The 125889-nt window shown below is 33.0% G+C and overlaps 11 protein-coding genes, 2 long non-coding RNA genes and 1 pseudogene across 19 annotated transcripts; 8 read left to right on the forward strand and 6 right to left on the reverse strand.

Annotated features, from left to right (window-relative positions):
- The first annotated feature begins 7822 nt into the window (after positions 1-7822).
- Positions 7823-12608, forward strand: LOC106449786 (agamous-like MADS-box protein AGL17). Its single transcript, XM_013891482.3, has 8 exons — positions 7823-8519; positions 9847-9925; positions 10103-10164; positions 10566-10665; positions 10787-10828; positions 11115-11198; positions 11312-11467; positions 11560-12608. The coding sequence occupies exons 1-7, from the start codon at positions 8338-8340 to the stop codon at positions 11444-11446; spliced, it is 684 nt and encodes a 227-aa protein (XP_013746936.2). The 5' UTR covers positions 7823-8337; the 3' UTR covers positions 11447-11467; positions 11560-12608.
- Positions 12609-12768: 160 nt separating this feature from the next.
- On the forward strand, positions 12769-13652 carry LOC106394566 (protein BRICK 1). Its single transcript, XM_013835134.3, has 2 exons — positions 12769-13074; positions 13336-13652. The coding sequence occupies exons 1-2, from the start codon at positions 12939-12941 to the stop codon at positions 13458-13460; spliced, it is 261 nt and encodes an 86-aa protein (XP_013690588.1). The 5' UTR covers positions 12769-12938; the 3' UTR covers positions 13461-13652.
- Positions 13653-14180: 528 nt separating this feature from the next.
- Positions 14181-17732, forward strand: LOC125607989 (glycine-rich domain-containing protein 1-like). 2 transcript variants are annotated; one of them, XM_048777634.1, is made up of 9 exons: positions 14181-14362; positions 14432-14604; positions 14669-14777; positions 14863-15105; positions 15192-15638; positions 15706-16250; positions 16325-16508; positions 16599-16754; positions 16835-17732. In XM_048777634.1, the coding sequence occupies exons 2-9, from the start codon at positions 14453-14455 to the stop codon at positions 17558-17560; spliced, it is 2562 nt and encodes an 853-aa protein (XP_048633591.1). In that variant the 5' UTR covers positions 14181-14362; positions 14432-14452; the 3' UTR covers positions 17561-17732. The 2 variants fall into 2 exon arrangements, with proteins under 2 accessions (XP_048633591.1, XP_048633590.1); XM_048777633.1 differs by having other exon boundaries at positions 14215-14362; positions 14441-14604.
- A 2385-nt stretch (positions 17733-20117) lies between these two features.
- LOC106446437 (auxin-responsive protein IAA8) lies at positions 20118-21807 on the forward strand. Its single transcript, XM_013888165.3, has 6 exons — positions 20118-20303; positions 20459-20810; positions 20886-21103; positions 21185-21326; positions 21410-21471; positions 21551-21807. The coding sequence occupies exons 2-6, from the start codon at positions 20470-20472 to the stop codon at positions 21586-21588; spliced, it is 801 nt and encodes a 266-aa protein (XP_013743619.2). The 5' UTR covers positions 20118-20303; positions 20459-20469; the 3' UTR covers positions 21589-21807.
- An 11736-nt stretch (positions 21808-33543) lies between these two features.
- LOC106446438 (E3 ubiquitin-protein ligase WAVH1) lies at positions 33544-35831 on the forward strand. The gene has a single exon (XM_048777636.1). The coding sequence runs from the start codon at positions 33684-33686 to the stop codon at positions 35700-35702; it is 2019 nt and encodes a 672-aa protein (XP_048633593.1). The 5' UTR covers positions 33544-33683; the 3' UTR covers positions 35703-35831.
- Positions 35832-40012: 4181 nt separating this feature from the next.
- On the reverse strand, positions 40013-43672 carry LOC106449799 (cytochrome P450 71B2-like). 2 transcript variants are annotated; one of them, XM_013891495.3, is made up of 3 exons: positions 43181-43257; positions 42642-43107; positions 40013-42411 (listed from the first exon to the last, which is right to left on the reverse strand). In XM_013891495.3, exons 1-3 carry the CDS (start codon positions 43255-43257, stop codon positions 41800-41802), a joined length of 1155 nt encoding a protein of 384 aa, XP_013746949.2. In that variant the 3' UTR covers positions 40013-41799. The 2 variants fall into 2 exon arrangements, with proteins under 2 accessions (XP_013746949.2, XP_013746948.2); XM_013891494.3 differs by having other exon boundaries at positions 42642-43672.
- A 2036-nt stretch (positions 43673-45708) lies between these two features.
- LOC106446439 (cytochrome P450 71B2-like) lies at positions 45709-47578 on the reverse strand. 2 transcript variants are annotated; one of them, XM_013888170.2, is made up of 3 exons: positions 47187-47263; positions 46648-47113; positions 45709-46546 (listed from the first exon to the last, which is right to left on the reverse strand). In XM_013888170.2, exons 1-3 carry the CDS (start codon positions 47261-47263, stop codon positions 45935-45937), a joined length of 1155 nt encoding a protein of 384 aa, XP_013743624.2. In that variant the 3' UTR covers positions 45709-45934. The 2 variants fall into 2 exon arrangements, with proteins under 2 accessions (XP_013743624.2, XP_013743623.2); XM_013888169.3 differs by having other exon boundaries at positions 46648-47578.
- Positions 47579-56498: 8920 nt separating this feature from the next.
- Positions 56499-57702, reverse strand: LOC125607990. The gene is made up of 2 exons (XR_007339030.1): positions 57562-57702; positions 56499-57278 (listed from the first exon to the last, which is right to left on the reverse strand). It is a non-coding gene; the product is annotated as an uncharacterized LOC125607990 (long non-coding RNA).
- Positions 57703-57712: 10 nt separating this feature from the next.
- LOC106446442 (protein SPT2 homolog) lies at positions 57713-60801 on the forward strand. 2 transcript variants are annotated; one of them, XM_013888172.3, is made up of 9 exons: positions 57713-58002; positions 58393-58446; positions 58520-58743; positions 58838-58940; positions 59040-59241; positions 59343-60049; positions 60115-60245; positions 60338-60421; positions 60511-60801. In XM_013888172.3, the coding sequence occupies exons 2-9, from the start codon at positions 58429-58431 to the stop codon at positions 60608-60610; spliced, it is 1569 nt and encodes a 522-aa protein (XP_013743626.2). In that variant the 5' UTR covers positions 57713-58002; positions 58393-58428; the 3' UTR covers positions 60611-60801. The 2 variants fall into 2 exon arrangements, with proteins under 2 accessions (XP_013743626.2, XP_048633595.1); XM_048777638.1 differs by having other exon boundaries at positions 57768-58002; positions 58520-58750.
- Positions 60802-60944: 143 nt separating this feature from the next.
- LOC106446441 (probable sphingolipid transporter spinster homolog 3) lies at positions 60945-63947 on the forward strand. 2 transcript variants are annotated; one of them, XM_013888171.3, is made up of 14 exons: positions 60945-61171; positions 61381-61512; positions 61597-61698; positions 61792-61896; positions 61983-62058; positions 62143-62217; positions 62292-62394; positions 62479-62523; positions 62608-62793; positions 62866-62942; positions 63027-63260; positions 63340-63468; positions 63549-63627; positions 63705-63947. In XM_013888171.3, the coding sequence occupies exons 1-14, from the start codon at positions 61029-61031 to the stop codon at positions 63800-63802; spliced, it is 1584 nt and encodes a 527-aa protein (XP_013743625.2). In that variant the 5' UTR covers positions 60945-61028; the 3' UTR covers positions 63803-63947. The 2 variants fall into 2 exon arrangements, with proteins under 2 accessions (XP_013743625.2, XP_048633594.1); XM_048777637.1 differs by having other exon boundaries at positions 63321-63468; positions 63705-63735.
- A 609-nt stretch (positions 63948-64556) lies between these two features.
- LOC106448492 lies at positions 64557-71380 on the reverse strand (annotated as a pseudogene).
- Positions 71381-71883: 503 nt separating this feature from the next.
- Positions 71884-77461, reverse strand: LOC106446445 (histone-lysine N-methyltransferase, H3 lysine-9 specific SUVH6-like). Of its 2 annotated transcripts, none has more exons than XM_022718143.2 (2): positions 74663-77175; positions 71884-72123 (listed from the first exon to the last, which is right to left on the reverse strand). In XM_022718143.2, exons 1-2 carry the CDS (start codon positions 76913-76915, stop codon positions 72112-72114), a joined length of 2265 nt encoding a protein of 754 aa, XP_022573864.2. In that variant the 5' UTR covers positions 76916-77175; the 3' UTR covers positions 71884-72111. The 2 variants fall into 2 exon arrangements, with proteins under 2 accessions (XP_022573864.2, XP_013743630.2); XM_013888176.3 differs by lacking the exon at positions 71884-72123 and adding an exon at positions 77230-77461 and having other exon boundaries at positions 74422-76977.
- Positions 77462-99893: 22432 nt separating this feature from the next.
- Positions 99894-102257, forward strand: LOC106449801 (transcription factor bHLH18-like). The gene is made up of 4 exons (XM_048778163.1): positions 99894-99941; positions 100084-100560; positions 100882-101259; positions 102192-102257. Exons 1-4 carry the CDS (start codon positions 99894-99896, stop codon positions 102255-102257), a joined length of 969 nt encoding a protein of 322 aa, XP_048634120.1.
- A 15928-nt stretch (positions 102258-118185) lies between these two features.
- LOC106366100 lies at positions 118186-119661 on the reverse strand. Its single transcript, XR_002654368.2, has 2 exons — positions 118571-119661; positions 118186-118479 (listed from the first exon to the last, which is right to left on the reverse strand). It is a non-coding gene; the product is annotated as an uncharacterized LOC106366100 (long non-coding RNA).
- Between the last annotated feature and the right edge of the window lie 6228 nt (positions 119662-125889).

Consider the following 125889-nt stretch of genomic DNA (forward strand, 5'->3'; position numbering starts at 1 on the left):
TAATTACAATTTTAATATTAGTTAATATATGTTAGTCATAAAATAATAAATATTTTACTAAAATATTAAAAACAAAGAATCTTTTTAATAATTTAATAATAGAGAATATTTTTTTTAGTGTAAGATTTGGTGTTATGGTTGGAGAGCCAAAAATATATAGTGCTAAAACTACACCAAAATAGTATAATTTTGACACTAAAATAATATTATGGGTTAATGATGCCCTTAGTACTAACTACTTTTTAGGCTTTAAAATTTGACAAAAATTACAATCAAAACGATAGAATAAGCTTCTATTGCAATATAGGAGAAAAGAAAATTCTTCGAAAGCAATAGCAACCAGCGACAAAATTCAAATCCAGATTTGTCTTTGTCTTTCTCCTTCTCCACATGAAACACCAATTCTGACGCTAAGCACAGCAGTTCTGTATTGATGCCTCATCGCAAACACACGACAAATTAAGAACTTCAATGCCCCCAATACGACAAGTAACCGGTACAAGCAGTCCAATCTAGCTTTGTTAAAGTTGCTTCTAAGCATTTCTCGTGTGTAACCTTATCCATAAGTGAAACGAGCACTCCACTTTTTCCTTTAAAATGGAGTAACATAAAATACGGAATAAAAATATTTCAATCATATTTCATTTTTTACTTCATAATGAGATTTATTTCATAAATGAAATAATTTATATTTTATTTGTTCATTACTTATGAAATAAAAAGAAATTGAGTAAGACTAGGGCAGTTTTATTGGATTCCATATTCTATTTTACTTCATTTTTAAAAAAAAAAAAAAATTTTACATTGGAGATGCTCTAAACAGTCGGGTGCTCATCAATTTCATCCTTTTTGGTGCTTCCCTTATAAAGAACTCAAGCTGTTCAACATAAGTGTTCAACATAAGCAAACGCTTCATCCGCACCAACCAAGAAATATTGTGGAACCAACCGAAATGCAGTTATATTCCTAGTACTCTTGGAAACCACAGCCTCAAGTCTAGACTTCTCTATATTTAACCGCAGCTATCTCCACTGAGAAAAAAGCCCTATTCCGACTCTCTGGAGGCTGCTGCTTTTTTAGAGCATCTGTAGTGTTTGATTTCTCCCCCATCGTCTCCCTGTATATTTGTATTTTCAGAAAAAATAGTTATGTATTAAAATTAAATGCTTTTTTAAAAAATAAAACCATTCACAATAAGACATTTGGTATAAAAGTTTCTCAGTGTTTTCTGAATATTTTTTCTTTGGCGATCGATTCTTAACTTTTCTTTCTCTTTCTACTATTGTTTTTTTTAAATTAATTTATTTGACAAAACACTGATGTATAACGTGACTGATGCGGATGGTCATAGAAGCTTAGGACGTCTCCAACCATGACACCAAATCTGGGGTTGAAATTACACCAAATTTGGTGTTTTAGTGTCATACATTTTTTACCATCTCCAACCATAACACCAAATATTACACCAAAAGTACTATTATATATTATTTACTATTTTTAGTTTTAATTATTTTTATATTTTTATTATTTTTAATTGATAAATAATTATTTTACCACACTTAGATATTATGTTTGTTAAATTTTGTGATTTTATGCTTATAAAATTTATTTACATTTATATTTTTGGTTTAACAATATTATATGTTTTATGTATTTGTTTTATATAAAATATTATATTAAAAATTACTAACTATTAATTATGAAAAGCACATAACAAAGTAATATATTTATTTTATCTTTGAGTGTTTATTTCAAATTTAATATGCATTTTAATCTTATCAACTTATATTATTTATTTCTATATTTTATAAAATACAAATACATTTTTTATTTTTAAAATTAAAATATAAATTTCGATGATATTTTATTTTATTTTTTCAGAATATAAAGTATTTAGTGATTTCTTACTTGAAAATAAATAAAAAATATTTTAATTAAGGCTAAATAATTAAAAAATACAAAGTGTACAAGATATTTATGTTTAGTTGCAAAATTTGAACTAATTTATAATAATAACTGAACTATATTATTAAATGAAACATAATAAAATACATATATATATATACATATTAAATATTTGGTGTGATGAATAGTGTTGGTGTAACACTATTCACTCTACACCAAATTTGATAGATTGTGTAATTTTTTAGTGTTCCATTAGAAATGAAATTACACCAAATTTGGTGTCTTGGTGTCATATTGGAATTGGCCTTTGTGAAAACAAAACATAAGAATTTTTTTAGCCCATCAACAATGAGAACAGTTTAAAACAAAATAGTCTATGTGTTGATATTATTAGAGAAAACAAGTGGATTCAATCGAGTTGAAATTCTTTTGATGGGTATTTTTTACCATGTGGAAAAATTTGATTGGCGAAAATGTTGGACCCGTGTCTACACGCAAAAACTATATCTGGATATGATGCATATAATTCATTTTCAACGGTTGTCCAGTTTTTTATGATTTTTATCTCCACCAAACAATTTGAATTCATTTATTTTATAATACAAATTAAAAATAAAATAAAAATTATATCAAAATTCATGATTTGATGATCTTCGAATAGAGACTAGTCTCATTTCATTTGGATGTAATAAAAACATCATTTTTACTATAAATTTTATTAGCTTTTAAACAACTGTTTAGTGTTTTAAATCTAAATTACATGATTCAAACATTAGAAAGTTTTGGGGCTTAACATAATTTATTATATATTGTTGCATTAGTTTATAAATGATGTCAAAAAATTTACATCACTTAATAAATGATTCTGAAAGTAGTGATGTAAATTATTTGTATCATTTTATTTATAATCGATGTAAAAATATTAAATATTTTCATCAGTTATGATAACTGATATAACTATATATTAGTTGTAAGAAATGATACTAACATTTACATCAAGGTTTTTAACTGATGCTAATATTAACATCAATTAAAAAAATTCATTTCAATAATTTAGATTATGTATTATTAATTAATATTAAAATTTAAAAGGATTTTACTAGTTATATTATATATAGTTATTGATTTAAAAATATTAGATAAATTTGTACGAATGGAATAATAAAATTAAGTATTTTTTATTAACATTTTGTTTTTATTTCCACTGAAAACATAATCCAACGTAGAAGAAAGAAGAAAACAAAATACAGATAAAAGCTTCCAAAAGTATTCATCTTTTTTTTTTTAGTTCTATGTCTATTTACTTCAGTTGATTCATCGTAAAATTCTTCACTAGTTGATATTCTGAGACTTCTACTCTTTTTCCAAATTTGGAATCAATCTCATCTTCTTATATACTCTTTTCGTTTCTAAAAGTAAGATTTTCTAGATTTTCTTCTTGTTTCATAAAGATAGATTTTCTATATTTTTAAAATACTTTTTTATACTTTTGAAAAACATTAATTACAAATATTTGAATTGATTAGATTTAATTGGTAGAAAGTAATTGGAAAGTGTATAAAAAATAAAAAATAAATTAAATTGTAAACATTTATTATATTGTTAAAATCTCTATAAAATCTTACTTTCGGGAACGGAGATATTACCTTCAAAGCTCTTGAGCTTAGCAGAGAAAGATTTTTAAGCCATAAGTACATAGCACATACTCTATTACAAAAGAGGCAAGTGCCTCTGGCACCACAAAATTTTATCAAATTTAAGGGTCCCCTTTTCCCAAATATACTGAGCTTAATTAATTTGGTTGCTTAACAATTTGGTTGTGAAAGCACCGTAGCCTATTGGTTAAAGTTTAAAGGCTTCTATACCCAGGTCTGGGGTTCGAATCCCAGACTATGCAATTTATTGCAGATTACAGGAAATCCAGATTTCAAGTTTCGGAGGGAACGGTTTATTAAACAATTATGCAAACTACAGAAGAAAGACTTACAAGAGATCTTCAACATGGTGCAAGTAAAATCTGGCCAGACGTGGATTTTCATAGGACATCTAAGGTGATGCAGTTAGGTATAGGTCTTCATAAGACATGTAGTATTGTCGGTTGTTGATCGTCTATGTAATCTTTCTCATATCATAATTGTAAGATCATAATAAGTCAGCGTTAAAAAAAAAACAATTTGGTTAAATACTTGCTACTTTGTTTCAGAATTAGTAAGTCTTCTGAGCCATACTAATTAACTTTCCATAAACTTATAAAGAGTTTTTGGGTTAGTATTTTTCATGATTTGTTTCTTTTGATTATTTTATTTCTGTTTTATATTTTAGGTTTTGCTCATTTTTTTTTAGTTTTAGTGTACCTAAATTGGTTTTGATTATTTTACAGATTTCTAAATTTTTAGTTTGGATTAAATTAATTTATTGAAAAAATATTCAACATACTAAATGTTGAATAGTTTATTAGTTTAGTAACGTGTGGTTTCCGAATAAATAAAATTATATCTATTTTTTTAGAATACTAATAATACTCATATATAGTGTATACAACTATTCACATTCTAAAGCTAAAAAAACTAATCACATTTATTTATCAATATTATGAGTTGTATAAACTTTATCATAACTATTTCAGATTTTGTATAATATTCCATGTGATAAATATTATTTTTTTGTTAGTTTTGCCTTAGACCCCTTGATAGCTGAGCACGGCACTGCATAAATACAAAGTCTTAAACACTTGTAATATTCTTTTTTTTTTAACTAGGAGAAGAGGATGGTATAAAATTAGTTGTTTTTTGGACTGAAAAGATTAGTTGTTTTAATGAATTAAAATTAATGAAATCATGGCCAACAACTGTGGAATTGGATTCTCCAATAACCAATGTTCAAGTTCCAAGGAATCAAATTTCAAGTTATAAAACCTAGAAAGTAAAATGTACTTTTAATTATACTAGTAATTAGATTCAAAAGCATCAAATTGAGTAACGTAACGTTCAAAATTTGTTTTGAGTAATGATGTAAATTAGGTAGTTAATTACTGTTTATTATTATCTGCACTAATCACTATCAGTTTAATACTATTCTCTTTCTCGTGTACTTCATAAATCTCAAGTGTTTGATTAAAAAAAAAAATTCTCAACTGTATCTATGGTTCTGGATAGATCATGTTAATGCAATGCTTAAAAAGCGAATTAAAAAACTTGATAAATTTTATTTGTTTATAAAACCTGTAAATACGGTGAACATTTTGAAGCCCGATATTAGGCCTACCCGATATATATACTTTGGTAGGTTTAACACATATCTAATCCACATATATTATAGGTTTCTTAAATCTATACTATTAAAGCAAAATCCCTACTAGGATTTTGTCCTTAGTTTTTCAAATTATTTACATTTCAATGCCACTGTCATTTTTTATTATTTTTAATAAATTTCTGCAACAATAAATACAACCAATCAGATTTATTTTATGATTAATCAAATATTTTAAAGATACTTTAGTATCCACTATATATGGAAAATAACAATACTAACTATATTTTGAAATACAATATCTAGAAAGTTACGATTAAATATGATGCATGTGTTTTCCTAAAACTGAATACCCTATTTTTACTGGTCTCACCAAACGCTTTATTGACAAACCATAACACACAAAAAAAAAATTACCCAATGGCTGTTAATATGTTGGTCGATTACTCACGTCAGCTATTCCATAATCTCAAATTGATACCTGTTTTTATATGATTAAGGATTGCGTATTAGATTTAGGGATTTTAAAAAAAAATATAATAATTTTTTTAATAACAAATAAATTATGTAAAAGTTACTACATAATAAAATTTATATTATTAAACTCTTAAAAACTAATTTCTATGAGTATAAATATGCAACTTCTTATATTATGTATTTAGGCCTAACACATATGAATGTACAAACAACACAATTTGTAAATAAGATTAGATTATGTTATATAAAAATTATTTAATCTTATAACTAACAAATATTTATAAAAAAAATTAAAAGGAACAAATCCCGCGCTTTTAAAGCGCGGGTAAAAATCTAGTATAAAGGTTAAAGCAACTATTTATTTTCTAGGAAAAACAAACACTTTTCCTATAAAAGGATCAGAACACTGACGGCTGATGATTGACACTTGGCAAGTAGCCCTTTTAATATAACCTTTAATTAGAAAATAAATATAAAGAAGAAAATAAAAACATTTGAAGATGTGTGTTGTAGAATCGAGATCTGATTGGTCGAGACAAAAATAAGTGATGCCCACGTTGGTCACTGGCTCTTCACCATATTGTCCCCTTTTGGGTCTAACCAAAAACTCTTCAAAAGCTTTGACAAAGTGAATCTAGTGATACTTACTTTTCTAAAGTAAAAGCCTGAAGATAATTAAAAGCTAGACTCATCATATATTGGAAAACTATACTTTCTATTTTAAAATAGTTGTTACATATCTGAAATCTGATGCTATATGTAGTTTAGAGACTGAACTATCTGCAGAAAAGTAAAAAAAAATGATATATTTTATTCTTCACAGATAATGAATAATCGTATATTTAATAAAGTTATGATCCAAAACACAAAATTGAATAACTATTTTTTCTTATAGATAAACAATGAAATATATACATATATATATAGATCTTTAATATTCCTTACTGATTGAAACATACAAAAAAAAATTGGTCACAAAGGATTCTATAAAAACTAAAAAGAAAACTTTTATAACTGAATTTAAGTAGAGGAAAGAAATATGAACCTACATTTTATGGTAGGTTTGGGGCATGTTACTCATGGAAATAAGAATCATTGGTACGATCTAAGAGCTGTAACATATTATTAGTAAATTCAGGATTATCCTTACGTAGAAATGATGAATTTTTTGAAATAGCTAATCAATCGTGTGACGTATAACGACAATGTCGAGAGATTCTCATAGTCATAAATTTGCAAATAGCTAAGTTGTGTTTGCAATTGAATGTTGGTAATGGAGATAGTTCAAGGTCCATAGAAATGGCAAACGCGTGTACTTTGAAACCATGTCTCCACATCCATCAATAATCCAAGTTAGTATTTTTCTCCCTTCAATCTAAGTGTAGTCCTTTACAAACAATTAGTTGTAAGACTAATTATATATAATCTCTGTAATTTATATAGCAAAAGATTTGTATTAAAGAATTGGATCAGGTGTAAGGAATCTGTGCTGAGGAACGTGCGAAAGCATCTCTGAATTGGCAATCTCAGGTGCTGTTTCTGCTATCCCTACGTCTACGAGTGTTACACATTTGTATACACCCTCTTTATCATATTTACTTGCACAAGTGGCTATTATTTTAGTTGTTACTTCCTCCTTTTACAAATAGTGTCATTTTGATATTTTTCCTGTTAAACAAAGAATATCATTTTACAATCAAATGTATTTTATACTTATTTTAAGCTTAGTATTAATTACAAAATAAACTATTCTTATAAATAGTTCCATTTAGTTTTAAATATTACTTCTTTTTTTTTTGATGAAAGTTTTAAATATTACTTATTAAATAAATGTAATTGTTGACAAAAAAATAAGTGTAATTAATAAGAACATAAATGGATTTTAATCATTTTTAATGTGTGAAAATGTCAGTGTGAAATTTTTATGAAACAGATAAAGTAATGTTTGTTGAAACTCCAGGGTAGTTGTTATAAAATGAAATGAAATATAAATTCATATAAATTATTTTTTAAAACATGTAAGATATTCTTTGGTTTATATGTTATTAATTACATACGGATAATGGTAACTTAGCTGAAAAGCTGAGTTGTAAGACATCTATATATATATATATATATATATATAACCAGATATGTACCATATATCATTTGGTTAAGTTTGATATGATTTGGGCTTCACTTCATACTTAGGTTTATTCAAATATACTTTTAATTCCAAAAAGTTTATAAAACCCCTTTCTGAATTATGTTCGGTGTGATTGGATATAAATAAAGACGTTTAATTGGTTTATCTGAGTTCCAGATTGGTTCTTAGAAGAGTTTTAGATATTCCTAGTGGAGATACGACATAAGTAGTGCCCATTAAATATATCTAAATGAAAACAGCTTAAATTCATTTGAGCTGTAAGTACTTTCTGAGGTATTTCTCATGTCTGTTCTATCATCTATGGGTCTTAACTTGGTACTTTACTAAATAGCCCTCGGGTTGTATCTACCAATACGACTCAAAATAGACTAATACCTATTTGTTTATTCCTCGAAGAGATTATTGACCCTTACTTCCTTTTTTTTCTTTTCTCTCTCTTCTCTTTCTCCTGATTCCTTCTTCTTCATCGACCTTTTGTGTTGCAAAGATCTAGAAAAACCCTAGAACGGGGAAGATCACCAAGGTCGAGAGGAAGACCGAAAAAGGGTTAACTTAAATTGATGGGGAGAGGGAAGATTGTGATCAAAAGGATCGATGATTCGACCAGTAGGCAAGTCACTTTCTCCAAAAGAAGAAAGGGTCTCATAAAGAAAGCTAAAGAACTCGCCATTCTCTGCGATGCCGAGGTTGGTCTCATCATTTTCTCCAATACGGACAAGCTCTATGACTTTTCCAGCTCCAGGTTTCTCTTTTACTTTAGTAACTCACTCGATCTTTAAACATCTTAAACTAAATACATAATATCTATGTGTATATGTATTAGTAGATGGAAGTATACATGTGCGTACTTATATAATATCAAGTATGTGTTTGCTTGGAATGGTTGGATTTATTCAGTGAGATTTGTTTAGCTGTGTGATCTGCTCATTTGTTGTGAACACTTTTATGCATCTTACTCATTTTAGTTTATATTTAAAAACGTGGTTAATATATCGCTCCTAAAACTAATCTTTGGAAAGGAAACTTACTTTGAACGGAGGATGATGCCAAAGCAAAAAAAAACTAATTAAGGAAGTTACTGGTTTAAAGAATCATTCTGGCTTATTGTGTGTGTCTGTGTGTGTGTGTGGACATGTGCCATTGTGTCTACGTATAATCTTATATCAGGTATATATGTTTGTGTTAACAATATCTGTAAATTGTGTATCCAGAGTGGAAGTATGACTTTTCCAAATTTAGAAACACTTGGGAAGTAGAGGACGTTGTATACTCAAAGCTAAGACAAGTACAACGTTCACATACTAAAAGATGATAAAATGAGTGTATAAGATGATCACCATAAACACATTTGGAGATGATATATTGATATGTAATATGCTGTTTTTCACTTGCAACTTTGTATGTATAAAATAAATCTAATTTTTTGTGTGTATATAGTACTATGATATATAGAATGACTAGAAATTTAATTTGTATTTTAACTATATATTAGTGTAACAGTTTTTTATTTGGGGAAACTTATTTAAAAATATTACTCGAAATATGTGGATTCTAAAGTATAGAAGTTTAAGGGATATCGATCATCATTGATGTGTATATATCTCAGTATTTTTATATGGATACTGAATAGCTCAATAAAAATACCACTGCAGATATATATTTATAGTATGCACCAATATGTGTACTTGATACCTAGAAACTAGCAGCAAAGTTTTGAAAATATATTACTTCCAAATGTGGTATATATATATATGTTATCTTTGTTTTGACGATCAATCTTTCTCATAGTTTGAAAATTAAATTGTTTAATATTGACACTGAAATCATCGTGAATATATACTATCAGTGAGTATATATGCCTACCCTATAATCTTTTATGTGACAACAATTAATCTTAAACCTTGTATTATAAACAATAAAATTGTTTTAACAAAAGAAAATATAATAATAAGATTGTTCCGTATAAGTACTGAAGTTTTCTGTCATTAGCAGTGGAAATGGAAATGTTGTTTGCTACAAGGGAATAAACACTATGAACTAATTATAGGTTAAAATCTCAAAATGAACAGTATGAAATCGGCTATTGAACGATTTAACAAGACCAAGATGGAGCAGCAACAACTATTGAACCCTGCATCAGAAGTTATGGTACGTATATCTATACAAAACTTACACAACATACAACTGTACAAGAGGAGAGAAAGTTATCGTAACAAAGATCTTAGTCATGTTTTTTTTTTTTTTTTTTTTTTGAATATATCTTAGTCATGTTTGTGTACACTTGAATTTGAGAGTTGATGAGTTAAATTTTGTTGCGTGTTATAGTTTTGGCAGAGAGAGGCCGCAACTCTAAGGCAAGAACTGCACTCGTTACAGGAAAATCATCGGTACGTACTTGCTTAAAATTGAAAATAATCACGAGTTTTCAATTCAAATCTAAATGGTAGTTTTTGCATAAATTCATGTTTTTTATTTATTGGTTTTTGCCTTTACTCACTTGCGATATGTGCTTCCTAATAAAAACTTCTCTCTTTTTCTAGTAGTAACTACTTTTTTGGAGATATTGTTATGATTATGAGTTGTGAAAAAGCTCCCAAAATGGATATTATGTCCTTAATAAGTACCTTTCTAGATACACACGCATATATATATATAGCCATCTGTTGCGCAGCAAGATATATACTCATGTTCATGAATATATGTGTCTTTGTGTCTTTGTGTTATCATGTAATTAGGGCAATAAAATATGTGTATTTATCACATGCAATAAACTTTTGTAATGAAGCAGACAGCTAATGGGGGAGCAGTTAAATGGTTTGAGCGTTAATGAATTGCACAATATAGAGAGCACACTTGAAATGAGTTTACGTGGAATTCGTATGAAAAAGGTAATATTTTTATATATATGTTTACTCTAGCTCGTCTGTCTTGGAGTATGATGATGTTGTAATTGACCATATATAGAAAACAGAAATTCGAACTAATATTCAATTTTTCCGAACCTTACAGGAACAAATGTTGACAGATGAAATCAAAGAACTAACCAAAAAGGTCAGTACTGTTTGATATATATCAATTACGATTCTAAGTACATTCAGAATGTTAAATAATTTCCTTTTATCCCAAAATTATTTTCGAATCCTAAACGCAAATGTGAAATGCAATTGATTTTCTTATAAACTCGCTTTTGAGTTTAAAATTACGACAATATTTTGTTTGAAAAGAAAAGTTAAATTTGTGTGTTTAACAAGGAAAGTAAATAAGATATACTTGCACATAATCTATGTTCTGATTTCTAGTTTTTTTCAGATTCGTATAACTAGTTCATCTTTTGCAGAGGAATCTAATTCACCATGAGAACCTCGAATTGTCAAGAAAAGTACAAAGGATTCATCAAGAAAACGTCGAACTACACAAGAAAGTAATATAAAAACGCTATATTCATTACAAGTTTTAGTTTGCAACTTCATCCTTTGAATCAAAATCTCCTAGTTGAAGCTAGACATACAAAAGTTGTACTTAATGGTCTTGCAGGCTTATGCAACGTCAAACACAAATGTATTGGGACTTGGTGAGCTTGAAGATGCAGCCGATGAATCACATGCACAAGTTAGGCTGCAGCTAAGTCAGCCTGAACAGTCCTGTTATGATTCCCCACCAAAGAGCTAAGATCATAATCAAAAGATACTTGTGTGTTCCTGATTCTCAAAACCCTTCAAAAGTACATACATGCATATAATAGTGAAATCTCGTTTAAAATGTGTCAATATGTTTTCATGTAGGGCAAAGTGCAAGTATGATCAGAGAACAAACCGAAGGTTCAACTATGTACAATATAAATATGATCAAGCAATGAAGCTGCATGTCGTTTATATTTGTTCTAGCTTTCTCATTTGGTTTTAAGTATATACTTAACCAATATTAAGGAAACGCATATAGTTTATAGTTAAGTAGGGTGTTCAAATTGAAATTCGGGTTGATTGCAGTTTGTTTCTCGGTTTTCCGTGAATAGTAATTAAAATATGAGAGTGTTATTCTGGTTCATACTTTGGTCGACTTTATTTTACCTTTTGGTTTAGAGTGGTGATGATGACGGAGAAGCCTTTGTTATTAGGAGAAAAAATATTTTGGTTTTTCTTAGTTTTTTTGGAAAACTAAGAAATATTTATATATATATATATATGAATTCAACATTTTTGAAAAATGAAGATGAATTCAACATTTTCATTCATTCATGTCATCCTTTTTAGAACCTAAGCTTTAAAAGATATAAATATGATTTTTTTTATATATAATTTACAAGTTAAAAATTTAGAAAATATCCTAAAATAGCATTAAAATATGCTCATGTTTCAAAATATCAGATAAGGAAAAAAAATCATAAAATAGTCATTATTAAAAAGTAAGAAAAAAACACATAAACCCATCAATTTCAAGAGTTAAGATGGAGATTTTGGATATGAGTTTAACGATTTGGGGTTAGAATTTATAATCGAAGATTTAGTGGTTATAATATAAAATTACTTTTATTTTTATAAAGTTAAATAACATTTTAAAATATATTTAAAATAATTTTTATGCTAAAAGTATTATCATAAAAAATAGGCTGGTCGAATACTATATTGGTTATTTTTCTTTGTGTATTACTTGTGTGACAAAAATTATTTAGGAGATTTGCCCTACAATCTAAGTAGATTAATATTTTCTTAGTTTACCAAATTATTCACTTAACTTGCGACATATCTTGAATCCAAAGACTAAAGATTAGTTGTAATAGTGTTTTTTTTCCTTATCTTTTGGTTGGAATAGTATACCTCAATGTACAAGAACCAAGAATTGGTAATCGTTGACATTACGAAAAAGATTGGATACTAACTACGCATTCTACAATGATATTTACCAAAAAACGAAACGGCCCACCAAATGTAACAAAATTTCATATAAACGAATAATCACAACTCAGCCCCCTCAGTTTCTCTTTCTTTCATCAAACGCCCGTTTCTTCTTTCTTCTTCAATCATAAGACAAACCTGCGATGAAAAAGGAAGATAGAAATTGACAACTTTTTCTGAGAGAGAACTCGAGAAAAAAAGGAGGTGACCCTAATCGATTGCTCAATCATTCACTCACCAGCTGAATTGAGTATTGTGGAAGAAGAGTAATGGCGAAAGCAGGAGGAGGAATCACGAACGCAGTGAACGTAGGAATCGCTGTTCAAGCAGATTGGGAGAATCGTGAGTTCATCTCCCACATCTCCCTCAATGTTCGTCGCCTCTTCGAGTTCCTCGTCCAATTCGGTAACTTTCTCGCTTTTCTCCGTGTTGGGTTTTGAGTCTGGTTGCTAAATTTAGAAACTTTTTTAGTGTTTAGATGAAAAGTTTGTAGCTTTTTTATGTTTGAGATCTAATTTGCATTTGGTTCGACTCTATGTTGATGTCGTTATCTTCTTAGATCCAACCTCTTTGGTTGTGTGTTGATGAAACTTTCTGTTGAGCTAAACTGATGAGAAGCTTTCCATTAATAGTAACCTATGAGTTGCTGTGTGTTTGTTTGTTCAGAGTCGACGACAAAGAGCAAATTGGCATCATTGAATGAGAAGTTGGATCTTCTGGAACGTCGCTTGGAGATGCTTGAGGTCCAAGTGAGTACCGCTACAGCTAATCCTTCTCTGTTTGCTACCTGAAGCCAGAGTCTGAACCTTTGGCCTAATCAGAAGAAGAAGAACCATCTTTTCGTTTTTGAATCATTCTTTCTTTCTGCCAAAGATGTAGTAAACTATTAATATGAATCCACCACACACATGAACTGTGTATCTTTGTCTATCCCAGTGTTGATGTAACTTTTAAGATCTTCTGAATGCTAAATCGTTTCATTATGTCACTTGCTTCATTTTGATCTCTGTGGAAATATGGATCATTTGTCTTAGGATACAAACATTACACTACACACTGTTTGTGTTGCTGCTAAAGGAGTCACAAAAGGTTTATTATAACCAACATAGTTTGTCGATCTCTAATCAAACCAGTCCAGAAACAGAAGTATGATTTATACAAAAGCTGCAGAAGAACTGAGATCTGTCTTAAGTCTTGTGGAGATTCCTTAAGCTTCCTCTATTTTCATCTAGACAGTCTTTGCAGAGCAGAAGCTGAATACAAAGAACCCACCGGTTTTGAAAAAGTGAAAGGAGTTATAACCGGTTTAGATTTCACATTGTACAAATAAATAAGTAGTGGATTTTGAAGGGAAGAAGAGACTGTTTAGACCGACCGGTATACTTTTGATCGCACTAGAAGCCTAGAACGCATAAGATAACCGGTATGACTTAAACCGGTTTAGGCCTTTTCTCTCCAATTATTGGTGGTGAGTCAAACGAATATTACTGATAGGGGCAGTTTAGTCATTTGATAATCATCTTCCTTGGGATGATCGTACAACGGTACAAGTCTCAAGTCTCTTCCTTGTGATTATCGTCTCTCAATTCGTCGTTATATAGATAGCCACCAGCCTTTTATTCTCAGTCACAGGCCTCTCTCTCATCGGAAAAAAAAATCTCCGGCGGAGAAGTTAAGTTCCCGGCGATCGGAGGTATAGTTTCCGTTGTCTTCCGGTGGTTTTTTTTTTCTTTAAATTTGGGATTTTGATTGTTTCTTGAAGGTGAAAAAGTGATTGGAATCGATGGATCATGAAGTGGAGTGGCTTGAAGCTCAGAAGATAGAGACGAGCGTTGACTTGCTTGCTGCAGCTAAGCAACAGCTTCTCTTCCTCGCTGCTGTTGATCGTAACCGTTGTCTCTACGACGGGCCTGCTCTTGAAAGAGCCATCTACAGGTACAATCCCCCAAGTCATTAGATTCTCTACTTTGTGATCAGACCATTGATGGGGATGTTTCAGGTACAATGCTTGTTGGCTTCCTTTGCTTGCCAAACACTCACTTAGTGAAGGGCCTTTGGTCCCTCCTCTTGACTGTGAATGGATTTGGCATTGTCACAGGCTTAATCCTGTAAGCTAGCTAACACATAGTTTTGTCTTTTTAAGAGAAAATATTATCGTTGTTGGGTGTTTTTGATATGCTCTTGAATCGATAGGTGAGATATAAGTCTGACTGTGAGCAGTTCTACGGGAGGTTACTCGACGTATCTGGCGTTGTCTCTTCCGTGAATGGGAACTGCAAACTTAGAACTGAAGATTTGTGGAAAGGATTGTATCCTGAGGAGCCTTATCACCTTGACTTGGATAAGGTAGTCTCTGATAAGTCTGCAGATCTTGAGAAATGCACCAAGTATGATTTGGTTTCAGCTGTGAAAAGGCAAAGCCCGTTTTACTACCAGGTAACTTTGAACGATTTGTTGTTAATATCATCATGATTACAGTTATGATGATGTTTCTGATCTGTTTATTGTGGTACTTGCGACAGGTTTCGAGATCCTTTGTAAGCAACGACGTTTTTCTACAAGAAGCTGTTGCTAGATATAAGGGGTTCCTCTATCTGATTAAGAAGAACAGAGAAAGGTCTTTGAAACGTTTTTGCGTTCCGACTTATGATGTTGACCTTATCTGGCACACCCACCAGCTCCACCCGGTAGCTTACTGTAATGATTTGGAGAAGCTCATTGGTAAGGTGTTGGAGCATGACGACACGGATTCTGACCGTGGCAAAGGTAAGAAACTCGACACCGGGTTTTCTAACACTACTGCTCAGTGGGAGGAGACGTTTGGTAGAAGATACTGGAAAGCCGGTGCGATGTATAGAGGCAGTACACCTGCACCTGTCACAACTTCTCCTTATGCTTTTGATGTTTTGGCTAAAGAACCAACTCCAGAAGACGATTTAATCCGAGTTCCAGAGGTGGAAGTTGTTGAGGTAGTTTCCTCAGCTCTTCCTATTGTTTATAATTTTGCAGTCTTGTGATACTTTTGAAAACATGCAGGTTCTCTTGGAGATTATCGAAGTTAGGAACATACCAGATGGACATAAAGGAAAGCTCTCCGTTGTGTTTAGCAAGACTCAGCCTGATTCTCTTTTCGATGCTGAGCGTAGGCTCACCATTTTATCTGAGGCTGGGGAAAAGCAAGTTGCTTTTTTCCAGTGTGAACCAACAGGAGAGCTTCGTTTCCAGCTTGTCTCCACTTCACCTTCTAAGATACCAGTTTCCAGGGAGCCTAAAAGCTTAGGCTTTGCGTCTTTGTCACTAGAAGAGTTTTTCTCACCAGCTATCACTCAACTCTCTGTTGAGAAGTGGCTGGAGTTGATACCCAGTAAAGGTAGCAGAACAGATCCGAAACCCATAAGCCTGAGAGTCGCAGTGTCGTTCACTCCGCCGACACGCTGCCCGTCTGTTTTACACATGGTTCAGTCGAGGCCGTCGTGGAAAGGCTATTGTTTCTTTCCAATCATCAGAAAGTCCCGTCATTCCAAGAGTTCAACATATGTTGTTGATGAAGCCCAAACAGAGGTGATCTCGCTCCAAATGAGGTATGACATTATAGAAACAACATTCTCTCTTGCAAAATGAATGCATTTATGATAACGCATACCGCTTTATATAGTGATGGAGCAACACTTAAAGGTGATCACACTGCTCAAAGACAAGTGATTGGTGAGATGGGCTCTGGTGAAACTCGTGTGCTAGCAGAGTATACTGGCACTTTCTGGTCTTTGTTGGACTCGAAATGGTCACTCAAGCAAACTAATGTCGATAATCAGCTGTTTGAGCTTCTGGGAACTAGAGTGGTATGTTCTGCCGTTTCACTCCAAAATATTCTTCTTGTTTTGACTGTGTAACGCATTTCAATGATTAAATGCCTTTGATTGGTTTTACAGGTGAAAATCTTCTCTGGGAGAAAGCTAGATTATGAACCAAAACACTGTGCAAAACGTAGAAGCGATGAGGATTTCATGACCCTTGTAGAATTCTCTAAGCAACATCCATATGGAAAAGCTGTGGCGTTGTTGGATTTGAAGTTTGGTTCCATTGAGGCAAGTGTAAACTATTTGATTTTTTTCTTTCCTTCTTGTGCCTTTGCCATGATCATTTGACTCTATTATTTGATATGCAGGCCGAGGAGAATTGGTTGGTTTTGCCTGGGATCTTATCTGCTTTCATACTCAATACTCTTTTGAAGAAAGGAGGATCTAATGGGTTTGATGCCACAACCAAAGTGGCGCAACAGGAAAGCCTTAAAAGTAATGGACTAAAAGAGGAAAGCAAGGACACTGAACTTGTAGCTACGGTGGAAAATAAAGTGAAGGCAAACAGTACAAATGGGCAGACTGCAGGTGCTGTCATAGCTCCTGAGAAAGGAAGTGGTTGTGGCGGTGGTGGATGTAGCGGTGAATGTGGAAACATGGTGAAAGCAGCTATGGCTAGTGGTTGCGGTAGTGGTTGTAGTGGTGAATGTGGAGACATGATGAAAGCAACAAACGCCAGTGGTTGCGGTAGTGGTTGTAGTGGTGAATGCGGAGAAATGATGAAAGCAGCAAACGCCAGCGGTTGCGGTAGTGGTTGCAGTGGAGAATGCGGAGAAATGATGAAAGCAACAAAGGCCAGCGGCTGTGGTGGTGGTTGCAGTGGTGAATGTGGAGACATGGTGAAAGCAGCAAAGGCCAGCGGCTGCGGAGGTGGTTGTAGTGGAGAATGTGGAGACATGGTGAAAGCATCAAAGGCCAGCGGCTGCGGCGGTGGTTGTAGTGGAGAATGCGGAGACATGGTCAAAGCATCAAAGGCTAGCGGTTGCGGCGGTGGTTGTAGCGGTGAATGCGGAGACATGGTGAAGGCAGCATAATCTGGTGTTTGTTGGGGTGACAACCGTTGTGGCTTGAAAATCAATAGCAAACCGGTCAAGTTTGTATAATAAATAAAAGCTTATCTTTGTGTTTTCTTTCACTTAAGTTTGTTTTTCTTTTGTTTGTAAAAATGGAAAGCTTGTTATATATTAATATGTTGCATGGACACTAGTGGAGAGATACTCAATGCTGATGTCCTAAAGTACTCTAACTGAAGCTTAAGTATGTTGATGGTTGCTAGTTCTATGTCTTCCACCAAAACCTCGAATAAGCAAAATCTAGTTACACTGTAGGAAAAGAAAGTTTCATTGTAGCATTGAAGGCCGCTTGCAGTTTACCTTGTACTTGATGAAGTTATCTCTAACACATATAAACAGAACATTATGTTTTGGAGGGTCAATGTTAACATAATAATAAGTTGATACAAAGGACATTGAAGTGAGTATCAGGTTCATCCTTGTAAGTTTGTAACTGAAGTCCCCATTAGACTCAACAGCAAAGTCAGCTACAGCCTCACGGCTTTAAGTTTCCTATTGCTTCCTTTACACCTTAAATTACAATCCATGAGAAATAGAATCCACAAACATATAGTTGAGAGTAACTTGAGTTTTGTATAAAGTTCGATGTTTTGTTGTATGCCTGCTCTTCCATTAAAAGAAAAAAAAATTAGATAAAATAGTCATATCAACTTTGTGCGGGGTGATGATGGAGTTACGTCACAGGCATGTTAACTTTGAAGCTGCAAAGCCTGATTTGTTTGTTTCCCTTCTCCCTAAACGTGTCCTTTTGATCATGATGACTATAATAAGAACACTTCACTTCTTTTTTCTTATAAATAGTATTTTATTATTATTATTATTTGCTCTTATTTTCACTTTCACGTTGATTTTGTTATTAGAATTTTGTTCATGCTTGTAATTACCTCACTACTTCTCTAAATAATTAGATTTTTGTTATATTTTCTTAAAGTACTCCTGTTGGAATTTCATAACTACCGCTATTTTTGAGAAAGGATAAAACTGATGATCCACATGTGGAATTGAGTGACCACACATATTTAAAGCATTTCTAATGTTTTAATTTATTTTTAAAAATCGACTAACTCGAATATAAATTGTATGATGAATATAATTATTATATTTTAATATTATTCTTTAAAAGTATATGTTAAGAAACTATGCACTTTAAAAGTAAAAATATGGTAAAATTGTTCATTTTGAGCAGTAATTGTAAATGTTCTCAGGTTATATAATATACAAAAACAAAACGACTAATGATAAATATACAAATAGCTGCATTTACATATTTCAAATGTATTTGTTAGTTCAAAAGCACTGATATTTAAGCACATATATCCTATTTTGATATATATGAAACAAATAAATTGTGTATATATGATAAATTATAAACTTAAATAATTAAATTTATTGAATTGCTAGTTTTAAAGTTATTAGAAATTTATTCACATCGTTAAAATGGTTGATTTTTTTTAAAAAAGGGTATAAAATTAAAAACATATATTATTATAATTGTATTTTGAGTTAGTTGAATCTGTCTATGATGTTGATGTTAAAAAGTAATATTTTTGAATAACTTAAAAGTCAAACAAAACTGGTATTTGGTATACAGATAATTTTCTTGCTTTCGTAACTCTTGAAGATAAAACGGAATGGTGAATATAATAAACAGTTTAGTTAATTAGTAACTAAAAATCGGATTATGTATAAGATATCCAGCAGGCAAAACCAAGTTCAGTTGCTGCTTTATTGTCCCTCGCTATGTTTCCTCTGACTCCTTTTATAATTTCACAGTCCATTAATTAATTAATAGTAACTTTTCTTTCTTTTTACACTATCTAATTGTTTCGTAATCTCCCAATTTTACCCCTTAGTTTATTGGTCTGTCTTACCTTTTTCTTTACTAATTTTTCGTTGGGAAATATTGCCAAATTTCAGGCAGACAAAACATCAACCGATATGTGGTCCCATAACTATTAAAACTAAGATTATATGAAAATATCAAAATTATAGGTATTTTAGACCACTCAGACTCTTTAAGTATTAGGATGGTCCTATTTCTATTTAAATAATTGTCTTAGCTTCATATAAGAAAATAATCTGATATATATATATCTTGAACGTTTTTTTTTTGAACCACTATTATCTTGAACGTTATGTTGATGAAACATAAAACATGTAGTAATAATACAAATGATATAGTTGCAAAAAAAAAAAATAATACAAATGATATATTATGAAAACAATAAAAAACACACGCACGTTATTTGTGGACCAACAAAAGGAAAGCAAGGACAAAATGGTCATTGCCACATACTTTAATTTAAAAAAAAAAAAAAAATATATATATATATATATATATATATATATATATTTATATGCTTCGTTCCAAACAAGAAACCTGAATCCATGTTACCTGTAACAACGACATGTATTTATTATTATACTCTTCCACGGATCCAACGTCTCAAACTCTTTCTCATCTACTCATTCTCAACCGTCGGATCTCTATCTTTTTTTAAAAGCCCATGCTTTTGTATTTTATTACCAAAACTGCCACTCCTTCCATGTTTTGTTCTCTTCTCTCTTGTTCTTGAATGTTGCGCTTTTGTTAAGCTTTCCATGGATGGACCTTGACCTTTGCTTCCCTTCTCTCTCCTAAACTCGTGCACTTTCTCTCTCTTCGTTAGTTTGATCTTCTACCGTGTTCGTCTTCTCTCTCCAGGTACTACTAACTTCACTTAGGTCAAGATTTGTTTTAACATTCAAGAACATTAAGTTTCAATGTAGTTCGTTTCTGCTTGAACTGTTTTGAGTTTGAGAATGTTCTTACATGCAATCTTGTTTTGGTTTTGGGGTTGTTCTTGTGATGCTAAGCAGATAAAGATCTCATGTCTTATCAATTGCTAAGTGTGGACAAGGAGGGTTTGGCTACATCACCTGGTCTGAAGGAACGAAACTACATGGGTTTGTCTGATTGCTCCTCTGTTGACAGCTCAACCATTCCCAATGTTGACAAGAAGAGCAGTCTCAACTTCAAAGCTACAGAGCTAAGGCTAGGTCTTCCAGAATCATCTCAATCTCCCCAGAGAGAAACTGACTTCGGTTTGCTGAGTCCAAGAACTCCTGATGAGAAACTTCTCTTCCCGCTGCTCCCTTGCAAAGACCATGCTTCAGGCAACAAAAGAGGATATCTTGCTAAGAGTGGCTCCAACAATGCACCTGCTTCCAAGTCTGTAACTAATGTGAACCTGTCTATGAGTTTGTTTATGAGTAAATGAAACATAATGTGTTGTTGGTTTTGTAGGGCACAGGTTGTTGGTTGGCCTCCAATCAGATCCTACAGGAAGAACACAATGGCTTCTTCTACTTCCAAGAACACTAATGAGGTTGGTCTTGGTCCTCTGTTTGTGAAGGTGAGCATGGATGGTGCTCCCTATCTGAGGAAAGTTGATTTGAGAACCTACACTTGCTATCAACACTTGTCTTCTGCACTTGAGAAAATGTTCAGCTGCTTCACTCTTGGTGAGTTCAAAAGCAAAACCCTTTATTACAAAGAAATGAAACAAGAACAGTTATTTTTCTTTGTCTGGTTTGTGGTCTCAGGTCAATGTGGACTTCATGGAGCTCATGGGAGGGAAAGAATGAGTGAGGTGAAGTTGAAGGATCTTCTTCATGGATCGGAGTTTGTGCTTACTTATGAAGATAAAGACGGTGACTGGATGCTCGTTGGAGATGTCCCTTGGGAGTAAGCTTCTCTTGAACTCAATTTCAATAAGCTTATCAGTTAAAAAGATGGTTCATTTATGAGTTGTTTGTTACTACTTGCAGGATATTTACTGAATCATGTAGGAAACTGAAGATCATGAAGGGCTCTGATTCTATTGGTTTAGGTAAGAGCCATTTTTGTTTTGCCAAGCATCTTCCTTTGATATCTGAATACTAATGGCTGTTTGGTTTGTTTTGTTTCAGCTCCAAGTGCAGTGGAGAAATCTAAGAACAAAGATTGAGTCCCCTGCTCAAGACAAAACATTATGCACAGTTCCTCCAAATGTTTCAGTCTCTTCTTAAACTGATGTGTGTTGAAAACTCTTATCATCTAGTCTTTTACTAAGTCTGTGTTTGTAAGACCCTGGAATCTCTTTATTTTGTATGTGCTTGTTCAGAACAAATGACACTCTCTCTTCTTGTGTGTGTTCAATTTTAATCTTCAAGACTTACTTTTCATATGTTTCAAAATATCTATTGCTTGATATTCTATTTTTAAAATAAATATAAAATTAGTTCAACCAAAAATACTCTTTCATTCTATATTTAAAAAAAGAAAACTCAGCTCTCATTGAGGGTCAAGAATTCATTTCCACTCCGATATAAAGAATGAGTCCTTCAGTGTGGTAAATTAGAACCAAATGCTTTTGTACCATTCATTAGCTGTTCACTTGTTTGTGCTGCAATAATGTTCATTCATATGGTTTTTGAGTTAAATTTCGATTTAATATATATACTGTATCTCTTATTTGCTTGCAACTTTAATTTTCTCACGAAGTTTGAAGGCCATCTTTTTCTTGTCTCTAATTATATGCAAAGCTTGATTTGTTTACTGTTAGTACAAAAGTCTCTTAAGTGATAATTAGGATAAAAGTTGGTTGTTGGTGGGTAATCCTGTATATGTAAAGACTACTAAAGAGCCTTTTTCACACAAAGTGGAATACCAAATCATGATATTTTAGTTTATCCAAGAAGAATCCTGGATTAACTTTAGACTAATCCCCCAATAATTCACCTTCTAGATTTAGGCATACCTCTTCTTTATGGCTTGAGTGCCCCAACGTTTATCCATACCATTCTCTTGTATTTTTGCATTTGTAATTTTGTAGTATTTGTTTTTTATTTAAAAAAAATCCGTGCAAATTTGGTTCAACATGTAAAAATTTTTGTTTTGCCAGTTAGTAAATTTTTGACTTTCCCTTCCTGCGGTGTTGACACATATGACATAAGCTTACAGATTTTTTTCTTTTAAGCAAAATAGACATCAATGTCAATTAGTCTTATCAAAGGAGGAGGAAAGTGGCTAAGCACAAATATATCACTTCTAAGTGAGTTTGTGGTTAGTGCACTTCATCATTGACTTTGTTTTCGAATTTGATTGTTTTCCTATTCGTTAGGAACAATTATGTGAAGAACACTTATACATGTCTTGTTAGTGCTTTCTTCCTTCATACCAACCAAATAATTTTTTTATTAGATCGAAATCATTTTAGATGCTTATCATATTTGACTTTCGTTGTAATGTTACAGTGTTAAGATCAGAAATTGTTCTTTAAATTAATTAAACTTGACCAAAACATCTAACTTAAGGGGATTTGCAAAAGTAACCTGTATGACCCCCATAATTTGGATTGATGATTTATGGTTCGATGATTCTTTCATGCGTTATTAATAGTTTGACAAAATAAATCATCAATGGACATACAATATATGTGTTTAGGGATATCATATAGATAATTTTCTTGGTTAATATTCGTTACACTTTTGTAATTAAATATAAACAATATAACCATGTTAAGACTGCAGAAATTTGATTTTTCTTACAAATATATATAATGAGAAACAAATATAAAAACCCAAATTGAATGCAATAAAATATAATAATTATAACAAACATATAAACTATAGAAATATATACTCAATGGAAAATAGTAAATATCAAAATACGAAGCTAAATTTATTTGAGTCGAAGAATGTAAAATAAATAACTATAAAATAGAATGATAAATATAAAGTTGAAGAATTCGTTTTTTTTTTACAAAAAAAAAACAAACGAATATAGAAAATACTGAAAAATAAATTTAATGAAATAAATTATGGTAACAAAAAAAAAACATATATATAACGACAGAAATTAATAGGAACTTTTTGAAAACTTTACTCACTAACATGGGGTACTATAACTATTTTTTTTAAGTAACTATAAACATTTTTAAATATCACTGTTTATCTTCTCAACTTGTATTTTAAAATCTTTTTCCTACAACTTAATAATTCATGTTAATGCTAGTCTACTGACACTGTTATCACTATGTTACTATAAAAGTCATAAAAACACGATATTAACCCCCCAAAAAAGAGTAGATAAACAAGACTTATAAGGTGTTTCAGAAAAAAACAAGACTTATAAAGCTGGCTGAGGCAGGAGATCGATTTATTGAGAAAGATGAGAGCGATTCACATAGCCGGAAGGCATTTTCCCAATATTTCCCGACAAAAATCAGTTCATCGTTTCTCCTGAACTTGAAGAGAATGATTAACACCAATGAATATCCGCCATCGAAAAGAAAAACTAGTATTAAGGCGGTTCAACATACATATTGTGGAGAGAGACCATTATTAATTTAAGCCGAGACTTCCTTGAAGTTCTTTTGCATTGGGTCGTTGATCTTTCTTTATATTTTAAGTAAATTATATTTTATAACAAAATAACTTGATAAATTTCAATGTGTTAATAAGACTGTCTCAAGCCATGGTTGAATGAGCACCACTAAGCTATCATATCTTTTTTTAAAAAATATTTAACTACGTTCTTGTTAAGAGATCTTTTAAGACATTTGTTTAACAAAAAATTAAGGGTCCAAGCGAATATTTATGGTATAAATGTAGGAGCGTTGTATATCTCTAGTTTGTAGTCAATAGATTCAGTAGAATATTGGTCCCAGTGTAACGGAGGCTAGTGGCTAATATCTCTTTTTGTTCTAAGGGTCGAAAGAAAATTAAGATTCATAGTTGAGGTCCCAATCTCTGCAAAATGACCAATAAATATTGCACCCAGTGAGAAAAACATAAACCTTCAAAAATAACGATAAGAAAATCATTTATCATTGACCTGCTTTATCCAACTATTCTTTACATTTGGCCATTTGGTTTACAAAGATTTGATTTGTTAGCTTGCAACTTAAGTATCTATGGATAGATGTAGTTTTAGACTGTTTTTTTTACTTAGTTAAAGACTGGTCTTTCCTATCAAGATTTTTGTTATTTGTTTTGTTTCCGAACAAAATGAGAGAGCCATGAAGCTCAAAATAACATAAAATATGATGTTTGTATGTTTCTGGTATAAAATTATATATGGATACGACATTGTATGCCATTATTAGTTACAAATGTTTAGTTGTTTTAGTACCAATATGATTAATATGTCTTACCGATTAGTGATGTCCTATACCGTTCTGATTTTTTTGTGTGGTGAAATTTGGTTAGATTAGTATGTGTTGTTATTTTATTTTTGGTTTTAGAAATATTTAGATATGGATCGAAATATAAAGGTGTGGAGAAATTTGATGGATATTGTTTAACGTAAACTATATTTATAAAGTTAACACGGAGTTAAATTTGGCCAACAAAATATATATATATATATATATATTATTTTGCGAATTAATTTTCATTCTTTTCATAAATTCATCATTTTATTTCATAAATGATTTTGTTTTTAGTAAACATATGCTGCATTTCTACATACATAACAAACACTAGTGAGAGTTTTTTCAAATAAAAAAACTAGTAAGAGTCAATTTTAAAGTTTAGCCAACTTAAAAAAATTATGCATACGTAATTCGTAAATATCACTAACTAACTCATATTTAAATTCATTGTTAATTGATTACTATAATTCATAATTTATGGACCACGTCTTATATCTAATACTTGGCTTAAAAGAAAACTTATAATGGATCAGTCCACAGATCATGGTGTGTCTCACAAAACATTTCTTCTAAGCTGTGTATTTAGTCAAATTATTCTTATTATATACACTCTAACGAGCCACTGTCTTCTAATCATTGCAATCAATTCTTTTAAGCGTACCCACAAAAATACATATTTTATATTATTTATGTTTGTTTCGCGTACGTAATTCATATGATATATTTTATATGTTTTGGACATACATTATTTTTGTAACAAGAGACATACATTATTGTTGAAGACAAAATAATATATTGAAGAGAGAAGAGCATACAATACTGGTTAGATATGAGGCTATAAACTATATTATCCAAATTTTGGTTTGACTAGTCGTCTATGATTTTATCAATTCATCTGTTTTCTTTTGTACAAGTCTAAATAGAATTTGAATTTTGTTGGTGACGCCATATAGAAATTTATTCACACTGCTAATACAAATTTTATTCATATATTGAAATCTAGAGATACAGAATGTAGCTTCAGACAGTTATGGAATTTACACATGTTGATTTTTACAAAAGAAAAAACTATTTTTAATAATAATATATTAAATTCATTCCCAATAAAAGGGATCGGAAGTACTGGAAAAAAAAAACTTCTTTTTATGTGTGATATTTTAAAAATGGACTTCACTAAAAAGTCATAAATTACATAACATTGCATTTATTATACATTATTAACGTCTAAGCTATTATCATCCGAGTTTATGTAGGAATATTTCTTTCTCTTAAACAAACAGACTGTAATTAAATAAATCATTCACCACCTAAAATCAAACCAAACCGGTTCACTCTATCATAGGAATATATGCCAATGTGGCTCATTTTTCATACCAACAATAACTAATACTAAATGTCCTAATAATCAAACGCAAATCTACCGACATAAATATATAAGATAAAAAGCTACAAATATAAGTGATGGTTTGAAAAAATTAATGAGATAATAAATAAGTAAACTAACATTATTGTCAACCTGTGAATACACATTTGAAAATGTTTATATTATAATATATACTACAGCTTGATTGTTTTTTTATTGTTTTTTATGAATTATTTGATGACGGTTTTAAACATGTGGGTTATTTGAATATTTTAGGTTCATACAAAGCTATTTGTATCCGGAAAGATCCGACTCGAACCCCGTCTAAAAATTTTAAATATCTGAATGGAGTTTAATTTTAAAACAAAAAGACCTCGATATAAAAAAAATTGATTCGTATTCGAGTGGGTTATCGGATGCATATATCTAACTGATTCTTTAAACAAATAAAAAAAGTTACTTATTAACCAGTTTGAATTGTTGTCACAAATGAAGCAATTACTTTAAAGTGGTGAAATTATTATGGTTAACATTTAAAATAAATCGTGCTGAATTATTATAATAAATACAATTAATAAATTTGTTAAAAAGAGTGAAAAAAGAAAGATAATAAAACATTTAAAATAGGTAAGTTTTATTTTATACTTTGTAATAAATGTTGTCTAATTAATTAGAAAATATTTTTACACAAAATGGTTAGAATTAGTTAAAAAGAAGGAAAATCCGTAAGAACCCACTTAAAATAGATAAATATTATTTTGTATATCTATTTAATAGAATATATAACTAATAATGTAAAAACTAAATGTTTTTTACATATAAATGAAAACAAATACCTGCATAGTCGCGAAGGTCAAGTTCTAGTTTTGAATTAAAAGAGCTTTTGGAACCTTATCACATCAGACTCAATTGTTTAGATTACTTTTCTGTAAAATCTTTCTATATACTTAGTTGTAAACATAAGAGAAGTTTAAAAAAATAATATTCTCCTTCTTTACTCTCTCTCTCTTTACTTTCTGGATTAAACTCATCTCTCTCACTTATTTTTGAGTTTGTTCTTCACATTTTTTACATGGTACCAGAGTTCCCAAGCTCTTGAACACCAAATTACTTCTGCAAATTTACTCTATTCACTTTATTCTTTCTCTTGTTCGGTTTACTTTCTTCAAAATCTCTTTCATTTTCCTTTACCCAGTGAGTAATACAAACTGTTCCTGATAATCTTTTTTCTTCTCAAAAATTTGGAAGTGCTCACTATGTTCTATCCATCTTACTTCATTTCTAAAGAGCATATCTTGGTTATCCTTGATTTCTCTCATGTCCAGCCTCAGAAATTCAAATTTCTTCATGAGCGCATCTTTTTACCTGCTGGACAATAGCAATCAAAGATGAAACAACACAAACAAGTGATGATTCCAATCACCCTGAAAGGTCCTAAGGGCATCATTATTGGTGTCCCTTAGCTTGAGGCCCTTAAGCGTAGGGTCCCTTAACTTTTAACTAAAAACGCTAAGGGATTTCTCTCAAGTCCCTTATTTAAGGGTCGTTCCTTAGCGTTTTTAGTTAAAAGTTAAGGGACCCTACGCTTAAGGGCCTCAAGCTAAGGGACACCAATAATGATGCCCTAACTACATCCTCACCTTAGACCAGCCATAGCAAACAAATACAACCAGGCCAGAGCACATGAAACAAGAGCTCAAGAGACCACAACACCAAGCTCCATGCGCATAGGAGAACATAGAAGAGTTATGATCTCAAAAATCAAAATACTTTATTAAGAATTTTAGTAAGAACTTTTAAAATATTTTTAAAGAAATTTTTTACTAAGAACTTTTTATACAGTAAATTTTTGATTTATTTATTTAAAACCATCATACTTATCATTAGTATGTCAAAAATATTACCGTAAACAATGTTATCGATATTGATATTGGCCAATAAAAAAAACAATGATATTGATTTGTTAAAAAATGTATAGAACATTTTTGAGCTTTTAGTTAATTTTCTAAAATAATTAAAAAAATTCTTACTACAGTATTTTTAGTTTATTTTTAAATATTATTTATTAATAATATAATTTAAAAAAATATTTTTAAAACAAAAATTTTGAAAATTAAAATTAATAAGTAATTTAAAACAAATTTATGAATAGATATGATCAAAAGTAGCATTCACGTAACTTTTAGAAAATTTTAGATTTTTTTTTACTTAAAAAATAAAAAGTGAAAAGAAGTTAATTTTAGAAAAAAATAAAATCCTATTTTTTAAGAAAATATTTTGACTTCTAAAAATAATTGATTTTCTGATTTTTTTTTAAATATCTTTCTATTTATTTATTGTTAATTTCTTAATTTATGATTTATGATTTAGATTGGTTATGAATAAATATAATTAAATATTAATAAAATTTAAAAAAGAGCAAATTAGCTCAATATACTTAAAAGGGTGAGATACCATACAAATGAGGGAAAATAGTAATGATGGGGGGAAGAAAATTAGAGGAATATAGGGTATGGAGTGCAAATAGGGGATATTTGGTGTGTAGGGAGTACAAATTCTCTTTTAAAAACTTACATGTCACCATTTTAACAGGTTAAAAAGTCACATTTTTTGTTTGATTAACAAGCAAACTACGTCGAAGGTTTTTAGTGATACAAAAGACAACTTGAATGTTCAATATGGTAGTTAAATAATTTCAGAGTTTAAAGTGTCAATAAATCCCAATCTAAAAGAAAATTATACGATTTTCCCGTTAATCATTACCAGAAAAACAGCAATTGTCTTTATAAAAAACCCCGGCAATTGTCTATTAAAAATCACTATAAGCTCGTATGCACAACAACCGTAGTGTTATAGACTCTTTGGAGGTGATTGGTTGGGCTTTATCTCCCTATTTTAGTTTTATTTATTTTTAAATCACTAAATTTTACCAATCATACTGTAGCTTTACTTTTAAAAATTAAAGTCTACATCAAGTTTTTATTTAGTTTTACGAATCATGCTTTATCTTTATTTTTAAAGCTACAACAAAAAAAAATAAAGCAAAATTTTTTTTTATGTATTTTAGGCAAAAATGCTACATCATCTTTTTATAGGCTGTAGAATCTGTAAAATAAAAAAAAAATATTTATAATATCAAATAAATTATATAATCATAATAAAAACTTTTATAAATATTTTAATTTTGAATTTAAGTGTTTTTAGTTATTAAGATATTTAAATAATATAAATATTTTTACATATCACATTTTAAATTACAATAAATTTTGATAATTTATAAAAAATATTAATATAAATTATTTTAATTCATATAAAGTAATAATTTTATATATACAACACATATTTCATATATTTTATTTTAAAATATCTACAACCTATAACTTACAGCTACAACAAATTTATCTACAGCAAAAGTCTCTGCAGAAAAAATCTACAGTAACAACTTTACAGCTACAACCAATTTATCTACAGCTAAACATCTACAGCTAAATTTTTAAAGCAACAGTCGAACCAATCATCACCTTTGTTTTTTCAATGAAATTCTGCCAAAAATTGTCAATATGTTCATTTCTTTGTATTTTTCATATTTTCTGAACGGTTTTCATATTTTTTTCAAAAAAATCATCTCGAATTGTGCCATGTTTTATTTGTCCAATCAATATCTTCGCATGCAAATGCCTCCAAATCTTGGAGACTACAGTTATTTATAATTAGGATCATATATGTAAATTTCTTATAATTTTTTATTTTATATATAATTAGATAAATGTCGGTCAAGAAACGCCAAAATAATGTTGGGACATAAAACTATATAGTATAGTTTTTTCTTGAAACTAGATATAGTATAGTTTTATATTAGGAAATGATTTAAAAATGGAAAAGACAAGAATAATTTAAAGTTAAGATTATTATTATTTCAGCGGCATTGTTTTGTAAATAACTTGTAAATTTAAAGAGTGTTTTTATTTTGTACTCTTTTTTTAATAGATTAGATGACATTCAGTCGTCTTCTGTTTAGGTTTTCAACAATAGAATTTACAAATTTTCAACATAACTACTAATTAAAATATATTCTTTAATTTTTATATATGAGAATATAATTAATTTCAAATATCTTTTTGTCATCAACTTAATTCATATTTTTGGGTAATATATATCAGTATCTTCATATCCTTTAATTAACTATTTGCATTGTAGCTGCTGCGTACACCTGTATAAGTGTGTTCATTTTCATTCACAACTCCTTTCAATTGCTTTGCGTACACATGAATTATGACAATAATATGTTTGGCATATCATTAACGCAAGAAACACTTGTTAGTGCTTAAACTGTGACTGCATTACTCTGTTTATGTACTTATCTTAAGACTACTCCTACGCGTATATATATGTCTGGTCCTGGAACATGCAAAATAGCCAAACACGTAGGTTTGGCATGCAAATGTACGTTAAAAGCTGTAACAAAACAGACAAAAAAACAAGAAAGATTAGGAGGAAAAAGTGATTCGTAGCAATAAATAATTGACATGGATAGAGAAAATAAAAAATGGACCGACCCATTACAACAACTTTAAAATGTACAGAGTACACAGACTAAAACAGTAGCTATGGTTTCTTTGGCGTATCTGTAATAAATTGTTCTGGGGATCTTCGTCCTATCTCCATGCCATTCACTATCACTACATTCATTTATTGATGCTTCATTATCTTCTTTTGTTTTTTCGCCGATCCCTTATTTAATCCGTTCCATATTCTATATAACATTGATTTTTTATAGTAGTAGGTCTACTTTTTTTTGGTTTTTAATGTGACAATAACACTTTTATTATTATGTCCTTGGAGATATTTATTAAAAAGTGCATTTTGATTTATTTGATGTGTACCATTATATCCTCAGTGTTTACTTTGGAAATATGATCGTTATTACTTACTCTCTCCGTTCCTTAAAGTTACATATTCTAGAGAAAAAAAATTATTTTAAAAAGATCTATTTTTTACTTTTTCAATATATATTTTATTAACTAATTACAAACTTCAAAAAACTTATTTGCAATAATTAATTTTTTATTGGCTTAAAGTTATTGGAAAAAAATAAACACAAAAATTATACAAATTTAATGTATTTTATTAAAATGTGTGAAAAATATAAAATATAGATTTTTTAGGAATAGAGGGAGTATTACTTTTTTTTGAACAAAGTTATTACTTATTACTTGTATTTAGTATTTACCATTAAAACTCCCATTTGTTGAAATTTTCCATTGAAAACAAAATGTACATACAAATTTTATGATAACTCTCCACTATTAAACAATGTATCTATAAACAAAACCAATATGAGTTTAGGCCAGATCAAATAGTGTAAATAGTTTAGATTAATACAATTTGGGATATACTCCCTCCGTTCCTTAATGATAGACTTTTTAGAAAAAGAAATTTGTTCAGAAAAATGTATTTTTTATGTTTTTTTATGAAAAAATTATAAACTTCAAAAAAATTAATTGATTTTATTGAATTACTATTGGTTAAAAGTTAGTCACTCTGTTCTAAAATGTAATATGTTTTGAGTAGTACACACTTATTAAGAAAATTACTTTTTACCTAGAAAGTATCATTAAAATTATAAACTAAAAACTACTCAACCAATTACAAAATAGAACTATTAAATTTGATTGGCTACACAGTTTTTAATAAACTTAAAGTTATCTAGAAAGATGAAAACATTTTATATATTAGAACATCAAAATTATTCTAAACCTCTTACATTTCAGAATAAAGGAAATATTGAAAATTAAAAATTACAGAAAATGATATATTTATTATGTCAGTTTAATTTGTTTTCTTAATATGTGTGAAAATAGTAAAAAATCTATCTTTATGGAGTGGAGAGAATATGTTTTAGCAAAAAAAACTTGGGATATATGCACTAACTAACCTTACATTGTTTTATTAATTAGGTGAATGACCTTGACTTTTGTGTACAAATTTTGGCGGTTGATTATAATCTAACCCTCAAATTATTAAATTAGTATATAAGCTAACACGATAATTTACTACAACTTTGTTTCAATATTAATCATCCTTAATGATCAATTTTTCTTTTGAGAAAATCCTAAATTATCATGATCACTAATAGCTAAATTTTGGTATGAATAAATTATTTTTACGTGATAAAATACTAAATTCTTTACCACCCATAATTTTGTTTACTTTCCTACCGTTACTCATTATGGAACCTCGTGAGTTTCAGCAATATAGTTAAACCATAAATGCCTGAACAAATGTAGTTGGTATCATCACATTGGCAACATGTTTATTTTCTATTCATCAGGGGATGGCTTATCGGATCAAGTCTCGATTCGAACATTAAATGTGTTGCATGGATCGATATATAAACAATTTTAATGGCGCACATCCATAGATTGAATAATCGAGTATCAATGCAATAATGCATTTACACTTTCACTGAACTGTATCAACCCAATCATATTTTCTCATCTACTGCATTCAATTCCGTCAAAGATCCAATAGTGTTATTCAAAGAAAATACTCAATTAGCATATGCTCTTCTAACTGGTAATGTAACTATTTCTACATTTTAAATCCCAAGTTTTACCATGTGAAAATTTTAATGATGCACCAACTACGAGAATACATATTTTTGTTGTTGTTGTTGTTGTTGCTAAAGACTCCGAGACTAGATCACATTCACACTTATTAGGAGTTATATATATATATTAAGATATATAATGTTATGTGGTAAATAAGTTTAATATTTTCACCGTCATACAAAAATGTTTAATTCTTATTTTACAAAAAATGTCATTTTACAATATATCTTGAAGCAATTTTTGATTTATTTCCTCAGCCGGCCAAACCTCATTTTATTTGAATGGAAACCATTATCATCTAATTAATAATATAGTAAGTTAGGATATATTTCTACAATAGTGTTTTTTAATTTGTATGTAAAATATGTCATATGATACTTTTATGAAATATGTAGTGCCAGTTTTTTTTTTAAGTTAGTATCAGTCGGTTTAATAAGCTTAATAATCTATAGCCCATAAGTTTAAAATTCTTGTACATTTTTATGTTATGATCAACCATGCAAGAGATTATGTGTTTCACGTTCAAATTAGCTGGTAAAGATTATTTCCTCATAATCATCAGCATGGCTATGATATAGCCTGTAGCGCATAAGTTATACTACCATATTTATAAAGATTCATCCCAAAAGCAATGATTTCATTATAATTAACCATGTAGAAAGAAAATCAATTAAAAATTCAGTAATTTATATAAACTCACAACTTTAGCCTTTAGGATGGTCAGTTATTCTTTAATCTCTATAAAATAAAATAAAATGAAAAAGATTATAAAATCCACTAAACCAATCCTCATTCTTCCACTATTATTGACAAAAAGGACTCCTTTTTAAATTCAACCCTCCCACCATCTCTCTTTCCCTTCATCTCAGAGAAAAAAACAACTCTCTCTCTCTGTCTGTCACTAACAAGAACGCACGACTCACAAGGCAAAAATGATAAGCGGCTGGAGAAGAGCCTTTTGCACTTCCATACCCAAAGAGAGACACGACGAAGACGACAGCAACTGTGTTCTTGATTCACCGGAGGACCAACGTTTCCGACACAAACCCTCTTCCAAGTTCGGTTTTTTCTCAACTCCATCCACCCCTCGTTCTGTTTCCGGCACCTACAGCCTCCGTTGCCGGACTTCTGCAGCCACCGCCGTCGCCACCGCCACACCTTCTGCGTCTCTTCCCTCAACTCCAAAACTAACGTGCAGAACAACCACCGCCGAATCAACTCCAGCCACAACTCCGACGAGAAACAGTAGCCTCGTTTCTTCTCCGGCGAGCTTCTCCCTCCTCAAATCAAAACTCCGATTCAACAAGGCGAAGAGTAGCAACAAATGTGGAATCTGCTCACAGAGCGTGAAACCAGGTCAAGGCACGGCGATTTTCACGGCGGAGTGCTCACACACGTTTCATTTCCCCTGCGTGACGTCACGTGCCGCAGCGGATCATAACCGGCTCGTCACGTGTCCGGTTTGCGGATCTTCGCTGTTGCCTGAAACTCGAAATTACGGTAAACCGGGTTCTCAAACCGGACAAGAGACCAGCCGGTTAAAAGTTTACAACGACGACGAGCCTTTAATCTCATCTCCTATGTCTCCCGCTGGTTTCCACACGATACTCGAATCCGACGAAAACGAAGACGGCGAGTTCACTGGATTCTCCGTTAATACGCCGTCACCTTTAACGGCGAAGCTATTAACGGATGATTCTTTAAGAAACGTGGAGGTTAAGCTCTCGCCGGAATCTGCGATCGTTGCGGCGGTGAAAGGTTACGAGACTTACTCCGTCGTTATGAAGGTGAAATCTCCGCCCCTTACGACGGCGCGTAGGTTACCGGTGGATTTGGTTATCGTTTTAGACGTGGCCGGGAGGTTAGAATCGCTGAAGCGAACGATGAAGCTCCTGATTTCGAATCTTAAGGAGACGGATCGTTTATCCATCGTCGCGTTTTCGTCGAGCTCGAAACGGTTGTTGCCGTTACGGAGGATGACGGCGAACGGGAGGAGATCAGCAAGAAGAATCGTGGATATCATCTCCGTCTCCGGCGCCGGAGTCGCTTGTAACGGCGGAGGAATAACCGCGAACGACGCGTTGAAGAAGGCGGTGAAGGTGTTGGAGGATCGCCGGCAGAAAAACCCTTTCGCCACCGTCTTCGTTTTAACGGACCGTCAGGCCCATCAGGCCCAATTAGCGTATTCTAAAATTCCCGTCGTGTGGCTCGGCGCGTGGGATCACGCGGTTTCAGAGGACGCCTTTGCGAGAAGTATCAACGGTTATTTGAGTTTGTCTGTTCAGGATCTCGGTTTAAGCCTCGGGTTGGTGTCTGGGTCGGGTCAGGGAGAGATTACTGCCGTCTACTCTCTTTCGGGTCGACCCGCCTGGCTTGGAACCGGTTCGGTCCGGTTAGGTGATATGTACGCTGGAGAAGAGAGAGCGTTGCTCGTGGAAATCAAAGCGCCGGTTAGCTCTTCCACTACGAGTAGGTCCCACAGAATCCTGACCGTTCGATCTCGTTACGTGGACCCCACAACTCAAGAAATAAGAAACCCGGAAGATCGGGCGCTTCTGATTCCTTATCCTGTAACCGTACGATCATCATCCAATCCGAACATCGGAAGGCTCAGAAACCTCCACGTCAGCACTCGAGCCGTTGCGGAGTCTCGGCGGCTCATAGAGCGCAACAATTACTCTGGAGCTGAAAGATTGCTGACGTCGGCTCGAGCCTTGCTGGTGCAGTACGGCTTGAGCTCGAGTGATACGTGCTTACGTGGCTTAGACGCTGAGCTTGCGGATCTTAACGGTGTGAGAGGAAGACAGTTGACGTCATCATTGGAGAGTTTGGAGCCGCTTACTCCAACGTCGGCTTGGAAAGCGGCGGAGAGATTGGCGAAAGTGGCGAAGATGAGGAAACATATGAACAGAGTCAGTGACTTGCATGGGTTCGAAAACGCTAGATTTTAGTTTTACTTTATTTTCCTGTTTTATATAATGTTTCCTTAATCATGCTTTAGAACTTGTGTGATGATCTGATACGAAACAAACAGAATGGTGCATAATGAACATATATACAATCAAGCTATGATGTCAATATGTCATATTGTCATTCACTTGTCACCCTAAAAGTTGATGTACATTTAAGTTTTGTTTGTGAAAATGTTCTTTTAGGACATTTTATCTGGAGTGGATATTATGAACTATAACCGACAGAAAACAGTGGATCGGATTTGGTCTTATTGGGTTATACATTTCAGATGTGGGTGTATTAGTTCGGGTCTAGTTTTTAACCAATGGATCAGGTATTCTTTTTTTTTCTCAACCAATGGTTCAGGTATTCAAATGACCTAGAAGTTATATTTTGAGTATTGTGAACATATTTTTGGTAATTCATATATTCTTTGTTTTACATTTTGAATATATTTTTAGATTTTCAAATATATTTTGGGTATTCAAATATATTTTTTTTATTTTATTTTCTCAGAATTTCTCAGATTTTCAGATAAATTTAGATATTTTTGGCAATAAATACCTGAATCGAACTATATTTGTAAAAATCAGATAGTAAACCGTTTTAACAACTAAGACCAAAAATGACCCGAAGTCGATACATAACCGAAACACTTGCAAATCTTAAATTGATCTATAGTTTTTCTACTCAACAAATACTAAATCGAACCGTTTTTTATCTGAAACCAATCCAAGTGCCCATAATCTAATCGAACATGTCAATATGTCATCAATTTCCAAGAATCAAAAACACTATGAATGATATTAACAAAAAGAAACTATAATCATTTAAGTGTATGCAAACTTAAAAGATAAAATAGATGAATACATAAATTAATACCGTTGATCCGTTATCAATATTAGTCTTAAGTTTACAAGCTTGAGAATAAGCTTATGCATAATAGTTTATGGTTGTGAGTCATGTGACACACATGCTTATGATACCAGCTTAGGGTCGTGAGTCTTGTAACACACGTATTTTAAATGAAGAAAGCAATAATGCGAAATGAATGGATGGTATTTCAATGAGAATCATACCAAAGCTCTTGCATTTTTCTTGTTGTAACTTGTATGTTTTTTAAATGTTTAACATATACTAATCATGAATCTGAAATGATTTTTCATTGCTTTTTGTTGTACTTTTCTATAAGAACTTTGGTTTGCTTTATAATTATTTAAAGTAAAACTTTAGCTAGAGCATATATTCTATGTGTACTTCTTCATTATGGGTGTTACATTATAAATCTAAAACAATCGTAATGTAGCCTTTTTGCGGCTACAACACTAATTAAATTCGTTGTATCCCAATGATTCAAACTCCATAGTCAACAAAATACATCCATAACAGAACAATCATTAGCATAAACAAGGGTTATTAATATCATTTTAGCGGAATTTGTCTCTTTTCTGTTTGTCTCGTACGCTTTTTACAGTGCTACACCCTTTTTTTTTAGTAAACATGTTTTTTTTTTTTTGATAACTCTGGTATTTGAGCAGTCATATTCTCAACTATCCCCCGAAAGGGGTCCAGCGCCCCAACGGAAGAAATGTTAAATCCGTTGTGGCCAAGACTCGAACCCGGGTGGCGGGCAGTACAGTTGTACCTCCTTTACCATCAAGCTACGAGCGCTTTAAGAACATCTAATAATTCAATACACCTTTCTTTTCCCTACAAAGATTCCTTTTATTCAATGTCCCTAGTGTTACGCACAAGATGCATCACATTTTCATACTTATCTCCAAAATATTCGGAAAGACGTGTGTTTCAGAAATATCAGTAGGTAAAAGAATTAAGATCTTAAGTCCTTTGATATAATGTTATAGATAATTTTATTCTATTAAAATAGAAGTCACAACTTCATTTCATGTGTGATATTTTAAGCTGTACCATTATTTAGAAAATTTATTAAATGTACATAACTTAATTATAATATCTTTTAAAATCTTTATTTTTATTTAATAAAGTTAATGTACAGTTAAGTTTTGTGTTGTGAAAATGGCGCTAGGTCGAACATGTCATCAATTTCCAATAGTAAAAGTCACCATAATGAAACGTCCTAACAGTAATATATATATAAAAATAGATTTTATATACTAGTAAAACTTGAAAGATAAACATTCATGTGTATAGAAACTAATACCGTAATCAAAATAAACCCTAAATTTACAAGCTTTAGATTAAGCTTATGCATAATATTTTAGGGTTGTGAGTCATGTGTCACACGTTTTTTAAAATCCATTTGCATTAAGTTGTATTTAGAAATGATATGCTGCATATGCACTTCAAATAGGCTATTTGTTATTCATAGACGGCTAAATCGTCATATTTTTCATATGTATTTTAGATGGTTAATGTTTATATTAGTGTTTTGTAAGAAGTCATATAAGAAATGCTAAGAAAACACTTGTGCGAGTTATTGTTATCTGACCATATTTGAATGAGTATCAGGAATGGATGGTATTTTAAAAAGCTTTGCATGCATTAATTAACCTTGAACCTGAAATGATTTTTCATTGCTTTTGTTTTACTTAATTATCTTTCTGTAAGAACTTTGATTTGATTTATTGTTATTTAAATTAAAACTTTTTAGCCAGTATTTAGCAAAAAAAAAAAAAAACTTTTTACCCAGAACATATAATATATATATTCTGTGTACTACTTCGTTATGGGTGTTACATTTATAAATCTATAATGTAGTACTAATTAACTATCGAAATGTAGTACGTACCACACTAGTTAGATTCGGCGTATTCCAATGATTCAAACTCAATAATCAACAAAATGTTTTCTTAGCAATACAATAATAAATTAGTATAAAGAAACCTTGTTAATATGATTGCAATGAGAATAATTGCGATTTGAGGATATCATTTTCACGGCGGAATTTGTCTCTTTTTGCGTTTATCTCGTATGCTTTTTACACCAATACTATGAACTTTAGACTTCTCTTTGTACCTCTTTCCGAGTTTCCATAGTGCATCACATATATATATAGCAATCATCTTAAATTGTTTATAATCATCACATTTCACATGTCTCTAATGACACGAGGAAAGCTTTTAAACCTGATTCTTTATTTTTAATTATCTGATACCTGTAAGAAGTTTATTATCTCAACTCAGGCTCAAAACAATAGTAACACCAAATATGAAAAATGCTTTTTCTTTAAATTTTAACATTAAATTCAAATAAATCAGCATAAGTATTATACACTTCTTTATTTATTTTTATTTGCCTGACTAACATATATTAAGTTCTAGTATGTTGAAAACCTGATACCATCGGTGATCGGTCAAACGATAAAAGATAGGCTTAAAGTATTTGCAAGTATATGTTTTCAGTACGTTTAATCGAGAGAGCGATGGTGCGTTCCACTAAAGAGACGTAATAATGGTACACACGGCTACTATATGTAAGAGCTCATTTCATATACAAACAAACAAGTCCAAGATTTCATCTCATCTTAAAGTATCAAAAGATCTTTAATTTTATAGTTATCTTATACTACTAGTTTTTGGGTTTAGTATAAACACGGACAGGTGCAGATTAGGTAGACCTAAAAGCCAATTTAGCAGAAAAAATTTATTTACAAATTAAAGTTAGTGGAAAGAGTTTTCAAATCAACATGACAATATGTCTATAAAATATTTTTAATTGATAACTTTCTATTTTTATACTTTAATCATGAGAATATCAAAAAGCTCTCGACAAGGAGCTTTGGGCCTATGGGTGTGTACGTATTATTTATTAGACTGATTGTGTTTCAAAAAAAAAAAAAATTATTACATTGATTAGTTATGCTCTACATTCATTTCAAGGAAGCAAACACATATTATGGTGAATAACAGACGAAAACCTAACGTTTACATAATATATATATTCTCTTATATTCTATTCCCTTATAATAGTTTACAAATCAATAAGACAATAGCAGAGAGTATGACATAGTTATGTGTTTAGGTTGACATTGTTTTAAGGGCAAATCTCCAAAATAACACCTTTCTAAGTTTATATCATAAAAATAGCACTCAAAAACTAAAATGACCAAAATAGTATTTTATCTTTTGAAAAATTTAATTTTTTTTTTATTTTTCAAAATTTGAAATCTTATCCCCAAAACCTCACTTCTCAACTCTAAACCCTAAAACCTAAACTCTAAATCCTAAACCCTAAATTCTAAACCCTAAACTCCACCCTTTGAGTGCTATTTTGTGACTTTTGGCCTTGAGTGCTAGTTTGGGAACAAAAACTTGATTTAGTGCTATTTTGGTCTTTTTCTCTTGTTTTAATATTTAAATGAATATTTGTTTTATGTGAACTTTTGTTTCAGTGGATAGTATCTTATATAGGATGTTACGGATTTAGGCGCCCTCGTTGCGGTTGTTCAAATTGTAAAATATGGTTTTTGTGATTGTTTGAATAGGGCAATGTTTTGTATTTATATAGACCTGAGATTTGTTTTAATATAATTTTTTAATTTTATGTCGTCTACTAATCAACTTTGCTCTTATGTGGTGGACGTTAGCAGGTTTCTCTGTGTCCGTCCGGACTATACAACTCTTGACTTTAATTTTTATTTTGGAAAATGCTTGACGGTAATTTTTTCTTTACATTTTTGAACTCATCTTTTATTTCTTTAAAACGAGAAATCCACATTTATTTAAAAAATGTAATCAACATCTCTTGCTTAAATCATGAAAACAAACTCTTTCATTTAATTGTAGTAGTAGCATGTGTCATATTTGTTTGTGATGTTGCGGTAGCATGTAACCATAGCTTTTGTATTGCTTTAAATTGCGAAGTAAGATAGTAGCTGGTAACCCTGAGTCTCTGCCCCATGGAGCGATTCTTTAATGTGCTTTTAGCTTCTTCTGTAACCTCTTTAGAGCAGGCCGAGAATAGTAGAGAGGGTTTGATTCATTCCACACTCAGCTACAACTTCAAGAAATCTTGGATGGGTGGCAGTATGATTAAAGAACTTGAATGGTTTCATGTTGCACTGGAAACAGCCCTAAGCAAAATATGTATACGCAGGTGATCTGACACACCACCATACTTTAACGTTGCAAAGACTGCATATAAGCATTTAATCAACAACTGTTTACCATAATTCGATCAAGCTTTTACTGGTTGGGTTATCATCTTGACAGTTTGACGAGGTGAAACAAGGGGCAACCTGTTGTAAATCCACCATATCACAGAATAAAACCACATTATGGAAATCCCTAGTCGAGCTCGATCAAGCCTTTGTCTTCATCATGAACCTGGAGTATTCTTACCAGCCACTGACCCCCAAATCAGTTTCACTTTTCTGCATATTTTTCTTCATTCAATAGCGCAGTTTGACGCATGAATAAAGGAGCAGAAAAAGTGTCACCATTTTACAATCGGTAGATATTTTTACTATCTATCTATATTCCGTATAGCTAAGTGGAACTCGTAAATTAAATTTATAAATTATATTATATCATAGGTATAGTATAGATTTATATGTATTTTACATTTACATTTAATTTGTAAATATAACATTACAAAACAAAATTTAGTCAAAAAACATCACAAAACGAAATGTATATATTATTAGTATATGTCAAATGTGTACATAGTCACTTTTACATTTGTATATCGTTTGTATATGGTAATATAGACCATGTATAATATAAATGTAAATTTAAACTTTCGTAAGTAAGTAAACGTACTATATAAATATAATACAGTCTATATATAACTGTATCCAACGAAGTTTCAGTATATGAAAAAGGATGTACCAATTCAAATGTTTTTTAACTCGATCCAGATCTACAGTCGAACCTGATAACTCAATATGTAATTTGGTTTGAGTTTTTCTTAAAATCTATTATTTAAAAACTCGTTAAAATACAAAACCTTGTAAAAACTCAATAAAACCAGTAACCCGACTACCAGTTGAATCAATAGAAAAAAAGTTTTATTTATTCTGTTCAAATATTAATTCTTACATAACCAACAATACCTGAAAAATCATGCGTTCATGCTCGTGAACTTTCCATGGTATCAAGCTTTTTGGTCTCCATATCAATAACATTGAAGGGGCACAAGTTGAAGGGGTACTTTTTTAACAATGGAGATACTACCAGTTTCTTCCATATCCATGTCTCCAAAGTTCATTCCATCTGGCAATGCCCAATCGAAAAAGTAAAGCAAATTCATCAACCCTAGCTCCACGGTAGCAACACCCATTGGAAACGCTGGACACATCCTCCGACCAGAACCAAACGGTAACAGCTCAAAATGTTGTCCTCTGAAATCTACAGAACTATCAGTAAACCGTTCAGGGACGAAATCTTCAGGGTCGGTCCAATGCTCGGTGTCACGTCCGATTGTCCATACGTTAATTTGAATTTGCGTTTTCGGGGGAATATCGTAGCCTTGGATCTTGATGTGAGACATTGTTTCTCTTGGAAGTATAAATGGAAGTGGTGGATGTAGTCTGAATGTTTCCTTGATTATGAGCTTCAAGTAATCAACTTTTCCTAGGTCATCTTCAGTGATTATTTCCCTTTTGTCCCCAAGGGCGGTTCGAATCTTTTCCCGAGCTTTCTTCATTACTCTAGGGTTTCTAACGAGTTCTGACATCGCCCAAATCATTGTTACAGCGCTTGTATCTATCCCTGCTAGAAATACATTCTGAAAATCACATAACAACACACACTTAAAATCTAGTTTGATATATATTTTGTTGGAGATAAGATCCGACATCAGAAATATAAAAGAGACTTAAGTAATATATACGGAATTTGACCAATCCACTTATTACTAATTAGTTTTAACTTGGAATCCCATAATAAACCCGAATTTATCTAGTTGTTAAGCTAATCATGTGGTTGAACACAAAACCAAGATTTTGAGGGTTTTACCATGAGGATAGCCTTGACATTATCAATATTGAGTTTGAAAGAATCTTCGTTTCCTTGTTTATCGATCATATCCAACATCAAGGAAACAATATCCGGGTCTTTCCTTCCTTCTAGTGTCAAGTGGTCATCAATCACATGTTGGTAAAAAGCATCAAGCTCTTCAAAGACTTTGTTGATCTTCTTGTGACGTTGAAACAACCAATCTAGGAATCTTCCAAGTGCACCAGGGAAGAAGTCATAGAAAGTGAAAGTCCCTATAGCTTCTGTTGCTTCGGTAATAAGTTCTTGGATCCTTTCTTGATTGATAACAAAGCCATCCTCGTTGAAGTTCTGTCCTAAAGCTACTCTACAAATGATGCTTGCGGTGAGTGAGAAAAAGGTTTTGCTTAAATCTACAGGAGATTGTCTCAAAGCAGATTCAGACACTTTCTTCACCACAAGTCCAACCTCTTCCTCTCTGATATACCTAAACGATTGAACCCTTTTGAGGCTAAAAAGCTCTATCACTGCGAGTTTCCGCATTTTCCGCCAATACTCACCGTATTGAGAAAGAGCGATGTCTTTGAAACCGTAAGAGAATTTTCCTGTCCCTAACGTCTTTGGTCGGCTGCAACATTCCAAGTCATGAGCTTTGAGAACTGCTTCAGCTGCTTCACTCGATGAGATAACAACCACCGGAACCGACCCGAGACGGAGAAGCATCACTGGTCCGTATTTCTTAGAGAGGTTATGAAAACATCTGTGAGGCAATCCTGCAAGATGGTGTAAGTTTCCAATGACTGGAAGACTTGAAGGGCTTGGAGGAAGATTAAACTTTGAGTTTGTATTCTTTTTAAGAAAGTTTGATGATGCGAGAGTAAGAAGCAAAACCAAGAAGAAACAGAGCAAGATCCCCATTTTTAAAAAACTTTGTTTCTTAGAGTGATGACCGACGATTCCGATGAGCCTTGTATATAATAAAGGACTCAATACTTTACCAAAATAATAATAATAGAGGACTCGATAGTAGGCATACTCTATATCATTTATTAAACTAACTGTACAATTTGATTAGTAGTGTACAAAAAAATATTATTTCTTTTCTTAAATAAAAGTTAAGGAATTATCTAATATGATTAATATATATTTTCATATAAATGATTATGAATAATACATATTTGATAAAACAAATTGTATCCTCTCTCTTTCTTTTGTTTAATTTTATATTATAAGAAAAATAAACAATCACATTAATCATATAATAAAAAAACTTAGATTTTTTCTTATATGTTATATTTTTGATTTTTTAAAATGATTATAAATTACTAATATGGTAAAAGTTCCACACTAAAAGTTTTTTGATAAATGGTTTAATTTATCTTGTTCAAGCAAGATACAAATGATCATAAATCGTATGAGTATGAAATCTCATAATACATATTCATATTATATATATTAATATCATTTAAATTAAATTATATACTATATAAAAATATATAAATACGTTAATTTCAAAATTTATCTTAGTTTTTTAATTTTGAAATTTGCATTGAAAAATTTCACATTAATAGTTTTGTGATTACGGTTTAAATTTTTGTTACAAAAAATATACAAATGTTACTAAAATCATATAATAGGAAGTGTCAATAATATATATTTATATTAAAATATACTATATATATATATATATATATATATGTCAATATCACTAAAGTTTAATTATATATCATATAAAGTAAATAAAATTATTCTTTTGATTTATTTACCAAAAAAGATGATTGTAAATTAAAAAAAAAATAATGTTTTAATTTATGTGCTTACTCTAATTTATATACTTACCTATACTTTATATGGTTTCTAAATATGTGGTTTCTAATATGTTATTTGATCATGACAATCCCAGAAATACACTTTTTCAAATCAAAGTGATTTATAATATTGTAAGCACTATATATATATTATTTCATTTAAATTAAATAATCTAATCTCTATTTTAATAAAAAGCTTTTAATGAAATGTCATGACAAAATTTCATTTAACTCATTTTGAATTTGTTCAAAGAATGAGAGATTTGATCATTCATCTAATATTTGTTTCTCTCTTATACCATATCTAGCTATTATAATTGTAAAATTGAGAAATTTTAATTATTTATTATAAGTTTTCTGATTTATCATTTAATAAATCAAACATTTTTTAGTTTATACATAGCTTACAGTCAAACATATGTATCTCACATGGTCGTGCAATAATGACAAAGTCAAACCAAAAACTAACTTGCAGGCAGTATAAATTTCGCAAAAAATATATGACTAATTGAACGATATATTTTGATATGTGCACTGAATTTAATTATGTAAACAGTTACACTAAGATGATATAGACATAAACAATGAAATATGTAATCGTCTCATATCTATATATACTATAAATTATAAACAGATTGGCAATAAGGCATAATGCATGAACTTACAAGTTACAACGTATGTTTTCGTAAAATAAAATAGTTCATACCAAAACCAACTAAACCAAGCAATATCAAATTATTGGTCACTGTTAATTTAATTAGATCAATCAAAGAAAGAAAAATCATGTAACAGCGATAGTTCAATCAAACATATTTTTTTCTCTCTAACGCATGATTCAGTTCCAAGTAATTAGTATAGATCTTAATTCTCTTTATCAAATTAATAAACAAGTAAGAAGTTAAAAACAAAAACAGATCATTTATTGTAAAGCTTGGGTTGCAAGTCATCTAATAAGAATAATTGAATATTGTTTTTTTTTTTGAATAATTGAATATTGAAACAAGCTACTCGTTGCAATTTAAGGAAATAATAATAACATAATAATCAGATCTAAATAATTGGTTAAAGCATGATCGATTAAGTATGACATAAAAGTATAGAGAGTAATCCTAATCTTGATACGTGGTGGTAGCAACATCAATGGAAGGCCTCAAGGAGGGATACGAAGACGACCTCTAAGATCAAAACGAAGATGACGTCGTTAAGCTATGAAGATTTTTTTTTTTTTTTTTTACTGCTAGGTTTAGAGTTTTGTGTTGATAATGTGTTGTGAAACAAGAGAGAGAAAATTGGTTGTTCTTATTATTCCATAGGTAGTACACATATATATAGTGATACAACATTAGGGTTTAAGAACGGACTTGTAAACCTATATGGACATCTACCTAATAGTTCATAACACTGATATATATTTTTGTTCAAATATCAATTCTTACATAACTCAACAATACCAGAAAATCATACGTTTCATGCTCGTGGACTTTCCATGGTTTTTTGGTCTCCATATCAATAACGTTGAAGGGGCACAAGTTGAAGAGGTACTTTTTTGACAATGGAGATATTACCAGTTTCTTCCATATCAATGTCTCCAAAGTTAATTCCATCAGGCAATTCCCAATCAAAAAAGTAAAGCAAATTCATCAATCCTAGCTCCACGGTAGCAACACCCATTGGCATCGCGGGACACATCCTCCGACCAGACCCAAACGGTAACAACTCAAAATGTTGTCCTCTGAAATCTACCGAACTATCAGTAAACCGTTCAGGGATGAACTCTTTAGGGTCGGTCCAACGCTTGGGGTCACGTCCGATTGTCCATACGTTAATTTGAATTTGCGTTTTCGGGGGAATATCGTAGCCTTGGATCTTGACGTGAGACATTGTTTCTCGTGGGAGTATAAATGGAAGTGCTGGATGTAGTCTGAATGTTTCCTTGATTATGAGCGTCAAGTAATCAACTTTGCCTAGATCATCTTCAGTGATTATTTCCTTTTTCTCCCCAAGGGTGGTTCGAATCTTTTCCTGAGCTTTCTTCAGTGCTCTAGGGTTTCTAACAAGTTCAGACATCGCCCAAATCATTGTTACAGCACTAGTATCTACCCCCGCGAGAAATAGATCCTAAAATCACATAACAACACACATAAGATCGAGTTTAATTAATATTATCTGTTAATCTAATCATGTGGTTGAACACAAAACCAAGATTTTGAGGGTTTTACCATGAGGATAGCCTTGACATTATCAATATTGAGTTTGAAAGAATCTTCGTTTCCTTGTTTATCGATCATATCCAACATCAAGGAAACAATATCCGGGTCTTTCCTTCCTTCTAGTGTCAAGTGGTCATCAATCACATGTTGGTAAAAAGCATCAAGCTCTTCAAAGACTTTGTTGATCTTCTTGTGACGTTGAAACAACCAATCTAGGAATCTTCCAAGTGCACCAGGGAAGAAGTCATAGAAAGTGAAAGTCCCTATAGCTTCTGTTGCTTCGGTAATAAGTTCTTGGATCCTTTCTTGATTGATAACAAAGCCATCCTCGTTGAAGTTCTGTCCTAAAGCTACTCTACAAATGATGCTTGCGGTGAGTGAGAAAAAGGTTTTGCTTAAATCTACAGGAGATTGTCTCAAAGCAGATTCAGACACTTTCTTCACCACAAGTCCAACCTCTTCCTCTCTGATATACCTAAACGATTGAACCCTTTTGAGGCTAAAAAGCTCTATCACTGCGAGTTTCCGCATTTTCCGCCAATACTCACCGTATTGAGAAAGAGCGATGTCTTTGAAACCGTAAGAGAATTTTCCTGTCCCTAACGTCTTTGGTCGGCTGCAACATTCCAAGTCATGAGCTTTGAGAACTGCTTCAGCTGCTTCACTCGATGAGATAACAACCACCGGAACCGACCCGAGACGGAGAAGCATCACTGGTCCATATTTCTTAGAGAGGTTATGAAAACATCTGTGAGGCAATCCTGCAAGATGGTGTAAGTTTCCAATGACTGGAAGACTTGAAGGGCTTGGAGGAAGATTAAACTTTGAGTTTGTAATCTTTTTAAGAAAGTTTGATGATACGAGAGTAAAAAGCAAAACCAAGAAGAAACAGAGCAAGATCGCCATTTTTAAAAAACTTTGTTTAGTAGAGTGATGACCTCCGATGAGCCTTATATACTAAAGGACTCGATATTAAACCAAAATCCTACTATATAAAAGGGACTAAATTCAAGGCTTTTGGGACTATCCATCTCAGCCAAAATATTCTCATCCAAAAAAAATTAGAAATAAATGTCATTTAGATTTAGAAGATAATTAACTAACATATGACTTTTGATATTTCTAGAAATTTCAAATTTATAATTGCTAATTTATTAATAGAATCATATATCTATATTGAATTATGTTCTATTTTTAATCATTAGACTTCAAGGGTAAATAAATTATTAATTTATAATATATATAGTTTATAACTTTATATTGTAGTTATAAATAAAGAGAAAATAACCGGAAAGGGTGAAGAAGCTCATGTAAAATTATATAATTAAAATGGTAAAATGGTGAGTATGATAAGATGAATCTAAGAAAATTTGTTGTGCAAATTATGGTGTTTTCTTCGTCCCACTATAATGATTTAAAATAAAATATATATTCACATAAATAAGTCAATATTTGTTGTTTTTTTTGGTAAGATGTTAAGATTATCATTTTCTAAAAGGTTACACTATTGTTTTTAAACAACTTATTACAACAATGAAACAAAAATAACCAACAACAACTCAAGGTAAAAAAAGCCTTAAGGAAGTCTTATACAAGAAAGATAAAAAGAAGTAGAGAAGAGGAGAAAGAAGAACTTGCCGGGTAAGAAAAGAGACGGTCACGCATCATACGGTCGAGAGAGGCAAGGATGACTGATGAAGGTGAGGAGACAGTTGTGAACACACGAGCATTACGCTCTTTCCACAACAGGTAGATGGCTTACTGAAAGTAGAACTTGATGACTGGAGTAGCATGCGCATCTGCATTGACGCGAGGTTGATTGATCCAGGCTGCAACAGAGTGTAAGGAGGAGAAATCCAAACTTCAGCAGCAAAAGGCTCCCATATCAAGCGAGAGAAAAAACACTCAAAGAAGAGATGACGGTGAGTCTCTATTTCCAGATTACAAAGGACACACGTTCCTGAGACATTTAACCCCCAACGCCTCAAGCGATCCTTGGTTGGCAGTCTTCTCCGCAAAGCCATTCATGATATAAACGCATTACGTGGAATATGTTCCTTGAACCAAATAGTCTTGTGCCAATATTTGTGGTTGATAGTGTTTATATTATTTTCTGACATTAGTATCCATATTTTTTAGTAAACTGATCCAAAGAGATTAGTTTGTGGTGCTAACGAAACGAGGATTATAGTGTTTACTTTGGAAAAAGTAATAGGTTGAATGATAGATGGCGTGCACGTTTTTTCACATGGAAGTCTGCACATATATTAAAATTGTAAGATTTGAATCATAGAGAAAATATAGTGTATATGACTGAAGTTGGGCCATTCCGAAACTAAAGATGACTAAAATTCTTCTTTGTCAAAATGCATAGATGTGAATCTTATATGAATAGAGTTCTCCATTGCTTATAGCAGTGTAATAAACTCCGTGTGTAAAGGAGAAAAAATGTTATATAAGTGAAAACAAAAATTATGATTTTTTTTCTTGTGCCTATAGGCTCTTCGCAATTTGAAGAAGAAAGAACATATTGTGTGAAAATCTTTGACTCGGTCAAATTTTATCCAGTTGTTTATAAAACTGTTGTTATCTGATTCATGTAATTTTTCAGTGTTGATTTAAAAGCCCAAAAAACCCATCTATACTGAATTTTTGATATTTTTTCTGTGATTTGAATTTAAAAAGAGATAAAACTTTCGATAAGTTATGTAAACTCAGAACAAGTATTTAGCTTTAGAAAGCATTTACATGTTTCAAACTTATAAAATATACATATATAATGTTTAAAATTATGCATATAAATCCTGTGTAAAATGTGCATGAATATGTTTCTCTTCTTTAATGTGTTAATCGTACTATATATAACATTATTTTAAAATTTTAAAAAGTTTATGTCACATACAAAAAACCATCAATAAAAAATATAATTCTCCATCTACAACAAGAAAAATAAAAAATTATAAACATATAAATTTAAATTAAGAAAAACTAATATTGGAAAAACAAGAAGTTAATGTAAAAGAAAAAGACTAACAAATAATATTATAAATAAAATAAATTTATAAGACACAATCCGCGCGAAGCGCGGAAAAAATCTCTAGTACTATACTAAAAGGAGGATATAAGCTCCTTTTAGAGTGTCCACGTAGGCACAAAAAATCGTTCAATCAGAGAATCCAAAGTTGCTACGTCATCTCATTTATTTTTTCGTAAAAAATAAAAAAACAATGCAAAGACAAGGATCGAACCCGGGTTGGTATGACATAAATATAGTGCAGATACCACTAAGCCATTGAAACTTTCTTGAACACATATACAAAAATCACTAAATATGTAATCATAAACTCTTATGTACATCTACAATAATATGAATTCAACTTTCAAGACTCCGATACTTTGTTTTGTAAAAGAAAATAATGATCTAAAAAAGCATAGACAAATATGAAAAAGCATAGTTTTTTGTTTTCATGACAAAGTTAAGAATTTTGTAAAAGTAAGTTTAACATATAAATTTTCGTGACAAATATGAAAAAGCATAGATTTTTGTACAATTTTGACAAAACAACTCAAAACATAGTTCTCTAATGTCTTAATAAAATATTATTTAAGGGTGCAATAATTAAATATATAAATACAATAAATTTTGTAATTTATAGACAAAACAATAACACAACAAATTTTGAAACATTTGTTTAACCTATTGATTTCTTTTCATGAGAAACCAACTAAACAAGATAAAAAAACAATTAGATTTATTTAATTACCATTTTATTCAATTTTGAATAATTTCAAATTGTAATAATGTATCTTTTTGAAGTTACAAAAAAATAATGTTCTTTCTTTATTACACTAGCATTATATATAGATTCTATATACACAAATAAATATAATATAACAACATAAGCTTGCTTTCCCTGATTCATATGAAAACTTTTTAAGTTATCCACCAAAGAAAATTAATTAAATCAATCAAATTGTTAGAATACAACAAATTAATATATAATTTTATTTTAAATTAAATGATTTAAAAAGTGTATTTTCATTAAAAACAAAATAATAAATAAGTAAAACTGATTTGATGGTAATTTTTATGACATATATATATTATGTGAAAGAAATATAAGTTTAATATGAAAAAAAATCTTAAATACAAAAAACTCTAAAATTAACAAAAAATGAAACTATGATATCAATTGAAAGCTTCTAAGAAAATATTAATAAAATATTTAAGCGATATTTAGAAAATTTTGATTTTTTTTTACCAGCCAAAAGTTTATTATTAATTAGCATATGTTATTTCAAAATGTTTAAGAAAGGATGGACTTAAATGATTTATGAACTATGAATAGTAGTACTTTGTAAAGCTGATTTAGATAACACACCTGCACATCATTTCCAGTCCTTTTTGATGTATAAATTCAATTTTTTCAGAGCAGTTATTCCACAAAGATATCGTATGAGATATTGTTTTGATATTCAAATTTGTTTCTTGATTGTTAAGAAGATTGATAACTGTAAAAATATCTCTTTCGAATATTATGTCTATAACTGAATCCCCAACATGAGACAACTTTGTTTAAAAATTAAAAAAATTTATTTTTCTTATATTATATAATAAATAAATATTATTTACTGATAATAAATATATAGTTATTCATCTATCACAAATAACTATGCAAATATGTTAATCAAGTACAACAATCAAAAAACATAATGATTTCCACAAAGAAAATTTAAAAAATATATGTATGTTATGTAGTCTTATTTTATATTTTTTAAATAATGTAATACAATATTATATATTATTTTTTAGAATTGAAAAATACATATAATATCTTATCCGCGCGTAGCGCGGTTAAAAAATCTAGTAATAATAATAGAGGGCTCGAGAGTAGGCCTACTCGATAGATGCCTGACAATAGGATATTTATATTTAAATAGCAAACGTGTTTGGTGTGCTCACTTTTGATATTTTGTCTCCTCCAAGAATCTACGGAATATCTATCTACTAGGTTAAGACATGCGCCTTAGGCGGAATAAACATTATATATAAAAATTATTTCATATATTATATGTTTTTAACATATTATGAAATAATAAATATATATTGAATAATTAACAATTCAATAACTATTATTTATATAATTAAATTGGTGTGAACATATAAATAAATTTTATTAATCCAAAAAATATATTTTTTTCAATTTGTTATGGTATATAATTAAATTTAAATGATAGTAACATATATATAGTATATTTTAATATTAATATTTATGAAATGATGTTTTTTTGCTCATATGTTTTTCTTATCATTTGTATATGTTATACCAAAAAATTTAAATTACTGATAACAAAATTTTCACTATAGGATTAATAGGTTAAGTAATTTATAATATTTTTTAAAAATAAAGTTGTCAATATATTTTCAAATTTTTATCAAAAACGTTGATCAAAGTAAATTTCAAAATTAAGATATTTATGTATTTTTTATATGGCATATAATTTAATTTAAAATGATATATATATATATATATTTATTATTTATATATCTTTTATTTTTAATACTTATTAAATGATACTTCAACTTATATAATTTTTTAATCATTTGTATCATGTCACAACAAAAATTTTAAACCATGGACCACAAATATAACATATAATGAATTTTTTAATGTTTATTATATGGTTACTATGGTTGTTTAATTTATTTTTATAGTTTAAAATTAAACAAATATAATATAAGATACATTTATTTTTATCAAATCTTTATTATGAAAAATCATTAATTTTCATATATATTTTAGGCATATTAGAAAATTTCGTGATTTTATTTAAGGAAATAATGAAGCACATTAATATTGTATTTATGGTTAGTTTAATAAAAGGCTTATTATATATTTAGATGTACCAACCTATTTCTCTAAAGATTCTAAGAATCATTCTAGTGATGACACGTGGCTACAAAAAAATGTTGTAATGCTTTTCAAATAATATATAGGGGAAAATAAAGTTGGCTTTGCTTTCTCCTTAAAGTGCCACATCATCAGAAAAAAAAGGCAAATAAATACTTTCTACTGTTTTTTTACTTTATCTCAGCTCCGCAAAACAACCCACATTCGTAGCCCACCATCTTCAGCATCTCCTAAACTACTTCTCACTGCTAGTAGGAGACCTCCACTGTAACATCTCGCCTTATGAGACCATGATTAACCCTAGTCTCTTAATATTGTGGTTCTTAGTTTTGGCTAAGAGACGGTTCTTAACTTTTCTTATATTTTAACTAAGAAAATCTAAGAACCGTCTCTTAAATAAGAGATATAAGAACCGTTTCTTAGCCGAAAAGTATAAAAAAAACAAAAAATGTCAAATCATGAGTCAAGAACCTCGGCTAAGAGACCGGCATGTCCTCCAAGCCACGACTCCCACTACCTCGCGTTTAATTCTCTTTACACCCACCTCCTTCCAAATTCAGTGAAATCTATCCTATAAATTGGGAAGATCAACTCCCAAAATCTCATTGCTTCAACTAATTCAATGATACCTCTTGGACTGCTGCTCATGTTTGATGAAAAGGTTGTCCCCTCATTTTTCCACCTCATGTTTGTGTTTATGTTTTGAGATCTGTAATGATCGTATCTGTTAGTGAACTAGACAGTGTGATTCTTGAGAAGTCCACGATGAAAACATTGACAAGTCTGTTGCTTTTGATCTGTTTGTGATCTAAAAGCTGGTTATTTTTCTCACAGGATGGCCTATTTACTTGAAGTTCTTTGTTTGTGTACCTAATGAGGGCTCTTTGAAGGTTTTTATTGTCTACTCGAAGCTCAGTTGATCATATGAGTTGCTTTGGAGATGTTGCAGGACGCCTTCAGGAAACCGGTAAGATTAAAAACAGTAATCTTATTAAAGCCTTAAAGCAATAGATTCAGTTTTCTGTTTATAAATGAACAATCAACTTGAACTGCTTTTTCCTGTGTTGTATGAATTTGCAGCTCTAGATGAAGCCACTAAAGGGAACCGATACATCCACTCTTGCTTCAAGTACTTCCATAATGATCTCGATGTTAGTCTTACCTGAAAAGTGAGGACGCTGCCTATATTTTTCTACCAATGACCAATTGTCTGTTTTTTTCTCCAGTAGAAAGCAATGCGGTGAAGGCAGACTGTTGTTCTAAGGATTCTAAGAATCATTCTAGTGATGACACGTGGCTACAAAAAAAATGTTGTAATGCTAGGGGAAAATAAAGTTGGCTTTGCTTTCTCCTTAAAGTGCCACATCATCAGGAAAAAAAAGGCAAATAAATACTTTCTACTGTTTTTTTACTTTATCTCAGCTCCGCAAAACAACCCACATCCGTAGCCCACCATCTTCAGCATCTCCTAAACTACTTCTCACTGCTAGTACGAGACCTCCACTGTAACGTCTCGCCTTATGAGACCATGATTAACCCTAGTCTCTTAATATTGTGGTTCTTAGTTTTGGCTAAGAGACGGTTCCTAACTTTTCTTAGATTTTAACTAAGAAAATCTAAGAACCGTTTCTTAGCCGAAAAGTGTAAAAAAAAAACAAAAAATGTCAAATCATGAATCAAGAACCTCGGCTAAGAGACCGGCATGTTCTCCAAGCCACGACTCCCACTACCTCGCGTTTAATTCTCTTTACACCCACCTCCTTCCAAATTCAGTGAAATCTATCCTATAAATTGGGAAGATCAACTCCCAAAATCTCATTGCTTCAACTAATTCAATGATACCTCTTGGACTGCTGCTCATGTTTGATGAAAAGGTTGTCCCCTCATTTTTCCACCTCATGTTTGTGTTTATGTTTTGAGATCTGTAATGATCGTATCTGTTAGTGAACTAGACAGTGTGATTCTTGAGAAGTCCACGATGAAAACATTGACAAGTCTGTTGCTTTTGATCTGTTTGTGATCTAAAAGCTGGTTATTTTTCTCACAAGATGGCCTATTTACTTGAAGTTCTTTGTTTGTGTACCTAATGAGGGCTCTTTGAAGGTTTTTATTATCTACTCGAAGCTCAGTTGATCATATGAGTTGCTTTGGAGATGTTGCAGGACGCCTTCAGGAAACCGGTAAGATTAAAAACAGTAATCTTATTAAGGCCTTAAAGCAATAGATTCAGTTTTCTGTTTATAAATGAACAATCAACTTGAACTGCTTTTTTCTGTGTTGTATGAATTTGCAGCTCTAGATGAAGCCACTAAAGGGAACCGATACATCCACTCTTGCTTCAAGTACTTCCATAATGATCTCGATGTTAGTCTTACCTGAAAAGTGAGGACGCTGCCTATATTTTTCTACCAATGACCAATTGTCTGTTTTTTTCTCCAGTAGAAAGCAATGCGGTGAAGGCAGACTGTTGTTCCACGGGTTTTGCGTTTTTGGGAGGGAAAAAATGTGAAGAAGGGAGGTGAGCTGATGGCGTCGACATGGACTTGGTTGATGAAAAGGTGTTTCGTTTCCCAATTGCAATTTGAGTTGCTTTCTTTTCATTTTAGTCTACAATTATTACTTACTTCATTATATATGGTTCCTTCTGTTGATCGCATGCAACCCTTATTCAGTCTTCCATTAGCATCTGTCAACTCAACACGTTCCACCACCTCCTAAGAGAGGGTGCGATATAACAAGAAGCAACCAAAACTTAAAAGTCTCAGACTCCCTTGTTGCTATACACGGAGCAAACAAAATTCATTAAAATAGCAGCAACCATCAACCCTATTCCTTATGAGATGTTTAGGTTTTTTGCTTATCAACTACTCATTCTGGATTTCCAGAGCCACTGGAAAGCACATCGCACATCGTTCGTCATAACAGCGTCGTCGTTATACATAGCACCATTTGGAAGAGAGTATGTAGAAATGGGAAAACTAAAGCTTTCGAGCGTTTTGTTTTAGTGCCACATGTCACGATTACATACTTTTACTTTGTGACGTGACTCAACTTGGAAAGAGTAAACTGTATTTTACGGTATATAATAAGATTCTTCTCAAATTATTGGTTTAGTAACCCTCTCTTAAAATACCCATTAACCATATTAACTAAAAAACAAATCAAAATACAATTTAGGCCCATTACTCTCTATATGTGTTTCAATTTTCTAGCCTACTTAAAACTATTTAAATGTTATTTCAATAAATATTTATGGTTTAAGAGGACCTTAATATATTGAGTTTTGAAAAAAAAGAAAGAAAGAAATGTTCCAATATAAACATATAAATGATTTGTCAATATTTCCTCAAGATGCTTGTTAAATTATTTTCTAATATTTTTATCATAACATTTTACTCAATTGTATACATTAAATTTAAAGTTGGTTATAATTTACATACGTAATACCATAGTTAATGGTCCTGTTCATATTTATTAAAAATATACATTATTATTTTTTATACTTTTAATGAAAATTGAATCTTATATTTTATAATACATAAATATTAACTAAATTTAGTTTAGTTCCTGGCCTAAATGGTTTCACTATTTGAAACTCTAATTCTGGAATAATTTTCCCTAGAAATGGAAATGTATTTTCTCCACTGATAAAAGAGATTTTTGTGGTATACAACAACGTATCATTTCTGCTTGAAAAAATCAAATGCAAATTATAGCATAGAGATACCTGGCGATGTACTATTATTTTTACCTTTTTTTTTGTAAACACATTTTATAAATTATGAAATATACCACACACTGGAAATTCCAAAAACAAATGAATCTTAGCTGTCCTAAAAAAAAGAAGATAAACTCAACATCTGTATATAACTAAAAGGGAATTTGCATCACATAGCCTAAAACAAAACTTTAATTAGCTATATGGAAATCTACTGTACCACTTTCAAAAATCCCAAATATATCCTTATAAAAACTAAAAATCTCTTGTTTTTTGCCACAAAAACTTTACGAGGTCTTGCTTCCTCTTCTCAATTCACAGACATTTTTTTTGATAAAGACAAGATGATGAAAGACATGATGATGGTGAATCATGATGATGGTGAATGAACAGACATTCACAGACAATTCACAGACATTTGCTTAGCTGTGTCCTAAGCCGGACCCATAGGAAAGCTCGGTGGTTCTGGTGACTCGTCGGGTCGTTGGCAGCGGTACGCTGTTAGAAGGCGACGGAGTTGCGGTCGGATCTGCTGGTCATTTATCGGGACCGCTTAGGGTTTGTAGCGACAGTTGGGGGAGAGCATGTTGACGGTGGTGCTCACTTGGAGATGGCGGTTCTCCTTGTTGGATTTCTTGTCCGGCGTGGACTCACTCCTAAACGGTAAGGAAAACGAGGAGCACATGGTGGCTCGGACCTGTGAGAAGGCGGAGATGCAAAGTCGATTACGGTGGCTAGGGTTTGGGAGTCGAATCTTCATACGGATCTCGGTGTTTGATGGCCACGGCCGGGACGCCTCCGAGGTGGGTAGATGGGACAGTACACTGACGACGGAACTACGGCTGGCTTTGGACACCCGGCTCTGTGAAATTGCAGATAACTGGAACGGTTCTCCACCGTGTTTAATCGGAGCGAGAGGCTTCGGCCTCCTCTGTCTTTTTCCCACACCCATCTTTCCTCTGTTTCATATTTGCTTGAAATCTCCGCTTCGAACACTGTTTCCTTTTGCCCTACAGGAATTAATTTGGTAAATCATATCATTAAATAACCAACTCTGCAAATACTTTCAAAACTGCATAGATACCTAATTATCCTTGTTCTTTTGTATATTGAGCTAAATGAGCCTAACTAAAATTTATAATAATAGACATTTTAAATAACAATTATGGATTATAATGCCATCTAACTGTATTAAAACATATGCTTTCCTAACCAAAATAATTAATTTAAAAAAAGTTTATCTCAATTCCAAATACTTGTTTAACTTTAGGAAGAAAAAAAATCTAAAATTACTGGTGGACAGAGAGTCGCCGACGGAGGAACAGCTCCAGGGCTCAAGGTGAGAGAAGTTTAACCCAACAAAACAAAAAAGAAAAAAAAATTAAAATAATATATTTGGCCATTTAAGAGGAGATAGATATGCGAGGGAGAAAGAGATTGGGATTGCATGAGAGGCGCGAGATGGCGCATTTTAGCAACACCCCATCTCCTCTCTTATTTTTTTGTGTCTGGGTCCTTCGGCTTCATTTGTTTCCCTCTTTATCCCTCCCAAAACCTAAAAAGGCCCATCCCATCCCACCAGAGACTCTCTCTTCTCTTCTTCTATATCTCTTCTCGCAGCTTCCGTCTCTTCTCGCAGATCTCACGCTCTCTTTCGTTTTTTTTCCCCTTCTTCTCCTCTCAAATCGATCTCATCGGTTTCTCGGTTGCTCGTCGATTCCAGATCAGATCCAGGTAATTTTCGATCAGATCCGTCGTTTTTTTCATCAGATCTGGTGATTGTTTTGTGTACTATTGAATTCGATTCATTTGGGTATTCAATCAGTCCGATCTCAATCTTTTTCGATTTGGTTTGATTCATATCTTTAACCTCGGATTCATCTTCAGATCTGTTAGAACTGGAAACGAGTTTTGTGGGTTTTCCGAATTACGGTTAAAGTTGGATTATTTCTTTCGATTTTGCGATGAATTTTGGTTCTTAACTTTGGATTTATCGTGAAAATTGTTTTTTTTTTCCTCCAATTTTATTGATCTATTAGGCTTGATCAGATATCAGCTATGATCTCGATATCTTTTGATTGGGGATGAATCAATTAAATTCATTTATTTTGTTTTTGTTCACAGGAGTTTTGCTGATTGGTAGAAAATCTTCCAGAAAAGATGCATGGCTATGAACAAGTAAGAATCTTTTCCCTTCTAATTTACTTTTACTTGATGGTACATTTGTTTAACAACCTTTTTTTAATTGCAGGACCTTGACGAGGAAGCTGGGTATGACGACTATTACAGCGATGATAATGGATTGGATGAGTATGAGGATGACGAGGAGGAAGAACAAGAAGTGCCCCCGAAGGAAGAGTTGGAGTATCTTGAGTTGCGCCAAAAGATTAAGGAGTCTATCAGGAAAAAACAGGGCAAAGGAAGTGTTCCTCCTCAGTCTTCACAAGACAGAAGGAAAAAACTCCCTTACAACGAGTACGTGGTAGCAATTAATCACCTTTGTCTTTTTACAAGTTATGACAACATTTTATGGACTGTGGTTTGATTTGTGTTTTTTCTTTTCCTGCAGCTTTGGTTCCTTCTTTGGACCTTCACGGCCTGTAATATCCTCGAGGGTTATACAAGAAAGCAAATCCTTGCTGGAGAATGAGATAAAGAACTCCAACCAACCTGTATGTTGTGCCTTGGTCTTTACATTTTATTGTTGTTAGAATGTTTTTTGTTGTTGTTGTTGTTGTTTTTGTGCTAATGGGATTGTTTGTTGTGTACAGAAGAAAAGACCTGCACCAACGAGCAGTTCGGGCGATAGAAATGTTACCCAGGAGAAGCGTCCTAAACCTGTGAGTGCCGTGAGAAGGAAAGTTGAGACTCTTAAGGATACAAGAGACTATTCCTTCTTGTTTTCCGATGATGCGGAGCTTCCTGTTCCGAAGAGGGAACCTCTGTCTCGAAGTGGCTCCTTTCGTAACTCTGGTAAGTTGTGTCTGCTAGTACTTTATTTGTTATAAGTGATGTTTTAAAGCATACCATTTTCATGGAGATAACTTAATACAGGTTTTTTGCTGATGTTGAAGAGTCTCAATCTGCTCAATTGTCAGCGAGGCCCAAACAACAATCATCAGGTATCAATGGTAGAGCTGCTCATGGTCCCCCTCCTCGTGAGGAGAAGAGACCCGTTGTTTCAGCAAATGGGCATTCAAGACCATCTTCCTCAGGCAGTCAAATGAATCATTTGAGACCGGGTGCTTCCTCTGGAAGCAAAATGCAGTCGAGACCTGTCTCAGGGAGACCAGCTTCCTCTGGTAGCAGCCAACTGCAGCATTCAAGAACGACTCCCTCTGGTAGCCAAATGCAGCAAAGGGCTGCACCCTCCGGCAGCCAAAGACCTGGTTCCTCAATAAACCGCCAAGCACCCACAAGACCACAAGGTTCCTCGATGAATAGCCAATCAGCTAACCGAAATGGCCAACCAAGTTCGAGATCAGCTCCTGCCAAGGTGCCGATGGATCATAGGAGGCAAATGAGCAGCAGTGGCCATGGAGTTGGTCCTGCTAGGTCGGTGTCTACGTCTAAACCTTTACCTTCGAGGACGGCATTGGAGAGAAAGCCCTCCAACTCGGCGGGGAAGAGCTCTCTCCAGAGTTCCCAGAGACCGTCCTCAAGACCAATGTCATCTGATCCCAGGCAACAACGGCTTGCAGAACAACAGAGAAAGGTTTCTCGTGACCCTACCGCATCCCGTATGATCCCAAAGCAATCAGCGCCTACCTCAAAACACCAGGTATCATGATTTTTTCTCTTATCTCCTTTTAGCAAAGTTCACTAATCTGTGAACTAACTTGACAGATGATGAGTAAACCAGCGCCCAAGAGACCTCCACAACGTGATATAGATGACCGGAGGCCACTGAAGAAGAAGAAGCCTGCAGTAATGTCAGAGGATGCTAAGGCATTGAGCATGATTAGACAAATGTTCAAGTACTGCTTCTAACTGTTCTCCTACTCTCGAGTCCATTTTTAAAAGTTATTCTTCTGGGACTTATGAGTTTTGCGTTGTTTCAATCTCTCAGTACCGATCGTTATGCGGGGCGTGACTATGATGACCGAGACATGGAAGCGGGCTTTGAAGATATCATGAAGGAAGAGAGACGAAGGTAAACATCAATATCTTGATCATGAGTTTCATTCATTTGTTTCTTATATATATTCCTAAAACGGTTTGTGTTGTATTTGCTCAATGCAGTGCGAGAATCGCAAGAGAGGAAGACGAAGAGGAAGCGCGGTTGATCGCAGAAGAAGAAGAGCGGGAGAGACAGAGGAAGTTGAGGAAGCTGAGGCGTTAAAAGTTAGCAGAAACCTTTCATCTTTGTCTTCTTTTTTATATATGACTTTTAAGTTTAATGTTAGTGCTCCTCTCATTCAAATCTCTTTGGCCGCTTGAGGCAAAAGAGTTTTAACTTTTTTTTTTTTTTCAAATTAAGAATCTTTTGTTCTTGAAATTGTACAATTAGATAATAATATATTTGTTGGGTCAGTTCAGGAATATGTTGGTAACCCTTCCAAGTTGGTGAAAGCTTGATTCTTTTTCATTGTGTAAAACTAAAACCAGAGAATGATAAAGAGAAAAAGAATATATCTTTATTCACGTGGAGTTGCTTTAGTTTAGATGATACATTTTCACTTTCTTACGAGTCCCAATAACATGATTTTACTGATTCTTTTATCATATTTTCTCTCAAAAATCTGTGTTTGAAGAATCAGATGGTGACCAAAGAAGATGATTGTCTTCCTCCTCCGACACAGCCGTCGAGATGTTATTCTCCTCCTTCTACGACTCCTCTTGCAGAGCTAGAGACTACTCGAAGCTTAGAAATCATGGAATCATCCTTTCTCTCTCCCGTTTGGTATTTTCATTCTTTACTTGCTCTTTAGTTTTGAGCTCTTCCCTTCACCACAATGCAAAGTTGAAAGCTCTTCCCATGAATTGTGCCCTCTTTTGAGTTAACAAAGTTACTATTTTGGTTTAGTTTCTATTATAGGGCTGGATTTTCAATTCAAGCAGATTCTTATATCTTGCTGGATCGTCTATGTACTCCAAATTGAAAATTTTCAGGTTGCTGGTGATCTTTTGCATCATTAACTTGTTAAACTACATGGATCGAGGTGCGATAGCAAGCAATGGTGTTAATGGAAGTACCAAGAGTTGTAATGATAAGGGCAAATGCACCCCTGCAACTGGAATTCAGTACGAACTAAAATTAGATATCAAGTGTTTGTATTTTATTCATGTCGTATGCTAATAAGATTATACAACTTTGTTCTGATTTAGGGGACACTATAACCTAAGTAATTTTGAAGACGGTGTATTGTCATCTTCCTTCATGGTTGGGCTTCTTATTGCATCCCCAATCTTTGCTTCATTGGCAAAGAGGTTAGAAAAGCTTTTCATTTCTGTTTCTTCTCCCTCTTCTAATGCATAAGCAAGATTAAGCTTATTGAAGTGGTTTATTTGTTTCTAGTGCAGCTTCAATCCATTTAGACTTATTGGAGTAGGTTTAACTGTTTGGACTATTGCAGTTCTTGGCTGTGGAAGTTCCTTCGCATTTTGGTTTATCGTCTTATGTCGCATGTAAGTTTTATTTATTTATTTATGATTTGATATGCTTGTTTCAGTCCTTTTGTCTGGCTATGAAATTGAGTTGATTATATTTGTAGGTTTGTTGGTGTAGGTGAAGCTTCTTTCATTAGTCTTGCAGCTCCATTTATAGATGATAATGCTCCTCATAAACAGGTTTCTGTTTTCTCTTTTTGTTTTGAACTTCTTATGAAGTCATATGCACCATCTCTGACTAATCTCATTAACCGGTTTCTCCAGAGAGCTGCGTGGCTTGGACTGTTTTACATGTGTATACCAAGTGGTGTTGCTCTTGGTTATGTCTATGGCGGATACGTATGTACTCTCTGATGTCACACCATTTTAGCTTCTAATACTCTTTCCTTGACTTCTTCTTGTTGCTTCTTTAGGTCGGAAAACATTTTAGTTGGCGCTATGCGTTCTGGGGAGAAGCTGTTTTGATGGCTCCATTTGCTGTTCTTGGTTTCTTGATGAAACCGTTGCAGTTAAAAGGTTAGAAAACGTTATCTTTCTTCTGTTATTCTGCATGAACTGTGTGATATTAAATGATCTGACGACAGAGAGAAAAAATAACAGGGTTCCCTTCTACTGAATCAGTTGAAGTAATGGCTTCATCACTAGGTAAAGTCTTTTATCTCTTCTAATGCTAATGTTTAATATGCTCTGTTTTATACAACTGTGAAGTGAGACTTTTGCCTTTTGCAGGTGCAGAGATATCGAAAAACAACAACCATCTTCAAGCTGGTAATGAGATTAAGCATGATGAAGTTGAGGTCTCTATTGAGATTGGCAGGTCAAGTTACGCTAACCCAGTTTGGAAATCAATAACTCAATTTGCGAGAGACATGAAAGTCCTATGCAAAGAAAGGGTCTTTGTTGTTAATGTCTTAGGTAGTTGTTTTCCTCCACTCTCACCATTTCTTCCGACCCTTCTTTGATTGATCCACACTTTGCCTTCAACAGGTTATGTGGCATACAATTTTGTTATTGGTGCATATTCATACTGGGGACCAAAGGCCGGTTATAACATTTATAAAATGGTAAAACACTTATTATTCTGTCAATCTTTCATCTTTGGAGAGAGACTTCATGAGAGATTCTCAAACTTTGTTCTGTGTTGACAGAAAAACGCTGATATGATCTTTGGGGCAGTAACTATCATTTGTGGGATCGTTGGAACATTATCAGGTGGCTTAATACTAGATCATGTCACTTCTACAATTCCAAATGCTTTCAAGCTCTTATCCGGAGCAACATTTCTCGGGGCGACATGTTGCTTTACTGCATTCACCTTGAAGAGTTTATACGGTTTCGTAGCTCTTTTCGCCATAGGAGAGCTTCTTGTGTTTGCTACACAGGTAAAGAAAAAGTTTTGAACTTTTAGCATGGTGTTTGTAATGTATATCACTCATCAAAAGATACCTTTTTGTCTTTCAGGCTCCTGTGAATTATGTGTGTTTGCATTGTGTGGAACCAAGTTTAAGACCATTATCAATGGCTATCTCCACTGTAGCAATTCACATATTTGGCGATGTTCCATCTTCGCCACTTGTTGGTATCGTTCAGGTAGTAAACAACACCCTTCTTTTCATCTCCAGTGCTGGAAGAAAGCAAGCCAAAATGTTACATTGTTGTTGTATATGCAGGATCATATCGACAGTTGGAGAAAAACAGCGTTGATTCTTACATCGGTTCTGTTCTTAGCTGCTGCAATATGGTTTATAGGTAAACACACATATCTCAATTCTTTAACTCGAGAAAGCTTTCTTAATCCAAAATCAAGAACCTGTTTCTTTTGCCAGGGATGTTCATAAACATTATAGATCGCTTTAACATAGAAGCTGAAAATGAGAACCCGAGAAGCAGGCAAGGACAATCGATTATGGTGATGAATCCATAAATACTTTAGCTCGTGTGTTGTTGTACAGAGTTACATAACACTGGTGAATGGTGATGAACGAGTACACTTTTTCTCAAAACTCGATTTAGTTTTACACGTTTTCAAAAAGTGATTCGCTACTTTTAACTGTGTTCAAGATGTTAAAGTCTAAATTGCACCAAGTCCAAATTGTACTAAATCCAAAATGGATTATTCCAAATGAGATTTCTGCGGAGTCCAATTAAAAAATCAATGAACATAGATAGTAGCATACTCATTTATTCTTTAGTCCTTCCTTATCTTTTTTATCTTCTTCTATCAAAATGAAACATGAGACTGATGTTAAAAAGTTGCAGGTTAACAGAAACCAACAGCAGAAAAGAGTCTTAAACAATAGAAGCTGATGTTACAAACAGTAGAGTAGCATACTTAACAAATCAAACTGCACACTTGATATGCTTTATCTTCTCGGACCTCTCCTATCAAAATAGGGTACGGAAACACTTAACAGAAACCCAAGTAGAACTTCAAAATGATTCAAATCACAAACAATAAGATTATAGAGAATAACATATGAAGAACGCGTTTATATGACATTAAAGCACATAACATAGCCGTTTTTCCTAATGATACTAAGCCCATCATTCAGTTTCTCCTAATGATATTAAACCCATCATTAGTTTCTTCTTCGTCCACATAAACCAAGAAGTAACACTAGCATAAATTCTAAGTGATTATACTTTTAATTGAGTCGGGTCTTCTTCCTTCCACTTTCTTATGCTTCCTCATCGGAGCCATCTTCCTTATCTTCCTCATCCAAAACGCATCCACCTACCAAACAAGAGAAGTTACTCAATAGTTTCACATATCAAAAACTCGATTATAAATTCAACAAACTCACCAATCACTTCTAAACCACGAAGACAGTTTCTAGCACATATCAAAGCTTGAACATTTGATGGAAGAATGAGTCTCATGTACTTGCTAAAAACCCGACTTCCCACACTAAAAGATGACTCAGGCGACACAGTTGTTATTGGGACATTGCAGGCCATTCGAGATAGCTCCTTAAACCGGCTTGAATTGTCATTCTAATACTTGATGACATCTAAGCTTTTAAATGCTACCATATCCAGCACCGGTTCACTTAAATACACATCCAAAGCAGATTTTCAGGTCACTACTTGTTGAGAGAAGAACACATAGAAGCCCTGCAAAGAAAGAGATTATTAGTTGATTGATTAAGAAATACACAACCAAAGCATTGCTTTAAAATAACTTACACCGTAACCAGCTAGTAGATTATCTGATTTGGCTTTTTGTGAACTCTGTGCACTAGTATTCTTCTTCTTGTAAACTTTATACAGCTTCATCATCTTTTTGCGTATGTGATCCATTTTGGATTTACAACTTGCTGGATCTAAACTGTGGCAGCATTACTCCAACACCTTAAAATTTAACCTAGGATCAAATACTGCTGCAATGGCTAGAATATCACTGTACTTTTCCTAGTACTTATCGAACTTCAACCTCATGGAAGCCACCATTTCACTAATCACTTCATGTTCATGGTCATGGAACTCGTTTGATCCCAACCAACTTTGAATTTTTCATACCTCTATAAAGTACATATTCGCTATAGGGTAAGAAGAGCCGGAAATGAGCTTTGTCATCTGATCAAACAGCTGTAACAAACCACAAATCATCTCAGCTATTAACCATTCTAACTCTGTAGGTAGACTCTGGTAACTTGTCTCAATTTCCGCAAGATTCCTAAACGCCTCTTTGAAGTAAGGAGCCCTAGACAACATCAGAAAGGTTGAGTTCCACTGCGTAATAACATCCAAAACTAAACACTCTTTCTTAACAATCCCAACAGTCTCCATGCAGCCTTGAAACAATAGCCTTTATCTGTAACCTTGACAAATTTAACAATGTCTCTGATTTTCTCCAAGGCCTCACTTATCACAGCTAATCCATCTTGGACATTAAGATTTAGAATATGTCACAGTTAACAGTGTTCCAACACCAAAACTCGATTCTCGGGTTTGCAAACTGAAAAGCTTCCCTAACCCTTCTATATTCAACAAATGAATAAGGGAGATCATGCTCAATAAAAGCGACAAAAATCATTTCTCGACATATCATCTGATCGATATTCTACAAATGCTTTATTTTCTGTTATATATTCGACAAGCTGAATCATACATAGTCTTTTTTTCCTGTAAACTATTTAAGTGATTTAGAAGTTAAAAAAAGTGATTTAGAAGTACTTGATGAATATTTTGGGTAAATATATCCAAATAGATCTGAAAAACTAATGTTTAATATTAAATGAAAATTAGACGTTTTATAGAGAACTCATGGTAAACAGATGATTAGATACTTGTTTACAAAAAAAAATAGATGATTAGATACTGCGTTATAAACCAACTAAAAAGAAAAAATATTTTAGTTGTAATCAAATTACTGTCTAGGCGAAATTTGTGCAGTTTGGAAAGAGAATTTGATTGATGGTTGCGTTATTCGAAATGTACAGGTCGGAAAGAGAAATTGATTGATGGTTGAGGAGCTATTATGAATGCATCTAAGATATTAGACCAACCTCAACGGGGAAAACCCCAACCACGGATCCTTACCTTTTTTATATTATTATTTTTAGTTTAATTTTCTTTTGCAATTAATTTTTTCTTTTTCGAAAAAGTCACAGCTATTAAAAGCATGAATTTTGGAATGCTAGTATTAGGACCGATTATAAAAGAACGTCAAATAAATACCCAGTCCTCTCTCTCTTCAACTTTTCCTTACTTTAGTTTGTAAGATACTATCTTTTCTTCTACCTTTGGAGTTACTCTTAGTATTCTTGGTTGGTCTTAGATTTAAGTATATAATCAGTCAATTTATATTATTTAATGCTATAACTTTTTAATGTATTCTGCTATTTAAAAAATAGAGAATCTGTATAATAAAAATAGAGTTTCTTCGATATATTTTGTTATAATAATATTGCCTTAAATATAAAAATAAAATAAAATTGTTACTTTTTCTTGAAATATAGAATCACAAATAGCAATCTCCATTATGGAAAATAAAATAATAATGATTTGAAGTGAAATTGATTATAATACTAATACACAGATAAAAATAATAATGAGTTAGAGATGTTTTAAAGGCTTATTAAGCTAATTATTAAAACATTAACTTGAATGCCATGAAAATTTCCAAAAAATATCAAAACCCAAATGATATTCAAACTCATAACATATCCAAAATTTAGAAATGCAAACCAAATTTGAAGATCAAATGTCATAACAACACTTATTGGAAACTCATAACAACACTTGTTAACACACAAAACTTAATGATTCTATGATCAAATGTCTCTCAAGATGGCAGAAAGAAAAACATATGGGATTTCCCTCGGGAAAACGGGATTTTTGCGAACATTTATAACTTAATAGAGTTTACTCTTTTTTTTTTTGTTGATCACTCGAGGGTTCAAAGTTGATGCTCCTACGTTGATTTGATCCATGTTGTTTCTTCCGGTGCTTCTTTATAGCTTCTTTATTTTTTGGGTGTAATTGTAGCTTCTTCAATAGTCTTATTTTTTTTTTGTAGCTTCTTCAGTAGTCTCCTCTTTTTTTGTAGCTTCCTTTGTCTCTCGTAGTGTTTTATTTGCTGCACAAGCTCAAAAAACGAGATTCAGTTTACACTTAAACGAGAGACACTGGTTGAATTTTTCAGCCTCTCAAAGTGATTGAAAACAGAGAGAGAAGAAGAGCATTATTACCTGTTTGCTCACAGATGGTGTGACTAAGGACAAGGCTTGCTCGAAATGAGTCATCCTGATGGTGCAATCACTTAAATCCATATCGCCATCTTCAGACGATGATTCCCTGGACTCCAACTTCTCCTTCACTGCCACGTGTATAGCTTTGTCCATCTTCCATTTTCATCAAATTCAAACCAACCATGAGAATCATACCACACATTACAGAACATGGGAGTAGTAAGTACGTAGTCTTATGATTCAAAAAAAGAAAAACACTAACGACAAAGATTACCAGGTTAGCGAGATCAGCTCCGCTGAAACGTTGACAGTTCATCTTTGCAATGGCATCAAGATCAACACTAGGATCTATGGGTCTCTTCTTTGCAATAGATTTTAGGATTGAAACACGCTCATCCGCGTTAGGGAGGGGTACGTACACAAGATTCCCAAACCTACCCGGTCTCAAGAATGCAGAATCAATCACATCGAGCCTGTTCGTAGCTCCGATTACATATACATTATGTCTCTCTCCACCGTCCAGTTCAGTAAGAAACTGTGTGGACCATCATCAAAGAATCAAAGCCTACTTAAGATTTTTTAAGGGTTTGCAGCATTCAATATAAGCCTTTTATTTCAATTACCTGGTTCAAAAGACCTCCTCCATTAACCGAACCACCTTCTCTACCACGACTTGTTGTCAAAGCATCCACCTTAAATAATTTAACAGACAATATTTAGCTCTTGTTTAGTTTCAAAAATCTTCACGTTTGAGTTTTTTAGCCAGAGACTAGAATAGAAATAAGTGAAAAAACACAAACCTCATCAAAGAAGAGTACACATGGTGAGCTTGTCCGGGCGCGCTGAAACAAGGTCTGTAGGAACCTTATTTTACTACCATAGGACAACTGATATTTGTAAAGACTAATAAGAACATAAACTAAAGTTTCAATACCAAAATATAAAAATAAAGAAGAATTGCAGAGTCGAGATAGATAATCTCTTTCCTTAAATCTTTAAACGCCCCGTAGTGTGACGGTTTTATGGCGCTCAGATTCCCAAGATACAACTGCAGCATTGTTTCTGTTTACCATCACCGAAAAACAGAATCTATCGAACCTATTTCTGTGATGTACTCTCAGACTCAAAAAAAAAAAATACTAGCATAACTATTCTGAGTGGGAGAAATGTTTCTTGATTGTATGAATGTGTGTATTTTCTAAATGGCTCACAAGCCTTTATATAGAAATATAATGAGAAGCACAAGTTTCATTTTTCAACACAAAAATGAAACCTCCATAGTACACTAATGGAGTTTTTAATTCTTGTCATTATTATGTGAATTTATTCCACATTTTGACCAAGAAATTAAAGAATAAAATTATTATTGTTTTGACCAATTCAAACAAAATAATATACTTTAAAATGGATTTTTTTTTATATTTTATCAATATAAAAGATCAACATATATTTGGTTTATAAGATTAAGTCAATGAACATGAAGTCCAACTAACAAATCAAAAAACCCAAATCCAATTTCAAATATCCAATGTGTGTATTTGCTACTTTATACAAGTTTTTCAAATCACACACATTAGACCTCCATTTCTCATTCAAATAAAACTTCTTTTTTGACATATGAATACATTATTCATAATGTTCAAAAAATAGTTCCAACAAGGTCCGCATAGCAAGCTCGCTTTCACCAACGTATTTATTTAGAAGTTCCGGACCCTTGATGTGTATGAAATTAGCTCCTGCCTCGTTCGCAACTGCCTTTGCAACCAAAGTCTTTCCGCAACCCGGCGGTCCATAGAGCAAGAAACCTGTCTCTAGCTTGGCCACAAATTTTTTATAAATATCTGGATTTTTGATAGGGCTGACTATGTAATCGTTGAGTTCACTCCGTAGATGGTCAAGTCCACCAACATCACCCCATGTGACATCAGGCACGGTGGAGAAACCTTCTCGAGTTAAAGATCCCTTGACTAACTTCAAGGCTTCCTCAAAATCAGACATTCTCACAAAGAGAATCTCCAAATCTTCTTCTGACCAGGGCTGCCTCAGCCAAGACCTATCATCATCCTGGCAGCCGGACAGTTGCGATTATCTTGAATTCATAACTCTCTTGATGCAAAGACTGCCAGCCATGTTAGCTAAACCTTCCAAATCAGCTCCAACGAACCCGGGCGTTAAGCGAGCGATTCCTTTCATGTTGAAGGAGCCTTCGAGTCTAAGTCTTTTAGATACAACAGAGAGTATCTCAGCCCTGGCGTCTTCGTCAGGAACGGTTAGAGCAATCTCACGGTCAAACCGCCCGGGCCTTCTCAGAGCAGGATCAAGAGCGTCAGGCCTATTAGTAGCTCCAATGACAACAACGTATCCACCATTTTCATCATCTCCCTGCTGATGAGGACCATCCATACAAGTCAATAGCTGTGTTACGATCCGCTTCTCCATCTCCCTTTGCTGCTTCTCTCTCTTGGATCCAATGGCGTCAATCTTATCGATAAAGATGATAGAAGGCGCGGTCCTGTGTGCTTTAGAGAAGAGCTCTCTGATGTTCTCTTCAGAATCACCAGGAACACCGGAGACGACTTCCGTGGCTGAGATATGGTAAAAGGGAACACTAGCTTCGTTGGCTATGGCATTGGCCAGCCGAGTCTTTCCACAGCCAGGTGGTCCGTGGAATAGAAACCCGCGTGGCGGCTTAACTCCAGTCGTCTCAAACGCTAGAGGATTGAAAAGAGGGAAGAGAATATCAAACTCTAACTGATCCAACACTTTTTTAATCCCACCAAAGTCTTTAAAAGTAGGTCGACCTCCTTTATTATTATTAGTTCCACTCAAGGGAGGAGGAGGAGGAGGAGAAACTCTAGCTTCATCATTTTCCAGCAGCCCACCCATTGTGGTCATCTTGGTTTTGTTGGAAACAGTCTCAAATTCGACATTCTTCTCCACAACAATTGGTTTCTTGGCGGAGGGGCTTTCATTGATCAAATCAAACCTTGGACTCGGCTTCTCGTCCTCCCAAGTCTCAGAGATATCAGACGAGGAAGAAGAAGAAGAAACTGACTTCTCCTTGGTTTTTCTCTTCTTGACATGTGATGTTTGTTCAGCTAGCTGCAACTTCTCTTCTTCTTTCACATCAACACGTTTCTGTTTCTTCATCTTACCACCATCATCGCCTTTGTTGTCGTCTTTCGTACGCTTGTTGTTGTTTTTTCGGGCATTAAGGACACGTCTGACGCTGCGGAGAAGTACTTGACGAGTCCGCCTCTCATAAGTACCGTGCCTGGAACGGAGGTCGTCGACGATTTCCTCCGCCGTGGATAAATCCTTCCCGCACGAATCCATAGCTTGACTCAAAACTCTCCCATTAATTCCTCCGCCAAGACCACCACCTCCGCAGCTGCGATCTCTCCTCCCCATCGTGCACTAGTACCCTAGGGTAAGTTATTTTGGAGGCGCAAAACTGCAGAGAAGCTTAAATATATATAGCTCAGAAAGCCCATTTATTTGGAGGTAATTATGAGAATATATTTATTTGCTGAAAATGGTAACTACCAAACGATATATTATTTGTAACAGTTGTTCCGACCTTGAGCCAGACAAAACAGAGTGACCAGACCACCACAAACAGAACTCATTGCCAGATCGAGAAATCTGCATGTATCAAGCTTCTAGTCTTCTAATGTTATAAGCTTTTCCAGGCTCATTTACGATAAACAACCACGGTTACATATAATACTAGGTATATATAAGGATTTAGAAGAAAATAAATGGAGCTTGAAAACAGAACATGGCTATAATATAAGAAAAGAAAACCATGACAAAAGTATATACAAGCAGAGTACCATGGTAATCATCAGCTGATATTTTATAACAGTTGTTTTAAACTTGTGAGCCAAGCAAAACAGAGTGACCACAACAGACAGAGAGACCAATCAAATTAGTACACAAAGATTAACATGTCTTTTTCTTTTTCTTTTTCTTTTTTAAGTTACAATCAAGTGAAAAACAAATTATTTATTCCCGGAAAATTCAAAGTAACTTTCCAGGAAACCGAGAGAAAACTGATCTCAAAGAGACAGATGCTTCAATGCTTTCATTGCATGCTAAGTTGTCTTCACTCAAACCAATGATTTTTTGTGGTTAGTACTGACCTCAACAGATGGATCAAACGTCTTGTCATCATCAAAAGCTCCTTCTCCATTTCCAGCAACACCATCTACAGGTCTAGGTGGTGTCGGAGTATTTGTCATGGGCACTGTTGTTGGGCCTGCACCTCTAAACTCCTCAACTCTCACCTTCATCCTTTAGTTTCTCCTGCTGATATGTGATCTTTGAAACAATATACTCTTCCTATCACTCATCAAGAAGAGCTTTATCTTTCTTTCTTCTTCAGGCTCCTGTGAATTATGTGTGTTTGCATAGCGTGGAACCAAGTTTCAGACCATTATCAATGGCTATCTCCACTGTAGAAATTCACATAATTGGCAATGTTCCATCTTCGCCTCTTTTCGGTGTAGTTCAGGTAGTAAACAACCATTCTTCCTTCTCATCTCCAATCCTGGAAGAAAGCAAAACCAAAATGTTACATTCTTGTTATACGCAAGATCATATCAACAGTTGGAGAAAAACAGCGTTGATTTTTACATCAGTTCTGTTCTTAGTTGCTGCAATATGGTTTATGGGTAACACAAAAATCTCACTTCTTTAATAAGAAAGCTTCCTTAGTCCAAAATCAAGATAAATATTATTATAAAGATAAAAACAGCAATGAGTTGAAGATGTTTCAAATGTAGTTTACTCCAATTTTTAAAACACTAATTCAAATGACTCAGAAAATTTTCCGAAAAAAAACAGACCCCAAATGGATATCCAAACCTGGAACATATCCAAATGGGCGAAAAGTGTTTACACCCAAAATATCTAAACCAAATTTGACTGGATACTCCAACATCTAAACCTACAACAAGGCTTGTGCCATTCAGGTCTAAGAAGCTCAAAACAGATTGACCATGATCGATTGGCGATATGAATGGAATTTGACCTTTAAACATGTGTCACTCTCAGTCAGATCAGAAGATGATCGAAGTGGTGCTTTGCTTGTTGGATGTGTATTACTTTCAAGCTAGGAAAACGAATGGGATGGAAGTGATGGTGGATTGATGACGCCACAAGACTGTGGAAAGGAGCCTTGATAAGTCAAGGTGCTCTAGAGCTGCTTCACAGGCATTCTAAGAACTTAGACAATAGTTCTGGAGAAAACTAAGAAAACTGATTTTCATTTATAAAAGTTCAAGGGTACTTTACAAAAAGAAACAAATTGAGCTTATATAGGTTCGACCTTAGGACTTTCTAACAGTCTAAAAATGACCGAAGGAAACAAATAAATTTTAAATAAGTCTTGGATGAAAAGGCTTTGATGGCTCCATGAGAACTAGTAGTTGGAGGCTTAATGATGAGAATCTTGACCAAATGAATGTAAATGGTGTTCTCCTTGTATTTGGACGGGTTGAGGACAAGTGAGCTTCATGGGAATCTTCTTTATGGTCTGGAAGGTGCTGATGTCATGCCCCAACTGAAAGGAAAAGAGCTGTTGGAGTTCTATTGCAAGAATTTCCAAATAAGGATTTTCTTTATCCTATAGTCTCTGGTGCATGGTAAGATGATGACAAAACTCTTGATTGGTTGGATTTGTTTTCTAGTAGTCTTGGTTTGATCATAAAGTCTTATGTTCGGAATTTCTTGGCTGGTAAATGATTGAACCCAATATTTCCAAAATCTGTTCGGTTTGGCCGGTTTGGGAAAATTGCTCATAACTCCATATCTTCGTGGTCATTTCTTTTTATATTGGGCTTTCTAGAAAGCTAGAGATCCATCTTGAATTCTATTATTGGCTCTGGTTTAAACCTCTCTTTCATTGGGCTTGAATCCACTTCTAGATTTTTTTACTCGCAAATGGACAGACTAGAAAACCTCCGGTTTGTAAAACCCATAACTTCTTGGTCCATAGAACTTTTTTTGGTAATTCCAAGCCTAATGATGAATTGATGAGTTAAACTTTTAAAGTTGGTTTCTTTGAAATAGACTTTCTGGTTGTTGAGATATTCACCTTGGATTGAACATTTGTCTCTGGTATCTCCTAGATGGCAAGTTTGAAAGGTTTGGCAAGACTCTAAACCATGGATTTCAAGACCGCAACACAAGTCTTTGGGTCAGTTCCTACCAGATCTGGATCTTTCGGGTCATAGAATGTCTTTGGGTCAGTTCCTACCATATATGGATGTTTCGGGTCATAGCATTTAGGTACTTAAAATTATTTGGTTCAGATTCGGGTTGGTTTCTTTCGAATCTTAGACGGCTTTGGGTCCATAATTAAAACGTGTAAACTACTTTTCAAATTAAAACCAGAAAATATTTGAAATATCCAGAATGGACCTCAAGTATCAGAATGGACTGAAACCCAAAAAAAATACATAAAATCCCAAAAATACCCTTTAAATATTCAAATACCTCCACAACACGTGAAATTTTACTTGAAACCCGAACCGAAGACCAAACAATATCCAAAATTTTATCCGGATAGCCAAAATATATTTCTAAAATCTGAAATTTTACCAAAATCCCAAAACTTAAAAAATATCTTGCATATACCTAACATATAAAAAATATTTCTGAGTATTATCCAGGTCTCGGGTAGGATCCAGACCCAAACCAAGAACCGCAATCTTAAGCACAAACCAGATCCAAACCAAACCTATATTTTTCTGGGTTGGTTTCGGTTTGGGTGTCCAGACAAAATAAAATGCCCATGCCTACCTACAGCTGACAAGTTTCTTTGATACCAAAAAGAGGTACTTAGTTTCATCTAAATTCGAACTTTTCAAGTCAATGTAACATAAAATATTGATTCAGTAACATTAAACAACAATGATCTGAATAAAAACACTAACTGTAACATATACTGTCGCTTCAGCTAAACGTAAAACGAGAAGAATCCGACATAAACAGGGACGCAAGTTCGATTAGTAAAGCCTACCGGTACAATCAGAAGAACCACAGTAGCATGTTTTTTTCTTGATATTACCATTAGAGTCACGTACCTGATCGATAATGTAATTGTAGTGGTACGTGAGTTCTTGAAGAGGAGGTACATTGTCCATTGCGAAGAACATCACGTGAGGGATCCTCGTGTCTTCATGATCATACAACACGTTCTGCGCGTACAGATTCGGCGAGCAGCAGTGGTTTATGAACCTCCCTATGTTCCCTTTCTTAGCTGCATCAATGGTGAACCCGCTCATCTCATCATCATCTCCTCCCATGGCCGGCTGCGTCTCAGGCATTAGCTTCGACATCCCTTCAGCTAAAGAGTTGTCGTATCTGTTTCCAATGTCAAAGAGATACTCGTCGTTCCCTGTTCTTCTCTCCGCTTCTTTATCCTCTAAAAGCTCACCAACGTACTCGCATATGAAGCTACCTGAAGGGATCGAGCTGAGAGATCTCACTCCCCATCCTCTTGACTCGGTTTTGAAGATCTCAAGCGGGAACTTGATCCCTCTCTGCGTGACTCTTAGGTAGCAAGAAGCAGGGCATTTACAAAGCGGGCCACACTCGTAGATCAGATTCTTTGCACTGACTATAGCTCCATCGTAGTTATACGGTATCTCTCCTCCGTTTTTCGCCACGCAAGCGCAGTCCTTTGCTTCTGCACAGCGTCTGGTGCAACGGCATCCCTTCGGAGGTATCGGTCTGCACCAGTCAGGGTAAATCATCTTAACCGTGTAGATGAACGAAGGAGGCTCCTCGTCGTCGATCTCGTTCACAGCGCAAATGGGAAGCCTCTCATGCCCTTCCGAGATGTCGATCCTGCACAGACCCACACGCTCCTCTGCCTTCTTTGTGTTCTTCACCACTTTCCACGCGAGCTCGGGTTGTCCAGGCATGCGCCTAAGCTTAAACTTAAACACAAGCTTCCCGTGCGAACCAGTCTCTTGCCAAAACGTCTCCACAACGTATAACCCATCGTAGACATAGCTTCTACCTTTCTTATCGCCTGACGACTCCAAAACCGCCTTCTTGTTCCCTCTTATGACACGAACAGGGTTCTTCTTCTTCACACTGTTTGCTAACGCGAGGTTCCCAGTTACAAGCTTCTGGTCTTCAGGCATCGGTACTTCCTTTCCTTTCTTGTTCTTTATCACGTTTCCGCCTTGACCCGTGTAGGTCAAGACATCAGTGTTGTCAAGCTCGTCATCGTACCCTCCCGAGGCTACAATACTCGTTGCGAATACTTCATCACCGATCTTCATATAATCAATACCTCCTTGACTTGGTTTATGTATACCGAGAATGTTCAGCTCCATCCTGTACTGAAACTCGTCGCCGACTTCAATCCCAGGGACAGCTCCCATTATATGTTTTCCTGTGTTGAGATACTTCCCTTTCTCCTTGAGAATCTTCGCGGCCTCGCAGTCTACTCTGAACCTCTTTTGTTTCACAGGCTTAGCTTCTTCCTCTTGTAAAAGCTTTCTACAAGCTCCGTAGAAAAGACGTAATGTTTCCTTGACTTTGGTCCGGCTATCACCACCGCCGCTTGAACCACTGGGACGCGAAGGAGGAAGCCCAACTTGTAATGTCCGAGGCTGGCGAGGTAGCTCTCCTCTATCTGGACTTCTTCCTCTCTCGCGCGAATACAAATTCTTCTTCATCTTAGACCCTTCACCGTAATCTATATTCATCTTTTTGGGAACCTTCAACGGTTCATGAAACGCAACGCTTTTCGTTGCTTTTCTTTTAACCGCACCATGAGTTCGTTTTGGTTCTGATGACACTGACTTAACAACGTTCTTATCATTTCCATCTGGCAAACAGATCCTCAGCGGCTTAACCGCCACAGGCTCAACATGTCGATCACTTGTATACACCGTCGATTCGCCAGACTCCTCTTTCTTTGGTTCCGGCTCATGTTTATCACCACGAGATTCAAATACCACGAGCTCCATGTCGTTACGAGGATGATGCTCATCACGCTGCTCAAACTTTCTTTCCTCTTTACAAGGGTCATCAGCATTAGCAACATTCATGTTAGCTTCAGAAGACGGAACACTAGGGTGGTGATCATCAGCACCACCAACAGCATTCCCATTCTCTGGCATTATCGCCTTAAGCCTCATGGAAGGGGTACCACAACCTGGAGGGAAGTCTCTATGCGCAAAAACCTTGCGGCGCTTGAACTTAAGCATCTTAGTAGAGGCGGTTACACGAACATTATGCAAAACGTCTCCTCCTAGTTTCTCCTCAGGAACATGACCATTGTTCAACGAACTAACTTTGAATGACTCTGCATGCACCATATCCTCCACTAAACGAGACAATGGACTAAGACTCTATGAACCAAAAATCACCAGGACTTGTTCTACAACAATGAACAAAACCTCATCAAACAAAAAAACTCATCTCTTTACATCAATTGAATCAACATAATATCTATTCACGAACTTTGGAATCATAGCAGCGAAAAAAATCTATCGAATCTGATAGATTCTAAGCTTGCGGAAACACGAAACCCAGATTCTTTGTCGAAACAACACGCTCTCAAAGGGTGAGGAATCGATTAAGAGATCGAATTGGGTATCTTGCAACAAGAGAAGAGAGAGGGAAAGCTTACCGATTGAAAGAGCGAGATCGAAAGAAGAAGATGACGCTTTTCAAAAAAAAAAAAAAAGAAGATGATGATGAATTCGAATTCGAAGTTTATAATAGTCAGAATTAGCGATTTGATTTGTTTCCTTGTATTTTATGACAAATTAAATAAAAACGTTTTAACGTTTGAGGAGAAAGGGAACGACACGGCCAGTGTCACGTCGCGTTGAGCCATGGGGAGAAGGGACCTTGGTCGAGTTTATTGTTCCGTTTCGATGGTATTTGGAAAACTATCCCCTATATATTATTTGAGAAGCATTACAACATTTTTTTAGCCACGTGTCATCACGATAATGATTCTTAGAATCCTTAGAGAAATAGGTTGGTTCATCTAAATATATAATAAGTTTTTTATTAAACTAACCATAAATACACTATTAATGTACTTTATTATTTCCTTAAATAAGATCACGGAATTTCCTAATATGGCTAAAGTATATATGACAATTAATGATTTTGAATAATAAAGATTTGATAAAAATAAGTATATATCTTATATTATATTTGTTAATTTTAAACTATAAAAATAAATTAAATAACCATAGTAACCATATAATAAACATTAAAATTTTTCTTTATATGTTATATTTGTGATCCATGGTTTAAAAGTTTTGTTATGACATGATAAAAATGATTAAAAAAATCATATAAGTTGAAGTCTCATTTAATAAGTATTAAAAATAAAAGATATATAAATATAAATATATATATATATATATATATATATATATATATATTATTTTAAATTAAATTATATGCCACATAAAAAATACATAAATATTTTAATTTTGAAATTTACGTTGATCAATTTTTTTGATAAAAAATTTGAAAATATATTAAAAACTTAATTTTTAAAAATATTATAAATTACTTAACCTATTAATCTTACAGTGAAAATTTTGCTATCAGTAATTTTAAATTTTTGCTATAACATATACAAATGATAAGAAAAACATATGAGCAAAAAACATCATTTCATAAATATTAATATTAAAATATACTATATATGTTACTATCATTTAAATTTAATTATATACCATATAAAATAGAAAAAATATTTTTTAGATTAATTAAATTTATTTATATGTTCGCACCAATTTAATTATATAATTAATAGTTACTGAATTTTTAATTATTCAATATATATTTATTATTTTATAATATGTTAGAAACATATAATATATGAAATAATTTTTATATATAATGTTTATCCCGCGCAAGGCGCGTATCTTAACCTAGTATTAGTATATATGTCTTTTGTGGTAAAATACTAAAATATATGGACAATCTTTTCGAGAGCGATTTGCATAGTAAATATTAGAAAATTAATAAATTTGCACGGATGAAAAAAATGATGGCCCAAATATGAAGCCCAACTCCAGATGATGCAAAATGACTCTGGTGTCCCTATTCTCTAAATGAAAGCGGAAGAATTTTGTAATGATTACATGCATGTAATCATGATATGATTTATATAGCCAGAAAAATCTAACCCAATGATGGAACATTAGATCTCTCTCTCTCTCTCTCTCTCTCTCTCTCTCTCTCTCTCTCTCTCTCTCTCTCTCTCTCTCTCTCTCTCTCTCTCTCTCTCTCTCTCTCTCTCTCTCTCTCTCTCTCTCTCTCTCCTGCAAACCAAAAGCACATATTTTTCTTGCGCAAACATAAATTTAAACACTAAATCGTCGTCTTTAGATCGGATCCTCCTCCTCTAGAAACTTAATCATCCTTAAATTTACTGCCACAAATTTACATGAGATTGATCCAAATCCCTCTCACTCACAACATCAAGTTTTGGATGTGTTTACACGGCGGCACATGGACATGCAAAAGCTGGAAAGCACAAAACTTGTTTAACAAAAAGCTCTTTCACTCTCCACGCTTCAATAATTGCTTTCTTTCTAATCATCACCATCCACCACCACTTCCGCCGCATTACCGTCGTCAAGTACACTTTCGGCGGGTCAGTTCAGGGTCAGTTTAGAAGATGAGAGTTGGTTAATGGTGAAATACTGACTCTTAATTGTTACCATGGTTCTTAGAAATGTCATTCTATTTTTTTGATAATATAATTTGTGAAATAACTGGTTAAGATTTTACTTGATTTTTTTGTTTTAGTTAGCCGGTATTATATATTATTATCTCGATATTGTTATAGGTAGCCGGTAATATATACTAATTAATGATATAAATTTTGAAATAATATTAGGTGCTAGGACGATAAAACCATACGTACAAAGACTGTTATAGGCGTACAATAAATTGAGGAAGCCATACTAAACTTATGGTGGCTTTATTATTGGATATAAAAATTCGAATATATTGCTAAATATAATATTAGCTTCCTAATTTGCAACAACATCTATATATATAAAGAAATGTTCGCCTCTCTCCCGTGAAGCCACATCATCAAATTGTGCGTTCTGGGAGTGACACGTGTCTCATTTTATATTTAGGGCCAAAATAAATGAATGCAGTTAAGGGTAATTGAACCCAGCACCTCTAGCACTGGTAATTTCTCTTAGAACCACTAGGCTAAAGTCACTTTTTATAAATATGTCGCCGCGAAAATACTTATTATCGTATCAGCTGGAAGCCTATGCTTCTTCTGCTTGTAGCCAGGGCCGACACTGAACTGACGTCAAGATGAAGATCGTGAAGTTAAAAACTTTGTTCCAAACAGTTTTGCAATGTTTCCAACCTTTATAACTTGATGCATATAATATATATCAAAATACATTTGTTGTACACGCTTTTATTTGTTTTGTTTTTAAAAGAAGGTATTTAGAGTTATAAATGTTTTGTGCCAGTGAAATAATGGTTGAAAAATCTCTATACATATGTCATTTTAAAATAACACCCAACTTCTATATATAGTCAATACATATGTACATGTTATATTCTAGACTAAATATTAATATAGAAAATATTTTTTTTAGTCTACAAGCAAATATTGTAGAGCAAGTATGCAGTATACAAAATAATATATATTTAAAATCCATACACAAAAACATAAAAGTTGTTATAGGCCTCTTTCTGACACATGCACACTCCGCTATGAATAAAAATTAAAAAAAAAACAGTATTGTCATCAAACTTTATCACAAATCCACATTTGTACATCTATAATTATGAATTGGACAATTAGTTAATTTGATACAATACCAAAGCAAGAATAATCGAAAAACAACTATACCACCGCATACTAATAAGTAAGACATAACAGATAACCAAATTCTTGAATCTTAAAACAAATTTCAACTCGAGCATTTAGTGAATATCAAATTAACTAATATTCCGCCCGTAGGGCGAGCCAACCCTAGTATAATTTAAAGAATTGTTAGCCTGCTAAAAATTTCAAAGTAGAGCTAATTATTTTAGTAGCCGTCATTTGCAAAGTAGAGCTAATTTTAATGTATTTATTCGGCGACATTGTATACCAAACTTATAATGTATACCAGTTATCCGGTTATCTCTAGTAGTTGCTGGTTATTTAAGTTAGCGGCCGGTTATCTTTTGTCTCTAATAACATAACATATATGTGTCTCTATTGATATATCTATAAACATAATAATTATTTGGTTATTTTCTATATTTACTGGTTATTTAAATTAGTGGTCGGATATTTCTAATAGTTGCGGATTATTTATGTTAGTGGTCGGATATTTTTAATAGTAGATGGTTAATTTAATCAATGGCCGGTTAACACTATCAACCCAAAACAATTTTATTTTGAGTAATTAATGTAGTGTTTGTTGGTTCACACAAAGAAGAAGAAGAAAAGTACATCCAGCGCAATATAGTTATCCGGCTATAATCATATATCAAACCGAAAAAAAATATTTTCTTTTTCGGTTATATTTCTTTGTCTACATATGATCTCTCAATTATAGATATCCGGCCACATATGCTTTTCGATATGTTTATCCGGTTATAATGATACATCAAAACTGAATTTTTTTTTTTTACCTTTTGTATCCAACTTTTTGAGTAATTAAACCTCTTCCATAACAAGCATAATACTTCATCATTTCATTCTCCTTGTAAAACCCCAACTCTCCATCAGCATTAAACGTTACTTCTCCTCTTCATGTGCAACATGTTGATACATTATATCGAATTCCCTCATCAGTATCATTTACAAGATGTTCTAGCGAACTCCATTAGAACTGAAAGTAAACCATTAAAATGATTACTGGAAACTATAATTTATTTTTCAGCATGATAAGTCTCCTAGTGTTATACGGCTATTTTACAAATTTCATGATTAATTCTGTCGTTATCCGGTTTCTAGAGACATAAGATAAAAACATTACAAAATTCTGGTGGACTGCTATTTTATAAAATTCACGTATAATGTTGTTGTTATCCGGATTCAAAACTTGAAACAATCAAAATGAATAGAAAACTAAAAGTCAAACAAAAAAAAAGACTTGAAATACCAAAAGAATCCAACTTTCAACAAACCTGAAAAACTATGTACTGGAGCCAAATAACATTCAACATTATCAAGTATCAGTAACTAATCATGATCTCTTCCAAGTCAAACTCTCCATCACTGTTCTCACCATTATCGAATTCCCTCATCAGTATCATTTACAAGATGTTCTAACGAACTCCACTAGAACTGAAAGTAAACCATTAAAATGATTACTGGAAACTATAATTTATTTTTCAGCATGATAAGTCTCCTAGTGTTATACGGCTATTTTACAAATTTCATGATTAATTCTGTCGTTATCCGGTTTCTAGAGACATAAGATAAAAACATTACAAAATTCTGGTGGACTGCTATTTTATAAAATTCACGTATAATGTTGTTGTTATCCGGATTCAAAACTTGAAACAATCAAACTGAATAGAAAACTAAAAGTCAAACAAAAAAAAAAGACTTGAAATACCAAAAGAATCCAACTTTCAACAAACCTGAAAAACTATGTACTGGAGCCAAATAACATCCAACATTATCAAGTATCAGTAACTAATCATGATCTCTTCCAAGTCAAACTCTCCATCACTGTTCTCACCATTATCATCTTCAACGTTAGATTCTGAAGCGGTCTGATTTCTTGTGTTTTGATCGTGATTGTCCATCATCCTGAGCAAGATCAGAGCCTAGAGAGACTCAGCAGCCTGGTGAGGATGATCGTTGGTGACCTGATCTGGCATTTCGTTGATTTCTTTGACAAATCTGTTTTGGCAGACGTTGCGGTTGATTATCTCGCCTTCAATGACTAGATCAACGAAGCGAGAGTACATGAGACACCAGTACCCAACCTCTGTTTTCAGACAATTTGAAACTGTGGGTTATGACGGAGAAGACGAAGTAACTTTGGAACAATGAACAATGAAATGGTTTGAGAGAGATTAAAAAAGCATCAATAATAGTGGAAAAATAAGTCTCTCTCTCTCTCTCTCTCTCTCTCTCTCCAACATAAGTTTATTCACGCATATGTAGAGGTTTTGAATAGTGTAAGTTGGATCATAGGAACTGTAGGGGTAAGATGGCCATTAAAAAAACACATCAGCTATAAAGGTAGTATTCCATCGGTGCAAATTACACAGTTATGTTTGTATAGGAGTGATAAAGAAATTTAGGTATATTCTAAGAAATTTCTCTTTATTTTAAATTGATTAAAATTTTTTTTTTAAATGATTGAATGTTGTTGACTGCATAATATATATTTTATGTGGTTTAGTTAGTATTATTATAATTGTTTTGTTTAATTTATTTTTCTAATAATTTGGTTCATATTATAATCAGTTTAATTTTTTTGTTTATAATTAATGTTAAGTATTTATCTTGAGATAATATATATTTAGAAAACTTTCGTAACTATTTTTGTTATTATATTTATTGTACAATGTTGTCATTTTCAATGGTCACACAATATATACATATATATATAAGATACTATTTAATTTAGTTTTTGGTTATTACAACTAATTTAATTGTGAATTTTAATAAAATCTATGCAATTTATCTGATTAATTGTATGATATATTTTGATACATTTTTAGTTGTAAAATTTATATGATGTTAATTTATTATATTTTATTTATATACAATATTTAATTTAATATGGAATTTGTTTAAATTTAATGTAATATTTTTTGAGAAGATAAATAAATAATCCATAAGTTTTGTTGATTTAATATTGATCAAAATTATTTGTAATATCTAAACCTGCAAAAAAAAAAAGTTAAACTTATTTTTGATTTTTTCATAAATTATTTGAATGTTTTAATCAAATATTTGATTTATCAAATAATTTGAAAGAAAATTGATTAAAAATATTAAAAAGATGAGACCTAATGTGTTTTATATTCTTTGAACACAAGATTAATTATTATATTATTTGAAAATATAGATATTAGTAGAATATTGTTTTCATAACTACTTTATATTAGAGGAGTGTATTTAATTTTAAATCCTACCGAAAAAAGTTTGGTCCAATGAATGTTGGAGAAATTTTACTTATACACTTTTCATGATACCACTTTTCACTTATACCACCACTCAAAGGACATTTTCATAAATAGCACATTCATTAATTGGTAAAAGACTAAACTAACCTTATCTTTACTTCAATCTATCGTCTCCTCCTTCTCCACCGTCGTGATCCTTCTTCTCTCTCCTTTCGGATCCACCGTCTTCTCTCTCCGTCGGATCCACCGTCTCTCTCTCCGTTGGATCCACCGTCTCTCTCTCCGTCAGATCCGCCGTCTCTCTTTCCGAGATCCATCGTCTCTCTCCCTGTGGAGATCGTTCTTCTCTCTCCGTTGAGATCTGTCGTCATCTCCGATGAGATCCATCGTCGTCTCCGTTGAGTTCCATCGTCACTCTCTCTCACGCATCTAGCGATAAGCAATTACGAGAATCACGATTCAAAACCTCAAAGATGTTGGCTCCTCTCCACGATTCACACTGGTATGTTTCTAATTTGTGTATTTTTTTTGTTCGATTCAAGTAATATTTTGGATTTGTTCTTTCTGTTATAAAAAAAAAATCAACGAAGGTTGGTTTACTACAGGTCGATCTAAGAGAAAGAGTTTCGATAGTGAACATTGAGTTTTCAAAAAATTATAAACCTTTATAAATTTGGGTTCAAGTAATTTTAGGATTTTCGTTCCTCTGTTATTCAAAAAACAAATAAGGTTGATTTAGACTTGTCATTTGAATAGTTCTGGTTAGGAGAAATATTTTCGGATAGTGAACATTGTATTTTAAAAAATTATAACCTCTTATAAATCTGGGCTTTAAGATATTGTTGATAGTACAACTCAATGCTTTACAAGGTTTTATAAAGAAGTTTGTAAACAAGAGTTGATCATATATGTCTATAAAAAACATATAAATGTATGAATTTGAGAAGTCTTGTCTTTTATTATCATATATTCTTTGTAAGACTGTTACCAAAATACATGAACATTATGCTTATATAAGGTATCTTTAGACTATGATTAAAAGTTATCATCTTTTTATTTCGTCTTGTAGGTAGATAGCAATGAATTTCGCAGATCTTTGAGATTGCGTCCAAGGATTGATGAAGCTGGAACAGAACCACTAGACAATCTAAAAGTGATTATCCAATCGGTGTCTTGGTCAATAATGTGAAGCATTTTATAAAAGATTATAAATTTAGTTTTATAAGGGTTTATAAATTAGAAGTTTGTAGAGACTTATAAAATGGTGTTTATTCTTTATTACTTCTTGTGGTTAATACAATGTTTGGATTTCCTGATAAATACAAACATTTGGTGACCCCAACACATCTTGATCTTGATGATATGGATTTTAACAGTGTTGTACAATTAGTTCAACAAGGACATAAAATGAGGAAAATCTAATGGGAACAAGGATTTGTGGATTTACCTTTTGCAACATATGATATAGGAAAATAACACATGAAAGATGATAAAAATGAAGAAAAAAGAAAGTTGAAAAGCAAATAAGAGTTCATAAATCATTTATAAGAGTTTATAAAACAGTTTGAAAAGTTTATAAGCTATTTATAAAGGTTTATAAACTATTTGTAAGAGTATCTAAACCATTTATAAAGGGTTATAGAACAATTAATAAAGTCTATAAACCATTTATAACTGTTTATAAAAACATTATGAGATTTTATAAACAATTTATAAGGGATATACAATTTATATGGTTTATAGGTTTAGGAATCAATTAGAAAGTCTCTTAAATAATTTATAAGAGTCTATAATAATTTATAAAGAATTATAAAAATAATTTATAAGAGTTTGTAAAATAATTTATAAGGGTTTATAAGGATATATAAATAATTAATAAGAGTTTATAAATCATTTATAAAAATTTATTTAAATTTTTTATGAATTTTATAAACCTATTATAAAGGCTGATAAAACAGTTTATAAAGTATATAAACTATTTATAAATGTTTATTACAAAAATTATAAGAGTTTATAAATAATTCATAAGGGGAATGTATATAATTTATAAGGTTTATATAGGTATATACATGTTTATAAATCAATTGGAGGTCTTTAAATCAATTATAAGAGTCTATAACCATTTAGAAAGGCTTATAAAACAATTTATAAAGTATATAAACTATATATAATTGTTTATTACAAAAATTATAAATTTTTATAAATAATGTATAAGGTTTATATATGTATATACATGTTTAGAAATCAATTGGAAGTCTGTAAATCAATTATAAGAGTCTATAACCATTTAGAAAGGTTTGTTAAACAATCTATAAGAGTTAATAAAATAATTTTTAAGGGTTTATAAAGGTATGTAAATTATTTTCAAGGTTTATATTGGTATATACATGTTAAGAAATCGACCGGAGGTCTTTAAATCAATTATAAGAGTCTATAACCATTTAGAAAGTCTTAATAAACAATATATAAGAGTTAATAGAATAATTTTTAAGGGTTTATAAATGTATGTAAATAATTTATAAGAGTATAAAATATTTATAAAAGCAATTTATATATAAGTGAACCAGTTAGAGATGAACATCTACATGGACATTATTTTTTGCTCCCCTTTGTAGTTCTTTTGGTCATATGAGTGATTGCACAAAATCTGACAGCATTCAAACCCCAACCTAATACACTTCATATTAATCTATGTGTTTAGTTTGTCTTTTTCTTGTTTGAGAGTTCATTTTAAGACATACATGGTTTAATTTGTTCATATAAGGATTTGTAAAAAAAACATTCGTCTAAATTATAAGGACTTGTAATGGATTTTTGAGGAAGAGTTTATAAAGGGATTATAAAAAGTTAATGAAGGGTTTATAAATCAGTTTATAACACCTATAAAACTAAAATTAGTTTATAAACAGTTCATAAATTATTTTACAAGGCTTACAAGAATTTACAAAATAGATAAGATTTATAATTTATTTATAACGGTTTATAAATTATTTAGCAAAATAGTTAACATTTATAAGATTTATAAACCATTTATCTTTTATTCCATTGATTTCTTGGTCTTCTTCAAATACATGAGATACGGTTCACAGTTGCTAGAATCTTTGCTTGAAGATTTCAGTGAGATGGCTTTGAAGCAGAGCAAAATATAACACTTATAACATATTTAACATTAAAAGCCAGTGACAACATGTGTAAGACAAGAAGAAATATGCTTCTGCAGCTCAACAAATCCATGCTCCATCTCCACTGCTTCTTCAGATATTATACACAAAATAAGACATAAAAGACATGAATCTCATAAAGTAGCAAAACAGAATGCTAGACTACCAAAATAATAACCTTTCACTTCATATATTACACATACTAAACCTTGTTAGTTAAACTACAACTAGTAGCTTTGCATTACCTCAAGAAAGTGAGGTACTTGATATGCATATCACCGCACACATGCTCCTCATCATTCATAGTCTTCTTTGAGTGTAAATTCAGCTGAAACACAAATGTAAATGTTATTCCCTAAAACACAAAACATGAAGTGAATAAATGTTATAACATTATTTTATAAGTCCTTATAAATATAAAATTTGTAATATCTACCTCAAGAATATTACTATTTTGAGGAATAAGCAAGTCTTGTGTACTAGAAACTTCATCTTGGAGTTTTATCACACTTGACACAATTAGTGATGATCTTTGTATTTCTATCTGCAACATAAAAGTAAACAATGTAATAAAACCTCAAGGACATAAAATGAATAATTTTTCTCATTATTTTATAAGTTCTTAAAATCTAAAATTGTAATAAATACATCAAAGATTTTGCTATTTCCAGCAATGAGGAAGTCTTGAGTACTAGAAACTTCATTTCGTATATGTATCATATCTGACACAATTAATGGTGATCTATGTCTTTCCATCTGCAACATAAAAATATGAATCCAATAATTCATTTAAAATACCTTAATGGCTTTATTAAAGACATCCTTGTTTGTCACAATGAAAGGGAATGTGTCATATATTTTTACAACATAAAAACATGTAACTAGTAACTGTGGTAAAGTAAATAATAAAATTTATAAATAAAACATAACCAAAGAGTTTACTTCATAAATTGTTAGTCAAAGCTGAAGAAAGTTTTCTACTATATTTATGTTTGCTCATAAAGGATACTACTTGGAAATCATTCCTAATAAAAATTAGAAGAGCATCTTATGTACCAAAGATAGACTTTGATGGTGAAACGTAGCTAAACTTTATATTGTTATCTATTGTAAAATCTTCTAGAACTACCCTAATCAACTCTTTCTAGGATATATCTTTAGGAATAACACTAATTGAACCTCCTCTTTCTTTATCAACAGTGAAATCCCAATGAATTATATCCCAATATATATTCAAACATCAAAACTTATAGAAATAGAATGTCTTTTCTATAATATAAAATTTATAAGGGCTTATAAATATCACAGAGTATAATTTCAATTTCAATATCGATACCTTTGTCAAACATCACAAAAAAGATCATGTTTGGAAATTTTCAACATGAAATTACTTAAACAAATCATTTCAGAAAAACAAAAGTAGAAGACAAAAATCACCTTCTTTGATGCTTCCTTCTCAAATTATCTTGACACCTTCGACAATCTTCTTCCTCTGTTCGCCGGATCGCGTCTACATCTCGCCAAGTTCGCCAGAGATCACCGGTGATTTCATTTGGAGCAACTCCCAATTTGATCGCAGGACAAAGATCTGGAGAAGAAAGAAATATAAGTTAGTAGGAGTAAAAATATATTCAACACAAAATTACTTAAAGCTTGAAGAATCAACAAGATATATCAAAAAATGATAAAACATAACACTATGTTCCCCATCGATAAATATTTATAAGGTTTTATAAATTTGAAATTTTTAAAACCTCATGAGAAAAGTTTCTTCTTCTTTCCCAGAAATTGATCGATTATGAAAAAAATTACAGAAAGTGACGAAAATCACCATATATTATCCTCTCACCTTTGTTGCGTGTTAGTGGTAAGAAGTCGTTTTGTTCTGTTCGTTTGAGGTTGAAGTCTTCGTCAAATCTCACCGGACGTCAGCATCGTCAAATCTCGTCGGAGAATTCGTCGGCGTCGTCAAATCTCGTCGGAGAACTCGCCGGTGTCATCAAATCTCGCCGGAAAACTCGTTAGAATCATCGAATCTCGCCGGATTTGATCACCGAAGAGAATTTGATAGATTGTTATTAGTGGATCTGAGATTGAAGAAATCGTGGGAGAAAGACACTAGGTTTATGTTTGATTAAATAAGGGTATAATGGTACTTTACCCATTAAAATTTTAAAGGTAAATTTGAAAAGTGTAAAGTTAAAAAATGGTATTAGGAAAGTGGTATTAGTGGCAATTCCCCATGAATGTTTCTGTTTTAATAAGAGACATTTAAACCCATCCACATATTTTAAAAGTTTGGTTAGAGTTTAATCACACAAAAGTTCTAATTATTTTGCTTGTGTTAATAATGGAACATTGCAATAAGTCCTAGTAGTGGGGATCAAAGAGGGATCACACTAAGCCAAGTATCACCCTCCCCGGTTAAGAGATCATGAAGTCCCTGCATTGACAATTTAGGATAGTATTTATCTATGCAATCATTCAGCTTTCTTTTAACAACATCTATGCAATCATTCAGCTAAAAATATCTCAAGACGCCTCTCGGATCAGAACTGAGATGGCTAACCAGCTCTGATACCACTCATAACGCCCAACCGTCCCAGGCTAATGGGCCACCCACGCCCGCTCTCTCGGCCTGTGGGTCTCATCCCGTTCCAGTGGTCGGTCCGTTAATTTTTCCAAAACTCATCATACTTTTACTGACCCAACAATCACAATCTGACCTTTCCCTATGATTTTGTCTCGCTTGCACGGTATCGCGAATCACTTCTCGATATGTCACCCGTTTTTTCACTACCTCAGCCCAAACACGCTTAACTCTGGAGTTATAAACGAATGTGGTGACTTATGTAGCCAAATCAATTCTCTTAATATATCACAATTCAGGATGTTACAAAAATTTATCTATATTATTAAAGTTGAAGTACACAATGAGATTGTTTGGAAACTTGAATAGTAGTTTTAATAAAATTTGTTTGGATATATGAATAGCAATATCTATTAATTGTATTTTCATATTTCACTTAGTTTAACAATTTCATTAATTATATTATTTTAATAATAATTCACATCATTAATTATATTACCATAATAATAGTGCATATTTTTATTTATTAGTTAATCAATATTAACTTTGTGCCAATTATAAAATAAAAAATATTAAATAACTAGGTTTTGCATATGATTAAACGTTTGATTTAGTTTGTTTTATTAAAACATTTTTATTTGAGTTTTAATCGGTGAAAAATTACGTAGCCAAAAATATAATTCAAAGATATGTTTTTGTAAATAAAATAATAACTTAAATCAAAATAATAAAAATGTGCTACATTTATTGCCACTTAATTTTCACTCCATATAATTATTTTACTTAACAAAAAACTCTTTTTATTTCACTTATTTTAGCCAAACACATAAAAATAGATTTTTTTTATTAGTTTATAAAATCAGTTATAAATGAACATTATCTATCTATTTATGTACATGTTGTTCCTTTCGGGTATCGTTTTTTTGTTTTGAAACAAGGTCCCGCATAAATATTATAAATTTATGTGTAGGTTTTGGGTTGAGTCATTCTGGATCTAGCTGAATTCAGTTCTGATGTATAAGAACCTAAAAATATCTAAATAACCAATATATCTAAAACGGATTCGGATATTTGTAACAAAATAGCCATATTACCTGATTCGGTCCAGGTCTTTTGAATATCATTAGTTATATTATGATACATCTAAAATATATAACACTAATTATAAAAAATAAATATCAATGTATAAAATATACAAACCAATATCCGCGCGGGTCAATCTCTAGTAACGTATTAAAGCTTGGTTCCGATCCAGAAGCTTCTTGATCAGTGCTTTGGTTGATTATAACTGGAAATGTATACCAATACGTTAAAGTGTTATTTTGTGAAACCAAAAAAGAAGGTTTTATTCACAAAAAAAAAGAAGTTGTCCGAGAAAAAGACAGATTTTTTTTCCTGTTTAATGTTAGTGGTTTAGTTGATACTAGTGTACGGGTAAAGAATTCATTAATCCAAATATGTATTAACACTACATGTTTTTGGTTAAAAATGTCTTCTTTTTTTGTAACGCATATCTTATATATTAAAACAGAAGTCACAACCTTGATTCATGTGTGATTTTTAAAAAAATGGACTTAGTGGACCATCACTAGAAATCAGTTATCATTTATTCATTTATTACTACTAATATGACTTATTATATCATTCCCTAAAATTCTGTTACACGCCTACAATTTCGGTTTGGTTTACAAACCAATATTTGCTTCCTTAATTATTGTAATTGTAAATCATTATCAAACCAATGCATCAATGTTTTTGCTCAACCGTAAATATAAATCATTAACAAACAGTCCTTAGACTAAAACATTAACGTAAAGTTCTAGAGCTGTAAATGTGAGTTGTTTGTTATTTAAAAAATGCATTAAAACCTCTGTTATATTCACTTACACGTTATATAATATATGATCAAGTGATGATCCACCTCTTACACATCCCCTTGAAGTATTTCACTTGTAAAGAAACATTAAACCGACGGTTTTAATTTTCAACTTCTTACACATTATATACATAGATGATCACATATTCATCACACTGATGCTGTAAATAAAACAAAATACTTATTATACTAAATATTTATATAAAAATAAATGAAAACAAAAAACTTGCGGGGGTCGAGATGTAGATCTTTCTCTGACTATGGTCGTTTCACATTGATCCGGTAAATAAAACAAATAATTATATGTGTAATATTTTTGAATATGACAATAAAGCAATATTTTACTAATCTATATATATATATATATAGTTACGATTTTAATAATAAAATAATAATCCGAAAATATATGTATAGAAGAAAATACAAATGCATGTGAAATTTTGAAACAATTTATTCAATAAAAAAATATACCGTATACTTATCATGTTTTAAAAATTGATAGATATATATATTATAATATATACCAATTTAGAATTGAAAACAAAATGTTTATATAAAAATAAATGAAAAAAAAACCCGCGCGGTTGCGCGGATCGAGATCTAGTTTTGGTTAAAAATGTCTAACCCTACATACATGGTCTCTTACCATTCATGGGCGCTATGCTGAAGAGTTAATTTGTATTCGCAGAACTACGGATTGTGGATAGTAAGATAAACAACATCTATTAACAATATACCTTATTTTCGTCCACACAGCCCTGATTTACCACCATCTTCACGTTTCTTAATGGAAAAAATGAGCTGGTTTTTTTTGGCCTTATATCCATAATAAACCAAAAGATTAATAGTGTTGGGGAGTTAATTATATAGAGTCATTCCGTTTTTTTTTTTTTGTATTTTTACCAAAAAAAAAAACTAAACGGTTTGTAATTCTCACAGTTCACTTTGAACATGTGAAAGATAATCTGCAAGTTTTTAGGAGTTGAAATGTTTTTTTTATATTCTTTTTTATAAATCAAATGCCAATGCCATGTGTCAGATTTTAATTAGTTAGGTTACTTATGATTTAGTATATAAGGGATAAAACGTGGTTATTGTTGTGTTTGTGCGATGTTCACCACGTAAGTTCAAAGTTCAAACTCGCATATTGCATCATGTTGATAAAAATAAATAAATATTTGTTGTTGTAGTGATGACGATGAGATAGAGCGAATGTAGAGTTTGTAGCGAAGTCAGAGCTTAGCTGAAGTGAAAAGGTCGACGCTTCAAAAAATGATAAGAACAACACTCTTATTGGGAAGAAGCTGGGTTTGCATTGAATAACCCAGTTAGGTTCTTAAGAAAATAACATATACCAAACATCAATAAAATAGTATATACCTTTTTAAGAAAGATAAAAATATAAAAACTAAAAACCATAAAATAAAATTCCCTTACAAATTACAAGTAAATAAGTCATTTGCTTTTCTTTTGATATGGTTCATTGATACATAATAAAGAATCTGAGTTATTTATGTCTTATTTTCTTGTACTTGGGGTTGAAACTCAGTCTTGAAGACTTTGTATTGGTTAATGATTATGTCATTATTAAGTCAAGAGCTGAGAATTTCAGATGAAATAGTACTCTCAAATCCAAAGCATGCCCAGGAATAATTGGCCACCTTGATCCCAAATCCATCAACCAACACCTAGTGACAAGCAAAAATATGCACATAATTGTAAAAAAAATAGACTAACTATATTCCCTTGTAACGTAACAAACGGCAGATGCTTATCGTAAGAGCTTCTTTGTTATTCTAATAGACCCTTTTGTCTTCTTCTGTTTGTTCTTTTTCGTTGCCAATTTCGTGTATGATATCCAAAACGTACTCCCAAAACAAGAAATATATTTTGGAAACCCATATCAAGGAACCCCAGCTGGACTATGTAATGACAAGAACCTGCAGAGACTGTGATTACGCATCCAATCATGCTTCTGACCCGGATGGTCGTATCATTATTATCTGGAAACACCCTGCTTCAGTTACTCTACTCCATCAAACTCGCCAGTCTCTCACCTGTGAGATAAGCATCGGGAGCAGCCACAAATTCACATTCACTGCCATCTATGCGGCGAACACCTCTCCTGAGAGATCTGACCTCTGGGTAGATCTTCTAAACCTCCAGCAAACACTAAGCCTAGACTCGACCCCATGGGTTATGGGAGGAGATTTCAACCAGATTAACCATTTCTCAGAGCACTCCTTACCAGGAGTAAATTGTTTTGATACCCCCATGCTTGAATTCAGAGGCACCCTAGCTGATCTTGGGTTATTTGATCTCAGATATAATGGCCCTGTCTTCACTTGGACCAATAAATGCCCAGCCCTCCCCATCGCCAAAAAACTAGACCGCTTCCTCGTTAACCATAGCTGGATCTCATCTTTTTCCCAAAGCCAAGCCTCCTTTCTACCTCCTGAAATCTCAGACCACTGTCCTGGCCTCCTTAACCTAGCTGTCCACCTCCCAACCTCCGGAACCAAGCCATTTAAGTTCTACAACTACCTAACCAAGCACCCTCTCTTCTACCAGACAGTCCACGCTGCTTGGAATCAGGCCGGAGGCATTGCTTGGGATCTTTCTCATCTTTGTGTGAAACTGAAAATAATAAAGAGAGATCTTAAAAAGCTAAATAGAGACAATTTTTCTAATATCCAAGAGAGAGTTAGAGAGGCTAACACTTTGCTTAATGTTGCGCAGGTAAAAGCACTAAACGACCCAACCAGTGCGAACTTTAGAGAGGAAAAAGAACTACTTGAACGCTGGAACTTCCTCAGAGCCATTGAGGAGAGTTACTTCTGTCAGCGCTCCAGAATAAATTGGTTGAGGGAAGGTGACCACAACACAACATTCTTTCATCGCCTGACTCAAGTGAGAAACTCCATCAACTCTATCAGGTCTTTCTGCTTGCCATCTGGTGAGATAATCACAGACCCTAACCTGATGGGAGCGGTGGCAGTTTCTCACTTTCAGCAGCTACTCGCTCCTCAGACAACTTCAACTCAACCTCCGACACCAGGCTGGATCCACCAGATGTCTGACTTTCGATGCCCTCCGGAGCTTGCTCTCTCCATGTCTAGCTTCCCCACCCCTGAGGAGATCAGCAGGACGCTATTTAAACTAAACCAGAACAAATCCCCGGGCCCAGACGGCCTCACCTCAGGCTTCTTCAAACACGCTTGGCAGGTTGTAGGAGCCGAATTCATCAGAAGTATCCAGTCTTTCTTTGTATCTGGCTTTCTCCCTCCAGCAGCTAACGCAACCATCCTTACCCTTGTCCCAAAAACCATTGGAGCCTCTGCTATAACTGATTATCGACCTATCTCATGCTGTAACACCATCTTCAAGGTCATTTCAAAGCTCCTGGTCAAGCGTCTAAAGCCTCTACTCCCCTCTCTCATCCTACCAAATCAGACTGCTTTTATCCAAGGAAGACTCCTAGTTGAAAACACAGTACTGGCCTCGGAAATTATCCATGGATATCACAAAGATAGAGGGCCCAAGAGAATCACCTTAAAGGTTGATATTGCCAAAGCCTTTGATACTGTCAACTGGAACTTCATCTTCAACTTACTCCAGGACCTTGATATCCCCCATGACTTTCTGGCCTGGGCATATCCTTGTGTCACCACGCCTTCCTTCATGATCGGATTCAACGGGACGGTGCAAGGCTACTTCCGGAGTAATCGTGGTCTCAGACAGGGAGACCCCCTCTCACCTTATCTCTTCGTGATAGCAATGAACAGCCTCTCCCTTCTCTTGAACAAAGCGGCTGAAGAAGGAGAATTTGGGTATCATCATCACTGTCGAGAATCAAAGCTAACCCATCTGTGTTTCGCAGATGATCTACTCATATTCTGTGATGGATCAGTCAACTCTGTGAAGAACATCCTCAGCGTTCTCGATCGCTTCGCATTGGTGTCGGGCCTCTCGGTTAACATTTCAAAGACTTCATTCTTCACCTGCGGTCTCACCCCTGCGGAAGTCGCCCAGATTACCACGGAAACGGGACTAACGCAAGATACTCTCCCTGTCAGATACCTAGGAGTCCCCCTCTGCACCAAAAAACTCTCCCTCTCCAATTGCGAACCCCTGATACAGCAAGTGAAGCAGAAAGTCAATAGTTGGACTGCGAAGTCACTTTCCTTCGCAGGAAGGCTCCTCCTGATAAACACTGTCATTGCTGGAATATCAAATTTCTGGTGCGCTACTTTCACAATTCCTAAGCAATGCATAAACGCTATCAACTCTCTATGTGGGGCATACCTTTGGCGTGGGACAACAGAAGGACATCACTCAGCACGCGTTGCTTGGGAAACCATAACTCTATCGAAGGCTGAAGGAGGCTTGGGAGTGCGTGATCTGGTCCACTGGAATAGAGCATGTCTGATCAAATTAATATGGCTCCTCTTCTTCAGAGCAGGATCAATATGGGTAGCTTGGTTTATCAAACAAATCCTCTCAGGCAACATTAGCAACTTTTGGACCCTGCGAGAGAAGCAAACTCATTCTTACACTGTCAGGAAGCTACTTCGATGCAGAGACTTGGTCTTCAATTGGATAAAAGTAAAGCTGGGAAACGGTAGAAAAACCTTATTCTGGTTCGAAAACTGGAGTCCTTTTGGTTGCATCAAAGATTTCTTGAATCTGCCACCACAATCGACCCTCGGAACTCGACGCTAAGCTACGGTTGCGGACATCAATCGGAATGGCAACTGGTCATTACCGAACCCTCGTTCTGAAGAGCAACTTCGCCTCCACACCCATCTCACCACCATCACCCTTACGGACCTTGAAGATACATATATCTGGCAACCGCAAGACATCAAATTGACATCATTCTCCACAGGTATGATATACAATCTAATCAAGGAACACAAACCTCAGGTCCCTTGGTTAAAAGCGGTTTGGACTTCAAGGGGAATACCAAAGCAAAACTTCCTCACTTGGCTGGTGGTCCTAAATCGATGTCCAACCAAGGACAGGATACTAGGATGGGGACTCCAAACTGACCCAGTCTTGTACTATGTAACAATACTGCTGAATCAAGAGACCACCTATATTTTGAGTGTCCATTCTCTTTTACAGTGTGGGAATTCTTGGCAACCAAGGCAGGCTGCGCTCCCGTGAGGCAATGGTCTCAATGTCTCCACGCCATGCAATCTCTAACTCTACCCCGCCACCTCCGACTACTCTCCCTCCTGGCTTGGCAGACAGCGATCTATCTCCTCTGGAATGAAAGAAATTCAAGAATTCACAGACAACTCTTCCGCCAACCAGCCTCAATCTCTAAAACAGCTTCCTCCCTCATCAGAAACAAGATCTCTTGTATCAGAGACAGCAATCCAAAACTCTCATCTCTCATGATCCAACACTGGCTCTAGAACCTGCAATCTCTACGACTACCCCTCTCCCTCACATCGACTTATCGCATAAACCACTCCACTTCCCAATCTCTGTTTCCTAATTATGGTTTCTGTGATTTCAAGGTTGTAATGGGCTGAGCCCACTTAAAACTGTCCTTGTGGCCATTATATATATATATATATATAAAAGCTTTTTTTCAAAAAAAAAAAACAAGAAATATATTTATTAACCATATTAAAAGAAGAAGAAAAAATAGATTTCCGAATCCAAAAGAAAAACTTATTTTTATCCAAAGATTCTTTGTCTTGGTTCATTTTTTCGTTTAATCATCGGTAAGTAGAGATGTTTTTGCAAGATAGTCAACCGAACGTTGCCCGTTTTCGGTGTGAATCCATATGAGCTTTTGAAAAAAAAAATGAGGAGAAAGAAATATAATATCCAAAGATAATACAAGTCCTTTTGACAAAATAATCCAAATGAAAATTAGAAAATAGTTTTTCCTAATCACTAAACCAACAGTGATTGATAATAGAGGAATATAAATTGATTATGCAGCAGTAGGTACATGTTACTTTCTGTAAATATTAGTAGATAATTACAAATTGCAATCATTTTTTTCTTCTCACGTTACACCAGAGATACGGGTCCAACAAACTATTTCACAATAGAGATTTTGGATCTTGAACAATAAAAAATGTTCTTTTACCCTAATCATGTGCACATTTATATACATATATTCAAAAGTTTTCGACAATGAGTTAAATAGTTAAATAACCTAGTCATTTATATTTGAATCTTGGTTTCAAGTTGCCTTCCAATCTTCCATCATGGGGCGAGGTAATAGAGGGACCGAAAATTAGTTGTCTCCTGCCTGTCATTTCTCACATAGATTATTACATTAACGCACGTGCTTTGTTTCTTCTTTTTGAAAGGTTGAATATTTCAACACTTCCAATATTTCGTTATGTGCCCCATATATAACGAGTTTTGTTAACTTAGTGAGACTATATATGTATAGAATACCACGGTTGCACAAGACACTATACCCTCAAAAGAGTCAGATGTGTCTCTCGAATAAATATTTACAAGCACTTCATTTTTGTCCATTTATTCCTAAATATTTAGATAAGGCTATGCATTTTACCACTTCATTAAACCGAAATAAAACGGTAGCCACAAACCTTGAAAGAGGATATGGTTTACAAAGGCACATTTTCTTAAAGCAAAGAAAAGTATAAATATTAAACACTTAAAATCTAATTCTTAATTTTTCTAAAAAACTTAAAATCGACCCAAGTATAGTGATGGGTGTGAAACTGAACTTGACAGGTAACAAAATAAATGTAGTAACAATGCCATAACTACAGTATGCAATGGGCATTTGGATACCCGTTAGAGTCTGATCGAATATTTTGGATTCAGTTCTAATTTGTATCACATCCTAAACTCATAAAATAATCATATATCATTCAAATTTAGGTTATATCAGACCGGTTCGGATAAACCGAAGTAAAACCTATATTTTAAAAGCAAAACATAATAAACATATACGTGTATATATAGCGTTAGGTATTTAAGGTATTTATTTAAATTTTAAATACTTACTTTTAGATATCATATCAAAATAAATAGGAAATTGATTGAAGTATATATTTATGTTTCAAATATTTAGATTGCATACTAATTTGGACATTCGGATCGGTTTCTTTGGATATTATTTCGGATTTTTCAATTTTTGGATTTTTTTAATTATTCGTTCGGATTCGGCTAATAACACTTTGGGTTTGGATATGTTTTATAACACCATATAAAATTTATTCGGATACTTTTTTACATTTCAGATTGGATACATAACAGTTTTTTTGGTTTGGTTTCGTTCGAATTTTATGTTCACGCCTAGTCTGTGCTATAGAAAATACAGAAAAAAATCAAGGGGAGATCTTAGGTTGGCGCCACACTTAATTTTAAAAAGCACCAAAAAAACTAATGAACTTTGTTCTCTACGAACAATGATTGGACTCTCATCTATTGTGGATGAAGAGTAAAATCTTTGTTTATCTCTAATAATGAATTAAATAGCGAGCGTTGTTTACAAAAATATTCAAGATTTAACTGTTTGAATACATTCTTGTTGGCAATACATTTGGAAGATAAATAAGAAGGTGAATTATTAAGTCTCCTTGAAGATTTCGTAATCTTTTTCTTAACCTACATTAATTTTAGTACGCGACAAAACGATATATTATCTTATTACAGTTGGCGCTAAATTAAATATTAACAAGATGTATGGTTGATCCCAATATATATAATAAATATATAATGTATATATACAACAAATTTTCTTGATTTTGTTGGTTTGAATTTGGTTTAAATTTATTTATAACATAATTAGTTATCTCTTGAAATATGAATATCAAAGTTGCTTGCTTTGCTACACGCCTACACCTCAAACCCTTAATGACAAGATCCTTCGTCACTTAAAACCTTGTTTAGGTACTTTGGATCCAGTCCCGTGTTCCTATCCGTGTACTACTCAATATGTAAATCCTCATTTTTTTGTGTTAATATATAACTAACAATAATAATAAGAGCCTTTTCAAATCTTACAAAATTTGCACAATTTATTCACTATATCTCGTATTTTCCATCTTAAATCTTCAAATTTTGTAATAGATACGCATTTGGTATCAAGATCTTTTTGAGTATTAAGAATATCAGTTATGTTTTTTTAAAAGTAAAATCACGACCAATATCTAACTGTATTTGATTGTCTTTTACACGTACACATAACTTCGGAGTTGTATATATAGCTGCATTTATCTTGGTCAGCCATATTAGCACCTCTCTCTCTCTCTCTCTCAATAGAGAGAGAGAGAGAGAGAGAGAGAGAGAGAGAGAGAGAGAGAGAGAGAGAGAAGAGAGAAAAGAAGAGAGAGAGAGAGAGAGAGCGAGAGACTAGAGAGAGAGAGAGAGAGAGCGAGAGAGAGAGAGAGATCAGAGAGTCTCTCTCTCTCTCTCTCTCTCTCTCCTCTCTCTCTCTCTCTCTCTCTCTCTCTCTCTCTCTCTCTCTCTCTCTCTCTCTCTCTCTCTCTCTCTCTCTCTCTCTCTCTCTCTCTCTCTCTCTCTCTCTCTCTCTCTCTCTCTCTCTCTCTAAGCAGCTAGCAAACATGGCCACAACAATGAACGTATTCTCTACCAAATGGTCCTCTGAAATGGTATATTTCTACCCATACATACATATACACATACATATTTATACATGTCTCTCTTTTATCTTATGATTTTATATATAGTTTATATTCATGTTCTTTCTTCCCTCCTTGGTTCATGAGTCTTAACTATTTGTTCTTTCTATAGGATATAGAGGAGTATAGCATCATCCACCAATACCACATGAACTCATTCTTAGGAGATTTCCCACAATCTCTCTCATCTCTTGATGATACTACCACTTGTTATAACTTTGATGCTTCTTGTGATGATGATTTGCTCGAAGAGAAACCTTCAAAGATCCTCAAGACCACTCACGTATTACCAAAGTTATATCCATGTCCTTCTTACAATCCTCCTCCACAATCTCAGCCACCTTCTAGAATTCTTTCTTTCGAAAAGACAGGATTGAAAGTAATGAATCACAACTCTCCGAACTTAATATTTAGCCCCAAGAAAGAAGTTGGATCACCAGATCTGATAACAAGAGGGACAAAGAGGGCTCAACCCTTAACTCGAAGCCAATCAAATGCTCAAGATCACATACTCGCTGAGAGAAAACGCAGAGAAAAACTTACTCAAAGATTTGTAGCTCTTTCCGCCCAGATTCCTGGTCTAAAGAAGGTACATATACATAACCGTTCTATTTAGTGAGGCAAGAAATCGATTTTCACTGGACCTTTGTTATTTCTTTTCTTAGTTAACCAGACATTAAACTGTGTTTGAGATTTTCTTGGGATATCCCAGTTATGAAACTAGATTCTTTGGTCAGAACTGACTGTCTAAAAATCCAAATATATAACAATCCAACACATATATATATAAGAATAATAGGTTATTACTATAAAAAAACAATGGACGTTCAGCTTGATCATGGATATTCATTTTCAATGAATCTTTTATATGTCTCATGCTATTGACTTATGTTCATATATGTTTTTATAGATGGACAAGGCTTCAGTGTTGGGAGATGCAATAAAGCATATAAAGTACCTCCAAGAGAGTGTGAAAGAGTATGAAGAACAAAAGAAAGAAAGAACAATGGAATCAATGGTTCTTGTGAAAAAATCTCAGCTGGTTTTGGATGAAAATTATCAATTATCCTCATCTTCCTCTGATGGAAATCGTGACTGCTCGAGCTCGAATCTTCCAGAGATGGAAGTTAGGGTTTCAGGAAACGATGTTCTTATTAAGATCCTATGCGAGAAGCAAAATTGTAATCTGATCAAGATTATGAGTGAGGTTGAAAAGCTTGGTTTGTCTATCACCAACAGCAGTGTCTTGCCATTTGGACCCACTTTCGACATCTCTATCATCTCTCAGGTATATTCGCATACAAAACTATATATAAGAGTTATAGAGGGTGAAACTCTAGGTTCACCAACCAATAGGATTATATTATTTCAAATTTGATATTTTTTAAAAAAGGAAAAAAAATATTGTCAAATTATTTTATGTTTTTAAAATAAAAAGGTAAAAAAAATAGTAGTTACAAAAAAAAGATTTTTTAAAAAAAATATTGTTAACGTCGTCAGCAAAACACTAAACCCTAAATCCTAATCCCTAAACCCTAAATCTGAAACCCTAAACCCTTGGGTAAATCCTAAATCCTTGGGTAAACCCTAAACCCTTGGGTAAATCCTAAACCCTTGGATAAATCATAAATTTTAAATCAAAAACACTAGACACTAAAATCCTAAACCTTGAGTGTTTTAGTGTTTAATGTTTTTGATTTATAGTTTATGATTTATCCAAAGATTTATGGTTTACCCAAGTGTTTAGGGTTTCGGATTTAGGGATTAGAATTTAGGGTTTAGTTTTTTCCTGACGACTTAAAAATATTTTTTTTGTAATTACTACTATTTTTATTTTTTTATCTTTTTATTTTAAAAACATAATATAACTTAACAATATTTTGTTTCCTTTTATAAAAGATATCAAATTTAAAATAACATAATCCTATTGGTTGGTGAACCTAGAGGTTCAACTTAGGGAGTGAACCCAAGAATAAGTCTATATATAATAACTAGTAGTTATAATATTTTGGAGGAAATAGGTTGAACAGTTGTTTGTTTGTGAATATTTAGACATGTAGGTCGAAATGATCATGAATACGGTTCAATAGAGAGGGCATAGTTTGAATTAATTTATATTCATCATTTTAATGGCTGGAGCATATTTCAAAAGTAGTATAACTTTCGTCTTAAAATCACATTATTCGAAAACTCTAAATTATATTGTGTATGCTTTTGCAGAAGACGAGCAATTTTGATATGAAAGTTGAGGACGTTGTGAAGAGCTTGAGTTGTGGTTTATCATAGTTGATGTGATTGGTTCCATATTGCATATCTACTCACATTCCTCAACGATTTCTACGACCCAAGAATCTAAAATTGATTTTACATGAAAGTGTTTTTTAGTTGATTGATTGTTTTTTAGTTGATTGATTTGTATGAAGGTTCCTAAGTCATTTGTAGAACCTTTTCTTGTTGTTTAAATGTCCATAACACACCAATATGTCATCAAAGTTTAGTAGACATAAAAAAAATTTCGCGGCTACTTGATTATTTCTTGCAGTTTAAAGCATTTCGTTAAATTTATGGATGTCATTCTTTTACTTATCAGTTTTCTTGTTAACCAAACATATTAGTTGTAAATTTTCTAAAAAAACGTTCTAAGTGGCCGCCTAGACGATGTACCGATTACCTTCTAAACTGCATAGATAATTACAGTATATAATAATAAATATTATATAGTTTATTATTCATAAATTATAATAATTAATATATTATTAAATAATGAAAATAAAATAATATCATTTATGAATAATAATATTTAATATAAAAGAGTACATATATTTATTATATTTTTATAATTTATAAACGCCTAAACCACTTAACTAATAATTTAGACGTCTGATTAGTAGTTCTAAACGTTAAGCGCTGAGTCACTGTCCGCTTAGCGCATAACACTTTCTTGAACACTGCAAATTTATATGAATTGGTACTGCAAAAATTAGCTCGGAAATTTATGGTAATACAAATTTATTTTCAAAAGCTGCAACCAATAAGCCATCCCTACATATAAAAAGATATTAAGTATATATGGATTTGCGTTTTCATTTCTAATCATAAGTATACACAATTGGTTTTACAACAAGGTACTATGACCAGTGGCAGAGCCAGCCACAATTTTCATTGGAGTCATTTTAATTCTAACACTATGTTATAGGGCTTACATAATTTTTCCTGTAATGTTTCACTAGATTTTTCATTAATATATATATAAATTTTTTTTACCAGAATTCATTGGGGTCACATGACCCCCTACCGTACTGGCAGCTCTGCCACTGACTATAACATTATAAAGTAAAAGTTGGCTAGATTAAAAGTCATAAAGTAGACACCTTGAACCAGATCTTTGAAGGACTGTTCCTTCGTGTGTGTGTGTGTTTTCTTTGAGCAAGGTAGTTTGAGCCATGTAATGATCTTAACTTCTTCTCTTCTATAAGCACCAGTAATCTATACACAGCACTAGTAATCTTTAAAAGTAATATATACTCAACTCATGAGGTAATGTTATTAAAGTCTATCTTAGCAGTCCACATCATTTTCTATTAATTTACAGAAGCACACCTAAAATCAAATAGATTAAATTTTTTAGGTATAAGTTTATAACATTCACACATTCTCAGAACGTACATATACACAGCTTTTCAAACAAATATATAGAAATTGAATTCAAGGAAAATTTAAAACTAAACTCACTTCAATTTTTTAGACCTGATTTCAGTTAATTGTAATTTCAACTCCCTTAAGTTTTTAATTGACATCCTAATTAATGGGAAAACGTAAAAAGTGAAAGGCAAACGAAACAATTGAGTGGGATATTCCTTGAAAACAGGCCAGCAAAGGTGACAATTTATGGGTTATTAAATTGAATTGAAAACGTGGGATTTTCTCATGTTCTCGGAAACAGTTTCAAGGAGGTCAAATAAATGTGACTACCAATAAGTCATAAACCTAACACTAATCTTTTAGATTCATAATTGCATAGACCAAATAATGTCCTAAATATTGGGAGGAGGTTCTGCTGTGTCTTTGGTCAACAAAGAGGAGAGAGGTTTGTCCCAAGAAAAAATGAGGAAAGATGTTACAGTGGGAAAACAAGATCTTAACTTACGAAAATAAACCAAAACCTATTTCAACTCATGAAACAAGTATTTAAATTTCTAATTTTCATTCAAACATTAAATAAATATCTAATTTTCATTGACCAAATTAATTTAGCTACGTGGTTAGTTAACCACTAAAATGTCATTAGCAAATACTCCATCCACTCCTTAATGATAGATTTTTTAGAAAAAAAAATATTTCAAAAAGATGTATTTTTTTGTTTTCTATGAAAAAAATTATAATTTTCAAGAAAATTAATTGACTTTATTGAATTACTATTAGTTAAAGTTATTGAAAATATAAAATTAAACAATACATTTATCATGGTAGTTTAATGTGTTTTCTTAGTATGTGTGAAAATAATAAAAAGTCAATTTTTTATAGAATAGAGGGAGTAACATATACGTTTAACATCATAAGAAGAAATCAGCCAAAAATACAACTTTCAAATTCAAGCAAAAAACTCAAAACTTTAGTAAACTATTTTAATCTCTAATTATCATTTAGACACTAATAAGTTCCTTACTTATTTGCCATTCCATTCCATGTTTGGAGATCAATTGTTGAATCTCGTTAACAAACGTTTAAACATCTCTAGGTACATCAGCAATATAACCGACTTATTCTAACCGACTTATTCTCCCTGCCCAAATCTCGAAATACTTTTTTTTGGGTTAATCCTCGTTTCAAAGTGTATTAAGGCTCTGAATGGTAACTGCGGTTTGAGCGGTGCGGGACAAGCGGTTTAACTGCGGTGCGGTTTTAACAGTTATAAGAATGTATAAATATATGGTATATTTAGAGATTTTTATTACTGTTAACTGCGGTGCGAGGCAGGGCGGTTCGTAACATTCGAAGCCTAAATATTTAACTGTCATCTGATACAACCACATGTTTTAGCATTCATTTCCATATTTGATATAACCCTTTATCGGTATTATGTCATAATGTTCTAAGTTTAGTCTATGTACCCTCGTTGTTTGAGATTGAGAGATAGATGGGAAAAATATTTTGAATATCTGATTTGGAGAAGCGAAGATAAATTTATAGATTTGGAAAGGGGATTTAGGTCATTGATACTATGTAATTATGTATGCTTATTTCTTCTGAACGATGTTGTTTTAATGTTCAACATGTGTTAATGAAGTTTTGGCCGTAGATTTTTTTTTTTTGAACTATCGTACATTGGTTAACATGTGTTAATGATGTTGTTTTAAAGCGAAGATGAATTTATACATGTTTTGGCCGTAGATCAAACATGTATTTGGGCAGTTAGATGAAGAAAAACATCGACAAAAAAATTAATAATTAAAAGTTTTAAAAAATTTGGTAAATTTTTCATATGACACTAACAAGCTTAATTAGGACGTAACTAAATTAGTTTGTTCAACAAAATTAATATTAGTTGGAGAATTTTTTAATGCTTTAACCTTATTTTCGTAAATTGTTGTATTGTTTATCATTTTTTCTTATATTGGGTGTATTCTATTGTCTTGCAAATTAGTTAACCAATAAAATACTCACCAAGCTCATTCGTGAAATCATATATATATATATGTTGGAATTAAAGGAAGAAGACAAAACTGGGGAAGGCCCCTTGACAGTGAGTTTGATTAAGACGAGCATGATTAACTTAATGTGAGAAAGGAAATGATTGGTCCAATCCAAACTCAATAATGAAATAGTTTATTCTTTTGTTGGACTAAAATATTTAAATGTTATTAGTAGTACTTTATTATTGTTGTTGGCCTTGCGGTATAACATGGATAGAGATGGTAATGATGGACTTGAACTGCGGGTATGGCCTGTAAAGTACTTTCGCGGAATGGTATTGAGACTAGGCTTTGTAGGCCCGTATATTTGCGCGCATTGTAGAAATGATCTTTGCAGGACTGGGACTTTTGCGGGATGAGACGAAACGAAACGGGTCATGAGAAATTACATGGACCTGTATTTTTTTTTCATTTCTTATTTTACTTGAAAAAACGAGAGAGAAAGTGTGAGAAAAAAACAATTCTTGTGACTTTCCCCAAAAAATATAAGGAGTTCTAGCGATGATGATTCGAGCTCCGGTGATGATGATTCGAGATCCGGCGATGACGATTCCAGCTCTAGCGATGACGATTCAAGTTCTGGTGGTGTTTTGATTTGGTTTTCTCTTTTTATTACACACAACTATGAATTGCTTTATTATAGTGTGGAATTTCTTGTTTAAGTTGATTGGTTTTGTTTTCAATACTGTGAAATTATGTTTTTCTTAAATTAAATTTGGTTACGATGATGTTGTTTAGGAGAAAAATTAGTTGTATATCATGTCACTTGTATAAAAAGTGATTCACGATTTTTTTTTTTGAAATCCAAATAATTACAAAGAGAGATGGTTTAATGAAGACATACAACACTTGAGCCAAGTTATTACAAAGACAATAACTCAATCAGACAAAATTAATAAAATCTTATGCTGATAACAAAAAAAAAGCTTTTAACTCAAGAACGCAAGCACAAACAAAGCTTTATGGCATTGATTTTAATAAGGTTAGTGAAGCTTAATGAGCTCTCTTCAACTCTCTTACACAACTTTTCCACTTGAACATTCATGAAAGAAGTTGTAGTAGGCGGTTTGATAAGGAGACATCCTGCGGGACAGCCTGCAAAGACCTATATGTTCTACGGTACAGGTTTGGACCGGTATTCTGAAGACCGCAGTCCATGCAGAAGATGCATACTGTGACCCGCTCGATGACTAATCCGTCGTAATACGGAACGGGATGCTTGCAGCAAACCTGTTCGACATCTCTAAACATGGATTCAAATTTGAAAATGTATGTGCGTGTTTAAGTTATAGACAAACTAGAAATAATAAAACTAAATTTAATAACATTCTCTTATATATGATTATTGGGGTTTTTCAATAAACTAATAGAAAATGATGTGGATTGATAAGGTAGATCGACTTTAATAAAACATTCGCTTATGAGTTTAGTATATAGACAAACAAAACAAATAAACGAATTAATTATATAAGGACAATAACTAAAAATTTATAAAATTTATTAAAGTAAGGACCATACTGTTTTGTAAACTTATCTATTCTTCTAATAACGTAAAACATATTTTTAAGTTTATTTTGATCCACTAAAGTTCTTTTATTAGATTGTTAAACGAATTTTAATCCACTCTACAAAAGATAATGTCAGCTCAAGTGGACGAAAATAAATAAACCATATGGAGATCAACCTTAATTGACATTAAAAAGACCAAAAGAGAACATAACTAAAATAGTTTTGTTTTACATTAATTAAATTTAGCCAGGAACCTCTAAAGCAATATTTGATTTCAACATGAAATATGTGCAAGTGTAAACTTGGCCTGAAGAAATGATGTTATAAAGAGAAAGCTATCTTAGTCCAAAAGCAATAAAATGGTTACTTGCAACATATATGCAATTACATAACTATATCGTTAATTAGATAATTCAGTTATCTACCAAATTAACCTTTTTTAATTAAAAACCGTCATTAAAAATTGTCTTTCAAATTTGTTTGATCTTATTTGCAAATTTACTATTTTGTAAAATTTGGCAAGAGATTAGTCAAATTTTGTACTTGAAAATCTGTAGGTCTCGGATTGTTTCCCCAGTTTTCCAAATTTTACGAGAATTAGATTTTTTTTCTCTTTAAAATAGCAAATATCTAGAAATGGGAGAATTTTACGATGATGTCAGCTAAACTTTTTTAGTGTTTGTTAAAGAGTGAGTAAGTGTAGAGATTGATTGAGATTGATTGATCACCATTATTCTTGATATTTTCGGCTGCATATCCCGTCCACACCGCACCACCAACCGTAAGGTCCGTAGCCATGCATACACATTTGTCCTACTTTCTATAGATTATCCAGTTTTGGTAGAAAAAATATTATATTATACAGGTTTCATATCCAGCAACTTGCTGACAAAAACTCCATTTATATATCATTAAAATTTTGAAAAATCTACTAAAATTATGGCTTCATTTGAAGAGATTATACGTACCAATCATTTAACTAATATATCGTTTCAAACGAGAAGATAGACTTGTACACATACACACATACATATCATAATTGAGCGTATCTCTACGGAAAGAAACATCCAAAAAATATGCGATCAATAGATATATGTGTATATGCAGAAGTTTAAAAATGCCGTTTATTATATTGTTGGTTAACTAGTAATGGTCTATTTTACCAAAAAAAAAACTAGTAATGGTCTAACCCGTTCGCGTGCAAAAATGTAAAAAAAAAAATAGCAAACAAAAATGTAAAAAAGAAATATTCGAGAGCTTCAGTTCAACTTTGTTCACGATATGGAATTTCAGACCGTGTTACATACATAATAAACTGTGTGGTCTACGTATAGCAATTTTTATCAATTTCACAAAGGTTGGATGACTGGATTTGAATTATGAATCTGATGGGGTGAAAATATTAAGTGATTAAAAATCCTATGTTCTTATAATATAAAAATATGCATGAATATATATATATATATATATAATGATAATTTTTTCTTTCATTTCTCTTGAGCAACTTATACAATTATATTTAATATTTCTAAGGATTTTGGACAATTTCTTACTATAGATTATGCAGAGCACAGTGTGCGTTGGTCTAATAGAAATGTTAAGTGGTACCTAATTTTATGTTTTAATAGATACTAGTACTGTAGATATATGTACTGTAGATATATGTCTTGATTTTTTTCTGACCCTGTAGCATTAGACAAGACGAGGATCTTGCTATATTGGTCAACGATATGTTTTAGGTACAAGATACTCATATATTGATCTTGTGTTATTTTAATCCTAGTTTTGCACTCTGTAATTTTAAAACACACTTCCAATAAAAAAAGTTTTTCTTTTGTGTTTGTAGACTTGGGTCATGTTCGTTTTTGTATTTGGTTGCACAATTTAGATGCAAAATCTCAATACATCATCTTGATGTTACATCTAAACGTGTTTTACGATTTTTGCGGGAAAACAATATTAACAGAAAAACTCGTTTCCGCGGTTTTAGCGGAAAATATGCTTTTTCAATTTTTGTGAGAAAATTTGATTTTTGGTTTCCGCAGAAAAATGATTTTGCAGATTTGGTGGGAAAATATTGTTGTGTTTTAGTGAGAATATGTAATTTTATGGTTTTTACGAGAGAATCTGCGAAAAAAATTAAATTTTTTTCAGAAAAAAATAATTTTATATTTTAATATACATATATAATAATAATAATAATTTCAAACTACCTACTTTTATATTATATAGAAAGATATTGAAGTCTTTTGAATTTTGAATGGGCAATTGTCAATAATAGCACCTTATGAGTTCTATTTCAAAAATGACACTAGAAGGAGAAAGTCCCAAAAATACATTCATTAAAGGATAAAATTACATTGGTGAGGACGCAAACGAGGTTTCTAAAGGAGTAAGGAAGGAACAGCGTGAGACAAATAGAAGCCCGAACCACCGTACTCAGTCAAATCCCACCTACTCCACACCCACAAACTCTCAACATGGGACCAGACAACCAGAGGATACCCTACGACCCTCGACTCCCTCAACTCCGCGAGCTTTAAACCTCCACCAAGTGGGGCAACTTCCGCCGAGACCGCCCCTGGAAAGGAATCTTTATGTCTCCGACTTCCCCCCACCCCCAAATCGACTGCCGACTATGGAGGAAGTAATGGAGGAACTACGGGAGGTCACGTTTCAGTATACTAATTGTCCGGACCCAACAGAGAGCGCTGCTAGGAGACAAAGGGTCCTCGATAGCGAATCACGTGGACTTATGGAGGAGACGGCTGCACGAATTGTTGATAATGCTAAGGCTACAGCTATGATACCATCCCCAGCCCAACAGCTGATAAGCTTTCAACCAGAAGACGGCTATGCACAAACGGCGGGAAGGGAGATCACGTTTGGGCAAACTGGTAATGTAGGGCCTTCACTGCCTATAATCCCTGCAGAGGGATCGACAAGACCGGGGCGTCCCCCCAAAAACAAAAAGAACATGACAGCGCAGAGGAAACTCTTGGGAGCAAACCTTAGAATAAAATAACCAGGCTCTCTCCCAACGCTCACCGTCAATACGTTCATCCTCAAATGATCAACGACCCACTGCATCAGGACACACACCACGAAGCAGAGGGGCACAAGCAAACCACACAACGCGAACTCAGGGGAGAAGGTCTCCATACCAGGAACAACGTCCATCGAGACGGAAAATAAATACTGGTAACCCTGCTACTTCTTCTCGGGCTGAAAGATCTCCAGCCCATACACAACAGTCTGAACAGAACCAGAGAGGAATACAAGTGGCAGGACAAGCGCCCACTAGCCCTAGCCATCAGGTGGATTTTCACCACCTAGCTCCGGATCTTCCTTAACTGTTGTAAGCTGGAACTGTTGCGGGTTGGGGAACACCAAAACAGTCCAGCGCATAAAGGACATGTGTAAAACCATATGTCCTCATATTTTGTTCCTCATGGAAACTAAGAACCCTGATGTTTTTGTTTTGAAAGAACTCGAGTCTATCCCGCTAGAAAATCACTTTCTTGTCTCCCCCCATAGCCCGGGAGGTGGCGGTTTAGCTCTCCTGTGGTCTCAAGAAGTCGATATTACCATCTTAACCCAGTCCAACAACTTTCTAGACACGGTGGTACGATACAAAGGGACAAACTTCCATATCACATTTGTTTATGGTGAACCGGATGTCCAACGCAGACAAGTAGTATGGGACGCAATCCACGACTTTGCTAGGGACAGATCAAGCCCCTAGCTTCTAACGGGGGATTTCAACGAAATCCTCGACAACTCGGAGAAGTCGGGAGGCCCAGAACGTCCAGAACGATCTTTCTCAGCTTTCCGGGAATTCTTTGCTCAAAATGATCTGCTCGACCTGCGACACGTAGGAAACTTCTTATCGTGGCGGGGACAACGAGGACGACATTTAGTTCACTGCCGACTAGACAGGACAGTGGTTAATTCTTCTTGGTTTGATGCATTCCCACAAGGTCGGAGTCACTACCTCAGGTTCCACGGATCTGATCACAGACCTGTTGTCTCATCTTTTGACGTTACAAGGAAGAAGCAGAGCAAAATTTTTCGCTATGATAGGAGATTAAAAGACATAGAGGAGGTGCGTACCCTTATAGATTCCACCTGGAACGCTTCTCCTTCGTCCCCCGTCTCTCGACGCCTCTCAGACTGTAGAAGAGCTATAGCAAAATGGAGCAGAGATCACCACAACAACAGTCGAGAAACCATCGCCTCCCTACAAATCGAACTAGATGCAGCAATGTCGGCAAAGGTATCAGATGAGATAATAGCGGGGATCAACAAAGCTCTTCTTGATGCCTACAAAGCTGAGGAAGCTTTCTAGAAACAGAGGAGTAGGCTCTTATGGCTAACTCTTGGAGACAGAAATACGGGCTTTTTCCATGCGATATCAAAAGGGCGAAAAGCACGCAACAGACTTACGGTTCTGGAGACTCCTGACGGTTTACCGGTGTATGAGGAGGAGCAAATTGCAGTAGAAGTAGCACGATATTTTGACGATATCTTCGCATCAATTGGGACAGTGGGAGAGGATGTAGTCCAGAAAGCTCTCTCCCCGCGAATTAGCCAGGAGACAAACGCCAAGCTCACCAACATACCAACAGAAGCAGAGATCAAAAAAGTTCTCTTCTCTATCCATCCAGATAAAGCACCAGGTCCCGATGAATTCTCAGCATCCTTCTTCCAAGCAAATTGGACGGCGGTGAGCCCAGCCATTGTAGCGGAGATTAAGGAGTTTTTCGCATCTGGGAAATGCCCAACTCAATCAACAAAACCCATGTACGGCTCATCCCTAAGACCCAAAATGCAATGAAAGTATCAGAATATCGGCCCATCGCACTGTGCAACGTCTACTACAAGATAATCTCAAAGATCTTGTCACTCCGTCTACGACCTGTACTTAGCGACATTATCTCCGAGAACCAATCGGCTTTTCTCCCGGGACGAGCAATCGCAGATAATGTCCTTATCACACATGAGATCCTCCACTATCTTAAGGGATCCGAGGCTGAGAAACACTGCTATATCGCGGTCAAAACGGATATGAGCAAGGCGTACGACCGACTGGAATGGAGCTTTATCCGACTTGTCTTCGAAAAACTTGGCTTCGACCCAATATGGGTGAATTGGGTAATGGAATGCTTCACTACTGTATCTTACTCCTTCTTAGTCAACGACACGGCTCACGGCTGCGTCCAACCACACCGAGGGATACGCCAAGGAGACCCGATCTCTCCATACATATTCATCCTATGCGGAGAGGTCCTGTCGGGACTATGCCGGGAAGGACAGAATAGTGGAGAACTCACCGGGGTGAAAATCGGACATCACTGCCCACGGATCAACCATCTCCTCTTCGCTGACGACACGATGTTTTTCACCAAAGCATCCACCGACTCCTGCATGGCTTTGGTCAAGATCCTCAAAGATTATGAGCGAGCTTCTGGCCAACTCATCAACTCAACAAAATCTTCCATTTCCTTCTCTTCAAGAACACCACAGGAGACTCGAGCTCGAGTCAAACAAACCCTTGGTATTGAAAATGAAGGAGGTGTGGGAAAATATCTTGGCTTGCCTGAGTTGTTCACAAGGAGGAAACGAGATCTATTCACCTCGATCGTTGATAGGATCAAGATACGAGCAGCCTCATGGTCCACACGCCGACTCTCAGGAGCGGGAAAGCTAACCATGTTAAAGTCGGTACTCTCCGCAGTTCCGACATACTCGATGTCATGTTTTGAACTCCCTGTCGGACTGTGTAATCAAATTCAATCTGCTCTTACTCGCTTTTGGTGGGATAACGATCCTGATGTAAAGAAGATTAGTTGGATATCTTGGGACTCTCTAGCTCAACACAAGGATGCGGGTGGTCTTGGTTTTCGCGACATCCAAGACTTCAATACAGCTATGCTGGCTAAGAACGCCTGGCAAATCCTAACGGAACCGGAGTGTCTCCTGGCCCGACTTCTCATTGGCAAATACTGCCATAGCACCAGCTTCCTGTCGGCAACATGCCCCAAATCAGCATCTCACGGATGGAAAGGCGTGATAGCGGGCTGCAAACTCCTGAAATTACAGGTCGGCAAGGCTATTGCAAAATGGGAATACGACCAAAATCTGGTCTGACTCTTGGATATCACCTTCGACACGAACCATGCCCTTTGGACCGCCAACGGAAGAGAGTAGAGATCTTTTTGTTTCTGACCTGATCACGCGGGGAGCGGGAGAATGGAACCACCAGTTGGTTGAATCTATCTTCCCTGATGTAGCTCAACAAATATACCTCATCAAGCCGAGTCTCCTTAATGTAGAAGATTCTTACTGCTGGTATAAGACAAAGACAGGGATCTATAGTGTAAGATCTGGCTATTATGCACTCCGAGAAGTCAACGACAGCCAACAGGAACCACTCCCACAGATTACCTCCTTCAAATGGCAAAAGCATGTGTGGCGGGAGAACACATCCCCGAAGCAGAAACTATTTCTATGGAAGATGGCCAGGAGAGCGCTTCCCTTAGGTGACGAACTACTTCGTCGTGGTATCAATGTTTCTGGTCTATGCCCACATTGCCTTGAGCCGGAGAACGCCATCCATCTCTTCTTTGACTGCCCTTTTGCTAGACAGGTTTGGGTTTTGGCACCTCTAAGCGTTACCCTAAATTTTGACCTTGTAACGACTTTACAAGAAGCCTTCACGATCATGGCCACCGCCATTTGCCTCCCACCAACAGGTATTGCAGGTAATCTGACATCATGGCTGTTGTGGAATATCTGGACATCTCGGAACTTGCTTGTGTTTGAAAACAGAGTAGTAACAGCAAAGGTGGCAGTGGGAAAGGCCATTCTCTCAGCCAGGGAGTGGCTTGCGGCACAAGTTACCACTCCCCCACCTGCACGAATAACCCACCCAACCAAAGCTCCCCCTCCCTCGACACAAATGTGATCTGGTGCAACACGGATGCAGCTTGGGCTGCAAGCAACCTTAGAGCATGAGCGGGCTGGTGGTTCAATGATCGATCTCTAGCTATACACAGCAAAGGATCCCGAGCCCTGACCCGTGTCTCATCCCCCCTCATGGCGGAAGCGCTGGCTATGAGGGAAGCAGTCCTGGATGCTAAGCGCAACTGTCTCTCCACCGTCTGGTTTCGTACCGACTCTCACGAGCTCGCTAGAGCTTTAAATTCGAAGTCATATCCCGTGGAGCTCTTTGGGGTTCTCATGGATATCGAGTCTCTATCACTCTCCTTTTCTTTTTTCCATGTCTCTTTTATTGGGCGAGAACACAATACTGTGGCTGATTCTCTTGCAAAAGCTGCATTGTACTCTTCTCTTCCCCCTCTTGTACCGAACTCTTGCGTTTAGATATATGAATCTTGAAGCTTGTTTGACAAAAAAAAAAAAAAAAGGATAAAATATTTTTAATACCCTTGGTTTAAAATTAAATAAACAAACAAAAATAAATAAAAACAAATAAAATAAAAATAATGAAAAAAATAATTTTTTTATAGTTTCAGATTATATGTTTTCAGATTCGAAATTTTTTATAATTTTTTTTTTTGAAACTTTTTTTGATTTTTTTTTTAATTTTTTTTTCAAATTTTCTTTTTATGATTCAAAAATACTTTTTGAAACTGTTTTGTTAATTTTTGTTTTTAATTTTTTATTATTTATTTTATAAAATTTTAAACCTTTATTCCAAAACCACATCCCCCTTAATTCTAAACCCTAAGGTTTGGATTAATTAACCCAAGGGATATAAGTGTATATTTACCTATTTAATGAAACCTATTTTTGTGACTTTGATCTTTGAGTGCTAGTTTGAAAAAAAAAAGTTGATTTGGTGCTATTCTAGTCTTTTTTTCATTTTGAAATGCAAATGCTGCATTTATACCATATATTCTTTGCATATCAAATATCTAAATTTTTTAGATATTATGGATTTTGCATCGAAATGCTAAAACTAGTTGATGATACAATAGTTTTTAAACGAACAACATCTGAGCATTTGCACATTCGACATAAAAAACGAACAAAGGTCCTTGTTAGTTTGGTGAATTTCATTATATATTTATGTCGTTTTTATATTGTTTATTCATTCTGCATCTATTCATTCTCTGTCATAACAACTAGTACTGTTCAAAAATGATTTTTGGACGTACCCTTACAATTACAAACTTTAAACTCGTTGTTTTTCAAAAAAAAACTCGTTGTTGAGTTAACAACAATAGTATAAATAAAATACCAGTGTGTGTCAATGATGTTCCAACGGTCAAATATACGAATTGATGCGAGAAATTTGAACGTCAGTACGTTGTTACGCGTCACTTAATTAAAAGCGCTAACTGCTCGAGGTTAACTACTTTTCAGTTTTTTTGTTCTATAAAAAACTTCAGTTAAAATAAAGTTTACATGATTGTGTTAATTATATCATAGTATAAAATAGTCATGCATAGCCCATGACCATTGCATTTTTACCCTACTTTTTTGGGCCGTGTGTCTCTTTGACGCCATAATTTAAACCTAAAAACTCTATAGTTCGACCCTTTGTTGCCATTTCCATTGCATTGTTGCCCTACCTATGAGTGTTTCGTTTTTTTCTTAGCAGTTGAGACTTAATAACCAGTTTGATGGGGACATACATTGGGAACCGTTTTGGGTCGTTCTCTGAACCAAATTGAGTTGACAAGACAGTATGATATACTATAATCCAACACACAGTATTTAAAAATCTATAGATATCGACATTGACATGGCATCAACGTCTTCTGCATTTGAAGTAATATTATCCCTCGTATTCATATCCACGTCTGGCAGATGACGTTTGAGATGATCATTTGCACCATATTCAAGATATATATTATCAAAGGTAAGGAAAATAATCGAAATTGTTTTACTCTAACTAACTGTCTGCAAATTTTTTAAAAAAATCTGAGAAATAATTTCTTGAGTTACCCAACAAGATCATCTCCAACTCATACCTATTTTTTCCTCTATAATTCCCACAAAAATAGAGTAACTCTATTATATAGTAAGTTTTGCTCTAATGGTTTACTGAAAAAATAGAGAGATTTCATTTTTTCACTCTATATTTTGAGTGAAAAAGTGAAGTCCCTCTATTTTCTTCTCTATAATAGAGTAACTCTATTATAAAGTAAGTTTTGCTCCAATGGTTTACTGAGAAAATAGAAAGATTTCATTTTTTCACTCTATATTTGGAGTGAAAAAGTGAAATCTCTCTATTTTCTTCTCTATAATAGAGTAACTCTATTATAAATATAATAGGGTAACTCTATTATAGAGTAAATCATTGGAGCAAAACTTACTCTATAATAGAGTTATTCTATTTTTGTAGGAATTATAGAAGAAAAAATAGGTATAAGTTGGAGATGCCCTTAAGAAGTGGAAATTAGGACAGAAAAAGAACTAAAAGAGTTTACCTTTTACATTTGTCCAAAAAAAAGAGTTTTCCTTTTACAAAGTTGAAGTTTTTTTCCTTCTAATTTACCTTTTCTTTATTTTCTTCATAATCCCACTTTCTTTTTGACTAGTCACACCCCAAATGATAGATGGAAAGTTTAACGCGTACAGTACATATCTAAGAATATTCTTAGATTGGTCTGATTTTACATTGATTAACAATGTCTTGAGGTTCGAAGTTTGAACTTTACACCACAATCTTATTTACAAAAAAAAAACTTGAAAATGTTACGATCCGCACCGCACCGTACCGCAGTTAACAATAACAAAAATCTTTACATATACCATATATTTATACATTTTATAACTGTTAAAACCGCACCATAGTTATACCGATTATCCCGCACCGCCCAATCTGCTGTTACCATTTTTTTACACCCCCACAATCTTTTGTCTCGTTTCTTGATTTCTTTTAAATGAATTTTCAAAAGTGCCGGAGCATTTCGAGCCAACATTTGAACAGAAAAAGATGGTGATTTAATCTTAACTTAAACTGGTTACACCATGTGAAACAATATTTGATTAGTGGTTCTATTTCAGAATAAAAATAGGGAGAATTGGAAAAATGGTACACTTTGAACTTTTATTTGTCACAATAAGACTTCTCATACTTTTGACAATTCTGGACATGTTTTACCCTTTTTTAATGGGAAAAATAGTAAATTGAATTTTAAAAATATAAAAAATATGAAAAATGTTGGAAACATAACTATGACAATATATATGTTTAAACTTTTTTTAAAAAAAATTGGAATCATATTTTATTTTATCTTCTAGGTACAGTTAGAATACTCATTCTGATAATCTACTTAGTTTATATGTCTGATTCTAAGTTTTAAACATAGATATATCAAGGGTATATACCGTAAACTATCCTTTCTTGTATATTCTAGCAAAGATAGAATCGGTTACGTTACAATCAATAAAGATGTCTTCGGTATACCTACAGCTTGATAACGATATATAGCCACAACTCAATGATATATGTCGGTTATATTAAGTGACATAACTTTTTCTGCCTTTTACCTTATATGACGCGTACATGAAGAATACATTTCTCACCAACTATACGGTGGTCTGCTTAGGTAGTGTACATATTCTACGCAAAATCGTGAAAATATGAAAACTTCCATATTCGGTTAAAGAAGTTTCCTAAATCTAAACTAAATCTACCATAAATCTTTCAAAATATATTTGAGAATATTTTCTCCACGTTCTTCTCCACATCCTCCTCCTCCCACAATCTTTTTCTCTTCGTTTGTGTTTTTCTCTTCTTTTTTTTGAACAAATTATTATTTTATTTTTTTTGAGCAAATAATGTTTTTCTCTTCTTCATCCACAAAGTCATCTCTTCTCTCTATCAATACAACATGGTTCTAATCTATGTTAAATCTGTTGAATAGATGTGTAGTTGCAGTGAAAAGTGGAGTTTCGTAGTAGACACAGCAAGGCGTGGTCGAATGGTAACATTATAAACTACTACTCCATTGGAAAAGCTCAAGAGGATCGTGTGTGAGGATTATGGGGTGGACCATAATGTTCTTAATATCGAGTTCAGTTATATGGTGAACAAGAGTGTAATCAAGCTGCTGCAATGAGCTAACACTACATGGTAGGAGTAAAAAAAAGAGCTTGGCACTGAACAAGAGTGTAATCAAGCTACTGCAAAACGCCACATTGAAATTTTATAGCTGTCTTTAATGTTCCAGAATGAGCTTGCTGGATCACATCAAGACCCTTGCATCAAAGCTATCACAGACTTCATATAGGTCGTGTAGAAAGCTTCCTTTCCTTCCTCACCGTGTCTGCAAAAAGATCATAGAGCTCATTTATTGGTTATCAGTTCTTGGTTATCTACTTAGGTTATATAGTGATTCAAATGGTAAGTAAACTTACATGATATTCATCTTTGAATCAACGGATGAAGATAAAAAAAAAAAGAGAAATTCTCTGTCACCAAATCTGGAACAAAGAAAGATACGTACATAGTATTCATACCACTAGTTTAACATGTTCTGTTATAGAGGATCATAAGTATAGAGTTATGCTGTCTGGTTCAAAGAAGGCATGCCATCAATAGAAAACATAGGATAACTTAATAAATCACAAAGGACTGGCAACAATTAATCATAAGCGGAGCCACTAGAACCTGAAAGTTATGTTATACAATCCATTCCCCGTAGCAACTGCTCTTAATCATCTTGTAAACAAGAGGTAACCAAGTTTGTAGACTTTAAAGCCTAAGCACAAAAAGACCTCTTCACATAAAGATTAACAGTATCAGAAGCATACATCAAAGATAACCTAAAACCAGTAAGAACAAAAACATGAGTTTGATGCGATGTCTCAGAAACTTAAAGCAGTTTTTTTTAAAACACAAACTATTTCAAAATCAAGAGAAGCTATGGGTTGCCAACAACTAGTCAAAGATTTCAAGACCCAAATCCCCCCCCCCCCCTTTCCAAATACTCTACAAATACAAATCAAAAACAGTAACATCCATGACTTAATCTAAGGTTAAGAAAATCAATAGAAGTAATCGTATACCTAGTGTGAAAAACGTGAGATTTTGATAAAATTGATGGAAATACACTTCGATTTCGTAATGTACGACGAAACTCGTAGAGGAAGAACACTTTGATTTTGTTATTTAATGTGTGAGAACGAAGAGGAGGATGAGAAAAACGAGAATATAGACGAACCGTACGACGAAACACCAATGAAGAATAAGGATTCTCCAAGAACCCTAAATTTCCATGGATGGATTGAAGAGCAATGACGGAGAAGAAGAGAGAAATAAAAGTAAGGTAGGCCGTGTTTTTTTGCCTTTTCTTTTTAATTTTATTAATTAATATTAAATTAATTACGAAAATTATAAATTATAATTAAAATTCATAAATTTTAAGGGTATTATGGTATTTACAAGAATTAAAATCCTAGTTTTCTAAAAAATCTTGATAAAATCCTATTGAGATAAATCAGAGTTTAAAGTGTCTCTTTTTTCTAATTTTCTCATAAAAATAACTTGACACCTTTAGGTATATATGACGACGTTCAATTCTCAGCCTACATATACAAATATTTGATGTGGACTAATTAAATAAAAATAATACTAATCATCGAAAATCTTGCATGACAACTTGTCAACATCTCTAGGTCAACCAATGTAAAAATCATACCTCTAGGGCTCTAGCTAACTTTAACTACTAACTCAAATTGGGTTTACGTTACTATCCAAAGATAGTGTGAAACAAATAGCCTTTAATGATTATATTTTACGAGTATTACATTAGGTTTCGATTACTGGACCGAATCCTACTATATAAAAGGGACTAAATCCCTTCTTTCTAAGCCATGCCACATGGACAAAATATTATGAACCAACCAAGATGCCATGTCATCCGGATTGGGCTTGAGTCAAAATAAAAAGCTATTTTCAGAGCTCATTCAACCCATCTTGAAGCTCATTCCCGAGCCACTCTCTCATAAGCATAATTCTGTATTCTAAACATCCCGTGTTAAATTTTTTTTAAACACTCATATCTTAGAAATAGTTTAGAAAATATCTTTATATAAATATTTTTTCTTGAATAATATTTAATTATAAGTTTTTGTTTCTTTTTAACTTTTATAATAAAAATATTGTCTTCAGATAACAACAAAATATATATAAGAATTATCTTATTTTAAAATTTTTTGATAATTTTATTATATTATTTTAGAATCAATTATTTAATATTAATATAACATATCAATTTTATATGATTAAAATAAAATTCATTTTTAATTATATAGAAAATTCATTAAGGGTACTTTTTTAATTAACACATTAGAGAATCAGTTAGAAATTAATAATAAATCAATAACCTATCTAAAAGTCTAAAACCTAATAAAATATGAAAAATAAGAAAAACTAACTAAGTTTTAATATAAAATAGAAATTTAATATTACTAAAATAAAATTCATTTTTAATATATATATATAATATTCATTAAGGGTCTTTTTAAATTAATAAATTAACCACTTAGCTAAAAATAAATAATAAATCATTAATTTAGCTAAAACCTAATAAAAACATGACAAACAAGCAAATTTACTAAAATTATGGATAATATAAAATATGATTGATTCTTTAATACAAAATTGAAATAAAAGTTTTGTTAAATAAAACATAAGTTTGTCGTATCGGTGTTACAAAAAAAATCATTAATAGTATCGTAGGAATTATGTCTTTCCTATTAGCGAATAAAATTGAAGCAGAGTTTTGGAGGATAGCTCAATGTGTATGGAAATTGATATGGGAGTTGAGGTAACGGACACAACTGTTCCTCCGCAAAGAAACGCTCCTGCTAGACATCCTGGATAAATGAAAGAGACATTTTTGGACTTGGCTTTGTGTTAATGGATGGTGACTTTTCAATGTTGTTTGGAGCAAGGGCCGATATACACGCACCAAATCACCACTGCAAGCGGAAGCTGAAAGTTTGCTATGGGCAATGCAAGTGATACTGAAGTTTGGACACAGAGAGATGGTCTTTCAATTGACTGTGAACAACTGGTTATACTCATTCAAAAGGAGGAAGATTGGCCTGCGTTGGACTCGGAGCTCGACGAAATACAGGCTGTATCCAAAGAATTTTCTTAATTTTCTATTGCTTATATTCCTAGATCTTTAAAATTCCGTACGAATAGCCTAGCAAAAGGTGTCCGATCACGCGCATCTCGATCAGCTTTTGTAAATCCTTTTGCACCAAGTTGGCTACCCCACAAGCTAGCATGAGGGTGCCAAAAAAGAAAATAAAGCTGAAAGTGAAACTAAATATTCCAATGAACAAATTTATCATAAGTCCATATTTACGTGGATGTCTATATGGGACAAACAATTGTTTTCAGATAATTATAGAATATAGTCACGAAAATCAATCTTAAAATATATAATTTAAAAAAATCATTTAAACAAACCATCAAAATTTTCAATATTACACCAAATAAGAATATAAATACCAACTATATTCTCTTCATGTATAATGTATTGTGGTAAGATTCAAACAAAATTAACTTACTTTACAGTAAGGAAAAATTAGATTTTTAATTCCAAATTTACAGTAAAAACATAACATTTTATAAAACTAAACAATTGACATAATAGTACAAAAATATGGAAAAAAAAAATAAAATACTATCCGCGCGTAGCGCGGACAAGGACCTAGTTACATTAAACAAAGCTATTTCTTAATAATTACACAGGAAAGAAAATAAGTGTAGTTATCATCAACAGATGTCAGTATATGCCCCCTATAGAATTATTCCATGGTTTGGAAAAATGGATATCTTCAATTGTAAGATAATTAAGTTGTTTCTACACCTATTTTCTAAAATTTCATTTTATAGTTTAGATACTTATAAAACACTCATGATAAATGATACAGAATTTTATTATCTTTTGTATATGTTAAATATCTCAAGAATAAATAATTAAGAAAAAAAAAGTTGGAGAGATAACCACTTGTTATAACCCTATGAGTTACCCTTTTTCATACATGATACACTACAAGAAATATGTACATTGTTAGCGCGAGAAATATGCTATAGTAGATGTTTGATAGCGAATTCATAAATGCTATGTATGCGGCAGCCATCATAGATACCCCTCCTATAATAGCGTTTTCTGAACGATACGAAATATACCGATACGATAGCAACACTTATAAGATATTATTAACTTAACTATAGCTTCTGATTCGTGTTATGATATACATATAATGACAATGATATAATGCTATAACTAGAAATATAACAATTAAAAATTATTTTGAATATTTAATTAGGATTAACTAGTTAAAAGTTAAATAATTATAAATTAAATCGAAAATTATTTTGTAACTGAAAATAAAATAAATTTTATTAATAAATTAAATTTAGTTTACAGATTAATTCTGGTTTACAAAACTAAACCAGAGTATTGTATGTATAGTAAAGTTTAGTGTATATGGAATATAAAGTTTTGAGTAAGGGGATTTGGGTTGAAGATAAGATCTAAAAGTAAAGTTTAATATTTTAAATTTTAAAACATAAGATTTTATATTTAGGGTTATGATTTGGGGGTATAGTGTTTATGTTTATAGTTTAGGGGTTGGAATATAGTATTTGGGGTTTAAATTATGATTTGAAATTAAATTATGAATTTAAATATAAGATTTAAGTTAAATTATTAAAAAGAATAGAGTTTTAAGGTTTATATTTAGGGTTTAGGTTTTAAAAGAATTTTAGGGTTTAGGGTTTTAAGCATGTACAATAAAAACTGTGGCATTTCGTGGCTATTTTATAAAGACCTACAAAAAATTCGTAGCTAAATCGTAGCAAAAAAATACTCTTTATAAATTGTCTTTTTTTTTCCTTCAATCTTTGATGATTTGTTTTGTAAATAATTTTTCTTACTTATATCTTATTTCAAAATTTATATTTTGTACTTTGGAATTTAAGTTTAAAGTTATTTTTAACATAATAAATTGATATTTATTTTAAGAATTAATATTTAAGTTTGGAAATATTAGATTAATATCAAGATTATCATTTTTGTCATCATTTAAAAAGTTGTATGTTTACACAGAATGTATAATTTATGTTTGAAGTTATGATTTAGGATATAGAGATTGATTAAAGATTAAGGATATGTGGTTAGGAAATTATAGTTTAAGATCAAGAAGATTAAATTTTAAGTTTAATTTTAAGATTTGAAGTTATAATATAAAAAGATTATAGTTTTAAGGGTTGTGTTTAGGGTTTAAAACCATGTTTAAGGTTTAGGGGTTCAAATAGCTTTTCTTAGCATTATAAAAATGCTATTATAAGTCTTTCGTAGTTTTATTAAGCCGCTTAAATAATATTTTTGGCGCTTAAATCTAAATTTCCGCTAAGTGTTGGTGAAATGATGATTTTATTTTTCCCGCTCACGTAATTCTTAAAATAGCTTTAATTAAGTGTTATTTTAGGTTTTTCTCTATCATAGTGTTTATCTAATGCTATTATATAATACGAAAATTTCTAAATCATCTACGATAGCAGTTCAGTAAAACGTGCTATAATAATGTGCTATCAATGTAGACTTTTTTTGTAGTGATAAAAGGGTAACTAATAAAACACTTATAAAACACTCATGATAAATGATACAGAATTTTCTTATCTTTTGTATATGTTAAATATCTCAAGAATAAATAATTAAGAAAAAAAGTTGGAGAGATAACCACTTGTTATAACCCTATGAGTTACCCTTTTTCATACATGTCATTTTGTTAGTGGTTAGATTGCTCTATTAACAATGAAATTTAGTTACATAAAAATGTGAATTGAAATATAAATATAAAGTTGTTAAGAACCTCTTTTCAGTATCTTGTCTCTCGTATAGATCTGATGATACTTTGTTAAAAGGAATTAGTAGTAGTTAAAAGATAAACTTTTCCCAAAAATAATAATTGAGTTGTTGTTAGGTGGACGGAAGGACCGAGTGAAAGATTCAAGCCTTAGGGACTTTTTCTTGGTCTGTGTTGTTTCCGAGTAGGAAATATTATTGAAGCTCCATAGACTCCACAAAATTAACAACACCAAAAACACGTGCTGATAGCACACAAAGAAAGCTCAATAGGCAATAAGTGCGCGTTAGCGATTCGTAAGACTTTGTAGGACGTAAACCTTTTTTTTTTGTGCACAACTTTCTCTTTTTAAAAAAGATTTTTTTTTTACTGTTTGTTAGTTGTAAAGATAGATTTTAGCTTTCTATGTATTTTAATAGCTATGGATAAAATAATAAAATACGAACTTTAATAAACGTTAATTAAAAAATTAGTATAGTGAATTACTCATGAAAATGTTTAGTATAAAAATGATACATACTAAATTAACAATATCTTAATGCATAGGAAAGCTCTACAAAAAGTTAACAAAAATCGGTAGAAATATTATTCTTTTTTTTTACTATTGTTTGATGAAGTTATTAAATAGAGCGGTAAATGCGTAACTTAGGAATATTTTTTTTCTTTTTTCAGGAATAAATAATTTAGAGAAATTCCTAAAAAAAATTTGTTAAAAAAATAATCTCTAAAGATTAAAATGACCAAATTGTTTCATTAAAAAGATAAATATAGTCTCTAAAGATTAAAATGACCAAATTAAATTTTACAGAAAGTGAATTATACAAATTAATGAAAAAATAATTATAATTTCTTTTCCAGTAATGGCAGATCCAGAGATTTACTTTATCAGGGTCATATATATATAATTTTCAAAAACAAAGAAAGAATGGTGTCAATGGGGAATTGATCCCTGAGATATGGGATGTCAAAAAGTACATAACAACCATTTCTGTCATAGATTATTTTAAATATTCTCTACACAATTTTATTTATTTGCCTATTTTAAAGGTGTTATGTGACCTCCTTCAGTTTTAGTGGATCTTCCTCTGATTTTCAGCATGATTTAAGAAGTATCGTCAAACATTAATTCCATAAGAAAATTCTTGATAGTGTAGTTTGACGTAAATTTTCGTAAAGTATGTAGAATATCAATCGTAGAATCGTCTGGTGTTAGAAAACTAAAAAATATGTATGGTTAATTATTTATGCTTTTCCAATACATACACTCATTATCAACATTAAATATTTTTCTACAACCGGTAATCGCCCTATTGAACTAATGTTGATATATCTTGAGTTTCTCGATCAGTTCCCTCTCTAAGTGAGCCAATGAAGGCTGTCCACATATTATTTGTGGTAGCACATGAGTCTTGTTTAACCCCAGTTTCAGTTTAGGTTTTCTATTTCGGTCTTTAGCTTTTAGGGTTATATTCTCATTTCGTGTCAAAAATAATATATTTATCATATACCAGTACACGTAACTAATCGAACGGTAAATAAATCACGTAAACACGTGTGGTTGTTTCTTGCGCTCTCATTCATTTTCTTAAATCAGTCATAACGATTAAAATAATGTTTGAAGTTTACATTATTAGCATCAACTACTAAAAAGTTAAAAAGCTCAAAATTAATCTTGTTTAATTGCAAGAAACTTAAAATATCAATTTCTTAAAATGAAGGACATATTAGTTTTTTTTTGTCAGAGATTTATTTAGATATTACAATTATGAGAAAGATTACAAAGACGATTCGATAACCGATAATACTACCTGCCTTACGAGGATCTACGCCTAACTGCATCATTT

This window comes from Brassica napus, chromosome A4, assembly GCF_020379485.1.
Source record: "Brassica napus cultivar Da-Ae chromosome A4, Da-Ae, whole genome shotgun sequence".
Classification (NCBI taxonomy): Eukaryota; Viridiplantae; Streptophyta; class Magnoliopsida; order Brassicales; family Brassicaceae; genus Brassica; species Brassica napus.

What these genes read in the sequence shown, in the direction of transcription:
- LOC125607989 (XM_048777634.1), top strand. Translation starts at nt 14,453, where the DNA reads ATGGATCATGAAGTGGAGTGGCTTGAAGCTCAGAAGATAGAGACGAGC. An exon ending in AAAGCCCGTTTTACTACCAG is followed by an intron (nt 15,106 to 15,191) that starts GTAACTTTGAAC and finishes TACTTGCGACAG; the next exon opens with GTTTCGAGATCCTTTGTAAG. An exon ending in TGAAGTTTGGTTCCATTGAG is followed by an intron (nt 16,755 to 16,834) that starts GCAAGTGTAAAC and finishes TTTGATATGCAG; the next exon opens with GCCGAGGAGAATTGGTTGGT.
- LOC106446439 (XM_013888169.3), bottom strand. Translation starts at nt 47,544, where the DNA reads ATGGCGATCTTGCTCTGTTTCTTCTTGGTTTTGCTTTTTACTCTCGTA. An exon ending in ATGTCAAGGCTATCCTCATG is followed by an intron (nt 46,547 to 46,647) that starts GTAAAACCCTCA and finishes ATGTGATTTTAG; the next exon opens with GATCTATTTCTCGCGGGGGT.
- LOC106394566 (XM_013835134.3), top strand. Translation starts at nt 12,939, where the DNA reads ATGGCGAAAGCAGGAGGAGGAATCACGAACGCAGTGAACGTAGGAATC. An exon ending in CGAGTTCCTCGTCCAATTCG is followed by an intron (nt 13,075 to 13,335) that starts GTAACTTTCTCG and finishes TTGTTTGTTCAG; the next exon opens with AGTCGACGACAAAGAGCAAA.
- LOC106446437 (XM_013888165.3), top strand. Translation starts at nt 20,470, where the DNA reads ATGTCTTATCAATTGCTAAGTGTGGACAAGGAGGGTTTGGCTACATCA. An exon ending in GTTGGAGATGTCCCTTGGGA is followed by an intron (nt 21,327 to 21,409) that starts GTAAGCTTCTCT and finishes TACTACTTGCAG; the next exon opens with GATATTTACTGAATCATGTA. An exon ending in CTCTGATTCTATTGGTTTAG is followed by an intron (nt 21,472 to 21,550) that starts GTAAGAGCCATT and finishes GTTTTGTTTCAG; the next exon opens with CTCCAAGTGCAGTGGAGAAA.
- LOC106446445 (XM_013888176.3), bottom strand. Translation starts at nt 76,915, where the DNA reads ATGGTGCATGCAGAGTCATTCAAAGTTAGTTCGTTGAACAATGGTCAT.
- LOC106449786 (XM_013891482.3), top strand. Translation starts at nt 8,338, where the DNA reads ATGGGGAGAGGGAAGATTGTGATCAAAAGGATCGATGATTCGACCAGT. An exon ending in TCGTTACAGGAAAATCATCG is followed by an intron (nt 10,165 to 10,565) that starts GTACGTACTTGC and finishes GTAATGAAGCAG; the next exon opens with ACAGCTAATGGGGGAGCAGT. An exon ending in ACGTCGAACTACACAAGAAA is followed by an intron (nt 11,199 to 11,311) that starts GTAATATAAAAA and finishes ATGGTCTTGCAG; the next exon opens with GCTTATGCAACGTCAAACAC.
- LOC106446438 (XM_048777636.1), top strand. Translation starts at nt 33,684, where the DNA reads ATGATAAGCGGCTGGAGAAGAGCCTTTTGCACTTCCATACCCAAAGAG.
- LOC106446442 (XM_048777638.1), top strand. An exon ending in TCCCTTACAACGAGTACGTG is followed by an intron (nt 58,751 to 58,837) that starts GTAGCAATTAAT and finishes CTTTTCCTGCAG; the next exon opens with CTTTGGTTCCTTCTTTGGAC. An exon ending in TAAAGAACTCCAACCAACCT is followed by an intron (nt 58,941 to 59,039) that starts GTATGTTGTGCC and finishes TGTTGTGTACAG; the next exon opens with AAGAAAAGACCTGCACCAAC.
- LOC106446441 (XM_013888171.3), top strand. Translation starts at nt 61,029, where the DNA reads ATGGTGACCAAAGAAGATGATTGTCTTCCTCCTCCGACACAGCCGTCG. An exon ending in GTTATAACATTTATAAAATG is followed by an intron (nt 62,943 to 63,026) that starts GTAAAACACTTA and finishes CTGTGTTGACAG; the next exon opens with AAAAACGCTGATATGATCTT. An exon ending in CACTTGTTGGTATCGTTCAG is followed by an intron (nt 63,469 to 63,548) that starts GTAGTAAACAAC and finishes TTGTATATGCAG; the next exon opens with GATCATATCGACAGTTGGAG.
- LOC106449801 (XM_048778163.1), top strand. Translation starts at nt 99,894, where the DNA reads ATGGCCACAACAATGAACGTATTCTCTACCAAATGGTCCTCTGAAATG. An exon ending in AGATTCCTGGTCTAAAGAAG is followed by an intron (nt 100,561 to 100,881) that starts GTACATATACAT and finishes ATGTTTTTATAG; the next exon opens with ATGGACAAGGCTTCAGTGTT. An exon ending in ACATCTCTATCATCTCTCAG is followed by an intron (nt 101,260 to 102,191) that starts GTATATTCGCAT and finishes ATGCTTTTGCAG; the next exon opens with AAGACGAGCAATTTTGATAT.
- LOC106449799 (XM_013891494.3), bottom strand. Translation starts at nt 43,538, where the DNA reads ATGGGGATCTTGCTCTGTTTCTTCTTGGTTTTGCTTCTTACTCTCGCA. An exon ending in ATGTCAAGGCTATCCTCATG is followed by an intron (nt 42,412 to 42,641) that starts GTAAAACCCTCA and finishes TGTGATTTTCAG; the next exon opens with AATGTATTTCTAGCAGGGAT.